Source organism: Bos javanicus, chromosome X (genome assembly GCF_032452875.1).
Source record: "Bos javanicus breed banteng chromosome X, ARS-OSU_banteng_1.0, whole genome shotgun sequence".
In the NCBI taxonomy this organism is placed as follows: domain Eukaryota; kingdom Metazoa; phylum Chordata; class Mammalia; order Artiodactyla; family Bovidae; genus Bos; species Bos javanicus.
Window position 1 is genome coordinate 97023427 of NC_083897.1, and position 123361 is coordinate 97146787.

The 123361-nt window shown below is 42.5% G+C and overlaps 1 protein-coding gene across 1 annotated transcript; it reads right to left on the reverse strand.

Moving 5' to 3' along the window:
- Positions 1-35693: 35693 nt before the first annotated feature.
- MSN (moesin) lies at positions 35694-108486 on the reverse strand. Its single transcript, XM_061410302.1, has 13 exons — positions 108240-108486; positions 59746-59829; positions 50573-50668; positions 48959-49233; positions 47564-47647; positions 46699-46845; positions 45181-45277; positions 43324-43487; positions 40780-40910; positions 40359-40519; positions 39085-39177; positions 38515-38739; positions 35694-37926 (listed from the first exon to the last, which is right to left on the reverse strand). The coding sequence occupies exons 1-13, from the start codon at positions 108249-108251 to the stop codon at positions 37762-37764; spliced, it is 1734 nt and encodes a 577-aa protein (XP_061266286.1). The 5' UTR covers positions 108252-108486; the 3' UTR covers positions 35694-37761.
- Between the last annotated feature and the right edge of the window lie 14875 nt (positions 108487-123361).

The following is a 123361-nucleotide window of genomic DNA, read 5'->3' on the forward strand; positions in this document are numbered from 1 at the left end:
TTTCAGGTTGCTCTGCAAGAGCACTGTTCCAAGCGCACCTTAGCTTTTGTGCATTTCCCAGGTTTAAGTCGCTCATGTTCTCAGGTGCTCCACATGGTCACAGACCCAGATGAGCTGTGCATTTTGTCCCCTCCTAAGTCCAAGTAGCTCAAATGAGTGGGTGCTTGGTGAACGCAGTGTCTCAGATAGGACATGCATCTTATGCACCTCCCTGGTTCCAGCCACTTGGTTTCCCTGGTGTCCCATGAGAGCACAGTCCCAGGTATGCCGAGTGTCTCCTCTGGAGAGCAGATCTCATTCTGTGACACTTTTATCATCACAGCTTGTTGTTCTCCTCAAGGAATCAAATAGCCAACACTCAAACACAAAGACCTATGTTGCCATCACACCCCTTCTACCCAATCAGATCAAACAATGTCCAGCTTATCCTCAGAGATGGGTCTGAGATGCCAAAAAGCCTCTTTCCTCAACATAAAGCAGCAGATGGAACAACCCAGGGAATGCTCACAGGCACCTGCTCAAAGAACCAAGCATAAGACAGCCTGAATACATGGTTTTCCCTGTTCCACTCTGCTCCCCAGTGGTGACCTTCTAAGCACTCAAAGCCCCCACATGACCACAAAGACCCTTACGGAGGTTCACAGCCTATTCTTTCCCTAAGATGAGTGATGAGGGGGGGAGAAACCCACTACAGTCACCTCAATTGCCTAAGCAAATTATAAGAGCTACTGCAACTTTCTTCCCTTCAATTTTATTTGATCCTTACTTACCTTTCTCACTCTAGACTGCCTCCTTTTACACTGCTGAACTATATCTCAGTTCATATTCCTAATCTACTCCACATCTGTCAAATAGAAATTGATTCATTATGGCCTGAAGCATGTTCTGGAATTTGCTGCCTAACACTGTGATCCTCAAGTAATTAATGAAGTTTGCGTTAAACAATTTAGCCAACCTGATATGGGGAATCAGAAAAGGCAATGGCACTGCACTCCAGTACTCTTGCCTGGAAAATCCCATGGACGGAAGAGCCTGATGGGCTGCAGTCCATTGGGTCGCTAAGAGTCAGACACGACTGAGCGACTTCACTTTCACTTTTCACTTTCATGCACTGGAGAAGGAAATGGCAACCCACTCCCATGTTCTTGCCTGGGGAATCCCAGGGACAGGGGAGCCTGGTGGGCTGCCGTCTATGGGGTCGCACAGAGTTGGACACGACTGAAGCAACTTAGCACATATGGGGAATGAGCATAGGAAATAAACAAGTATAGTTCTTTCCTCTCAGGACCCCATTCATTGAAAACACATAATCACACCAACACCACTTTTAATTCCCAGAGAACACCGTCCACATATATGATTGGACTTCAAAGTGATCCATATAGATTTACATCTAATTTACATGAATTTAACTTCTTATTGAGGTGTAATTGATACAAAACAATATATTAGCTTAAAGTGTGCAACACAATGATTTGACATTTGGTAACTGCAAAATGAAAATAAATCTAGATAACAACAATTACACCTATTTGTTATTGTTTAGTTGCTAAGTTGTGTCTGACTCTTTTGCAACCTCATAGACTCCTCTGTCCATTGGATTTCCCAGGCAAGGATACTAGAGAGGGTTGCCATTTCCTTCTCCAGGAGATCTTCCCAATCCATGGAATGAACCATGGAATGCATTGCAGGTGGATTCTAAACTGCTGAGCCATTGGGGAAGCCTATAGTTAATTTTATTTTTTATCATAAGAACTTAAAATATTTACTCTCAGGGGTGGTCCCAAGATGGTGGAGGAATAAGATGAGGTGGAGATGGAGAAGTGGCACAGAACTGGCTTGTGTCTGCTACCAGCAAGTGGGAACTGGGCAGGAAGGCATGGGCTGCACCATTGGTCCTTATAGTAAGGATGGGCCTGAATGCCCTGAGAACAATCTGAGGGAGCTAATGTGAAATAGCAACCCAAACCGTGGGTTTGCCAGAGAGACCAAAAAAAAAAAGAAGAAGAAGACCTTTCTCATGAAAGGCTCTAATGCTGCCTGGTGACACCTGGCATGCTCACAGAACAAAGCATTGAGCGAGTGCCAAAATAGAGCAAGTCAGCTGCCATATAGGGCCCTCCCTCCCTGGAGACAGAGAGGCAGATATGTGACAGCCAGAGCCAGAAGGCAAGGGGCTACTACAATCTCAGACCCAGAGATCGCATCTTCCACCAAACTGTGAGTAGGCTCTCAGTTGCCAACCACATCCTCCTGGAATCAAGGAGGGTTCACATCTGCCAGGAGTGTCACAGACTGAGATCAGCTCCCCAGAGGAGACACTCGGCATACCTGGGACTGTGCTCTCATGGGACACCAGGGAAACCAAATGGCTGGAACCAGGGAGGTGCATAAGATTCATGTCCTATCTGAGACACTGCATTCACCAAGCACCCACTCATTTGAGCTACTTGGACCTGGGAGGGGACAAAATGTACAGCTCATCTGGGTCTGTGCCCGTGTGGAGCACATGAGAACATGAGCGACTTAGACCTGGGAAATGCACAAAAGCTAAGGTACACTTGGAACAGTGCCCTTGCAGAGCACCCTGAAGCCTCAGCAGTGTGGACTTGGGAAGTACACACACCTTGGGCTGCAGCAAACCCAGTGTGGTCCATCCACAGTGAACACTCCCCACACATGCCAGTGGTATTTGTTTGCAGTGTCCCTCCCTCCCCACAGCACAACTGAACAAGTGAGCCTAGATAAAAAGAGCACTTAAGGATTTGATTATGGGCGAGGTTGCTCTCTCCCCGTTTAACTCCTTTTTCTCCTCCTGGTCACATATGTCTCCTTCCTCCCTCTTCTTTTCTCTATATAACTGTGAATCTCTTTGAGTGTTCCTGGATGTGGAAAATTGTTTCATCATTAACCTAAGGATTCTATTTTCTGTGCTGTATGGATGGAGAAGTCTTGAGGCTACTGTAAGAGAAGAACTGAAAGCCAGAGGGAGGAGGCTTAACTCCAGAACATTAGAACGTCAGAGAACTCATGGCTCCAGGGAAAAATAATAGACAAGGGTTCATCCAAAATTCCTCATACCTACACTGAAACCAAGCTCCATGCAAGAGCCAACAAGATCGAGTGCAAGACACACCACGCTATTTCTCCAGCAAAAGAGGAACACAACTCTGAACATTAAAAGACGGGCTGCCCAAAGCCATGCCAAACCTATAGACACCCCAAAACTCACTACTGGACACTTCATTGCACTCCATAGAGAAGAGACTCAGCTTCACCCACCAAAACACAGATAGATGCAAGCTCCCACAACCAGGAAACCTTGACAAGCCACTGGTCCAACCCCATCCACAATTAAAAGGAACCCTGAACTTCCAGCCTGCAAAAAGGGCACCCCAAACACAGCAATCTAAACAAAATGAAAGGAGAGACAAATATTCAGCAGGTGAAGGAACATGATAAAAACCCACTAATCGAAACAAAAGAGGAGGAGATAGGGAGTCTACCTGGAAAGGAATTCACAATAATGATAGTAAAGATGATTCAAAATTTTTAAAACAAAATGGAGTTACAGATAAATAGACTAGAGACAAGGATTGAGAAGATGCAAGAAATGTTTAACAAGGACCTATAAGAAATAAAGAAGAACAAATCAATAATGAATAATGTAATAGCTGAGATGAGAAGCACTCTGGAGGAAACCAACAATATAATAACTGAGGCAGAAGGGAGGATAAGTGAGGTGGAAGATAGAATAGTGGAAATAAATGAAGCAGAGAGGGAAAAAAAATAAGAAGGTTCAAAAAAAAAATGAGGAAAACATCAGAGATCTCTGAGACAATGTTAAATGCCACAACATTCGAATCATAGGTGTCCCAGAGGAAGAAGACAAAAAGAAAGGGCATGAGAAAATACTTGAGGGGATAATAGTCCTAAACTTCCCTAAAATGAGGAAGGGAAATAGCTATCCAAGTCCAAGAATCCCAGAGAGTTGCAAACAGGATAAACTCAAGGTAAAACACCCCAAGTCACATGTTAATCAAAATAACAAAAATTAAATGCAAAGAGCAAATATTAAAAGTACCAAGGGAAAAGCAACAAATAACACACTAGGAGATCGGCATATGGATAACAGCTGATCTTTAGTAGAATCACTTCAGACAAGGAGGGAATGTCAGGACATTGTTAAAGTGATGAAAGAGAAAAAACTACAACCAAGAAAACTCTACTCAACAAGAATCTCATTCAGATATGAAGAAGAAATCAAAAATATTACAGAGAAGTAAAAACTGAGAGAATTCAGCACCACCAAACAAGCTCTTCAACAAATGCTTAAAGATCTTTTCTAGACAAGAAACACAGAAAAGGTTTATAAAAACTAACCCAAACCAACAAAGTAAATGGTAATGAGATCATACTTATTAATAATTACCTCAAATTTAAATGGGTAAAATGGTCCAACCAAAAGACAAAGACTGGCCAAATAGATGCAAAAATAAGACGCTTATATATGCTGTCTACAAGAGACCCACTTCAAACCTAGGGACACATACAGACTGAAAGTGAAGGCCAGGAAATAGATATTTCATGAAAATGAAGACCAAAAGAAAGAAGGAGTAGCAATACTCATGTCAGATAAAATAAACTTTGAAATAAAGACTTTGAAAAGAAACAAGGAAGGATACTACATAATGATCCAAGGATCAATCCAAGAAGAAGATATAACAATTTATATATATATATATATATATATATATATATATATGACTGAAGTGACTTAGCAACTAGGCAACAACAATATGTAAGACAAAGGCAAATGTTTCTGCTGCTGCTAAGTCGCTTCAGTCATGTCCAACTCTGTGCGATCCCATAGATGGCAGCCTACCAGGCTCCCCGTCCCTGGGATTCTCAAGGCAAGATCAGTGGAGTGGGTTGCCATTTCCTTCTCCAATGCATGAAAGTGAAAAGTGAAAGTGAAGTCGCTCAGTCGTGTCTGACTCTTAGCTACCCCATGGACTGCAACCTACCAGGCTCCTCCGTCCATGGGATGTTCCAGGCAAGAGTACTGGAGTGGGTTGCCATTGCCAAATGCTAACAAGTATGAAAGGGGAAGTAAGCAGTAACACAGTAACAGTGGGGGGACTTTAATACTCCACTCATACCTATGGAAAGATCAACCAAACAGAAAATGAGCAAGAAAACGCAAGCTTTAAGTGATACAGTGGACCAGTTAGTATTCACTGATATCTATAGGGTATTCAGTTCAGTTCAGTTCAGTCTCTCAGTGCTGTCCAACTCTTTTCGACCCCATGAATTGCAGCACGCCAGGCCTCCCTGTGCATCACCAACTCCCGGAGCTCACTCAAAATCATGTACATCGAGTCAGTAATGCCATCCAGCCATCTCATCCTCTGTTGTCCCCTTCTCCTCCTGCCCCCAATCCCACCCAGCATCAGAGTTTTTCCAATGAGTCAACTCTTCGCATGAGGTGGCCAAAGTACTGGAGTTTCAGCTTTAGCATCACTCCTTCCAAAGAACACCAAGGACTGATCTCCTTTAGAATGGAGTGGTTGGGTCTCCTTGCAGCCCAGGGGACTCTCAAGAGTCTTCTCCAACACCACAGTTTAAAAGCATCAATTCTTCGGCACTCAGCTTTCTTCACAGTCCAACTCTCACATCCATACATGACCACTGGAAAAACCATAGCCTTGACTAGACAGACCTCTGCTGGCAAAGTAATATCTCTGCTTTTCAATATGCTATCTAGGTTGGTCATAACTTTCCTTCCAAGGAGTAAGCGTCTTTTAATTTCATGGCTGCAGTCACCATCCGTAGTGATTTTGGAGCCCCCCAAAAAATAAAGTCTGACACTGTTTCCACTGTTTCCCCATCTAGTTCCCATGAAGTGATGGGGCCAGATGCCATGATCTTAGTTTTCTGAATGTTGAGCTTTAAGCCAACTTTTTCACTCTCCTCTTTCACCTTCATCAAGAGGCTTTTTAGTTCCTCTTCACTTTCTGCCATAAGGGTACTGTCATCTGCATATCTGAGGATACTGATATTTCTCCTGGCAATCTTGATTCCAGCCTGTGCTTCTTCCAGCCCAGCGTTTCTCATGATGTACTCTGCATAGAAGTTAAATAAGCAGGGTGACAATATACAGCCTTGACGTACTCCTTTTCCTATTTGGAACCAGTCTGTTGTTCCATGTCCAGTTCTAACTGTTGCTTCCTGACCTGCATACAGGTTTCTCAAGAGGCAGGTCAGGTGGTCTAGTATTCCCATCTCTGTCAGAATTTCCCACAGGTTATTGTGATCCACACAGTCAAAGGCTTTGGCATAGTCAATAAAGCAGACATAGATGTTTTTCTGGAACTCTCTTGCTTTTTTGATGATCCAGAGGATGTTGGCAATTTGATCTCTGGTTCCTCTGCCTTTTCTAAAACCTTCTTGAACATCAGGAAGTTCATGGTTCATGTATTGCTGAAGCATGGCTTGGAGAATTTTGAGCAGTACTTTACTAGCGTATGAGATGAGTGCAACTGTGCGGTAGTTTGTGCATTCTTTGGCACTGCCTTTCTTTGGGATTGGAATGAAAACTGACGTTTTCCAGTCCTGTGGCCACTGCTGAGTTTTCCAAATTTGCTGGCATATTGAGTGTAGCATTTCACAGCATCATCTTTCAGGATTTGAAAAAGCTCAACTGGAATTCCATCACCTCCACTAGCTTTGTTCGTAGTGATGCTTTCTAATCCCCACTTGACTTCCCACTCCAGGATGTCTGGCTCTAGGTGAGTGATCACACAATCGTGATTATCTTAGTCATGAAGATCTTTCTTGTGCACTTCTTCTGTGTATTCTTGCCACCTCTTCTTAATATCTTCTACTTCTTTTAGGTCCATAGAATTTCTGTCCTTTTTTGAGCCCATCTTTGCATGAAATGTTCCCTTGGCATCTCTAATTTTCTTGAAGAGATCTCTAGTCTTTCCCATTCTGTTGTTTCCTATATTTCTTTGCATTGATTTCTGAGGAAGGCTTTCTTATCTCTTCTTGCTATTCTTTGGAACTCTGCATTCAGATGCTTATGTCTTTCCTTTTCTCCTTTGCTTTTCACTTCTCTTCTTTTCACAGCTATTTGTAAGGCCTCCCCAAACAGCCATTTTGCTTTTTTGCATTTCTTTTCCATGGTGATGGTCTTGACCCCTGTCTCCTGTACAATTTCATGAACCTCCGTCCATAGTTCATCAGGCAGTCTATCTATAAGATTTTGTCCCTTAAATCTATTTCTCACTTCCACTGTATAATCATAAGGGATTTGATTTAGGTCATACCTGAATGGTCTAGTGGTTTTCCCTACTTTCTTCAATTTACGTCTGAATTTGGCAATACGAAATTCATGACCTGAGCCACAGTCAGCTCTCAGTCTTGGTTTTGCTGACTCTATAGAGCTTCTCCATCTTTGGCTGCAAAGAATATAATCAATCTGATTTTGGTGTTGAGCATCTGGTGATGTCCATGTGTAGAGTCTTCTCTTGTGTTGTTGGAAGAGGGTGTTTGCTATGACCAGTGCGTTCTCTTGGCACAACTCTATTAGCCTTTGCCCTGCTTCATTTGATGTTCCAAGGCCAAATTTGCCTGTTACTCCAGGTGTTTCATGACTTCCTACGTTTGCATTCCAGTCCCCTACAATGAAAAGGACATCTTTTTTGGGTGTTAGTTCTAAAAGGTCTTGGAGGTCTTCATAGAACCATTCAACTTCATCTTCTTCAGTATTACTGGTTGGGGCATAGACTTGGATTACTGTGATATTGAATGGTTTGCCTTGGAAACGAACAGAGATCATCTGCCATTTTTGAGATTGCATCCAAGTACTGCATTTTCGACTTTTTTGTTGACCATGATGGCTACTCCATTTCTTCTAAGGGATTCCTGCCCACAGTAGTAGACATAATGGTTATCTGAGTTAAATTCACCCATTACAGTCCATTTGAGTTTGCTGATTCCTAGAATGTCAATGTTCACCCTTGCCATCCCCTGTTTGATCACTTCCAATTTGCGCTCATTCATGGACCTAACATTCCAGGTTCCTATGCAATATTGCTCTTTACAGCATTGGACCTTGCTTCTCTCATCAGTCACATCCACAATTGGGTATTGTTTTTCCTTTGGCTCCATCCCTTCATTCTTTCTGGAGTTATTTCTCCATTGATCTCCAGTAGCATACTGGGCACCTACTGACCTGGGGAGTTCCTCTTTCAGTATACTATCATTTTGCCTTTTCATACTGTTCATGGGGTTCTCAAGGCAAAAATACTGAAGTGGTTTGCCATTCCCTTCTCCAGTGGACCATGTTCTGTCAGACCTCTCCACCATGACCCACCCGTCTTGAGTGGCACCACATGGCATGGCTTAGTTTCATTGAGTTAGATCAGACTGTGGTCTGTGTGATTAGATTGACTAGTTTTCTGTGATTATGGTTTCAGTGTGTCTGCCCTCTGATGCCCTCTCACAACACTTACCATCTTACTTGGGTTTCTCTTACCTTGGATATGGTGTATTTCTTCATGGCTGCTCCAGCAAAGTGCAGCCACTACTCCTTACCTTGGACGAGGGGTATCTCCTCACTGCTGCCCCTCCTGACCTTGAACGTGGAGTGGCTCCTCTTGGCCCACCTGCGTCCGTGCAGCCACTGCTCCTTGGACGTGGGGTTGCTCCTCTGCACCACCGCCACTGACCTCAGGCGTTGGGTAGCTCCTCTCGGCTGCCGCCCCTGACCTCAGACGTGGGGTAGGTAGCTCCTCTTGGCCATGCTTCTGTGAGGTTCATCACAGCCGGCATTATTACACCCCCAAAAAATGGATTTCAGCTTTTTCTCAAGTGCACACAGAACATTCTTCAGGATAGATTACATCCTGAGCCATAAATCTAGCCCTGGTGAATTTTTAAAAATTGAAATCATTTCAGGCATCTTTTCTGATCACAATGCAGTAAGATTAGATGTCAACTAATTGACATTCAGGAAAAAAAAATTTTTTAAACATATGGAGGTTAAACAGCACACTTCTGAATAGCCAATAGATCATGGAAGAAATCAAAAAGGAAACAAAAATATGCATAGAAACAAATGAAAATGAAAACACAATAACCCAAACCCTGTGTATGAGACAGCAAAAGAGACACTGATGTATAGAACAGTCTTATGGACTCTGTGGGAGAGGGAGAGGGTGGGAAGATTTGGGAGAATGGCATTGAAACATGTATAATGTCATGTATGAAACGAGTTGCCAGTCCAGGTTCGATGCACGATACTGGATGCTTGGGGCTAGTGCACTGGGACGACCCAGAGGGATGGTATGGGGAGGGAAGAGGGAGGAGGGTTCAGGATGGGGAACACATGTATACCTGTGGTGGATTCATTTTGATATTTGGCAAAACTAATACAATTTGTAAAGTTTAAAAATAAAATAAAATTTAAAAAAAGAAAAAAAAAAGCAGTGCTAAGAGGGAGGTTCATAGCAATTCAAGCCTACCTCAAGAAACAAGAGAAACATCAAATAAACAGCCTAACTTTACACCTAAAGCAACTAGATAAAGAAGAACAGAAGAACCCAATAGTTAGTAGAAGGAAGTAAATCATAAAAAATAGAGCCTAAATAAGTGAGAAAGAAATGAAGGAAACTATAGAAAGAATTATCAAAACTAAAAGCTGAATCTTTGAGAAGATAAATAAAGTAGACAAATCGGTAGCCAGCCTCAAGAAAAAAATGGGAGAAGAAACAAATCAATAAAATTAGAAATGAAAATGGAGAAATAACAACAGACAACACAGAAACACAAAAGATCATAAGAGACTACTATGAGCAATCATATGCCAATAAAATGAACAACTTGGAAGAAATAGACAAATTCTTAGAAAAGTATAACCATCCAAAACTGAACCAATAAGAAAAGGAAAATCTTAACAGATCCCTAAGAAGCATAGACATCGAAACTAATCAAAAATCTTCCAAAAAAAAAAAAAAAAGCCCAGAACCAGATGTTTTCACAGGTGAATTCATTCAAAAATTTAGAGAAGGGCTAACACCCAGCTGCTGCTTCTGCTGCTGCTAAGTCGCTTCAATCGTGTCCGACTCTGTGTGACCCCATAGATGGCAGCCCACCAGGCTCCCCTGTCCCTGGGATTCTCCAGGCAAGAACACTGGAGTGGGTTGCCATTTCCTTCTCCAATGCATAAAACTGAAAAGTGAAAGGGAAGTCGCTCAGTCATGTCCGACTCTTAGTGACCCCATGGACTGCAGCCCACCAGGCTCCTCCATCCATGGAACACCCAGCTAATCTACTCAAACTCTTCCAGAAAATTGCAGAGGAAGTTAAACCCTCAAACTCATTCTATGAGGCCAACATTACCCTCATTCTAAAACCAGACAAAGATGCCACAAAAAAAGAAAACAACAGGCCAATATCACTGATGGACATAGATGCAAAAATCCTAGACAAAATTCTAGCAAACAGAATCCAACAACATATTAAAAAGGTCATACATCATGACCAAGTGGACTCAATCCCAGGGATGCAAGGATTATTCAATATTTGAAAATCAATTAATATTAACAAACTGAAAGATAAAAACCATATGATTATCTCAATAGATGCAGAGAAAGCCTTTAACAAAATTCAACATCCATTTATTATATAAACCCTACAGAAAGCAGGCATAGAAAGAACATACCTCAACATAATAAAAGCCATATATTACAAGTCCACAGCAAACATTATCCTCAATGGTGAAAAATTGAAAGCATTTCCTCTAAAATCAGGAATAAGACAAGTGTGCCCACTCTCACCACTACTATTCAACATAGTTTTGGAAGTTTTAGCCATAGCAATCAGAGAGGAAAAAAAAAAAAGAAAGAAATGAAAGGAATCCAGATTGGAAAAGACAAAATAAAGCTCACACCATTTGTAAATGACATGATCCTCTACGTAGAATACCAGAAAGATACCAGTAAAAAATTTCTAGAGCTAATCAAGGAATATAGTAAAATTTCAGGATATAAAATTAACACACAGAAATCCCTTGCATTCCTATACATTAACAATGAAAAAACAAAAAGAGAAATTAAGGAAACAATGCTATTCACCATTGCAAGATAAAGAATAAAATATTTAGGAATAAATTTGCCTAAATAAACAAAAGACTTATTAAAGAAAACTATAAAACACTGATGAAAGAAATTAAAGATGACTCAAATAGATGGAGAAATATATTATGTTCATGGATCGGAAGAATCAATATAGTGAAAATGAGTATACTACACAAAGCAATCTATAGATTCAATGCAATCCCTATTAAGCTACCAATGGTATTTTTCACAGAGCTAGAAAAAATAATTTCACAATTTGTATGGAAATACAAAAAACCTCGAACAGCCAAAGCAATCTTGAGAGAGAAGAATGGAACTGGAGGAATCAACCTGCCTGACTTCAGACTATACTACAAAGCCACAGTCATCAAGATAGTATGGTACTGGCACAAAGACAGAAATATAGATAAATGGAACAAAACAGAAAGCCCAGAAATTAATCCACGCACCTATGGACACCTTATCTTTGACAAAGGAGGCAAGAATATGCCATGGAGAAAAGACAATCTCTTTAACAAGTGGTGCTGGGGAAACTGGTCAACCACTTGCAAAAGAATGAAACTTGAACACTTTCTAACACCATACACAAAAGTAAACTCAAAATAGATTAAATATCTAAATGTAAGACCAGAAACTATAAAACTCCTAGAGGAAAACATAGGCAGAACACTCTCTGACATAAATCACAGCAACATCCTCTATGACCCACCTCCCAGAGTAATGGAAATAAAAGCAAAAATAAACAAATGGGACCTAATTAAATGTAAAAGCTTTTGCACAACAAAGAAACCATAAGCAAAGAGAAAAGGCAGACTTCAGAATGGGAGAAAATAATTGCAAATGAGCAACTGGCAAAGAACTAATCTCCAAAATAAACAAGCAGCACATTCAGCCCAATACCAGAAAAATGGGGCAAAGAACTAAACAGACATTTCTCCAGAGACCTACAGATGGCTAACAAACACATGAAGTGATGCTCAACATCCTTCATTATCAGAGAAATGCAAATCAAAACCACAGTGAGGTATCATTTCATGCCAGTCAGAATTGCTGCTATCAAAAAGTCTACAAACAGTAAATGCTGGAGAGGGTGTGGAGAAAACGTAACCCTCTTACACTGTTGGTGGGAATGCAAAGTAGTACAGCCATTATGGATAGCAGTGTGGAGATTACTTAAAAAACTGGAAATAGGACTGCCATATGACCCAGAAATCCCACTTCTGGACATACACACCAAGGAAACCAGAATTGAAAAAGACACATGTACCCCAATGTTCATTGAAACACTGTTTACAGTGCTGGGTCATGAAAGCAACATAGATGTCCATCAGCAGATAAATGGTAAGAAAGTTGTGGTATATATACATAGTGCATATATACATAGTACATAGTATATATACTCATCTATAAAAAATAATGCATTGAATAAGTTCTAATGAGGTGGATGAAACTGGAACCTAATATACAGAATGAAATAACTCAGAAAGAGAAACATTAATACAGTATATTAACACATATATATGGAATTTAGAAAGATAGTAATGCTGACCCTATATGCAAGGCAGCAAAAGAGACACAGATGTAATTAACAGACTTTTGGACTCTGTGGGAGAAGGCGAGGCTGGGACGATTTGAGAGAATAACATTAAAGCATGTGTATTACCATATGAAAAATAGCTGACCAGTGCAAAGTTTGATGCATGAAGCATGGCACTCAAAGCTAGTACTCTGGGACAACCCAGAAGGATGGAGTGGAAAAGGAGGTGGGAGGGTGTTTCAGGATTAGGGGACACATTTGCACCCATGTCTGATTCATGTCAATGTATAGCAAAAACCACAATGATATTGTAAAGTTATTAGCTTCCAGTTAAAATAAATAAATTAATTTTAATGGGAAAAAAGGAATTGAAAAACATATACACAGAATATCAGTTGGCTTTGAAAAAACTGTCAACACCTAACATATAAATAACTGAAATTCTCAGAAAGTATGATAGGATAAATAGAAAATACAAAGAGAATATAAAATACTATTTAAAGAAATAATGGCCACATTTTCCACAAATGTAGTAGTGTTAGATGCTCAGTTGTTTCTGACTCTTTGAAACCCCATGGACTGTGGCCCCCTAGCCACTTCAGTCCATGGAATTCTCCAGGCAAGGATACTAGAGTGGGTAACTGCTTCTTTCTCCACAGGATCTTCCCAACCCAGGGCATGAACCTGGGTTTCTCACATTGCAGGAAGATTCTTTGCCTTTTATGTCACCAGGGAAGCCTCAAATTTAATAAGAACTACATAAATCCACAGATTCAAAAATCCAATAAATCTCAAACACAAAAATCATGGATAAAATAACAATTAAAAGCTACATTATGATTCATTGGTCAAAAGCAGTGATAAAGAGAAAATATTAATAGCAGTCAAAGAGAGAAAAGAAATTGTTATGTACAGAGGACTAAAGGTAAACCTTACAGTGGATTTCTAGATAGAAACAATGCAAACCAGAAGACAGTGGAGCAACATCTTTAAAGGATTCAAAAAAAAAATTGTACACCTAGATTTCAATACTCCTCAAAAATATCTTCCAAATGAAATGTGAAGTAAAGACTTTCAGATATTCAAAAGTCAAAGAATCCCTCAACAATAGACTTCACTACAAGAAACATTAAGGAAGTTTTTCAGTCAGAAGATAAACAGTGCCAAAGGGAAATCCAGATCTCCTAAAAGGAATGAAGGGCCCAGAAATGGTCAATACTTGTATGCATTGTGTTTGTGCAGATTCAATAATGTTTGACTCTGGGACCACATGAACTGTGGCCCAGCAGGCTCCTCTGTCCATGGAATTTTTCAGGAAACAATACTGGAGTGAGTTGTCATTGCCCACTCCAGGGGTTCTTCCCAGCTCAGGGATTGAACCCGCATCTCCTGCATTGTAGGCCAATTCTTTACCACTAGTGCCACCTGGGAAGCCCAATACATGTATAAATACAAGTAATATGATTTCTATGTCAAAAAACAAACAACAAAGAGTCTTCTCCAACACTACAGTTCAAAAGCATCAATTCTTCAGTGCTCAGCTTTCTTTATGGGCCAACAATAAACCATAGTTTTGACTAGACAAACCTTTGTTGGTAAAGTAATGTCTCTGTTTTTTAATATACTGTCTAGGTTAGTCATAGGTTTTTTTTCCCAAGGAGCAAGTGTCTTTTAATTTCATGGCTGCAGTCACCATCTACAGTGATTTTGGAGCCCAAGAAAATAAAGTCCGTCACTGTTTCCCCATCTATTTGCCATGAAATGATGGAACAGGACGCTATGATCGTCACTTTCTGAATGTTGAGCTTTAAGCCAATGTTTTCACTCTCCTCTTTCACTTTCATCAAGAGGCTTTGTAGTTCCTCTTCACTTTCTGGCATAAGGGTGGTGTCATCTGCATATCTGAGGTTATTGATATTTCTCCTGGCAATCTTGATTCCAGCTTGTGCTTCATCCATCCCAGCGTTTCTCATGAGGTACTCTGCATATAAGTGAAATAATCAAGCTGACAATATACAGCCTTGGCATACTCCTTTCCTAATTTGGAACCAGCCCATTGTTCCATGTCTGGTTCTAACTGTTGCTTCTTGAACTGCATACAGATTTCATAGGAGGCAGGTAAGGTGGTCTGGTATTCCCATCTCTTGAAGAATTTTCCACAGTTTGTTGTGATCCACACAGTCAAATGCTTAAGCATAGTTGATTAAGCAAAAGTAGATGTTTTTCTGGAATTCTCTTGCTTTTTACCCCTACCATAGTATGGCCTCAGGCCAAACTACAGGGAGGAAACAGCCCCACTCATCAGCAGAAAGTTGGATTAAAGATTTAATGAGCATGGCCACACCCATCAGAGCAAGACCCAGATTCCCCCACAGCAAGTTCCTCCCATCAGGAAGCTTCCACAGGCCTCTTATTCTTATCCATCAGAGGGCAAACAGAATGGAAACCATAATTATAGAAAACTAACCAAACTGACCACTTGAATCACAGCCTTGTCTAACTCAGTGAAACTATGAGCCATGCCATGTAGGGCCACCCAAAACAGAGGGTCATGATGGAGAGTTTTGACAAAATGTGTCCACTGGAGAAAGGAATGGCAAACCACTTCAATATTTTTGCCTCGAGCACCCCATGAACAGTATGTAATTTGTTACATTTACCTCATTGTTTTTTAATATTATTTCCTTAAATTTTGCCATTTTAAAGACAATATGTCTTGGTGTTAATCCTGTTTGGGAGCCTTTGTGTTTCTTAGATGATCTGGGTGTCTGTTTCCTTTCCCAAGTTAAGAAAGTTTTCAGCTATTATACCTTCAAATATGTTCTCTGTACATTTCTCTCACTTTTCTCCTTCGGAGACACTTTTGAGATGAATGTTAATATGCCTTATGTTTTCCCAGTGGTCTATTGAACAGTTCTCATGTCTTTCCTTTTTTTTTTTTTTTTCTATTCGGCTTCAGTGATTTCCACTACTTTGTCTTCCAGTTTGGTTATCTGTTCCTCTGTATCATCTAATCTACATACCTTTTATTTCAACTATTCAGTTATATACCTTCAACTCTGGTTATTTTCTGACTCTTTACTAAAAAGTTCAATTTCTCACTCTTTATTAAATCTTCTCCAAAGGTCTTTGAACATCTTTACAACCATTACTTTGAACTGTTTTTTGGTTAGATTGCTTATCTCTACTTAAATTAGTTCTCCTAGGGTTTTATCTTCTTCCTTCATTTTTAATATATTTCCCTATTATCTCATTTTTTCCCAATTTACTGGTTTTATTTTTATGTATTTTGTAGGTTGGTTATGTTTTCTTACCTTAGACAAGTTTTTTTTTTTTTTTAATATAAGCCCAAACTTCTTATTATTAGATTCAACAGACAAAATGACATTTCAGTAAACAATAATAAACATAGCATAGGAAAAAAAAAAGAAAAAAATTACAAAAATTACAGGGCTAATGACATGTTACTCATAAGGCATAATGTCTACCTAAAGTGTTTTAGGTTTTGATTTGGTAAAACTCATAGTAGAGAAACCATTCTTGCAGAGGCTATGTCAATAGGAAAGGAAGATTAGCTTTTTAAAGCAGTTTTCACAAGCTCAGGATATTTATTTAAACCTTTTATCCAAAGTGAAGCAAGTCATCCTATTATTTTCAAACTACTCTTCCATCTTTTATCAGTCACTGATTTCAACAATTCTCTAGTATACAATTTGCCTCTTGAATAAAGAAATGATTTCTGAGTTTTATACACTGTTGGGTTATAGTTGATCACAAGCGTGAAAGTGTTAATATGTTGTGATGTAGACCTAGTATATATTCCTGGCATGCAGCTTGTGCCACACATGACCCTGTCCATTAAGTTTGATGGTACCCTAACTAGTCTATGACTTGTCCAATGAGAAAAGTCCACTGACTACAAGCTTGGATGTCAGGGCAGTGTCAAGGTGCTAGAAAAGTTTCTAACTGCTTACTTCCATTTCTGTACATATCTCATAGGAAAGTAGCAAACCACTGGCCAATAGTCTTCAAGTATTATTCTTGAATAATATACATTCTTCAAGTATTATTCTATCTCTCTGTTGTACGATTTATTTTTTCTCTTCTTCTGTGCCTATCCAAATCCTCCTTGGTAAACCAGTCTCTCAGAATCTCATTTTTGTGACTTCCTACTATGTTCATTTGTTCTATACATAGACAAGTGGTTTTTTGTAGGAGACTGCCTATGCATCCCAGTAGCATACCCCCCAGTCCCCCTGCCCCAGTCACCAGAACTATGTTCTTTAGGAGTGTCCCCTATTTGGTCTTCATGAGTCCTTCTGTTGTAGTGAGTAGACTACTGTGAGTAGTCTGGTGGGCATGGCTACTCTGGTTGGTTGCTAAGCCTCACCTTATATAAAGGCTGCTTATCACTTGTGTGTGGGGAAGGGTGTCACAAGGCCACTGGATGCAGAGCCCTAGAGGCTCTTGAAGCTAATGCTGGTCCACTGATGGTTGATCCAATTTCTGGACTGGGGCGTTTGTGGGGATAGGGGTCCATGATCTAGTCCCAGCCTGTCACAACTGGCTGCAGGATGTGGGGTGTCCCAAAGCTGGTGTAAGTTCCCTGGTGGGGCTGGATCTCAGAGTGATTGGCTGAGGGCCCCATGGTATGCCAGAGTTTGTGTTGGCCTGCAATAAATAAGGACCAGGGCCCATGGATGGCTTGGGGGTGGTGCCCACCTAATGGTGAGTGGGCTGTGTCCTGAGGCTACCGCTGGCTCTATGGTGAATGGAGCCAGGTCATGAGGTTTCTGGAGTCCAGGAGGGACTTTGCAGGGTCCAGAAGTCCCAGAACTGATGTAAATTCATTGATGGGTGGAGCTGAATCCCAGGGGATCTTGAAGCTGGTGCCCACCCAGTGGTGCATGAGGCCAGATCCTAGGACTAATGCTAGCTCCTTGGTAGGCAGAGCTGGGTCCAAGGATCTCCAACTCTTGTGGCCTGAGTGTCCCAGGGCTACTGCTGGTGCACTGGTATGCACAGCTTGGTTCTGACCCTTATGGTGGATAAGGCTGTGGCCCAGGGATGTTGTGAATACAGATGGTACAAAGGCATCAGGCCTCTTAGTGGGTGGAACTGCATCTCCACTCAGTGCTTGGTCTGAGGCATACCGATACTGGTGAGGAAAGGCTGATGGGTGAAGTCAGGCCCTGGCACTAAGATAAATGGAGGATTCTAAAATACTGCCTGCCAGCACAAGAATACACATGGTAGAACAAGCTCTCAAAAATTACTGCCAGCAGTGTCTATGTTCCCAGCATGAGCTCCAGTTATATCCTGTTCCCAGGAGGCTCTCCAAGATCACTAAGTGGGTCTGACTGAGGCTTCTTTCAAGTCACTGCTTCTTCTCTGAGTCCTGGATTGTGTGACATTCTATATGCACTCTTTAAGAATGGAGTCTCTCTTTTCCACAGCCCTCTCACTATCCCCAAAGTAAGTTTCATTGACCTTCAAATCAAAACATATGAGAGATTCATCTTTTTAGTGCAAGACACCTGGACTAGAGAGCCCAATGAGGGACTCAGACCGATCGTTCCCTAGGGAGAAACTGAGACTGTATTTATCCTCCTAATTGTGAGTTGCCAACTCTGAGGTATGTGTCTTGACTTTGTCACATCTCAGTCCCTCTTACCCATCTCATTATGATTCCTTCTTTATATTTTTAGTTGTAAAAGACCTTTCCTGCTCATCTTTATGTTTTTCTGGTCAATAGTTTCTCTGTAAACAGTTGTAGTTTGGGGATAACCATGTGAGGAGGTGAGCTCAGGGTTTCCCTACTTCACAATCTTGGCCACTCTCCCCCCATTCTTCTTTAAAAAGTCATTTTATTGTGATAAATTATGTATAGTATAAAATATAATATAAATTTTACCATTGTGACCATTGCTAAATATTCGAATCAAGTACATTCTCAATGTATATAACAATCACTACTGTCCATTACCCCAAACTGAAACCCTATAATTAGGCAATAACTCTTCATTCTCCTTTACCCTCAGCCTCTGGTAAACTCTATTCTACTTTTTTGTCTGTATTAATTTACCTGTTCTAAATATGTCATGTAAGTGGAATCATATAATATGTTTCCCTTTCTGTTTGACTTTTATCACCACAGTATTTTCAAGATTCATTCATATTGTAGCACATATCAGAACTTCATTTGTTTTTATGACTGAATAATATTATATTCTATGTATACACCACATTTTGTTTATCCATTCATCTGTTGATAGATGCTTGGCCTGTTTTCACCTTTTAGCTATTGTAATCAATGTTGCTATGAACATTGGTGTGCGTGTCCTGTTCTTAAGCAAATCCCAGCCTGGACTGAAGGTGTTGGATCAATGACCTCAGATATTATTGGGACTGTTACTTAGCCTTAGCATGTTATTAAAGTGAATTATGAGCAAATTGGACATATCTGAATCACAGTTACCTTCCCCCCATTGGCCCACACTGGACTCCTGCCTCTATGTCCCTACTTGGAATGTCTTCAGATTTGGAGGATGGTTATTATATAATTAGAAATTGTAAAGGGCCAAGGCAGCAACCTATCAGGAAGCAAACTGATCACAGAACTGGAGCAAGGTTATGAAAACTCGCCTGTTAGTCCAGGTGTAAATTTTTTAGTTGCTGATTGTGGGAAAGTCTAAGAAGTCCTGAAAGAGAGACTAGAGTGGACAGGGAAATGTTAGGAAGAATAAAGACCATGACCATTTACTTACTGGCATTGAAGTGTTTCAATATTTAAACAGTTAATGTGGATTTACTAGTAAATTGTGCCTGTCAGTCTTGTACATCCTAGAGTCCTAGATTCCTAAACCTGGTGCCATTCACAAGCTCTTCCAAAAAACTAAGGAGGCCACAGTCCCCCAACTCATTCTATGAGGCCAGCCTTACAATGATAGCAAAATCAGACAAAAAAAATCACAAGGAAAGAAAGCTAGGGATAAATATCCTTTCTTATTATAGATAAAAAATTTCTCAACAAAATACTAGCAGACAGAACCATCAACATATAAAAAGAATTTACATACCACAAGTAAGTGAGATTTATCTCAGTAATACAAGGCTGACTCACCATATGAAAATCAATCAATGTAATGCACAGTATTAATAGAACAAAGAAACAAATCACATGATCCTCTTAATAGATTCAAATATAACATTTTTCAAAATTCCTTTCATTATAAATAAAAAAAAACATGCAACACACTAGGAATAGAAGTGGACTTCCTCAGGCATCTATAAAAAATAACAATAACAGCTAATATCATACTTCATCATGAAACTGAAAGCATTGACACTAAAATTAGTAACAAGACAAGGAAGTCAGCTCTTGTCACTTCAGTTTAGCATTTTGCTGGAGGTTCTATCCAGAGAAATTAGACCATTAAAATGAATAAAATTTATTCAGTTTAAATAGTAAGAAGTAAAACTATCTCTGCCTGCAAATGATTTGATCTCACATATGGAAAATTCTGAGGAATTCTCCTCAAAATGTAAACATGCCATATGATCCAGTAATTCCACTCCAAGAGAAATAAAAATATATGTACATACAAAGTCTTGTACATGAATAGTGATATTAGCATTATTTATAATATCAAAAAGTATTTAAAAACTCAAATTTCCATTAATTAATCATTAGATAAATTTAATCATTTAGATAAATTTTTTAGATAAATTTAAATTTTATGAATAGTCCATTCATTCAAAGAGTAAAAATGGACTATTCATTCATCCAAAGAGTAAAATAGGATTCATGTAAAAATTTGTATGAACCTTGAAAAGATTGTCCTAAATGAATGAAGCCAGATACAAAACATCATATATGATTTCATTTATGTAAACTATCTAGAATAGGCAAATCTATAAAGACAGAAAACAGGTTAGCGGTTTCAGGGATTTGCGGCAGCATAAGGAGAGAAGTGGAGAGAGACTGCTAATAGGTCTGAGGTTTCCTTTGGGGATTATGAAAATGTTCCAGAATTAGATAGTGGTAATGCTTGCATTACCTTGTGAATATAATAAAATCCATTGAATTATGCATCTTAAAAGGATGACATTTCTGATAAGTGAATTTTATTACAGTAAGAAAAATTACAATAAAAATGAAGTAAAAAAATAATGACAATGTCTCATGAAAATCAGAACATCAATAAAATGAAATGAAAAATGAAAATTCTAAGGTTAAAATAACAGTAACTTACAGGTTCTGTGAAAAACAATATAGTTATTCCTCAAAAAAGTAAACATACAGTACCATACAATATATCAGATTCATCTCTGAGTATATAACCAAAATAATTGAAAGCAGAGATTTGAACAGATATTTATGTGCTCATCTTCACAACATTATTCAAAAAAGCCAAAAGGTGGAAACAATACAAATGTTATTCAATATATAAATGTTTAAACAAAATGTGGTATATGCATGCAATGAAATCTTATTTAGCCTTAAAAGAAATGAAATTCTGATACATGGTACAACATGGTTGAATCTTGAAGACATGATAAGAGAAATAAGCCAACACAAAAATACAAATATTGCATGATTCCACTCATATGAAGTACCTAGAAAAGTCAAACTCACAAAAATATAGGGTAGAACAGGGGTTACCAGGGTTAAGAGGAGAGGATACTGGGGAGCTATTGCTTAATGGTTATGGGGTTTCAGTTTGAGACAATGAACATTTTCTAGAGATATATAGTGGTGATGGATTTACCACACTGTACATGTACTTGATACAACTGAACTGTGTGTTAAAAACTGTTATAATAGTTAAGCTTTATGTTATGTACATTTTCCCAAAATTAAATATAGATGCATATAATAGATATGAACTGGCAATGAAGAGTAAGTAAACTTGAAAATAAACTGATAGATGTTATGCAATCCAAAGAACAGAGAAAAATAAAGAATGAAAAAAAAACAGTCTCAGAAAAATGTTGGACACCATTAAACCATCAAACTATAATAATGAAAGTACCAAATGAAAGGAGAGAAAAGAGAAAGAAAAATATTTGAAGAAATAATTATTGAAATTTGTCAAATTTTATAATAAAGCATTAACCTATCCATCCAACAATTTCAATCAACTAGATCCACCCATGTTGCTGCAGATGGCATTATTTCATTCCTTTTACTGGTTGAGTAATATTCTATTGTATATATGTACCACACCTTCTTTATCCATTCCTCTGTTGATAGACATTTAGGTTGCTTCCATGTCCTGGCTATTGTAGTGCTGCAATGAACATTGGAGTGCATGTATCTTTTCAAATTATGGTTTTCTCCAGAAATATGTCCAGCAGTGATATTTCTGGATCAGATGGTAACTCTATTTTTATTTTTTAAGAAACCTCCATACTGTTGTCAATAATGGCTATACCAATTACATTCCCACCAACACTGTAAAAGGGTTCACTTTTCCGCACACTCTGTTCAGCATGTGTTGTTTATAGATTTTTGAGGATAGTTAGTCTGACCAGTGTGAGATGATACCTCATTGTAGTTTTGATTCGCATTTCTCTAATAATGCATGATGATCATCTTTTCATGTGCTTATTGACCATCTGTATGTCATCTTTGGTGAAATGTCTATTTAGAACTTCTGTGCATTTTTTGATTGGGTTGTTTATTTTTTATATTGGGCTGCATAAGCTGTTTGTATATTTTGGAAATTAATCAATTGTCAGTTGCTTTCTTTCCAAACATTTTCTCCCATTCTGAAGCTTGTCTTTTCATTTTTTTTTTTTATGATTTCCTTTGCTATGCAAAAGATTTTAATTAAGTCCCATTTATTTATTTTATTACTCTATAGGGTGGATCAAAGACGATCTTGCTTCAATTTATGTCAGCCAACATTCTCCCTATGTTTTCCTCCAAGAGTTTTATAGTATCCAGACTTATATTTAGTACCTCATCTTGAACTTATTTTTGTGCATGGTGTTAGAGTGTGTTCTAATTTCATTCTTTTACATGTAACTGTCCAGTTTTCCCAGCACCACTTATTGAAGAGACAGTCCACTGTTTATTCCTGCCTCCTTTGTTGTATATTAGGTGTGTGGGCCTGTCCCTGGGTTTTCTATCCTGTTCCATTGATCTATATTTCTGTTTTTGTTCCAGTACCATACTGTCTTGATGACTGCAGCTTTGTAGTATAGCCTGAAGTCAGGAAGCCTGATTTATTCAGCTCTACTTTTCTTTCTCAACCTTGCTCTATTTGTGGTCTTTTCTGTTTCCTTACAAACTGTAAAATTTTTGAAGAGAAGGTTCAAAATGGCTAGGTAAAAGGACGTGGACTCATTTCCTGCAAGATCACAAAAATCACAACAAGCTGCTGAAAAACCATCAATAGGAGGATGCTAGAACCCACCAAAAAAAAAAAAAAAGACACACCACATACGAGGACAAAGGAAAAGCCACAGTGAGATTGTAGGAGGGGAATAGTCATGATAAAATCAAATCCCATACCAACCGAGTGGGATACTCAAAAACTGGAGAATAATGCCAAAGAAGTTCTTGCACTATTGTAAAGTTTCTAGGCCCCACAACAGGCTTCCTAGGCTGGGAATCTGAAAAAGGGATTGGGAATCTCCAAGGAATCTGACTTTGAAGGCCAGTGGGATTTGATTAGGACCTCGACAGGATTAGAGGAAAAAGAGACTTCACACTTGGAGGGCACAGACAAAACCTTGTGTACACCAGGACCCAAAAGAAAGGAGCAGCAACCCCACAGGATACAGAATCAGGCCTTCTTGCGAGTGTTTGAGGGTCTCCTGCAGAGGCGTGGGGTAGCAGAGGCCTGCCTCGGGGACAGGAGCCCTGGCAGCAGTAGTCCTGGGAAGCACACGCTGGCATAAGTCATTTTGGAGGACATTAGCCCTACCTGGGTTTCCCTGGTGGCTCAGTTGGTAAAGAATTCTTCAATGCAAGAAACCTGGGTTCGACCCCTGGGTTGGGAAGATACCCTGGAGGAGGGCATGGCAATCCACTCCAGTATTCTTGCCTGGAGAATCCCCATGGACAGAGGAGCCTGACACGCTACAGTCTAGTCCGTCAGTCAGTTCAGTCGCTCAGTTGTGTCCGACTCTTTGTGACTCCATGAATTGCAGCACGCCAGGCCCTCTGTTCATCACCAACTCCCGGAGTTCACAGAAACTTATCTCCATCGAGTCGGTGATGCCATCCAGCCATCTCATCCTCTGTCGTCCCCTTCTCCTCCTGCCCCCAATCCCTCCCAGCATCACAGTCTTTTCCAATGAGTCAACTCTTTGCATGAGGTGGCCAAAGTACTGGAGTTTCAGCTTTAGCATCACTCCTTCCAAAGAACACCAAGGACTGATCTCCTTTAGAATGGACTGGTTGGATCTCCTTGCAGCCCAAGGGACTCTCAAGAGTCTTCTCCAACACCACAGTTCAAAAGCATAAACTCTTTGGTGCTCAGCTTTCTTCACAGTCCAACTCTCACATCCATACATGACCACTGGAAAAACCATAGCCTTGACTAGATGGACCTTTGTTGGCGAAGTAATGTCTTTGCTTTTGAATATGCTATCTAGGTGGGTCATAACTTTTCTTCCAAGGAGTAAGCGTCTTTTAATTTCATGGCTGCAGTCACCATCTGCAGTGATTTTGGAGCCCCCCAAAATAAAGTCTGACACAGTTTCCACTGTTTCCCATCTATTTCCCATGAAGTGATGGGACCAGATGCCATGATCTTCGTTTTCTAAATGTTGAGCTTTAAGACAACTTTTTCACTCTCTTCTTTCACTTTCAAGAGGCTTTTTATTTAGTTCCTCTTCACTTTCTGCCATAAGGGTGGTGTTATCTGCATATCTGAGGTTATTGATATTTCTCCTGGCAATCTTGATTCCAGCTTGTGCTTCTTCCAGCCCAGCGTTTCTCATGATGTACTCTGCATGTAAGTTAAATAAGCAGGGTGACAATGTACAGCCTTGATGTACTCCTTTTCCTATTTGGAACCAGTCTGTTGTTCGATGGCCAGTTCTAACTGTTGCTTCCTGACCTGGATATAGGTTTCTCAAGAGGCAGGTCAGGTGGTATGGTATTCCCATCCCTTTCAGAATTTTCCACAGGTTATTGTGATCCACACAGTCAAAGGCTTTGGCATAGTCAGTAAAGAAGACATAGATGTTTTTCCGGAACTCTTGCTTTTTCAATGATCCAGCGGATGTTGGCAATTTGATCTCGGGTTCCTCTGACTTTCCTAAAACAAGCTTGAACATCTGGAAGTTCACGGTTCACGTATTGCTGAAGCCTGGCTTGGAGAATTTTGAGCATTACTTTACTAGTGTGTGAGATGAGTGCAATTGTGTGGTAGTTTGAGCATTCTTTGGCATTGCCTTTCTTTGGGATTGGAATGAAAACTGACCTTTTCCAATCCTGTGGCCACTGCTGAGTTTTCCAAATTTGCTGGCATATTGAGTGCAGCACTTTCACAGCATCATCTTTCAGGATTTGAAAAAGCTCAACTGGAATTCCATCACGTCCACTAGCTTTGTTCATAGTGATGCTTTCTAAGGCCCACTTGACTTCACATTCCAGGATGTCTGGCTCTAGGTCAGTGATCACACCACTGAAACTATCTTGGTCGTGAAGATCTTTTTTATAGTTCTTCTGTGTATTCTTGCCATCTCTTCTTAATATATTCTGCTTTTGCTGGGTCCATACAATTTCTGTCCTTTACTGAGCCCATCTTTGCATGATATCTTCCCTTGGTATCTCTAATTTTCTTGAAGAGATCTTAGTCTTTCCCATTCTGGTGTTTTCCGCTATTGCTTTGCATTGATCACTGAGGAAGACTTTCTTATCTCTTCTTGCTATTCTTTGGGACTCTGCATTCAGATGCTTATATCTTTCCTTTTCTCCTTTGCTTTTCGCTTCTCTTCTTTTCACAGATATTTGTAAAGCCTCCTCAGACAGCCATTTTGCTTTTTTTCATTTCTTTTCCATGGGGATGGTCTTCATTCCTGTCTCCTGTACAATGTCACAAACCTCCACCCATAGTTCATCAGGCACTCTATCTATCAAGTCTAGGCCCTTAAATCTATTTCTCACTTTCACTGTATAATCATAAGGGATTTGCTTTAGGTCATACCTGAATTGTCTAGTGGTTTTCCCTACTTTCTTCAATTTACGTCTGAGTTTGGCAATAAGGAGTTCATGATCTGAGCCACAGTCAGCTCCCGGTCTTGTTTTTGCTGACTGTATAGAGCTTCTCCATCTTTGGCTGCAAAGAATATAATCAATCTGATTTTGGTGTTGAGCATCTGGTGATGTCCATGTGTAGAGTCTTCTCTTGTGTTGTTGGAAGAGGGTTTTTGCTATGACCAGTGCATTCTCTTGGCAAAACTCTATTAGCCTTTGCCCTGCTTCTTTCTGTATTCCCAGGCCAAATTTGCCTGTTACCACATGTCCAAGGAGCGGTGACTGCACGGGCGCAGTATGGCCAAGAGGAGCTACTCCAATGTTCAAGGTCAGGAGGGGCGGTGGTGAAGAGATACCCCTCGTCCAAAGTAAGGAGCAGCGGCTGCGTTTTGCTGGAGCAGCTGTGCAGAGATACCCCACGTCCAAGGTAAGAGAAACCCAAGTAAGATGGTAGGTGTTGTGACAGAGCATCAGAGGGCAGATGCACTGAAACCATAATCACAGAAAACTAGTCAATCTAATCACACAGACCACAGCATTGTCTAACTCAATGAAACTAAACCATGCCCTGTGGGGCCACTCTAGACGGGCGGGTCATGGTGGAGAGGTCTGACAGAATGTGGTCCATTGGAAAAGCGAATGGCAAACCACTTCAGTATTTTTGCCTTGAGAACCCCATGAATAGTATGAAAAGGCAAAATGATAGGATACTGAAAGAGGAACTCCCTAGGTCGGTAGGTGCCCAATATGCTACTGGAGATCAGTGGAGAAATAACTCCAGAAAGAATGAAGGGATGGAGCCAAAGCAAAAACAATACCCAGCAGTGGATGTGACTAATGAGAGAAGCAAGGTCCGATGCTGTAAAGAGCAATATTGCACCAGTTCAGTTCAGGTCAGTCACTCAGTCGTGTCCAACTCTTTGCGTCCCCATGAATCACAGCACACCAGGCCTCCCTGTCCATCACCAACTCCCGGAGTTCACTCAGGCTCACGTCCATCGAGTCAGTGATGCCATCCAGCCATCTCATCCTCTGTCGTCCCTTCTCCTCCTGCCCCCAATCCCTCCCAGCATCACAGTCTTTTCCAATGAGTCAACTCTTTGCATGAGGTGGCCAAAGTACTGGAGTTTCAGCTTTAGCATCATTCCTTCCAAAGAAATCCCAGGGCTGATCTCCTTCAGAATGGACTGATTGGATCTTCTTGCAGTCCAAGGGACTCTCAAGAGTCTTCCCCAACACCACAGTTCAAAAGCATCAATTCTTCAGCGCTCAGCTTTCTTCACAGTCCAACTCTCACATCCATACATGACCACTGGAAAAACCATAGCCTTGACTAGACGGACCTTTGTTGGCAAAGTAATGTCTCTGCTTTTCAATATACTATCTAGGTTGGTCATAACTTTCCTTCCAAGGAGTAAGTGTCTTTTAATTTCATGGCTGCAGTCACCATCTGCAGTGATTTTGGAGCCCCCCAAAAATAAAGTCTGACACTGTTTCCACTGTTTCCCCATCTATTTCCCATGAAGTGATGGGACCAGATGCCATGATTTTCGTTTTCTGAATGTTGAGCTTTCAGCCAAGTTTTTCACTCTCATCTTTCACCTTTATCAAGAGGCTTTTTAGTTCCTCTTCACGTTCTGCCATAAATGTGGTGTCATCTGCATATCTGAGGTTATTGATATTTTTCCTGGCAATCTTCACTCCAGCTTGTGCTTCTTCTAGCCCAGCGTTTCTCATGATGTACTCTGCATATAAATTAAATAAGCAGGGTGACAATATACAGCCTTGATGTACTCCTTTTCCTATTTGGAACCAGTCTGTTGTTCCATGTCCAGTTCTAACTGTTGCTTCCTGACCTGCATACAAATTTCTCAAGAGGGAGGTCCGGAACTTGGAATGTTAGGTCCATGAATGAAGCTAAATTGGAAGTGGTCAAACAGGAGATGGCAAGAGTGAAGGTCGACATTCTAGGAATCAGTGAACTAAAATGGACTGGAATGGGTGAATTTAACTCAGATGACCATTACATCCACTACTGTGAGCAGGAACCCTTTAAAAGAAATGGAGTAGCCATCATGGTCAACAAAAGAGTCCAAAACACAGTACTTGGATGCAATCTCAAAAATGACAGAATGATCTCTGTTCATTTCCAAGGCAAACCATTCAATATCACAGTAATCCAAGCCTATGCCCCAACCAGTAACGCTGAAGAAGCTGAATTTGAACGGTTCTATGAAGACCTACAAGACCTTTTAGAACTAACACCCAAAAAAGATGTCCTTTTCATTATTGGGGACTGGAATGCAAAAGTAGGAAGTCAAGAAACACCTGGAGTAACAGGGAAATTTGGCTACAGTCTATGAGGTTTCAAAGAGTGACTAAGAACATACATTATGCTTCACGACTAGGTTCCCTCAGGTGAAACAACTAGCAGGGAGGGAGCACAGCCCCACCCATCAGCAGAAAATTGGACTAAAGATTTTCTGAGTATGGCTGAGAGTCCCTTGGACAGCAAGGAAATCAAACCAGTCACTGGTCAAGGAAACCTTTCCTGAATATTCACTGAAGGACTCATGCTGAAGCTGAAGCTCCCCTACTTTGGCCACCTGATGCGAAGAACTGACTCATTGGAAAAGACCCTGATGCTGGGAAAGATTGAAGGCAAGAGGATAAGGGGATGACAGGGTGAGATGGTTGGATGGTGTCTCTAACTTGATGGACATGAGTTTGAGCAAGCTCCAGGAGTTGGTGATGGACAGGGAAGCCTGGTGTGCCGCAGTCCATGGGGCCACAAAAAGTTGGACACAACTGAGCGACTGAACTGAGCATGGCCCTGCCCACCAGAGCAAGACTCAGTTTTCCCCACAGCCAATCCTCCCATCAGGAAGCTTATACAACCTTTTATCCTCATCCACCAGAGGGCAGACAAGCTGTAAACTTTTTCTTCTAATTCTGGGGGAAATGCCATTCTTAATTTGATAGGGATTGCATTTAATCTGTAGACTGCTTTGGATAGTATAATCATTTTGTTAATATTGATTCTTCCCATTAAAGAACATGTTATATCTCTCCATCTGTTTGTGTCATCTTTTATTTCTTTCATCAATATCTTATAGTTTTTGGAGTACAGGACTTTGATCTCCATAGGTAGGTTTATTCCTTGGTATTTTATTCTTTTTTGATGTGATGATAATAGGATTGTTTCCTTAATTTGTCTTTCTGATCTGTCATCGCTAGTGTATAGGAATGCAAGAAATTTCTGTCTTTTAATTTTGTGTGCTATTGCTTTACTAAGGTCATTAATGAGCTCTAGTAGTTTTCAGGTGGCATGTCTGGATTTTCTAAATATAGTATCATGTCATCTGCCAACAGCAACAATTTCGCTTCTTTTTCAGTTTGGATTCCTTTTATTTCTTTTCTTCTCTGATTCCCATGGCTAGAACTTCAAAAACTATGTTGAACAAAAGTGGCAAGAGTGGACATGCTTATCTTATTCCTGATCTTACAGGAAATGCTTTCGGTTTTTTTATCATAGAGAATAATGTTACCTGTGGGTTTATCCTGTGTATGTATATCCTCACTTGAATCTAAATCTTTGCAACGCTATGAACTGTAGCATGCCAGGCTCCTCTGTCCATGGAATTTTCCAGGCAAGAATACTGGAGTGGGTCATTTCCTTCTCCAGTGGATCTTCCCAACCCAGGGATCAAACCCGAGTATCTTGCATCTCCTGCAGTGACAGGCAGATTCTTTACCACTGCACCACCTGGGAAGACCATAGATTTGTCATATATAGCCTTTATAATGTTGAGGTAGATTCCTTCTATGTGCCTACTTTCTGGAGAGTTTTATCATAAATCGATGTTGAATTTTCTCAAAAGTCTTTTTCTACGCCTATTGAGAAAATCACATGGTTTTTAAATTTGATAAAGTAGTGCATCACATTGATTTGAGTATATTGAAGAATCCTTGCATCCCTGGGATGATTCTCACTTGATCATGGAGTGTGACCCTTTAATATCTTATTGGACTAGGATTACCAGTATTTTGCTGAGGATGGTCGCACCCATTCATCAGTGATATTAGCCTGTAATTTTTTTAATATCTGGGTCTGGTTTTCATATCCGGGTGAGGTAGCCTCATAGAATGAGCTTGGGGGGTGTTCCTTTTTCTGCAATTATTTGGAAGAGTTTCAGAAGGGTTGGAGTTAATCCTTCTCTAAGTGATTGATAGAATTCACTTGTGAAGCCATCTGCTCCTGGACTTTTGCTGGTTGGAAGTTTTTTTCTCACACTTTCAATTTCAGTGCTTGTAAACGGTCTGTTTTATATATTCAATTTTTTTCTGGTTCAGTCTTGGAAGTTTGTACCTTTCTAAGAATTTCTCCATTTCTTCTAGGTTGTTTGGCCTTGTAGTAGTCTCTTGTGATCCTTTGGTTTCTGTGGTGTCAGCTGTAACTTTTTCATTTTAATTTTACTCATTTGAGTTTTCTCCCTTTTTTTCTTGATGAGTCTGGCTAAAGGTTTATCAATTTTGTTTAACTTCTCAAAGAGTCAGCTTTTAGTTTCATGTATCTTAGCTTTTGTTTTCTTTGTCTCTGCTTTCTTTGTTTCTGCTCTGATATGTGTGTTTTCTTTTCTTCTAACTTTGGGTTTGTTTGTTTCTCTATATCCAGTTGCTTTAGGTATAAAGTTAGCCTTTTTTATTTGAAATTTTTATTTTTTCCTGAGGTAAGATTGTATTTCTATAAACTTCTTAGAATTGCTTTTGCTGTTTCCCATATGTTTTGGATCATAATGTTTTGGTTGTCATATGTCTCTAGGTATTTTTAAATTTCCTCTTTGATTTCTTCAGTGATCCATTGGTTGTTCAATAACCTATTGTTTGGCCTCCTTGAACTTTTGTTTTTTACCTCTTTTTTCCCCCTGTAATTGATTACTAATCCCTGAGGACACTAGTCAGAAAAGATGCTTGATATGATTCCAATTTCCTTACATTTACCAGTGCTTCAACTTCCCTGTTGGTCCAGTGGTTAAGATTCCACCTGCCAATGCAGGGGATACAGGTTTGTTCCCTGGTCCATGAAGATCCCACATGCCATGGAGCAACTAAACCCATGCACCACCAAAACTACTAAGCCTGCTTGCCTAGAACTTGTGCTCTGCAACAAGAGAAGCCACTGCAACGAGAAGCCCACACACTGAAACTAGAGGACCTGCTGCTTGCCACAACTAGAACAAACCCATGCACAGCAAAGAAGCCCTAGCACAGCCAAAAGTAAATTAATTAATTAATTAACTTACCAAGGCATGATATGTTACCCAAGATGAGACCTATCCTGGAGAATGTTCCACATGCACTTTCATGAAGAAAGTATATTCTGCTGCTTTCAGATGGAATGTCCTATAAATATCAATTGTCTCTCTGGTCTAATGTGTCATACAAGGTTGTCTTTTCTTATTAATTTTCTTTCTGGATGATCTGTTCATTGGTGTCAGTGGAGTGTTAAAATGTCCCATTATTGTTGTATTACTGCCAATTTCCCCTATTATGGCTGCTAGGATTTGCCTTATATATTGAGGAGCTCTTGTGTTGGATACATATTTATTTATAATTCTTATGCCCTCTTCTTTCATTGATATCTTGATCACTACGTACGTACTTTCCTTGTCTCTTGTAACAACAGTCTTTATCTTAAAGTCTATTTTGTCTGATATGAATATTGCTACTCCAGCTTTCTTTTTATTTCTATTTGCATGGGATATCTTTTTGCATTCTCTTACTTTCAGAGTGTATGTGTTCCTAGATCTGAAGTGGGTGTCTTATACAGGTCTTGTTTTTTATATATATTCTGTCAGTCTGAATCTTTTTTGAAGCATGAAATTCATTTAAATTTAGCATAAATATCAATATTTAAGTTCACTTCAAATCAACATCTATTTTCATTTCAGTAAATGTTTAGGGTTTGTTTTTGTAGGTCATTTTTTCTTCTCTTCCTGTTTTGTTCTCTTTTGGCTCATCTTTGGTGTTGTATTTGTGTTACTTTTTCTTTCATGTGTGTATATCTATTGTAGTCTTTGGGGGGGTTCCATTTCCTATGAAGTTTTGATATAGCAGTTATATATATATATATATGCTTCCCTGGTGGCTCAGACGGTAAAGTGTCTGTCCACAATGTGAGAGACCTGGGTTAAATCCCTGGATTGGGAAGATTCCCTGGAGAAGGAAATGGCAATCCACTCCAGTACTCTTACCTTGAAAATCCCATGAACAGGAGCTTGGTGCAGGCTACTATCCATGGGGTCGCAAAGAGTTGGGCATAACTGAGCGACTTCACTTTCACACACACACACACACACACACACACACACACATATATATATCCCTGGTGGCTCAGACAGTAAAGCATCTGCCTACAATGCAGGAGACCTGGGTTCGATCCCTGGGTCGGGAAGATCCCCTGGAGAAGGAAATTGCAACCCACTCCAGTATTCTTGCCTGGAAAATCCCATGGACAGAGGAGCCTGGTTGGCTACTATCCATGGGGTCACAAAGAGTTGGACACGACTGAGTGACTTCACTATCTATCTATATATATAGTTGCTTTAAGTTGCTGGTCTCTTCATTTCAAATTCAGTTCCCATTTCCTGCGTTTGTACTCTCCTCCTCACATGGTTCCTGGTTTTGGTATCATATTCATGTATGGATGATTTCCATTTTTTACTGTTTGTTTTAATTGGGTTTCATTGAGCTTAAGAGTTAGCAGGACTGTGTTCCTTCTGGAGGTTCTGGGGGGAGAATCTGCTTCCTTGCCTTTCCCAGTTTTTAGAGGCCACCTGTATTCCTTGGCTTGTGTCCTCTTCATCTGCAAAGCCATCAACACTGCATCTTCAATTGTTTCTCTGACCCTCTTTGATCTTTTAAAGACCCTTGTAATTACATTGGGCCCACCTGGATAATCTAGAATCATCTCCCAAACTTAAACTCCTTAACTTAATCACACCACCATCGCCAAGTCCCTTTTTGCCACATAAGGTAATATATTCATCTTTGCGGGGGGCCATTATCTTGCCTGCCACATGCATCTTCCTGGAAACGTAAGACCACTTGTCTCCCATATTTGCACATATATAGCCCAACATACACACAGAAACAGGCACCCTCTGGTTGAAGCTGGAGGGAACCTCAGTTCAGTTCAGATCAGTCGTGTTTGACTCTCTGCAACCCCATGAATCGCAGCACGCCAGGCCTCCCTGTCTATCACAAACTCCCGGAGTTTACCCAAACTCATGTCCATCAAGTCGGTGATGCCATCCAGCCATCTCATCCTCTGTTGTCTCCTTCTCCTCCCGCCCCAAATCTCTCCCAGCATCAGTCTTTTCGAATGAGTCAACTCTTTGCATGAGGTGGCCAAAGTACTGGAGTTTCAGCTTCAGCATCAGTCCTTCCAATGAACACCAAGGACTGATCTCCTTTAGGATGGACTGGTTGGATCCTTGCAGTCCAAGGGACTCTCAAGAGTCTTCTCCAACACCACAGTTCAAAAGCATCAATTCTTTGGCACTCAGCTTTCTTCACAGTCCAACTCTCACATCCATACATGACCACAGGAAAAACCATAGCCTTGACTAGATGGACCTTTGTTGGCAAAGTAATGTCTCTGCTTTTGAATATGCTATCTAGGTGGGTCATAACTTTCCTTCCAAGGAGTAAGCATCTTTTAATTTCATGGCTGCAGTCACCATCTGCAGTGATTTTGGAGCCCAAAAAAATAAAGTCTGACACTGTTTCCCCATCTATTTCCCATGAAGTGATGGGACCAGATGCCATGATCTTCGTTTTCTAAATGTTGAGCTTTAAGACAACTTTTTCACTCTCCTCTTTCACTTTCATCAAGAGGCTTTTTTGTTCCTCTTCACTTTCTGCCATAAGGGTGGTGTCATATGCATATCTGAGGTTATTGATATTTCTCCCGGCAATCTTGATTCCAGCTTGTGCTTCTTCCAGCCCAGCGTTTCTAATGATGTACTCTGCATGTAAGTTAAATAAGCAGGGTGACAATGTACAGCCTTGACGTACTCCTTTTCCTATTTGGAACCAGTCTGTTGTTCGATGGCCAGTTCTAACTGTTGCTTCCTGACCTGGATATAGGTTTCTCAAGAGGCAGGTCAGGTGGTATGGTATTCCCATCTCTTTCAGAATTTTCCACAATTTATTGTGATCCACACAGTGAAAGGCTTTGGCATAGTCAATAAAGCAGAAATAGATGTTTTTCTGGAACTCTTGCTTTTTCAATGATCCAGCGGATGTTGGCAATTTGATCTCTGGTTCCTCTGTCTTTTCTATTTGATGCCTTAGAACTGAAGGTGTGCAAGTACAGTCATCCCTCAGTATCCATAGGGGATTGGTTACAGGTACCTTGCAGATATCAAAAGCAGTGCATGCTCAAGTCCCTTTTATAAAATGGTGCAGTATTTGCATATAATCTATGCACATCCTCCTGTATAGTTTAAATCATCTCTAGATTATTTATAATGCTTAAAACAATGTAAATGCTATGTAAATAGTTGCCAAGATGCAGCAAATTCAAGGTTAGCTTTTTGGAACTTTCCAGAATTATTTCAAATATTTTTGATCCACAGTTGATTGAATCAGAGGATGTAGATTCCAAAGATACAAAGAATCAAATGTATTTCCTTTTTCCAGTGCATGTCTATCCTTCCTCAGGCCCTTGGTGGAAATAGCAGGGAAGAAATATAGTGTAGTGATTAAGAGCACAGGCTCATGAACTAGATTGCCTAATGAACAATTGCCTAGATTGTTCATATCATGGCTCTATTACTTCTATCTGCAACCTTGGAGAAATTAACTCATCTTATTGGTCCTCCATTTCTTTATCTGTAAAATAGGATAAAACAGTATATTCTCAGAGCATTTCCCACTACTAGAGATTATAATTTGATCTGAGGAAGTGGTCTAGGCTTTTAAATCTTTAAGATTCTAATATGTAGACAAGTTTGAGAGACACTGCCTCAAAGGGTTGTTGTAAGGATTTAAAGCTCACAGAATACATAACTTGCTTTTCCTTGCACACGATGGCTCACCAAGAAGGGAGCTGGTAAGTGAGAGTACGCCAGGTCCAAGACAACCTAGAAGGCTTATCTGAGTCTGTTTCCTCATCTGTAAAACTAGGACAACCATAACAAGGCTACAAAATGACATGTTTTATAAACCATAAAGTACTGCCCAACAGTTTTTGTACATACATATATTCTCCATTCTCACTTCATACTCCCACTATCTTCTGCAATAGGGTTCAACTCAAGGTAATTTCTCTGACCTTCACTGACACTACAAGAAGTGAGGGTAGTAGGAGGTGGGCAAGCTTGGAGGTATTCCTGACAAGGAGGCAGGAAAGGGCCTGACCATCCCAGTAGGAGTCCAGAGATATAAACCACTCCTTACAAGCAGACCCAGAGCCAAACAAACCCAGGAGCATCACATGGTCAATGCAGGGCCCATCTACCTTGGAAAAATTGGCCTAGGACTATGGAAAGGGCACAGGCTACTAATTCATACAGTCCTGTGTCCTTGGGCAGTTATTCTACTCTTCTATTTTTTCAAGTTCATTCCTTCCTCTATAAAATGAGGATGGATAGTCATATACACTCCCAATAGGACTGAAGTGAGAATGAAAAGAGACCAGGGATAGAAAAGTGGTTCACAGAGTGGAAATTACATTAAAGTATTTTACAGTCATCCACTGATGCCATAAAGAAAGATTAAGTCATAATGAAGTCTTCCTAAATTTTATTGGCACTGAAATAGAACATGGGTTAAGCATAAACCCCTCCAAAAACAAATTAAAAAAAAAAAAAAAACCCAAAAGATGCACAAAAAAACCCTGAATATAAAATCTAATCTTTCTCCCCAGCTTCCCCTGGCGGGGAGGGGGGTGGTGGTGGGGTGGTATACTATCTTTAAGGCAGCTGGATTGCCCCATAATTCCAGGTTTGAATTTAGCAAATATAGGGCACATCACCAAGAAAGTGTCAATATAATACACAGCGATGCACATAAGATTTCCCAAGGTCAAGCAGAAGACAAGGGGATGGAGGGATCAAAGCCATGGGCTCTGGGCTAGGGGCACTGCATGGAAGTACAGTAGGGCCCCTTTGGGGAATGAACTTTGAGAAGAAGGCAGGAAAAAAAGGGAACAATAAAACCAAATACCAAGTACTTTAAAAAAGGATTGTATGACCTACAGTGACAGATGATATCACTAATACTGAAAGCTTCTTACATTAATTTTTCTGGCAAAATATGCTTCTTAGGTGTAGGGGTGGTAAAGGAATGAGGCCAAAATGATCCTGTCCCAAGACTAGTATCTTCTAAAGGTGCATTAGCAAGAAATGCAGAAATCAATGTTGAGTTAGATGCTGCTAAAATATATAACACTGGTAGAAAGAAAAAGAGCACACGTGAGACAGAGAGGAAGAGGATGCTGCTCCAGGGTTGAGAGAAAGAGGTGGCGGCGTGAAAGGGACCAGACCAGAACCCCTAACAGCTCTCTGGTTTATAGCTCCAAGGGATAGCACAGCTGGTGGGAAGATCTGGGTTAAAGGTTTATTAAACAGAGGCAGGACCCAATCATCACCTCAGAGAGGGGTGATAGGAAGGGGCTGTTAGGCACCTGGTAGGGCTCAAGTAACCTGTAAGATCTGAGTCACGAGCTTCTCACACCACACTTGGCTTCTTCCACACATTCACCAATTGAGCCAGCTGACATCAAGATCCAGGACTCACAAAACCAAGGCCTTAATGACCCTGAAGCAGAAGTTGTGGCCCAACTAGCCCTGAAGGGAGAAGTGGTTTGGGACCCCCTGGAGGTGAAAATACTGAAGCCACATGTGAATATTTCATCCCCTTGGCAAGAGTTCTAGATGTGGCTGGCTGGGTTTGAGAGTAATCATCCCTATTGTTCTACCTGAGGGGATTTGTGGATTAGAGTGGGGAAGGGCAGGTCCCAAGATCGGAATAGGAACACAGAATAATAAGGGATATCTCTGCCCATAGAGCTCACCTGAAATAAGCCTAGGCTCCCATAAAACATAGAGGCATATTCTCTACCCAATCAGGTCTGAACAGAAGGGCTAACCGCCTTCCAGGAGGTTGGGGAAGCCTCTTGAAGGCATATTCTCCCCCATACTACCCTGAAGAGAAAAATCAGTGTCTGAACTCAGGCACAAGGCTTATTGGGACTGAATTTGTAACAGGCCCAATCTGGGAGGTAGAGAGAAGAATGACTGAACATCTTTTTGCCTCCAATGATTACAAAGCATAAGTAACTCTAGAAAGAATGGACATTGGGAGGCCTAATCCTAGGGCAGTTGACATTCTAGAGCATGTAGCCAGGGCCCTGCCTTCTTTTCTAAACCTGTGATGCTTCAATTCTGCAAATCACAAGACCATGAACATGAAGGCTGTGGTAGGGCAGGGGTGAGGGCCAGTTTTCAACCTACTCCACACTTGACTCCTGCAGAACAGCATTAAATATGAGGGTATTTCCCAAACCAAGTGGGAAGTGCCTCTGAGCTGAGAAAGTGTTCTCTTCTAGCAAGCCAGATCACCCAGGACAGAGGAAAAAGAGGATCTCATTGGCACCACAGTGGCCATCTCTCTGCCTAGGGAAGTGAATAAGGATTGAGGGGCTAGGTTTGGTCCCATGGCTGCACTGAATGCTTGGCGTGACTCCAGGACTGCTCTAGTTAATGGCTCCAGCACAGTGTGAGTTAGGCAAGAGTATAAGAGTATGAGAGCAAGGAAGAAGGGAGGAGGGGTCCCTAGGGGCTAGGTGCCCTTTACATAGACTCAAACTCATCAATGCGCTGCTTAGTATTGCCCTGCCGGATCTGGCGCAGGGTCTTGTATTTGTCTCGACCCAGTCGCATGTTCTCAGCATGAATCATGTCATTAGCAGTCTTCTTGGACTCATCACGGGCATTGGCCAGCTCTGAAGTGAGGGCCTGTGAAGGTGCAAGGGGATAAAGGGTTAATGGCTTCCTCTAATTTTACCTCCCCTTCTTAACCAAATGTATTTCCTGATTTATTCTGTCCCACCTTCTCCCTCACCTTTCTCTCTCCCCTCCCACTCCACTCCCACTGCCCCTACCCTTTATACACACAAACACACACACACACACACACATATTTTTTGAGAGCCATTTCCAGCCCTGTTAGAATTTCAGGGGGGCAAGAATAAAACAAAAGATACCAACTGAGTGGATCAATTGATGACAGGTATTCTCTGTGAGTGGAGCAATACATCAAAGATTCAGGTAGGAATTGTGTCAACTAAATATTTTCTGAATATAAGAGGTAAATGGAATATGGATGGAGGACAGAGTGAAAAAAAAAGGAGGGGGAACAGGTAGTTCAGAGTCTGATTTATAAGTGAGAGATCCCTCCATTAGAGCCCTCATTGAGAAATGCTCAAGCTCCTACACAGCACTGAGACAGGTTCTTCTTCTCCCCTACCCCAATGATCTAGGGAAGGCCATAGCTACTAAGTCAATACACATGGTCTCCATGATTCTTTGGGTCTGCCTGGATACCTTCAGGTGCTTCTGCACACGCTCATTCTTTTCCGCCTCAGTGGTACGTTCCTCCTCACTGCGATCCTTGGCCATGGCATCAGCTCGCAGTTCAGCGCTGGCCTCTGCCCCATTCTCATCCTGCTCATCCTGCTCATTTTCAGCAGGCTCTGCCACATGAGGCGTGCTCATGGCAGTCTTCAGCTCTGCACGGGTCTTCTCCAAGTCTTCTTGTACCATCTGAGCCTGTTCAGTAACAGAGGAAGAGAAGGGCTGGCAGCTAAACCAGGTTAACTTGTAGCATCCCTACATGTGCCTAGAATGGCCCAGAAGAAAGCAGGCACCAGGTAGTTCAAGCCACTTTGCCTGACTGATCCTGAGTTTCTTCAGCTGTATAACAGGAGTAATTGTACCAAATTCCCTGGGGATACTGGAGAATTCTGGGAAATATTTGAGAGAGCCTTGAGCTCCTCCCATGATACACACTGTCAAGGAAGGATGGAAAAGTGACGAAACCCAAACCTGAGGAATCCAAGAACTTATGCATGATATCCCATCCCACACTGCTTAGTCCTGGGCACTATGTCTTACCTTCTGCTGCCATTCCACAGCCTCACTCTCCTTCTTTTGTCGGGCCATCTCCAGCTGGGAGATCCGAGCTGTCAGCTCTGCCATTTCCAAGGCCTATGGATCAGTTGGAAACTTATGAGAAGTGGGCCTTCTGGTCCCTAGGGCCCAAGTTTCTTCAACCCCAGATCCTCTGAGAACTAACAGGGAACTTCCTGTTTCACTTGCATGCTTCTCTGGAGACTCTTTTTACCACACCTCCTCCAGGAAGCCCAGAGGGAACACTCTCATTATCCGATCTACTACAGCACCCTATTAACTCCCTGCCTAGACTAGACTAGACTTGAAAGCAAACAACGTGTCACCTCTGGTTCTTTATGTCACTCTCTCCCCTCTCTTCTCTCTCTCACTGCAGAGTTCGGGCCTCAGTAAAGCTTTGGAAATCACTGTATCACTGCCTGAAGTGGCAGACCCTTTCCTGTTATCCTACAATGCTCAGGCCTCCACTAAGATCTTCTCAGGACAAGTATAGGAATGACACTCAAGTGTCACAGAGTGATATGACCAAGGAAATAAAGCTTATGCATACCCTCACATCTTGGACAAATCTCCCAGAGGACATTTTCCCCTGAAAATTAGGTTTTAGTTTCCTGTACTCCCACTCTAAACAGTACAGGGTAAAAGCATATGTTAAGGAATTTAGGCCACAGGTCCTTAAATTCTGAGTTACAGAACCCTTGGAAATTGTGATGAAAGTACAGATGCTCACCCTCCTCCCCTATAAATAATGTATAGACATACAACTTTACACATGATTTTAGGGAGTAAACCCTTACAAGAGAAGCAGAAATGACTTCTCATTCTTAGTCACAATTGTGTGACCTATGCAAGTCTCTTCAACCACTCTAAGCCCTAATTTCATTACCTGGGCATATTATCCCACATGGGTTAATCCCATAGGATTATTAGGAAGAGGAAATAAGAAAGTAAGGAAAAGTGAAAAATTGATCGTATAGTTTGTAACACACATAGCTAGTCAATCAGGTGTGAATCCCTTCTTTCCTTCCTCTCTTTGTCAGGTCATCAGCTCAAGTCCCCACTTGCTAAGAAAAAGAATAAAAGTAAGGGTTAGGGAAGTAACTTCTCAGCTTGCTTCTGAAAGATCTATCTGCTGGAAGCCTGCAGAGAGGTACTCTACTAAAAAGAGCCAGATGTGCAAACAGAGGTAGCTGTGAATAGGTAGATAGACAGAAGAGAAAATTCAGATCCCATAATCCCATCCCATTTTGTAGCTTTACCAGTTGTTCCTGGGTCTTCTTCTGGTCCTGGGAGGCCTGCAACAGGGCCTCCTTGGCCTCTTCAGCTTCTTGACGCTCTTTGGCCAGTTTTTCAGCCTCACTCTGGGCACGCTTTCGCTCCTGTTCAAGTTCCAGAGCCCTGCGGGTCTGTTCTTCCAGTTCTGGGAAGAGAAGGAAGGGGAAAGGTGGTAAAGAGTACAGAGATTAAGAAGGGATGCCTAACTTCTTTCCTGGAAATGCTTCACTCCAGGCACAGATGGCAAAAAGCTCTAGGCACTCTTCCTTTTGCCTCATCATTCCTCTATTCTTTTAGCCACATCTTGAATATATGCCCCGAGTCTGCAGCTCAGACAGAAGGGTTTCCAGCTCACAGTGTCAGACTGTGGGAAAATCCAGTCTCCAAGATGACTCCAAGCCTCACCTTGTTGAGCCTTCTTAGTCTGTTCCTCGATTTGCTTCAGCCTCTCCATCAGTTCCTCCTTTTCCCGTTCAATCTTCTCCTTCTCCTTTTCTGCCATCTCACGTTTCTTCTTTTCATTTTCCAGCAGAGCACTAGGAAAGGAGAAAGAAGGAATGGAACAGGATAGCAAGGCCACATGGAAGCCTTGGGATCCCCAAGACCTTCTGGCCCTGATCCCTCAGTCCCCACCCATCTAGCACACTCGGGGCTTGTGAGGCAAGATCACTCTCCCTTCTCCCTATATTCTTGTCCTCATATCACAGCCCCACATGGGCTGGTATGCTCAGAGCCCTGCCAGTTTGTCCCAGTATCAGGAGATCCAACCTGGACTCCCAGCTCATCTACTACCCAGTGAGTAACCAGTGGGTGACCTTAGCTGCATCATTTCTTTGGTCTTGTTCTTAGTAATCCTATGTGTAAGATGGCCAAATAACTCTTACCCTGTCTACCTTATGGAGTTACAGAGAAAAGTTTTGACTCTCTGCTGATACACTGTGCTTCAAGTCTGGTGATCTCTATGGCTAGGGCATTAGTCCTCTGCCTTGTGAAGTTCAGTTTTAGGCTCCTTTCTCTCAAAATTTGTTGTAAATCTAAAATAAGTACTGGCTTTTTCTTGCCCCAGCACCTCTTCTAGTAGTCCTTCTTTTCTCCCTTGGTTAGATGTCTTTTCTCTCAAAATAGTTGGCCCTATCCTTCTCCATAGCCCTCCACCCTGTTATTTTTCTCCAAAGTACTTATCATGTCACAGACTGTATAATATGCTTATTTGATCTGCCTGTCTCGTCCCACTAGAACGACAGCTTCATGGGAGCAGAGCAGAGATTTTTGTCTTTTGTTCACTGCTCAATAAATATATATTGAGTGAATGAATGACACAGCATTGTGCCCTGAATAGTTATGCATATACTGTTTTTCCCCTTTCTTCTACTAGACTGTGAGGTCCTATAGGGCAGGTTCCTGCCAGAACCAGTTCTGTAAACTGCCCCTCATATCATTTTTTTTTTCAGAATAAATGTAAATCTTGGTGTCTAACCTCTCATACATGGAGTCATTTTCCAGCCTACTAGATTAGAAGCTTCCTGAGATTCCAAACTCTTTATGATAGAGTATCTATTAGAGCAGTGCTATCAAACCTTAACGTGTACAGGAATCACCTGGGGTCTTATTTTTTTAATAAATTACTTAGTGATAATCATATTAATAATATAAAGTTAATCATTTAAAGCAAATAATTAAGTGGCATTTAATACATGCACAATATTTCATCATGCCAAAGTAAAACCTCATACCTGGTGTTAAGAAGTTTCTCCACATCTCCCTTCCCTCCAGCCCTTGACAATCATCAATCTGTCATCTGTCTCAGTAGGTTTATCTATTCTGTATATTTCATATAAATGGAATAATACAATATAGGCCTTTTGTGTCTGGTTTCTTTCACTTAGCATAATGTTTTAGATATTCATCCACATAATAGTATGTATCAGTATTTTGTTCTTTTTAATGACTGAATAATATTTCATTGGATAGCTGAATAATTTGCTTATCCATTCATTCAGTGATGGACATTTGGGCTGTTTTCATCTTTTGGCTACTGTGAATTTCACAGCTACAAACATGTGTGTGCATATACATGTTTGACCATCTGTTTTCATTTTTTTTTTTCAGTGTATACCTAGGAGGGGAACTGTAGAGTTATACGATAATTCTACATTTAACTTTTTGAGGAACTATCAATTATTTTCTACAGCAGTTGAACCATTTTACATTCCCAACAGTGAAGAACATGAGTTTCAGTCTCTCCACACCCTTGCCAACAGCTGTTATTATCTGTTTTCATTTATTATATCCATATTAGTGAGTATGAAATAGTTCCTCACTGAGGTTTCAATTTGCATTTCCCTAATAACTAAGGGTATTTTCATGTGCCTGCTGGCCATTTACACATCTTCTTTGAAGAAATGGTTAACTAGGTTCTTAAAATGCAGATTTTGAATCAGCACATTTGGGGTAGGTCTCAGATACTGCCTTCCTAAATAGTTTCAAAGTTGATGCTGATGCTGCTAAGCCTTGATGCACTTTGAGTAGCAAAGGGGCCATAGTGCAAAAGGGCTGGAAAAATCTGGTAGCTCTGTCTAATTCTACTCAAAAGATCCTATAGAGTCCAGGTTTAAATGCGCATAGAGCCTTTTGCTACCACCACTATACTGGTCAGATAGCCCAGAGCAACCCAGAGTCCACCTAGAAGAGCAATAGCATGAGGGTCATAAATAACGGGGAACTATGAAATGCCCCTCTCTCCTATGAATCTCTGAAATCCTAGGGTTCTAAATGCCTGATTCCTGGGGATGAGGATATCTGAGACTTAAAGGAAGAGGTGTCATCCCTGTACAGCTCCCTTTCCCCTAGTACCAGGATGACTTCATGTCCTGCCTTTAGCAGGCTTGGCACCTTTGAAAAGCTTCTTTGCCATAGCCCAAGCCCCCACTTCAGTTCCACACCACCTACCGCTCCATCTGCTTCTGGTGCTTCTCCTCCCGGGCCTGTGCCTTCATCTGCTGTACTTCAATGGTGTCGGGCTTGCGACGGCGCATGTATAGCTCATGGTTCCCCATGCACAGAGCCAAGATCCGTTTGTTAATCCGCAGCCGAGGAGCATAGAAAACAAAGTCCTGGTAGAAAACCAGCAGTTAGAAAGAGTGTAGAGGGAAAGATGAAGGTGGGCTTCTGCCTTCTGAAAAGCTAAGTTAAAAAGCACTGAAACAATCATACTACAGATGGGAAGACCAATTATCAGAGTAGTGAAGTGACTTGCTCAGGGTCAGATGGCAAGTTAGTGGCAGACCCAGGTCTAGAACCCAGGCTTCTTGACTCCGAAACTAGTGCTCTTCCTTACCAAGCCACAATTTCTTTCAACATTTGCTTATGAAAATCATCTTAAAATACCCTCAATCCAGTTGAAAGATAGAAACTGACTTCATCTGCTAATTAAATATCCTGCTGGGTCTCAGCAACCTCTCTTAGAGGTACAATAATCTTTAGATAATACCCTGGTGAGTGTAGTATGAGTGGGCTGGACTGGTTCTGTATCTTCTAAAAGCATATCTTAGAGCTAGTCCCTTCAATCCTATTTGGAATAAGGCAGTGTATTTGTAAATACATACATGAATATATAAGTCTCCTGAACATCAATTATCCTGGTCGTTGTGTTTTAAATAAGCCCTTGGTCTCAGCTGGCTTTGTTACTTACCTTTCTGATGAAAGTTAAGCAAAACAGCAGTTAAAACACACACACACACACACACACACACACACACACAAGAAAATCCAGTGAGCTGGAGTTTGTTGCTACAAATACCACTGGACCAAGTTCACCAGCTGATGTGCTAACCACCAGCTCTTCTGCCACTGAACCCAAACTTCTACCATCTCATATAGCTTGGGGTACAGTAGAAGGAGCACAAGCTCTAGAGGTCAAACAACCTAGGTATAAATCCCAGCTCTACCATTTTAGCTGTATGATCTTGGGCAAATCACTCCATCCCTCTGAAACTCAATTTCATCACTTATAAAATAGGAATGCCATTACCTACCTGACAATATCATTGAGGGTTGAAGGAGACAATATATATAAAGTTCTTAGCAGGGAAAGTTCAGAGACCTCAAAGCTAGAAGAAGGTTGAGACCCCATGAGAAGTGTCTAGTTCAGCATGGCCACTTGCCCTTGGCACATGAAAGAGGAGACTCTCATCACAGTTTTCTATCTTATTCCCAATCCCCAGTTTTTCAGTCTTGTCAGCCACAGGCAACTACAGGTGACAGGTGTGGCAACCATGTTAGAGGAATTACTGGACTCAAAGCATTATTTTGTATTTGGATTGCTCTGGAGAGAAGTCTTAAGAGGACAGCAGTAAAGTTATAACAAAAAGAACAACATTTGGATCTGGACTTCTCCTGGCTCTCTCCCTTCTCCACAATTAGAGATAAATCAAGTACATGAACAATTTCTACTTTTCAAGCCTAGAGGCTTTAAAAGATAAGATGTACTACCCCAGAGCCTTGGGGCAGTAACAAACAGTGGCTAACAGGCAGAACTTAGACTGCCTGTGTTTCTCCCTAATCCATGCTTCTCCTGAGACACAGTTAGCAGGGTAGCACCAGTTACAGGATGCCTCCTGACCATTTATTGGCATCAACATCCTTTTTCATTGCCAATCACTTTTTGTACCTCCTATTCCCATCCACATACACAAAAATCCAGAGAAAGGAGAGAAATATGCAATGACATGATTGCTTCTAGCATTATGTAGGCCTTGGCCAATATGACCATTACCTAGGCCTTGGCCAGTAGGAGGAGCCACTTACCGGGGCTTTTTTGTCAATGGGCTTGATGACAAATTTCTTGTCATTGAAAGAGATGTTCCTGATTTCACTCCAGGGGAAGCCTATCTTAGGAGTCAGCCTGTAAAAATGGATACCAAGAGCATTAGGACAAACACAAGGCAGAAGGACATAGAGGGTTGGTGCCTTGCCCTCACCACCACCAACTTCTCCATTAAGGAGACAGATTCATTGCCAGCTCAGCCAGTATCATCACATGCCACCAGGTCAGCTGCCAGCACTGAGAGTTCACAAAGGACTTTCTAATACTACAATCAACATATCCCTTGTCTCAACAACTAAGGTTTGCTTTATTTTTTGTTGAGGCATGGACCTTGTAACAATCTCTCAAAGAATCACCAGCCTTACTTCACTGGATCTCTTCTACTCAAAGTTGTAAAATCTGAGAGGACAGTAAATAATGAGTTCCAAGACTCAAGTTACACAAAACAATAATATATTGATCTTTATACTCATCAAGAGAAAATCAAGGGAAAAAAATAAGCTAGTGAGATAAGGCTGTAGCAAGAGAGATTATAGGTCAAAAAATACTGAATCATCATATGAAGTGAGATTAATTACAAATCCTGACAAGGTGGGTTTTAAATCAGTGCTATCCAACAGAAATATAAATTATCACACATGCAATTTAAAATTTTCTAGTAACCACATGTAAGTAAAAAGAAACAGAGTGGAATTAACTATAACAACAGTTCACTTAACCCAGTATATGCAAAATACTATCATGTATTTTGAACATGTAAATGTTCATGAAGATGTAAATGAATATTTAAAATACATTAAATGAGACATTTTATATTGTTTTTCACACTAAGTCTTCAATGTAGTTTATACATATAGCACATCTCAATTCAGACCAGCCACATTTCAAGTATTCAACAGCTACATGTGGGCCAGAAGCCACCACAGTGGACAGTGAAAGTCTAGTCAATGCAAGATTTAGAGGCCTGAGGGAGGTTGTGTGATCATCTGGGCTGGTCTAATCTAGGTAGAAAAAGAATGATACAGGTGGGATCCAGGAAGTATAATCATACTTTGTCAAGTCCTAGGTGTCAAAGTAGCCCAAAAAAGTAAGCAAGCTGAGCAATATCATATGATATCTTTTATATGTGGAATCTAAAAAGAAATGATACAAATGAACTTACTTACAAAACAGAAACAGATTCACAGACTTAGAAAAGGAACTTATGGTTCTTAGAGGGGAAGGACAAGGGGGAGGGATAGTTAGGGAGTTTGACATGGACATACACACGCTGTTATGTTTGAAATGGATAACAAACAAGGACCTACTGTATAGAACATGGAGCTGTGCTCAATGTTATGTGGCATCCTGGATAGGAAAGGAGTTAGGGGGAGAATAAATACATGTATATATATGGCTGAGCCCCTTCACTGCTCACTTGAAAGTATCACAACATTGTTTGTTAATTGGTTATACCCTAATACAAAATAAAAAGTTAAAAAGCGAGCTCTGAACTATACCTGTCATTCTGCTCATAGATGTTGAGACCCAGGGCATCCACCCCCAGCCATAGCTCTGAGCCTTTCTTGTTCTTGATGCTAAAGTAGTTCACACCATACATCTCCAGATCCTGGGCAATCTTCAGATACTCCAGGACAGCATCCTCCCTAAACAACAGAGCAGAAGTCAGTGGCGGTGGGGTGGGGGTGGGGGTGGGCGCGGAAGGGGCAAGTAATAAAGGGGAGGGAGCCTATGACTCAGACACAGGGAGACAGAAAGCCTACTTGCTCTCCACTTCTGACAAGAATCTTGCCGAAAGCAGTTGAAAAGAGGATGGAAGGTGAGCAGATGACGGTTAACACAGCAAAATGTGACTTTTGCCAAAACATGCTCATAGAAGCCTAAGGTCTGAGATTCCCAAGGGGAATAAAGGCAGGCTGACCCTTGCTGACCTCTGGCATATTAGCTATCACAGAAGCCTCTTACACAGGCACATTATTAGCAGAGCCCAAATGAGATGGTGATGACAAAATGAAAAGATTTGTTCTTCAATTAGACATCTCCCAAATGGTATGCCATGTTCATAAAGATCCTTCCTCATTTCATTCTTGGAGAGGGGACCCTTGTGGCTCAGAAACTCCCTAGGGGAGGGAATCTCAGGATCCCCTCATTTGGGCTATCAGCTCCCATCATCCACAAAAACCACAGTTTTATAATGGTGCTGATTTGCCTTCCATTTCTAATTTCCTCTTGTAAACGGCATTTCTGTCTCTCTCCAACATCCTCCAGTGTTCCTAGCCTCTGCCTCTTCTTCCCCACTGAACCAACTCTTATTCTCCTTGCAAGGGCATAGCATAGAGTCCACAGTTCCTAGGGTAGGCTTACCTGAGCATGCCCCGGTGCTCCTCATGCCACACCTGGATCCTTTCCTCCCACTGGTCCTTGTTAAGCTTGTGCTGCTCCAGGACCCTGGAAAGATGATGTGGGGTCAGTTACACCAGAAGCAGACTGAAATTACAGCAGGAGATATTAACTAGACACAGGGAACTGCCTGAGGGGTATGAGACATACAGAATGGGTGACCAAGAAAGACAATGGGAACACCTTCCTTTGTACCTTTAACCAGAAAATCCAATAATGTGCTGTGGTCACCAAGCAAAGCAGTAACATATTAACAATCTGTGCTGATTTGTGAGACTAAGAGGAGAAATTGGCCTCATGGAGGCATGCATACTCTCTCCTAGATCTCTGTGGGGCCAATAGTTTGCATTTGTGAGACTACTGCTCAGGGATAAGATATAGCCTGTAGCTATGGAAGATAAAACTGAGTCCAAATGGTTTAGGGAAAAAACTAACAGGTTCAACTGTGATTATCTGTAAAATGGGCCCAGTTGTAATTATATTGTAACAATAACTCCCAGATCTACTAGATCATAAACAAGGCTTGCTTTAAATATGCTATTTCAGACATTATAGCAGTGACTGACTCATGTAGAGTCCTAGGGCACAACCACTATCCCTAATACCTTCAGGTGAGTTGTACATTTGCCATAGCTCCACTGGGACTGAGGTTACTGGAATGAAGCATAATTTTCCTTCCAATTTAAAAGCCTATATAAAATAGTGACTGGATGCAGTAGGGTTAAAAAAAATCAAGACTAGGGTTCCAGGTTGCCACAAATGAGCTGTGGGAGATTCAGCAGGTCAGAGTGAGTACCTCTACATCTTTATTTCCTTAGCTAGGAAATAAGGATTATGCCTGCCTCATTCATTCTGTGTGTTGTTGCGATGCTAAAATAAAAATAATTAGAGTTTGAGAATGTTCAGTTTTGAAGTTTACAAAAGGAGAAATCTCTGTACACTGGCTATCAATACTAAAAGACTGTTTTGAGCTCCCTATGTCCCTAGTTTAAGTATTTCTCACTCCAATGAACCTCTGATATAAGAAGTCTAAATCAGTGGAAAGGATCAAGAAAATGGAACTGGGGCAAGGAGAAGTAATCCATCTCTGGTTCTCAATATAAGCACCTGTTTCCACAGTAATGAAGTTCTGTAATAGGCAAACAGAGGAGGGAAAAAAGTGTTTTATTTTGAGAACCAGAGAAATAAGAACAGAGTATGGTGCCATATGCAAGTATGTCTGTCTGAGCATCATAACATGGTCTTCAGACAGACCCTAGTGGAGAGGGACAGATCTGGCAACCCCTGTATAACAGGAATCAATCAACTTTGGGCCACAGCTCACTCTGACCAGGGCAGATCACCAGGATACCACCTCACCTCTGTGGCAGCAACCTGTCCCCAGCCAAGTAGCCAGACTTGTGGACTTCCTTATTGAAGTCACCATACTTGGACTGGACAGCATAGGAGGCCAGCAACACAGCAGTCTCAGGTGGGCAGTAAATATCATCATTGAGAATGTCCTCCTTCACTTGCAGGAAGAATAGTCGCTGTGTGATGTCCTGGATCAACTCTTCAGATACATCCTCAGGGTAGAACTTGGCCCGGAACTTGAAAAGCAGAGGGCTTTCCTTCCGCACATCCTGGGCGGTCACCTAGGAGCACCAAGGGGCTATGCACTCTCAAAAAAATAGATTTTAGGGGTAAGGGAGTGGCTGTAGGGTGGGGAGAAGACACTGGAAGTCATCAATTTGAATAATCCCAAAGAGTTGGGTAACAATTCTGGTAATTCAGAAAAGAGACATATTACTTTCATCAGGGACCCAAGCCCACATCCATAATTGCCTCCTATTGGGAATTTCTCCTTAAAATAACCTAACACCTATTGATAGTCATAAGCTCTTAAGCCATGATCAGACAATATATCCAACTGCTCCTACATTCTGAGGGTAGTTTTAAGAAACTCCTCTTTTAAGACTCTCCTCCAACTCCATAAATCAACAAAGTAAAGACTAAGATGTATGACTGAGGTCTGGGAATTGACTAGAAAAGAGGACAAATTAGATTGTCTTTTGAAGCCTGAAATTGGCTACTAATGGTTCCACATTTTCCCAGCAAAAGTCTCCACTCTTTGGGAAAAGAAGACTCTGCCAGCAAAAGGTGGAGCACTCACCCGCTAGACACAATCGGGAAAATAAGCCACAGGACTGTATGGAGACCTCCAAGGACAAAGTCAGACAGTTTGAGGATGATGAGATGGAGAACTGCTATGTACCTGCAGAGATTCTGCTGGGATGTGGAGAGTTTGAATGGACCTATACTTAAACCCTGGTGGCTCAGACGGTAAAGCGTCTGCCTATAATGTGGGAGACCCGGGTTCAATCCCTGGATCGGGAAGATCTCCTGGAGAAGGAAATGGCAACCCACTCTAGTATTCTTGCCTGGAAAATCCCATGGACAGAGGAGCCTGGTGGACTACAGTCCATGGGGTCGCAGAGTCGGACACAACTGAGCAACTTCACTTTCACTATACTTAAACCATCTCACTTGGAGTTCAACTGAGAAAATTAAGAAAGAAGGACACATCTTTATGGGGTGCAGGCATAAGTTAATAGGCAAGAAAATAAACAAGATTATGAGACTTTCAAGATTCTTTCCAGTTCGATAGTCTGTGACTCTCTGTTTAACAAATTTCCTAAAGCCCTTGAGTTTGGAAAGGAAAAAAGGATACCAATCTCCTCTAGAAGAACTACTGATAGCTATGATCCGTAAGTAGGTCCCATTCTCCTTGGACACTGGTCATTCTCGCTGTTACAAATCCAAATAGAGACAGAGCAAGAGCTCTACCCTTATTCTGATCTAGCGGTTGAGAGACCACCCAGTGAAAAATGGAGCCCTACATGCCCTAAATTTGCCAGCTTGCACATTTTACACTCCTGAGCAAAGTCTAGTAGAAGAGTGAATTCCAAATGTGGCAGTGGAGTAAGCAATTACCTTCTTATTGAGTTTCAGCCAAGTAAAGAAACCCTTAGTGTCCTGGTACTGCAGACCAAAAAACCAAATTTCCCTCAGGCCAATAGTTTTCACCACCTGAAAGGCAAAACAGAAAACAACCATTGATTTGAGTGCCTACCCTGTGCCAGGCACAGAGGAGACAAATGTGGAGCCCATGTGGTCCCTGACCTTAAAGGATATAAGGCACCCAGGTCTGAAAATAAAATACACTTGGGCAGTAGCTAAGAAATAATGTCAACATCTCTCTGCACCAAATACTTCTGCTGAGGTATGGACTAGATAAATTATAAGCACTACCAGACACCAATAACTTGATATCCATTATCTCCTTGAATTTTCACAATAGTCCTATGATATAATTACAACTGGGCCCATTTTACAGATAAATAAAAGTAAGGTTCAGTTAGTGAGTAGCAGAGTCAGGACTGTTTGACTCCAAACCCATTCAAATTCAGTGCTTTTTGCCATCACCATCCCACTCAGTTATGCCATGCAGCTCCATACTCCCAGGATAAGGTAAAGGCTGAAGGTAGAAACTGTTGGTTTAACTCCTGAATCTTGTTCTCCTGGACTCCTTCTTTATGTTTAGCAATTAGGAATAATGCCCATACCCTTCAGGCTAAGTCCTACTTACAATGCCCAAAGAAAAAATGTACTTTGGTATCTATAAACCCCAAACCTGTGCTGTGCTTAGAGGCTAAGATGCTTATTTTCAGCCCTGATTAGAGCTCAGTCATGATTCTCCTTTACTACTCACACAGGTTGACAGTAGGAATGAGTATAGTAGCTGAAGGGCCCCATGGTGTTCAGCTACTGGGCATTTTGGCTGAGCAGTGGGCAGGAAAGGAAAGACAACCAGGAAAAGATAGACAGGGTCTGTTTTCCAGTCCATGACATTAGCATGTAAATAGTTCTGGCTGGTGGCTCAACCCTAGCATGCCCACCACTGGGGATAGAGGTAATAAAGCCATTTCCTAATGAGGTGTCAGGGAGTCTTCTTTATATTTTCTTCTACTGGGCGGGGGGGGGGGGGGGGGGAATTTGAGGTGAAGAAATTTACCTGGAGTTAGAAACAAGTAGCAGGGACCCAGCGTTGCTACACACTGCACTGTATCCACAAAGTTTCTACTATGCATCCAAGGCCAGGCCAGACCCATTGTCACTCCCAGAGCTTACAATCTAGAGCTTCAGAGGCCTCAAGGAAAAAGTAGATCATGTTTATTAAGTACCTATTATGTGCCAGGTACCAAACACTGAACAATCATGAGATAGTTATTATTTCCATTTTATAAATGAGGAAAATAAGGCTTAGAGAGCAATCTGTCTAAAACCATAGAGTCTAGACTAAAATCCTAATTATATGACTCTAAAACCTATACCCTTTTTCTCTTGTTTGCTATCTCCTAAGGCCAAGGGTTCAAAAGAGCTTAGAAGCTATGGGGTTCCCAAGTGACTAACTGCCTTGTCTCTCTTTTGATCCAGATATACCAGCCAGAAAATGAACTTTGACTACCTCTGCATCTACATATAGCTCCTGGCTTTTCCACTAGGTTCAGTCAACAATCACTTTGGAGAGAAGCCATACTGCCAAGACATTAACCTTCATTGCTCACCAGGGTGTTCATGATGATTACCCTCCCCTTTCATAGCTTGAATCAGGTATCAAGAAACCTGAGTGGAAGTCTCACTTCTGTCTTCCACTTGCTGTGTGATGTTAAGGCAATACATTTCCTTCTCTGGGCCTCAGTTTCCTCATCTATCCAGCTTCGCCATCTACTATGAGTGGTGTGGCTTAAATGACTTCTTTATGCTCTCAAGTTCTACCAATCTACTAATTAAGTTATTTGTAAATGACCAAGAAATACAGCCCCATTTCCCACATACCTCTTGACAACTTGGGTAACTAGGAACATGCTTAGAAAAAAATAAATGAGGGAAGGTGTACTATATGAGGAAAGATCAAGACTTCCAGGATTTGATGGAAAGGTGAGTCTCTGAGTCTAAGTCAATAGGCATTACCATCAGGTTTTAGATGGAGAATACAAAGTAGTCATGTTGAAATGTGACAGTGACTTTTTTTTTTTTTTTTTGCAGAGGATAAAGGGAGAGGATGTGGATAGGAAAGATTTTTTTAAGCACCTCTTACACCCTATATCTAAGATAGGGTCTAATTAATGGTTTTCCACAAGGCTGCAGAACATAGTGTGTACAGGTGCAATTGGTGTAAAGAAATAAGTTCCAAGAAACAATGCAGCCCCAGGATAGAAAAAGACCCACTGAAGATGTTGAAAATGGACCATTAGGACAGGATGCTAGGTCATGGCAGGGCATACTGGGAACAGAACTAGTAGGGTAGCAACTGGCTTTTGCCTGTACCAACGGCCCAGGTGTAGAAACTCAAGAGACACCAGAATTAAAAGAAAGTGAGGCAGGCACAGACCACACAATCAGTTCCACAGGTCCCAGGAGTGAGTTCCTTAGCCTCTACACCATGTTGTCTGCTTCACTAGCAGGATGGTTAGGGGTATGATGAGAGGAGTATCATAGGAGCTAAAATAATTCCAGGATTTAGAGTATCTCTGAGGATAAAGTAATAGTTAAAGTGATATCAAAAGAAAAGATATCAGGATCAGCAGGGCATTTTAATCTCTCTGAGCACTGCCTCTTCCCTATGAACACAAAGAAATCAGATGCATATAAATGCTCTACTTCCTTAGACTGTAGGCTTGGAGAGAGAGCGATGTCTCTTAGCCTCCATTGAAGTCCCAAAGTAAGGAAGTGAGTGTGTTGGGTGAAGGAAATATGGTCTGAAGTCAGAACTGAGACTGAAAAAGAACAAAGGATAAAACTGATGACTCGTGGACCCCAGGCTGTAAGGAAATCTCCAATTAAGGTCCACAGGGTGCTGGGAATCATTTGATCAGGCAACTCTTGGCCCCATTTTCAAATTCTAAAATATGGAATGAGGCCAAGCTTAGCTTGCTTCAAGCTTTGCCTCCTGCTGAGAACTTACTTCAGAGGAAAGAGAAACCTCATTTTCTAGTGGGAAAGAGTGTCTAGGTACTGGTTCTGGGAAAACATCTGTGGCTCCAATGAGCAGGTTCTTTACCATTCCACTCTGAGAAGTGGCTGCATCTCTAAGAAAAAAATTCTTTGCTCCCTTTGATTTCAGACAGCAATCTCATCTGGCCTGAGCTAGTATTTCTCAAAGCTGCCATGGAAGACATTTTTAAGCCACAGAAGATAATGAATGCATATACCCAGGGGATGGGGGTGGGGGGGTGGGGTGGGGTTGGAAGTGTCAGAATACTAGGAGATGGCTGGCTGTAAGTCATAATTTCTTTGAAGCCTGAAGGTTTAATCTTAATAATTTGTGCAAAATTTACTGTTTACTCCTTAAATATCTATATTTTAATAATAAAATAGATATCTACAAGTACAACTGATGCTCCAAGATAGTAAATCACATTCAGCCTACAGGTCTGTGAACCTCTTGGAACCTGGCACATTCACCTTGAGGGGGGCTAGGACTTTAGTTTGCAAAACACTGGCTGTGGATTCTATTCAGCCACATAATACTAACCCCCAAAACAGACTGGAGCATTACAGGATCCAAGCAGCATAAACTAGAAAACTGGGGTCCCATGAGGGAAATAGACTTGCCTCTCAGAAAATTGTCACTAATTACCAGGAGCATCATAAGTAAGAAATAACTCCTGTTTGCCTCTTTTTGCATGTGAAGGCTACTTATATCTGAGATCTGGGGAGGGCAGAGAATATTAGGCCAATTCCAGAACCCAAAGCCCCCTCCCCATATCCTCTATGCATCTATCTGAATAAATAAACTAGTGACATAATCAATCACTTCAGAAGCCAATAGCAGGATTGGGAAGCAAGGCTTGAGCCTTAAGTGCGTGAGAAATTATGTGCAAAACCACTGCTGCTGCTAAGTCGCTTCAGTAGTGTCTGACTCTGTGCAACCCCATAGACGGCAGCCCACCAGGCTCCCCGTCCCTGGGATTCTCTAGGCAAGAACACTGGACTGGGTTGCCATTTCCTTCTCCAATGCATGAAAGTGAAAAGTGAAAGTGAAGTCGCTCAGTCATGTCCGACCCTCAGCGACCCCATGAACTGCAGCCTTCCAGGCTCCTCCGCCCATGGGATTTTCCAGGCAAGAGTACTGGAGTGGGTTGCCATTGCCTTCTCCAGTGCAAAACTGCACCAATGCCCAAATACCTGAGGCCATTACAGGCTTGGCAGCAGCTCCATCAATCACCTACCTGAAAGCAAATCAGTGCACAACTGGAAAGTTCCAGGAGGGGCTGTCACCATCTCTGCTTCTGTTACCCTACACTGACTGTGCCCAAGTGGCCATCTACTCTATAACACAGAGCACGTTCATCTAGGGTTCTAAATATAGGGACCAAACTTTGCTTTTAGAATGGAAACAGGCAAAGAAAGGGGAAGTCACAGAGGACACAGCTGACAAAAGGTACTGGGAAAATTGCAAATGCTATGTGCCTTGATTCAAACCATTATACTATGTCCTAGCTATCTGACCTTAAACAGGTCTTTTCCTCTTTCCAAGCCTCAGTTCCTCATCTATAAGATGGAGATACAACTATTACAATAACAGATATTAGGTATTTTATAAAATAAAAATGGAAAAAGGAGGATTGCTGTCTTCAATAGAGTCTACAAATCCTAAGAACTTCACTGAGCCAGAAAAGCCTCTTGATTGCATGGCTCCATTATCTGAACTCCCAGGGGAAATTCTACCCACTTATTTAGCTCTTAATAAGAACAAGCAACATTAGAATGCCTGCTATGCACCAGGCACTTTACTTATTCGAGGATTAAATAAGACTACAAAATCTCTAAAATTGTGTGATTACTATTTTACTGAGAAAAGTGAAGTCCTAAGAGGCTACACGAGCCATCCAAGGTCACATGGCTAAACAGCAGGATAGAATTTGAACCCAAGGCTGACTCTAAATCCCATGCTCTATATACCATCTCTACGTACAACTTGAGTCTCAAGGATGTTTTTTCATTCAACGTGAGAGGAGAGTTGCATGTATTTTTCTGTTTCCAAAGGTGAGTAATTCCAAGTTCCTTAAGGACAGAGATGGTATCTGATAGGCTAGAGATCGTTCTCAAGACACAGTAGACCCTCAGTCAATATTGAATCAGTCAATGAATAGGATGGATGCTCTGAGATTTCACCTCTTTTCCACAGCTCAAAACCTTAAGTGGAGGGGACAGGTAGAGCTAGACTAGAGCTAGAGCTTAGAGACCATGGCTGAGGAGGAGACAAGTAGAGGGTTCTTAAAGTGGAACTTATGCCACCTAAGTAATCACGAGCCCTTGGAAGAAGCTCAGGTTTTAGAAATGGGGCTAAGTGACAAAAATTGCTATAGAAAAATGTTCTCTCTCTCCTCCCTAGATGTTCTCACTCCTCCGCACTGACAAGAGACAAAGGCAAGTGAGAAGAACTATGGGCCCCATTTCCCTTTCCCACCATGCCTTGGGCCTCTTCAAGCTATGGAGTCCCATTGTTGCCTGTTATTTATCACCAGTGCCAAGGAGAGTGCTTCGTCTCCAGTCAGCTTCCTCTCTGGTCATCAGCCAGACAACTGCTGGATTCCAGGATGGCCCCAAAGCTTTTGTCAGTCCCTCTCAAGGAGTCCAGCTCCTTTCTCCTAGGCCCCTAATCTCCCAGAAAGAAGGTCAAACATAATAGACTTCCTCCCTTATGCCTCATCAAGTTGGAAAGAGGGAAAAGATCAAACCCCCCCAGTGGCCTGTGAACATGCACAGGTCTGAGGATTCCCACCCAGACTTGCCTTGGCCCTGAGAGTGCCAGATGCTCAATTCTGTGTCAGAGTTCAAATCTTTTTGTCCTGTACTTTTCACCTATGGGGTCCCAGCTCTGTTCCTTCTGACATCACAGAACATGATTGCCCCTTCCTTCCAATGATAGCACCTCAGTGACCTCAAGACAGAGAATACATATCTTCTTGAGTCTTCTCTGAGCCAAACAGGCTCATTCACCCCAGAGTAGCACAGTAGGGAAAAGTATTGTTTTATTTACAGTCAGAGCTATAATTTAAACTCCATATTACAATTTACTAACTATATAACCTAGAGTGTGTTCTTTCACTTCTTATAAGCAGGGTCACTGCAAGGCTTAAAACACTGAGCCAAAGTTAGTCCATAGTAGGTACTCACTAAATGATTTTTCTCAAAACACTGATCTTCCTGGTTGGGAAATCATGAACTTCGCAGTTTCCTCCCTTTCCTGTCTCTAACCATATGAAAGATTCAAGTTTCTCAAGGGCTTTTCTGGGGAAGTAGTAGCTTTCAGAACTAGCACACCAATCCAGCCAAGAATCCCTACCATATGGGCTTCCCTCAGAACCACATCCATAGTACGCAAACCAAACAAACACTAACAAAGAATAACCTGGCCTTGTGGCTTTTTGAAGTTAATAAACTTCTTTGTTCAAAGATTTTTCTGCCCTAGTCTCTAAATTATACCTTCCTCACCCTCCACAGTTACCCCATCCAATGCAAATGGACAAAGACCCCAGTGTTGAAGGCAGAGGATGGTGTCATTTACTTGAGAGAGATTAGGCATAGAACTCTGGGAATGAGTCTGGGCAGAGGTTGAGGGAACCTCTGGTTCCTATCTGGACTATAAAATTCACATTGGCTCATACTCTCCTCTCTACAGCTGCTGCCCAGAATGATATTCCCGTCTGAAGCAAAGGGCCCAACAGCCTACCTATGGTATGGATACCTTCTCCTTTTTGTCCCAAGGACAGTAAGAAGCCTATACAGGAAGAGTTGTCCTTGCTGTCAGGTAGCTTTGCCCTCCCCACTCCCTGGTATATGCCAACTGCAAATCATACTCAAGTGAAGCATTTCCTTCCTTTTTACAGAAAGGGGTCATCTGAAATCCAAATAGTGGGGTTACAAATGGGAAAGAACAAATATGGATTACAGAAATAAGTGCCATAAATTTCTGAGAGATAACCAGATTTGAGGTATCAGTTAGATACTGTACAGATGGGAAAACTGAAGCACAAAGAGGGGAAAGGTTTGTGTAAGGTATCAGGAGAGTTAGTGGTAGAGCCAGCCATAAGGCCCAAAATTTCTAACTTTCTATTTAGTGCCCTTTCTAGTTCACTAGGCTATCCCTTTATAAGCTTTCCAACATAAAACCTGCATGCAAAAGAAGGCAAAACTTTAATATAATCAAAATGCAATGTCATATTCAAGATTAGCATTGTAATCACTTGTGAACTATATGAATGCCAGTACATTAATTGTAGTAAATGTGTGTTTAAATGTTCCTCTAATTTTTACTTTCTCAAATTAAATATCAATGACTACCTTACAACATTTGATACAAAACAAACTCCAGAGAAGAAGCAAGTTCCAGTTAAATCCAGTTACATATGCTGAGGATCTTCAAGCCGATCTCTCAACTCTCTCTGATTAATCAGACAAGAAGTGTCACGGTGTTTGACAGCTATCATTTATTACATCTCTACTATACGTCAGATGCTTCACATAACACTCTTCTCTATATGCACTTTCTTATAGTCTTTCTCACCTATTTTAATTTATCCTTTTGAATTTTATATATCCTTACAAGCCACTGGGTAGCAAGTGAGATACAAATAATAGACTCTTCCATAATCTCACAAAAAGTCTGTGAGGTAGACATTAGATGCACTTTGGTTGGGGTGGGGGACGTGGTGGGGGAATGAGACTACTAACCCAAAAAGGTTCAATAAATTTTCCCAGGGCCTAGCTAAGAATATGAAGATTTTTGTTTCCTCATCTGTAAAATGGGGCTAGTACTAATCCCTGCACTCACAGGGCTTTGTGATAGTCAAGTGATATGGTTTACAAAATGCCTGGCATAGTACCTGACATACAGGAAGCCCTTGACAAAATGTTAACTTTCATCTGTATTAGCCAGAGACAGCAATTTTCGTACTCTACCATATGACATCAGGGACTCAGGAGACATGCCCAAACTGTCTCACATTTCTAGCCATACTTTCCTTCTTTTTACACAGAGATCTGAATGGAAAACAGCCCTGTACCATGCCCATCTCCATCCTCTCCTCTCACCAGTCAGATGTATTCATAGTAATAGAATGATCTTATTTGAATATAATCTCTTTCCTCCTTTCCCTTCCCAAGTATGGGTAAGCTCCGACAGCAGAAGTACACAGAGAGCAAAGGAGAAAGGGAAGCAGGAGGGCATGGAAAATCCATTAAGGGGACATGTGGTCCCAACATCCAGGACAATGTCAGACTCTCACCTCGCCAGAGGCTGGTGTGGAAGTAGGATAATGGCCTGTCTGGAGGGATTCCAGTTTCTGGAAATGAGAGCCCCATTTTTACTCCTGGAAGTCTGGTCACAAAAGGCACATTCCTTTGGATTCTATGGCCCCCACCTGGCTGTTATATAGCACATCCTTTCTGACAATGGTGATTCACAATGAAGGGACATTCTTTGGATTGTAGATGGGGATGACTACTTCAGTATTATCTCCATGTCAAGTTTATAGGAGCTGAGGTATCCTCTTATTGCATTTCTCACCCACTGTGGTATCTTAAGTCCCAATATTCCTTGAGGGAAATGTACATAGAGCACACTACTACAGGGAGAATATGTTGGTTTCCTTCTAGTGGGAAGAAAAACCAAGTGACAGAAGCCCTGTTGTACAGTGACAAGAATGTGGGGTTCAAATCCCAGGCAGATACCAACTGAGTGCAATAAAATTATTTAATTTCTGAGCCTCATTGTTAAATCAGAGAAGAATCACATATCTTTCAGAGTTGAGAGAAGGGCTCTGCCTGCTGACATTTTTAAAGTATCTAGCACAGTCATACCCTACTTGCTTCTCTTTTCTCCCATGTTTAGCCCCAAGGATAGGACTGATTGGGGCCATCCAAGATATAGGCTTCCAGAGTTAAAATTTGCCTACTTCATTAAGGCTGAGGTCAGCCTTTGTTTTGACCTCTGCTGGAGGAGTGAGTAGAAGAGATTCCTCAAAAGTGGGCATTTTGGGGAAAGTGGAAGCTATTGGGAGAAGTAGGAGGCTAAGAAGCAATAAGTCCTCCCTTACCTGGTCAAACAGCTGCTTCCCGGTGGTGTTGGGCTGGATGGCAAACTCCAGCTCAGCGTCCATGGTGGTCACACGCACATTGATCTAGGATTAGATCAAAGGAGATAAGTCAGTTGTTTGGCTTGATGCTCAACAGAGCCTGGGATAAGTCTCTGTCCAACCACAGGAGAAGAAACTAAGGTGCAGGAACCTATGGAATTTAGATACTGGTGTGAAGGAAGGGAGACCATTAAAACAAACAGTAACCTAGCCCTCTGCTCCCAACCAGTTTACTGAAGACAAACCCCCCACTGCTACAAGGCAGTGCTTATCAAGGGGAAAATAAATGAATGCAAATAAACCTATTATCAAAAGGAAACAAATGTTGGCTATACTTCTTCCAGGAAGCCTTCTCCACCTACATCAGCCAGCTCCAAGCCCACAGCATTCTCTCCCCACCTCCGATCTATAGCCTGGATTATCTACAGCACTGGTCTTCATAGAGGCAAGTTAAGGGCAGGATAAAGAACACTGGATTCCAAGCCTAGCACCATAACTGGCTTACTCTACAACCTTGAATAAATCTTATCCCATTCCTGAGCCTTAGTTCCCTTCACCTGTGCAAGGGCAGGAGTGCAGGAGATGGAGTTTGTCAGTTATACTAGGCAATCTCCAATAGCCATTTCCGTGCTGATGTCTATGGTTCTATATACTGTCTTGCATTGTTAACACTTCCTGTATATATGTCTCACTGGTCTCCCTAGGCACAAGAGAGGAAAGGGCCCTCAACAGAGATAGGTTTGAGCAGGACAGAGGTGCTACCAAAGCCAAGTAAGCAGAGGGAAAAGGGACAGGGACAGGCCCAGATGGAAACACAAAGTATTTCATACGTACTAGAAAAAGCATCCTCTACTCTTAGGAATAGATCACCTAGCCAAAGTCAATGATAGCTGATATTTCATCAGTAGAGATAGGATTCTTTGGCTGAAAACTTGGTAGCAGTGGTAATAGTATTAACAGTAACAATAAGCAGCAGCTTTCATGTATGAAGACTCACTACTCACTAGGCACTTTATATGTACTATCCCAATAATCATAATCATCCTGTGAAACAGGATATCTCCACATTGGGCATGAAGACTTAGATATTTGTCTAATGTTACTTTGCTAGTAAGTGGGGAAGACAGGGTTTGAATTCAGATCTAAGTCCAAGTCTCACAATTTAAGCCAACATGTCAAATCTCTCTTATATCGAAGTGTAAAATGCCTCTATTAAAAGAAACCAAAGATTAAGGTTTTTTCATTATTTTTTAACTGAAGGATAATTGGTTTACAGAATTTTGTTGTTTTCTGTCAAACCTCAACATGAATCAGCCATAGGTATATATATATCTCCTCCCTTTAGTTATATATATATATATATATATATATATCTCTCCTCCCTTTAGAACCTCCAAAGATTAAGTTTTTTAGTTGTTGGACATTTTGCTTAGGTAATCTATATGATATAGCCATATGATGGCTTGTCACATGGTCAAATAAAATATTCATAATGATTATTTCATGCCCACATAAAACACCTCAGTAATATTAAGAAAGAGTAAGCAACAAGATTTCATGAGCTCAATTTTATAAAAAAGTATTCAAAGAGAGGTTATTGGAATCATACCCAAGTATTTGTCAGTCTTGGTTTTTGGGTAGTGATCTTATGAATGCATCCTCCCTTCTTTAAATTAAAAAGAAAACTAATCTACATTTCTAGCATGCTCACATATTACTTATTCTGTTGGAGGGGAATAAAAGTAGAATTGCCAAAGATACAAATCCCCATGGAGTAGCTAAAACATTAAGCCTTATGAGTCTTTAATACCTATGGGCTTTTCCTGAGCACAGGGGTCAGCTAGTGGGAAAGAGGGGGCCAGACAGCAATTTTGCCAGCTAAACAATTCTGATGAGGACCAGGCCTGGGGAACAATTTTGTAAATAAATCTCACCAGGGAGCCAAGGAGGAAATCTATTTCAGGATTGACAATGGGACAGGAAAGGCCATGAAGGCAGGAACAAGTAAGGCAAGTACCCCAGTGAGAGACAGCAGGCAAGATTAGTCATTTTGACTCAGTGTTACCTAGGCTCCCTGCCAATCCAGTGACCTCCATATAATGGACCCTCATAAGGTAGGGAGAATGAGGCCCAATGGACTAGAATTTGGCTTCAATTCAGTTCAGTTCAGTCGCTCAGTCGTGTCCGACCCTTTGCAACCCCATGAACTGCAGCACGCCAGGCGTCCTTGTCCATCACAAACTCCTGGAATCTACCCAAACTCTTGCCCACTGAGTTGGTGATGCCATCCAACCATCTCACCCTCTGTCGTCCCCTTCTCCTCCTGCCCTCAATCTTACCCAACATCAGGGTCTTTTCAAATGAGTCAGCTCTTCACATAAGGTGGCCAAAATATTGGAGTTTCAGCTTCAACATCAGTCCTTCCAACGAACACCTAGGACTGATTTCCTTCAGGCTGGACTGGTTGGATCTCCTTGCAGTCCAAGGGACTCTCAAGAGTCTTCTTCAACACCACAGTTCAAAAGCATCAATTCTTCTGTGCTCAGCTTTCTTTATAGTCCAACTCTCACATCCATACATCCATACTCTCACATCCATATTGGCTTCAATATCTAGCCTTAAATCACACTTGAGCTGAGTTAGGGGAGCCCTCAAAACACCAATGACTTGGCAGATAAGAAGTAGAAAAGGGACAACAGCCCTTTTAGTATATTGAGAAATTTAATCCTCATTTTGAGGCTTCTATCTTAATTAGAGCTACCTCTCTAGTATCTAGGGACTTCCCTGGTGGCTCAGATGGTAAAGTGTCTGTCTACAATGTGAGAGACCTGGGTTTGATCCCTGGGTTGGGAAGATTCCCTGGAGAAGGAAATGACAACCCACTCCAGTACTCTTGCCTTGAAAATCCCATGGACAGAGGAGCTTGGTGCAGGCTACTATCCATGGGGTCGCAAAGAGTTGGGCATTACTGAGCGACTTCACTTTCACTTTCTCTAGTACCTAAGACTCAGTGGGTACTCACAAGAAATTGGCTAAATGAACAGTACTAAGCAAGGAGATACAAGAGATAGATATAGCACAGTATACAGACTCAGAGATGAGAACATTTTACATCTTGACTTTTTTGTGCCACGGACCTTTCTGAGCAGTATGGTGAGGTCTATGGATTGCCTTCTCAGAAATTTGTAAATGCATGAAATAAAGTAGATACAAAGAGACCAATTACATTGAAATAGTTACCAAAATTTAATATGTACTTCTTCATTATTATATTATATAATTACCTAACACTGGTCCTTATTAGTTATTACTACTGTAATTTCAATCTTGTCTTCAGCATAAATGATATTCTGAAAAATCTATAGTAACTAAACTGTAATATCAAAGTATCTTAGATTTCCTCTGGTGACAAAGTCACAGGTACTGCCTTTTTTTGGCCTAAATTCATAACTGAAAGAAGGGTTAAATTTTAGTGAGAAGTCAGTGAAAACAAATATGTAAATTTTCCTCCATCCATCTTCATAGATCCTTCCCACTTCAAATTATACCCATAGATTTCATGGAGGCCCAAGGACTCCAGGTTAAGGAGCTCTCTATAAATTTATTTCAGTTTACCCAATATTAATGGAATACTATGTTTAGGGAACTATGGTTGCAGTAGAGCTATAGAATCAGTCTCTGACCCTAAGGACTTACTGAATAACAGGGAAATTATTACATACAAGGGAAACCCTGAGAAGTACCATTCCAGAACAGAAGAAACTTTTTTGTAGAAATACAGAACCACAGTTCAAAGTGGTATTTGCAGGGTATCTAAAGATAAGGATTTTGAAAAAGGGAGAATGTGAGAGTTGGGGGGAAGAGCACCCAAATGTCCCAGGTAAAGAAAGAGACACAATGCAATGGCCCCAAAGGAGACAGAGATGCAAGGATTCAGAGCTCCTCCAGGGTAAATGAGGCCTGCAAGGTGAAGAGTGGGCACAGAGGCCAGGAAGGTAGATGGAAAGGAGTCATACCAATCTACCATCTTCAGGGGCTGGCCCATAACTCCAAATATTTAACTGAAATATTTGTTTATAAATGTTTCTTAAATAAATCAACTGGTAGAAAAGAACTCAGTCTGGGTTAGGGATAAATATGTCAGAGAGGCTAGAACTGTTCATGCTTCCTGTATCATATATAGAGCATTGCCCCAGAACAAGAAAGAGCTCTCCTTCAATCTGATGCTGTCCAGTTGAAACTAAACTGGAACCTATGTCTCCAGAATCCCTGCTCAGAGTTTCTGTCATTCCACTGTGGCTGCATCTCAAGGGAAAGCAGACTGTGGTTCCCTGAACTTCACTGTGGAGATAAAAAATCTTAGGTTTAAAAAATTAGGAAGAAAAGCAAACACAACACAAAGGGACTTCTATTCTTGCCACCGCTCAACTCAGAATAAAATGTGAGTCTTGAAGACAGGATCATGGGTCTGTGTTCTCCTGATTTTCAGTGTGTTGGCAGTAGGGGTAGCAAGGGTAATAGCATGACCAGGGCTAAAGGTGATAGGTATAGGGCAGGAGTGGTGATCAAAGAAAATCTCTCATTTTCCTTAACAGTAATCTGGGACCCAAATGTGTACAAGGAGCTGCAGGCCCAGATCCACTGCCACACAGGATGCTCACACAAGTGGGCACCCACTGCCTTCCTTTTGGGCCTGGCCTCTTCAGTATCAATGAAGAGAGGAGGGTAGTCTAGTTTGAAAGGCAAGAACCTGAAAATAAAGCCTCCAAAGTCAGCAGAAAGTTCCCAGGCAGCCCCACAGCTCAGCGGGAATGGAGGAGCTGGCCTGGGTGAGAGAGTATTTCAAGATGTGGTCCCCAGTAAAGAACTAAGGCCCTGTCTAAGCCTGTCCTTGAAAACTGTGTTTCATGAAATCATTTAGGGTTTACGGAACAGAAAGAGTCTGGATGTGGTGGTGGGGGGTGTCACTCATATACACTAGCCCACCCACCCCTAGCCCAAGAACAATAAATCCACTGTTACTTATTGAAAAATGGAATACAGACAATTCCCAAGCAAGCCCTTCATTGGTCTATAGCCCATCTCAGTAGTCTATCATCCAAAGCCCTCAACAAACTGGATCTCTCCTGTGTCCCCAGTTGGCTGGCCTAGAAAAGAAAATAACTACCTACCTCTGCCTTGACAGCAACAGCTGGGGAACTTTGCCCTCTAGACCTGGCCAACTTCAAATAAGGAACTCTCTCATTTCCTAGGGCCAAGAGTACCCACATGAGCAGTAGCTGGGCCACAGAGAGGAGATCGGGGCAAAGTTTCCTCTCATTTGCTTCATGTTACTGAACTACAATATGGCTCTTTACCAGAGAGGAATTTGGAGGATGGCTTCCCAGGTGGTGCAGTGGTAAAGAATCCGCCTCCCAATGCAGGAGATGCAACAGATGTGGATTCAATTCCTGGGTCGGGAAGATCCCCTGAAGGAAGAAATGGCAACCCACTCCAATATTCTTGCCTGGAAAATTCCATGCACAATGGAGCCTGGTGGGCTACAGTCCATGGGGTCACAACAAGTCAAGACACAACTGAGCATGCACACACGCAGAGGACAAAGCAGAGACAGTCAAATAAACTGACTTGTCTGGACAATGGACCTGTATGCTAGAAGGAACTGGCATTACCAACCCCACATCATGAATAAGGAAACTGATGAACAAAGAGGCAGGTAACATAAAGATGGAAACGAACAAACTATGTTAACAACAATGCACCAAGCCCCTTCACTCACAGTCTAACTTAACATCACTGAAACCACATTTACTCAGCCAACAAGTGGTAAAGACAGGCCTTCTGGACATTCCAGAGCACCATCCTTGACTCCACCTACCTCTCTGGTCATGCTGATTTCACTGCTGACTTCAGACAATGCCTTGGCAACTGTTTTGGCTAAGGCCCAAACACTCTGGTACAAGGGAACCTGGGCACATCTGTGAAGCATTACTTGGGAAGGCCCCCTTGCCAGGGCAGAGCTTGTGAGTCAGCCCAATTGAGTCTGAGCTCAATGACCTCACCTCTCACCTGCCACCTCCCCATTCTTCAAAGGCCCAAGTCCTCTGGGCTTTCAGTGGCATTGCCGTTATGGAGAAGGCAAAGGTAAGTGCAAAAGTGTGGCCAGAGGTAGGATGAGCCCTACTAGGGCAACCCCAGAACTTCAGTCTCTTCCATGGACAGAGGGCAGTCACTACATTGTGACTCAAATTTGCCTTTCACCATTATTTAGGCTCTAGCACCCACCATTTCCTGCTGCCAGAACTAGAGCCAGAGCAGGGCAGGGCCTGGTCTGTCTTGGCTCTTGAGATGACAGCACTGACTCAAGCATCTGTTTTCCATAAGGGGTAAAACAAGGGTTGCTTTTAATCTCTAGCCTAGGAGGCATTCTCCCCCTCTCCCTTCCCCTCCTTCTTCTCCACTGACTCACTCACTTCCCAGCAACTCAGCCTCTTCCCATGGACTTGGAAGTGGGATGTGGTACAGTTATCTGTTCTGACCTCTTCTTGCCCATTTCCAGACCCTTACTTAACACAGAGAGCAAGACCTGCCTAGGGTTAACTCTTCCTATGCCATGCTTTTCCCCAGTAGGTTCTAGAAAGGAGACCACCTGGACCCCATGCACACCCATACCTTTAATGCTGCTGCTGCTGCTAAGTCACTTCAGTCATGTCCAACTCTGTGCGACCCCACAGACGGCAGCCCACCAGGCTCCCCTGTACCTGGGATTCTCCAGGCAAGAACACTGGAGTGGGTTGCCATTTCCTTCTCCAATGCATTAAAGTGAAAACTGAAAGTGAAGTCGCTCAGTCGTGTCCAACTCTTCGTAACCCCATGGACTGTAGCCTACCAGGCTCCTCCGTCCATGGGGTTTTCCAGGTAAGAGTATTGGAGTGGGTTGCCATTGCCTTCTCCGATTAGTTACTCCAACTGCTGCAAAGGGCATGGGAGACAATGGTTCCCTTTAACTTGCTTTGACCCAGTCACCTTCCCTAAGAATCACTTCAACTGGGAGACAAGGGCATATTGGACCCTGGGTGTTACTTGCCCAGTTATATTTGGGGGAGCAACCTCAAACAAAACTAACCTTTGTTAACAATGAGAACATAATTACATTGTCGCTATGTGAGGAGAGCTCAGGACAGAGACCAAAGCTAAAAAGGAGATAAACAATCAGAAACTTTAGCAAGCTACAGCTTTCTTATTAATCCAGCCTTAATTGCACAGCCTTTTGCTTAACCTGAGACCGAGGTAGAGTTCCCCTCTGCCTCTCAACACATTAAGGTCCGGAAGGAAACTAGCTCCTCACCATTTATACCTAACTCCAGGGCTTATTTTCAAAATCAGCTCAGCCAAACCATACCCCTAGCCCCTACCCTAACTCATCTCTTCTCCTAGGCACAGGGTTCTGTCCCATACGCTCCTTAGCATGGCCATTCCTCTTTAAATTTCCTCAAGATTTCAATCTACTCATCCTAGAACCTCATCTGGCTCCTTCAGAATAAACCCTTCTGAATTTCTCATCCCTATTCTCCAAGAGAATAAATAATCCAGAATCCCCAACTATCAGACCTGAAAGGAACCTCAGAGATCACTTGATTCAAATTCTACAATATGCAGCTGAGGAAACTGAGGTCCAAAGAAGGGGAAGCATTGGCCTAGGGTCACACAGCCGCTGGACAGTGTGAGAGCAAGGATTAAAAGCCTTGCTCTTGATCCACTGACCATAATAAGCAATAGAAACACCCTAGCACTTAGAAAACAGTAGACAAATCAGGATGTTGAGCTGAAAAGACTATGTGGAGAAGGCAGAACCAGCTTGCTTCCATTAAAAACTCTAAGTGGACACTGAATGGAAGTCTAGTTTATGACCGAGGGAAAGCCTAACTTTTAGGCTCTGATACATTCACCATCACTCATTTTAGAGAGACTAAACCTTTTATAACCACAAGGAAGGAAACTAAAAGGTCTCCTGTTTTAGGACAGCTTCTTTTTAAAACAAATAGCAATTAATTGGGAAGGTCTCTGGCAGCAGGTACAGCCAAGACCCAAGCTGGAGGTTGGGGACAGAGCAGGGAGGTACAGAGGGTGAAGACGACACAGCAGGGAAAGAGGCAAGGAATTGGAGGAATGGGTTTATATCCAGGTAGCCAAGAACAACAGATTCTTCAATTCTCATAAAACTTTGAAGCCACTGAATTTAAAGAAAAGAGGGCCTAACATTAATAAGTCTCTCACATGGATTAAGCCTCTCTCTGGGGCCACACCCAGCAGGGCTTCAGTCAATAGCATCAGTTTCCTGCTTAACCCAGCTTCCTGCCTACAAGTTTCACAAGAAGTATTTATAGACTGGAAACACAGACCATTTGCAGCTGCCTGGAGACACTAGTTATGCAGAACACCAGAAGAGGGCTCTATTCTCTCTGCTCAGAAACACACCACAGCAACCTCCAGCATCCCAGCTCTGAAGGGCACTGGAGCTGACCTAAGAATCAGCTTGGATTCCATCCATTACTCATGGGCTTTCTGCCCTGTCCTGTGTTAAAAACTGCTGAAGACAGGATCAGTCAACTATGTAGGGGCAAGAGGAGGCTTCCAGCTAAATAAAAAAGCTCTATTTTCCAAATGTATGGTTATTAGGAAGGGGTAGAGATAAATTGAGAGATTGGAATTAACATATATACATTACTTATATGGGCTTTCCAGGTGGCGCAGTGGTAAAGAATCCACCAGCCAATGCAGGAGATGCAGGAAATTTGGGTTCAGTCCCTCGGTTGGGAAGATCCCATGGAGGAGGGCATGGCAACCCAATCCAGTATTCTTCCCTGAAGAATCCTATGGACAGAAGAACCTGGAGAAGAGCTACAGTTGTGTCACAAAGAGACACAACTGAGTGCATGCGTACACACACACACACACACACACACACACACACACACACACTACTATATAGCACTCAATACTCTGTAAAGAATTATATGGGAAAATAATCTAAAAGAGTGGATATAAGTGATTCACTTTGCTGTACACCTGAAACTAGCACACTGTTGTCTATTTTATATATAGTAGTCAACTATACTCCAATATTAAAAAAAAAAAAAGCTCTGTTTTCCGTCCCAGAGCTAAGCTATGATTGGCTTCCTGCCAAACTTGCTGGTATGCCATCAGTCAAACCTGGCATCTAGGGGACTCACAAAACTGGAGTCCTCATCCTAGAAATAATGTTCTTAGTTCTTTGAGAAATAAATCTTGGTACAGCTGAAAGATGCTTTAGAGTCTCTCTTACCTTCCTGTTTCTAAAACTCAGTTTTCTAATATATAAAAATGAACCTAATAATATCAACCTCACAACAGGGTTATTGGGAGATTTAAGTTAAAAATAACAGACAAGAAAGTACTTGGCATATCATAAGTAGAATGTGATGATTACTAGCGCCTCCATTTTTAGCCATGTTATTACAAATATTCAATCGCTCCAGAATAATTTGAACTAAAAGCCGGTTTGACTACACGGAAGGGCTATGGGTTGCCAAGAAGACCTGCAGAGGGCCCTTCTAGCCTAAGGGCCCTTTGATTTTGGGGGAAACTCTAAAATATGATTAGATTTCTAGTTGGTTAGACAATTGAAGCCATGCATATCAGGCAGAAACACACACATCCTTGTATTATTTTAAATGTTTTCTCTCTTGGGAGGGATAGGGATATCCCCTCAAGAGGCAGAGCCCTGAAGTGAGGCAGAACACAACAGAGCACCTAGGCTACCTTGTCCTTTTAAAGGATACCTGCTCTTCTTTCCTCATCCTAGGCTCTGCCTTGCCATTTTCTCTAATTATGTCCCATTAATATACACAGGTTTCCAGCCCTCCAACACAACCCACCAAAACGTCCAAACTCCTTCAGCTGGTATCCAGAAAAATCACAAACTGGGTCTGTAGATAGGCTAATCAGCATCACTTTGGAAAAATTTTAAAGACAGATTTCCTGGCCCTACCCACAGAGATCATGGTTTATTATTATATAAGAAGCAGGGCCCTGGCATCAGAATTTAAGAGCTTCAGATAATTCTAAGGCCCAGCCAAATTTGGGAACCTCTGGCATGGAATACAGCCTCTCAAGGACTAGTGTCAACAGTCAATATGGGCAGAGGGATCCTCGATTGAAGGGAAACAAAGCCAAGTAGATAGCAGTAACTACAGAGACATCTAGGCCAGTGGCCCTAGTGAATGGTTCTCCAGAGTTAAATGCAGCTTACCTCTACAAAAGATCAGGGGCTAAAATAATTTCTCTATATACTAAAGCAATTTCTCTACATACTAAAGTAATTCCTCTCTTGTAGAAGGAACATAGGTATGTACTCTAAAAACCTGAGGGCAGGATCGAGCTTTGCCAAAAACAAGCCATGATCTCTCAATCTTCCTACCTGCAAAATGGACAAAATGACACCCACGTGGCAGAGGACTGTGCAGTGGCAATGTGGTATTTCCCAAACTTAACTGCTGGGAATCATTTGGGGCACTAATTTAAAAACCTAGATTCCTGGACCCCACTCCAAGCTTACTGAAAAAGACACTTCAGAGGAAGAGCTAGGAAAGCAGTAGTTTTGTCCCAGGTGATTCTTATCCTCTGGGAAGTTTAAAGAAACATCACCTAGCATAGATTCTCTTGAGATGAGATGAGAGGTCAGACCAGATCTCCAGTCCTCCAAAATACTTTCTAGCCCAGAGATCCCCATAGCTGGGACCTTCAGGTTAGAACCCAGAGGAGCAAGCTCTACAGGCAGGAGAGGGAGGATAGGCTTTGGGATTTCAAACAGAAAGCTGAGTGCTTTCTGGAATGACCAAACCCTCAGGCCATTGTCCAGAGCCTTCCACTATCTTCCCATCTAGTTAAGAATTAGACAGAGGAAGGAAACAACTGGTACAAATACCTCAGCAGCCCAACAACATTGATCAAAAATACTCTAATTAGAGCCTCAATCAAAATCTTAGGCAAGGAGCAGACCTTAAATGATACTCTCCCTTTCCTAGATGCCGTGGGAACTTAGGGAGCAAGCCTTGTATCTGCATACAGATGTGAACAGGTTGAAGTTGGGGACAGGCTAGGGACTCTCAGATAGGTGCAATCAATAACAGTGCACTGGAACCAACTTACACTAGAGCTGATCTCTGTATAAGTCCTCCTTCAAGGACCCTGTGTTGGTAGTTTGAAATTGGCCATGGTGAGAGTTGGACACAACTGAGTGACTGAACAACAAGTGGTGAGAGTATTTATACCATTGGGGTTGGTAAACCGTACAAATCATGGCTTCACCAGAGAGTCTGTTGTGAAAAATTTATCAGTACATATAAAGGAAGCATCTGTAGGCCCATTTTAAAAATGAGAAAACTGAGTCTCAATGAAGGGAAGCAACTACCATCTTTTAGTTGCATGACCTTGGACAAGAGCCAGTTCTAACTAGCAACACATCCTAGCCCTTCCTACCAGCTCTCCAGGGGAGTAAGAAGTCCCTCTTATCAACAAAAAAGGTTGCTGACCCAAAGGGCTCCTCCATCAACTAATGGCCAAACAAGGGCACCTAAGTGCACTTGGTGTATGTACCACCAAGGAAAGCAAGGAGTACAGAGCCCAGGGTTGTGACATGAAGCCAACAAGAGAGGAGAGACACTGGAGTAGATCAGGGAATGGGTTGGAAAGTTACAAAGGAAACCACAGCACTTTCTTAAGATGTTTTTACAAATATATGACGGACAGTGTGGGCTCTAGAGGGAGTCCCTTGGTGCACTGCAAGTCCCTCTATCTCTTGAAGCATCAGTTTTCCTCCAAGTAAAATGGGAGTAACAATGCCTACCTCACAAGATAGTTGTGAGGAACAGCATTATCTCCTTTATTTATACAAAACAACCTGGCTTGGCACCTAGCATGTATTAGATATTTGATACATTTTGGTACCTTTCTCCTGCAACCTCATTATCAAATGCAGGACTTTTGACTCACCCTTATACAATAAAAATCCTAACCCCATGTGCACAGTGCTTTACAGTTTAAAAGACACTCATGGCCCAAGATGGCAGCCACCATGAAGAAGGTGGTTGCAGATGTCAGTCTTACAATACACAAATTAGCACAGAATACAAGTAGAATCATAGAACTAAAGGAATAAACAGAAGTAAAAAAGAAATAACTCCAAAATTTAGAAGATGTTTGTGAGGATATCATGCTTACAGATGACTGCTTAGTGATACCTTATCAGACTGGTAATGTTTTCATTAGCCATTCTAAACACAAGAAATGTTAGCAGAAGTAAATAAAAATTTGCAAGAAGAAACTGACACCTTACAATATTGTATTGGTTCCCAATTAAAATAAATAAATTTAAATTAAAAAAAAAAGAAACTGACACCTTAGAATCCATAGTGGAATCAATTCAGCAGGTATTAGCAGATTTGAAAAGTTCAGTTACATGCAAAATTTGGGAGTAACATAAACCTTGAAGGTGATGAAAGGTAAACATTTTATAAAACTTAAAAAAATCTGTTTAATAAACTTGAATATTGTTTAAAATGATAATTTCCCTTCTTCAAATGATATGGAAAGCAAAACTTTTAAAACTTTTTTCATTCACTTAATGGAAATTTGCCTACTTTCATGTCTTGTTTATTTTATATTTTTAAAAGAAGACAGTATTCATCTATGTATTTTACATAACAATTATATCAAGTGTAAGAGTTTTATGTCATGTTATTAAAATCAGTTAAGCAATAAAAAAAAGACACTTGTCCACATGCATTCTCTTGCTGAACTCAAGTCTGTACAAAAGGCAGAGTACATATCAGCACTATTTTATAGACAGGAGAAATGGAGGTTCAGTGAGGCAAATGGCACTTTGTCCAAGTGTAAAGGAGACTGGACTAGAACCCAGGTCCCCCGAACTTGGAACTTTGCCCTCCCAATTTTCTCTTATTTAAGGTTGCAAGAAGGTCCTTCCAAAGGCTTACTTGCTATCATTTATTTCATCCAATAAATTTAATGGCCTCTAGCTCTTGTCTTGGAGAAGGCAGTGGCAACCCATTCCAGTATTCTTGCCTGGAAAATCCCATGGACGGAGGAGCCTGGTAGGCTGCAGTCCATGGGGTCGCTAAGAGTCAGACAGGACTGAGCGACTTCACTTTCACTTTTCACTTTCCTGCATTGGAGAAGGAAATGGCAACCCACTCCAGTGTTTTTGCCTGGAGAATCCCAGGGATGGGGGAGTCTGGTGGGCTGCCGTCTATGGGGTCGCACAGAGTCGGACACGACTGAGGCGACTTAGCAGTAGCAGCAGCAGCTCTTGTCTCAGGGTGCTTCAAGAGGGGGTCTCCTTGGGATGGGAGAAGATCAAGGCAACACAGGATGGGAACAATCTTTCCTATAGTCGAGGGAGCCACACTATTAGCTGGAAGCAATCAGCCAGGAACAGTGGACCAGTGATCTTGAGACAGTCCCTTCCTCTTAGGTCAGAGTGTGACCAATTGTACTGGGTAGGTCTTGATCAGTCGTTTTCAACTTTATTTGTTTTTTCAGCAGCTTCCTGCCTCTTCACTTTCCCAAACAGAAAATCACATGAAATTTCAAGATATAATGTACATAAAAGTAGAATTGTTCTGGTCAAAGGAAGGCTACCCCAAGCAGCTTGGCCAAATACAGTTTGCCAACCACTGGACCAGCAGCTTGGAAAAGGGAAGGAGCTTCAGTTCTAACCTTGTAAAATTCTACACAACTCTGCCACCAATTCTTTAGAGGACTTAAAGACTCCCTGGGGCTCAGTTTCCCTATCTGTGGTATGAGATGGTTGGACCAGTTGGTGCCTAAAAGTACTTTTTTGCCTTGTGGTTCTAGAAAAAGGGAGCCCAGCAATCCCTGTTGGTGGAGAACTGTAAAGAGAGACCAAGAAGAACAAAGCCTCATCCCTATGCCCCAGAGAGCCCCTATGCCTCTGATGACTCTGAACTTAACTCTACAGTCGGTTCCTCAAGCACTGGCAGCTGGGAGGGTGGGCAGACAGGCAGGAAGGCGGGCGCCCCACCCTCCCTTGCACAGGAAGCTAGCTACATCCTCTTTTCCCCACCCCAGGCAGCACATCTCCAAAGGTCCCCAGCAGAAGTAGTGGGGGCAGGGAAAAGAAGAGGACGGGGCCAAAAGCAAACTGAACATTAAAATCGCCTCAGTGTGCTAGAGACCCATCTGTAGGGAGGAGACTGACGAGGTCCTGGGAAGAAGCAACAAAGCAACCACATTCTCTACTGGAGCCCAGCTCCCTAGACAAAACCTTGCCAAAATGGCCTATGGCTACAGAGTCACAAGGCATGGGCTGGTACAGCAGGCTGCCTGAGCCCACCCACTCCTTGCCACTGAGTTTCTCCAGCCTGAAGAGCTGGTCCTCACTCATAGGTGTTTACAGTTCTTTCTTAGAGTAAGAACACGGACATGTCATGAGTAGGTGGGTGGGTGGGTGGGTGTACACATGAATTAACACTTGAGAACAGAAGGGCTCTTCATGCCTCTCAAAGCCAAGGAGGCAGGCATCAACCCACATGGCCACACTACCAGCCCACTTTCCCGCGCCCACCCCCATACCCTGTGACTGGGGCCCAGCCCTCCCCACATCCTGTTCTCAGAGAACATGTGGCTGCCTGGGGAAAGATAATGTCATTACCACACTTCCCCTCCCTGGAGGAGGCTTTGGTTGACTAGGGAGGGAGCTGGAGTAATCTGCTTGATCAAGCTGAAAAATCTGCAGTAACCTCCTACTTTCACAGAAAAGGACAGGAAGGGTGACCAGCTAACCATGGGGGCATCTTCCACACTGGAGGATCCATGTCTACAGAAAGATGGTGATGGTCCAAAGTACTTCTGGAAAAATGAATTTTCTGAGGAAACACAAATTGGCAACTTCTATGTTTGGAAACAAAGAAAACATGCCAATGCTCTTCCTTGATCAATGAACCAGGAAATGCAAAACTACAGTAAATTTTTTAAAAGGATCCCAAATATCACTGAAGTTTCACTACACATGGATTTTAGATGCCAGTATCAACATTTCTGCTAAAGCAACGTGATTTGCGCAGGGTCTTAATGGGCCTAGAGTGCTTTGGCCACTGGGTAAAAGAAAATGACTTCAGGCCAGTAGGAACAGTTCTTCCAACAAGATCAGAGGAAGAAATGGAGAGAGGATACCAGTCTGAGCCCACTCATTGTTCAATTTCCCTTCACTCCTCTCTAACCAGCTGACATCCTGACTCCTCCTTGTCTTCCTTTCCCGGACTATAAGTAGCAAAGAATGTGGCTGAACACTCCATCTGAATGTTCAGGGAGGGTCTCCTCATTCATACAGGGTGAGAAATCAGAAGGCAGATGCCATTCCACAGCGCTGCCTCACTAAGTGCAGACTTTCAGTGAGTATAATCCCAGGCTAGGTTTATATGGGAGAACTTGGTCAATTACCCCTAAACAAATCATCCCCAGTCCCAACCAGCCTGCTGCTTTCTTACACCTAATCTGCAGCCCAATCTAACGCTAGCACTCATCAAGGAACAAGATTTATCCTTATGGAAACACCAACTCTTAGCACCCATTTTCAGTGGATGTGTTAAAGGCTGAAAAGTGGCATGTGGTATCATACCTGCCCTAGGGTACCTCTGTTTGTAGCCACAGTCTTCACTTTTGTTATAGTCACCTTCCTAAAAGCAGAGTTATAGAGAGCCCAAGTAATGCCCTTGAGTTCTGTGCATCTATGACTCTTTTAGAAAAGTTTTAGGGAACAGTGAGGGGAGCAGTCAGTAAGAGAACAGAGACATGACATCCAGCTTATTAGTTATGGTTCCTACACAGTTAACATAACTTCTCTAAAAGGTGGCTTTGTATTTTTTGAGTTGATAAAGCCACATCTTGCCCTCCAAACCACAAGCTCAGCTACTAATTTATTAAGACCAGTAGAAACTGTTTAACTTTATCCAACCAACAATACCAGGGTTTTTAGCACCCCTACCACCAGAAACTTACAAATTTTGTACCCCCTAATGCTAAGGTAAGCATGCATGAAACCACTTACTCCAAATACATACATACATCAGAGTTCTTCAGGTAGAGTAAGAAGCACCCCTACCCTAACTTTGGTTTACTTTCTTTAGATAGCAGCAGGGAAAAGGCCCACTACAATCTCTACAGAAATTACCCAGCAGCCTCCCAGGCAATAGATAATGTTCCATAATCCAAACTGAGCCCAAAACTTTACCTATAATACTAATAAGGCCTAGAAAAGTAAATAGGGCCAACTCTTACCTACGTCAGGTGTTTCAGAAATGACCTCCACTCCTGACAGTCACATATATACACATGCTTGTTCCACACACCACTAAGTTATAAGACACCCAGCATGGACCAGGCCATGAGACGATGATTCTAAAGTTTGCACATGTACATATGTGAAAGTAAATGAGTAAGCGTGTGAGAGTATTTCTTGTAGGGGAGGGGTTGTAAGTAAATGAGGAATTGCCATGTTGCACAGGGCTTCTCAGGTGGCTCAGTGGTAAAGAATCCACCTGCCAATGCAGGAGACACAGTAGACGTGGGTTCGATGCCAAGGTTGGGAAGATGGGCTAGAGGAGGAAATGGCAACCCACTCTAGTATTCTTGCCTGGAAAGTCCCATGGACAGAGAAGCTTGGCGGGCTACACTCCATGGCGTCACAAAGAGTCAGACATGACAGTGACTGAGTATGAGTATGTACCACATACTCTTGTACAGCAAAAGCAGTGATAGAGGTAATCAGAGGGAACTGTGGAAACATAAAGGGGACCCAGGCTATAATGGAGAAGGCAGAAGAGCAGGTTTCCAGAGAAAGAGCAGACCTGTCCTGAATGATAAAAATATTTTCACAGGGAAAATATTTTAAAAGGAAAGTGAAGCTCAAGGTATTCCAGGTAGACAAATAGCCTGTACAAGGACACAGGAAAGAAACACGATGTAGGCCCTTCAAATGCCACAGGAAAATTTCCAATTCGTGAAATCCCTCCCAAAAGTACAAAGTTAAGGGTCAAGGCCTCTTTGCCCAGCTCCCTGACCTTCTTGCCAGAAACTATCAGAAGAGAATACACTAGAGACCTTTCCACAGTATTGAACAGCAGTTCATCAGATGTGGGGAGGGGTGTGCCACAAGCAGAGACAGAAATCCCTGAAGACAAAGCCAGACAAGGTGGCCTAATATACAAGATACATGTTGGAAGCTGGCTTTTTTTCCCGCACAGTCCCACTAAGGTACCAGCTTAGCTTAATGAGGACTCCCTATCCTAGCTTCCACAAACCTCAGGGGAACCACTCTCCAGATCTTGAGAGATCCCATTACAACCCACTTTCAGTCTATATAGAAAGCCTGTCTACTCACAGGCATATCTGAAAGGGTGACCAGACTAAGACCTCCCCCTGTACCTTACCACACACACACAGGAAGTGAAAGCTACCAGCACAGCAAGGGCTGGGGTGGGCCTCAGCTATGGCTGCCTGGCTTCTGCAAAGGGGCAGGGACCCACAAACTGTTTTGCCTTCTTGAGTAAGGGTTCCTCTAACCATTTTCCCCTCTGCACATTCTCTCTTTTACCCATCCCACAACCATCCTATCTAACCTGGGTCTCATAATACCTCTTCTCCTTTACCCTACTCCCTCATATTGGGACTTTCAAGGCTCCCCAGAGCTGAGGTTCTTTGCAGAGCAAAAGATATACCCACAAAAATTCTTATACTGTTTCCCCTCAACAGGCTGCAGTGAAAGATACTACAGTACAGGGAGCACATTTACAAATTAGAGGAAAAGCCTAAACTAGGGTCCTAAAATTATTTTATCTCAAATACTTAAAGAGAGCAAAATACAATGAAATAAATTAAGAGAAATAGGGCTTTTATCAAGCACCTTCAATATGCCAGACATCCTGCATGAGCTCTTTTCTCTCTCCTGAATTCCAAGTAAGTGGGTATCATTTTTATCTCCATTTTAAAGATGAAAGACTTCCTTGGTGGTACAGTGGCTAAAAATGCAAGGGACATGGGTTTGATCCCAGGTCCGGGAAGATTTCACTTGCCACAGAGCAACTAAGCCCGTGGGCCACAACTACTGAGCCTGGGTTCTAGAGCCCACGTCCTGCAACTACTGAAGCCTGTACACCTAGAACTTGTGCTCCACAACAACAGAAGTCACTGCAATGAGAAACCCGTGCATCATATTTGTCCCAACAAGAGAAAACCCCTGAACAGCAATGAAGACCCATCACAACCAAAAATAAATAAATAAAATTATTTTAAAAATAAAGATGGAAAACTAAAATTCAGAAGGCTAAATACCTTACTCAGGGTCATGCAGCTATAAATAATGGTTGAAAATATTTCTATACAATTGGTGCACTTAATTTATCTTATGGCTACCATCCTCCTTTTTCAAGTCACCTTGAACAATACTGACCAGACACCTTCCCAAAGAAGTCATGAGAAAAACATGAGGCAACTCTACTTGGAATGCTCACCATTAACTGTCACCTTAAAACCATTTAAGTTAACCTCATTCACTGACGATTCACAAATATGCTTTAGTCCCTAAGAGTCAGAACATCTTTACCCATTCCACAAGTCTTCTATATTGTTGGGTAGAGGTGTAGGGTTTTGGGGACAGGAGGGAAGGAGAGAGGAGGAGCAGCCCTGGTTACCCCTCAGGAAGCTCAATGGTTGAGCTGTCCAGGTCTAAAGGAGCATAGACAGGGGAACTACAATCCTAGGTGTGTTTGGAGAAGGGTAGGGGCAGCAAAAGAGAGAAGAGAAAACATTCTAAAGCAGATCTGGTGCAACACCTTATAATCTTGACTTTTCCAAGAGAATGACTCAGCCTTGGCACCATACTCTCTCCATTCCCAGGCACTTGGCAAGAATTGGCATGGGTGCCCAAATAGGCATGTACCCACATAAACACACAACAGTTAACAAAATGCAAATCTCCAGAACACTGGATATAAGGGCTCCAGATGGAGCTTAGAATGCCTTCCTGTCTGGATAAGAGCTACACTCTGATATCACCCCTACAACAGATAGTCTCAGTATCTTACTCTAAAAGTACCCAGGATTCCTTCTGTTCAGGCATAGTCTGGAAAGAACACAAAGGAGGCACCTTCTCAAAAAGTTATGTTTGATTTTAGGAGGCAAAATAGCCAAGGATGAAGTGTGAGGGGGAGGAGCAGGAAGAGTTAGCCCCAGCTCCAGAATCCCCTGTCGTATTCAATTTTGGACTTTTGTGATTTTTGTTTTCAAATCTCTGTAATTACCATCAACAGGAGCTGCTTACTTATAAGATTTGGGGCCATCTGAGATGAAAGGCTAAGTCTTTCACAGGAAGAGAGAGGTTGAGGAGAGCATCATTTTTCAAGTTCTTTCTCCTCCAAGAAGAATACAATCCTAATTCTAACCCCTAGTGACTAAGACACCAAGTATACAACAGAAGGAGATACAGTGGATTTGTTAGTTAGCATCCAACACAGAAGAGGCTAGCTACAAACATCTCAGCCATAAATCAAAAGAGCCAAAGGCCTACCATGTGCTTGGCTCAAGAAAGAGAAACTATGAGTTTATGAGAAATTGGTGTATAATAAATTGGTAGTATAAAGTATCACGGGTTGGCAAACTGTTTCTATGGACCACATATGGTCTCTGTTGCATAGTCCTCTTTTATTCTCTTTAACAATGCTTTTAAAATGTGAAGCCTTTTCTTAAAAAATCAGGCCTCACAGACAAGTTTGCTAATTGCTAGACTAGACTAGTAACTCCATTCACTATCTGCAAGACCTCAAACCTGAACCAATAGCTCCTTCACATTCTACTTTCCATAGAAGATGGGCAGCAAGAGTCTTATCTGAAAATTAACCAAAAACTGGACCAGATCATCATACACAGTAGCCTATTCCCTTCCTAAGTAAGGGTATTGGTGGGGAGGGGAAATAATAAGCTTAGACTACTAACCATCTATTTCTGAAAGGCTCATTCACATACCAGAAGGGACCTGTGCCAAGCCGAACCCCCTCAATAACATGTCCCAGACCAGGGGCTGAGTCAGTGATAGCTTGATCCCTAGGCCTCTGACTCAAACATCTGGTCTTGAAGAGCAAGAGGCATGTATGAAGAAGAAAGAAGAAGGAGACCTTCCCAGCCAGCCTATTAAGGGCTCAAGAAACAAAGGGACATATGTGGCTTGCTTCCCTCCCTATCCCCTTAGAAAACATTTGGAGAATAAAAGGAAATCAAGTTGGAGCTGCCAAACTCAGTGGGAGGGAAAGCTAAGAACGAAACTAATGCCAACCACAAAACTCCAAGGATAAAGACCCCCATTAGTGCCCAACATTGCAAACAAGCCTTTCTCCTCTGGACGTCTAGGTACTTCAGGGTCCAGTTAGTACTTCTCTCACAAGGAAGTGGTAAAAAGAAACAACCATTCAGGAATGTCCACCTTCTAACCTCCCAGTCCATGCCCTGACTCCTCATATTTGCCCTCCCATAGGAAAACAAACAAAGGAACATATATTTGAAAGTATGTGTACCCTAAAAGTCAACTAATACTAAGAACTGTGGGCTTCTGGATCCAAGGGATGCCACTGACAGCCAGTGCTCAGATACAGCCCTTTCCTCTTCACTAGCTTTCAGACTCTTCCCCCAGGAAATAGAAGGTTTCTAGAGAAACTAGCCTGACTCAAGGGAGGGAACGGGAGAAGAAATGCCTTCAAATCAATTCAGCAGCTACTGAGCACCTGCAAAGTGTGGGGCAGGACACTACAGAATATGGAGATTTAGAGAATACAGAGATTCTGACAATCTCTGAGAATACACAGAATACAGAGTTTATAACAAGCCCCTATTTTAAAGGGTTCCTCATCTAGTATTGAAAAAATGTAATGAGTAGATCCACAGAATGCAGTGTGTGCTATATTTACCCAAAAGCTCCTAGTCACCATTCTCTTCAAATCCAAAGTTTCTTTGGAGGCTGGGGCAGGGAGAAAAGAAATCAAGATATTCTTCAAGTGCTGCCTTGTTCTCCACTAAGTACCTTCATGTGCTCCTGGAGAGACTAGGAACAAAGTCGTATTTCCTATCATCAGTTCAGTTCAGTTCAGTCACTCAGTTGTGTCCGATTCTTTGCGACCCCATGAATCATAGCACGCCAGGCCTCCCTGTCCATCACCAACTCCCAGAGTTCACTCAGATTCACGTCCATCGAGTCAGTGATGCCATCCAGCCATCTCATCCTCTGTCGTCCCCTTCTCCTCTCACCCCCAATCCCTCCCAGTATCAGGGTCTTTTCCAATGAGTCAACTCGTCGCATGAGGTGGCCAAAGTACTGGAGTTTCAGCTTTAGCATCATTCCTTCCAAAGAAATCCCAGGGCTGATCTCCTTCAGAATGGACTGGTTGGATCTCCTTGCAGTCCAAGGGACTCTCAAGAGTCTTCTCCAACACCACACTTCAAAAGCATCAATTCTTCAGCGCTCAGCTTTCTTCACAGTCCAACTCTCACATCCATACATGACCACTGGAAAAACCATAGCTTTGACTAGGTGGACCTTTGTTGGCAAAGTAATGTCTCTGCTTTTCAATATGCTATCTAGGTTGGTCATAACTTTTCTTTCAAGGAGTAAGCGTCTTTTAATTTCATGGCTGCACTCACCATCTGCAGTGATTCTGGAGCCCAAAACAATAAAGTCTGACACTATTTCCACTGTTTCCCCATCTATTTGCCATGAAGTGATGGGACCAGATGCCATGATCTTCATTTTCTAAATGTTGAGTTTTAAGCCAACTTTTTCACTCTCCTCTTTCACCTTCATCAAGAGGCTTTTTAGTTCTTCTTCACTTTCTGCCATAAGGGTGGTGTCATCTGCATATCTGAGGTTATTGATATTTCTCCCAGCAATCTTGATTCCAGTTTGTGCTTCTTCCAGCCCAGCATTTCTCATGATGTACTCTGCATGTAAGTTAAATAAGCAGGGTGACAATATACAGCCTTGATGTACTCCTTTTCCTATTTGGAACCAGTCTGTTGCTCCATGCCCAGTTTTAACTGTTGCTTCCTGACCCACATACAGGTTTCTCAAGAGGCAGATCAGGTGGTCTGGTATTCCCATCTCTTGAAGAATTTCCCACAGTTTATTGTGATCCACACAGTCAAAGGCTTTGGCATAGTCAATAAAGCAGAAATAGATGTTTTTCTGGAACTCTCTTGCTTTTTCGATGATCCAGCTGATGTTGGCAATTTGATCTCTGGTTCCTCTGCCTTTTCTAAAACCAGCTTGAACATCTGGAAGTTCACGGTTCACGTAAAAGGAATTTATTCTTTAATTGAGGTACCACATACAAAACAATGGAAAATAATAAAAGACCAGACTGTGATATGGTGCCAGGGCTTATGACAGAGCTTGGTATACTCTGAAAGTATAGGAGCAGCAGGGACTGGGACCTAGTCAGATGTAAAAGCTATCCAGCTTAAGCAGGAAGTAGAGAATCAGCAGTCTTCAGTTCCAAAGCACCTTACCTTGGACACAGGGCAGGGTCTCAGCCCAGCACTTCTATTTGTAACTGAGGAATGAGGTCACCACGTCCTTGGGCTCTTACTCACCAACTCTCTGTAATGTTCCCACTAACTGAATGCCTTGGTGCCCACAGCATTACTCACTTTCCATCCTGTCCTATACTTTCTCCCACACCACCACCAGTATGCACATGCCCAGACACTGAATTTGAGCTCTAAAGAGAGCTGCTTACCTCCCTGGGGTCCAGTTAGTTCTTTGAACCTCACCCCTTCCTCTAGTACTTGGAGCAGGTGGCATGGTGCATAACTCCCATCTCATTCAGGCCCCAAAACCAAGTTTAGAGGATGCCTGAATGAGCTGTCTGGGTCACCTTTACTTCCAGCTACAAATGGAGTGGAAAGAGCCCTAGACAATCTCAGCTCAGCTCAGCTATATTCATGCTGTGTGGGCACCGGTATGGACCTCCATTTCTCAGGCTCAGTTTTCTCAGATGTAACATGGAGAGGCTTCAGAATTAGAATATCCTAGGGGAGCTCTTACAAAAATACTGATGCCCAAAGCCCTAAGCCAAGACCTGAGTTTACAACATGCTTCCACAAGCTGGCCAAGACCAACTAACTGTATAGGCAAGCTGGACTTTCCCACTGGATCAGGAGGCTGGTTCCATGAAGAACTCAACACTCTACCATAAGGAAGGCAGCCCTAAAAGTTAAACTCCACCTTCATTCTAGCTCTTAGGGCCACTAGGGTAATGAGCTCAAATTTCCCACTTTTCCTAACCTTGCTTCAAATCCACAAGGAAAAAAAAAAAAACTAAAATGTATCAACACTAGTAAATTCAACCTCACAAGCTTTGACATTAAGCAAGCATTATGAATTTTCCTTCTTTTGAAGGATCAGCCCTATCTGCTGTTACAAAACAGGTTTTCCCATTTGCCGCCAAGAACCTCACACTACACAATGGGGATGGTGACAAAGGAAGGCTGTTTCCACAGCCTTTGACTGCTCTAGTGACATATTTCCTAGTGACAGTGTCACATTCCTGAGGGCTTACCAACTACTTGGGACCAGGAACTACACTAAACTGTCTACCTCATGATATCATCCTACTGCCTGTTTCTGGTGGGCTCCCCAAGAACTACCTTTCCAGAGCACCTCTTCCCTTCTTACCCAGATCAGGCAATGTCTGATTCCTGCCACCCTTGCCTGCCTAACCCTCCACCCAATTATATTCCATAGCATTTCCAAAGCCTTTCTATGAAGGGGGTCTCCTCTAAAGCCAGGTGTAGCTGATTACTCTCAACCTCTCAGAGCTAGTAGAATTGCCATTTGGACCAGTATAACACAGATTGAGAGCATATCTGATATGTGTGCCACAAACCCCCTACCCAAGGTGGGGCAGACCAGGAGCAATTACTGAGGGAATGTAACATCTCTGAATATATTATAGCCTTTCAGAGCAGGAACGGCCCTCAGACATTAGCCAAACCAATTCTTTGTAGAATACACCATGGTCCCCAAAGGACAAAGACCTGGCCAAGACTGCTCTGGGAAGCTAGAAGCAGAGCTCAGACTAAACTCCATTTCTTCAACTCCAGAAGAGTGCTCTTTTCACAATTTCTCAGTACCTCTTCCACTCAACAAGTTAGACCAATGATCATGTTCCCACCAAAGTCCAAACAAGACCCTATGTTAGCTAGGCCTAAGCAATCCTCAAACAATTCTCACTTCCTAACAAGCAACATCTATGCGTCCAAGAGCAAAGCGAAGTCATGTAAATTATTGGCCCAATCAGCTGGAAAGCTCGACCAGCCCTGAAGACAGTAGTCTGAGATCAGCAAGAAGGGTGACAGAAAGCCAGCTGCAAAACAAGTGTCAGGCCAGGCCCCAAGCAGGCAGAACATGAACAATATGACAGGTGGACATCCACTTAGAGACCCCAACTACTGTAATTCTCTCTAAATTTTATTCTTCACTCATGATATTTTGTTGTTGTTGTTGTTTAAACACTAAGTCATGCCTGACTCTTTTGCAACCCCAAGGACTGTAGCCCGCCAGGCTCTTCTGTCCATGGGATTCTCCAGACAAGAATACTGGAGTGGATTGCCATTTCCTCCTTCAGGGGATCTTCCTGACCCAGGAATTGAACCCACATCTCTTGCGTCTCCTGCATTAGTGGGCAGATTCTTTACCACTGAGCCAACAAGGAAGCCCCATGATATTTTAGGAGAGACTAAAGGGAGGTTTAGCAACTATTAGAACAGGGAAAGGGCCTAATTTAAAGTTGCAACTTCTTTTCTAACCTTAGAACTCTGACTTAATCATGACTAAGGCTTAAGTCCAGGCCTTTATGAAACAACACTCATTTCCCCGTTCTACACCCTCCACACCATGTAGTCTAAAGTCAAAGTCTTCTGTCTCCCACTCAAGTCCTGTTTCCCTTATTCATCATCTGAGTGCTTTCTGCAGTCACTTAACCTCTCTGAGCCTCAGTTTCCCCATACAAAAAGCAGGGTTAATCATTCCTAACTTGCTAACTGCAGAGAGTTAATGAGTATCAAATGACATAATAATTATAGTGGTAAAAAGGGTTTTGGCAACAACAATGCATATTACAAATGTAAAGAATTATCAGTATTTTGGTTAGGAGCTTTCATTCTTTTGGTCCATACATGGACTTAGTATAGCTAGGAACATTGAAAAGTAATTTCAGAACAATGCCAGCCAACCTATAAAGGAATTCCTTCAATTCATATCTGAAAAGGCTCTTTTAAACAGGGAACTACTTGGAAAGCAGACAGCTACTCCCTAAACTCAGCAGTAGCGATCTAACCACTTTACTTTAAGAATTTTTTTGGAAATATTTACATAACTATGTCTTGTTTGGACTATTACAAAAGCCAAGGGAGTTTGCATTCTCTGGGCTCATATGGTTTAGGTCAGGCAGTCCACACATAGCTAGGAGAAGAATGTTTTTGTTATGGATAGTTGAGAGCTGATTATATGGCAATACATTATTGGTCCCAAATGGTCTATAAATGATCTGTTCTACAGAAGTGAAGTTTTCCTGATAACTGAGGCTTACTCTTTTAAGGATCAGAACCATTCTTAATGGTGAAGTGAAAGTCTTTTATCCATTGATCACATTTTACTGCCTTTGTCAACAGAGGGTGTAAAAATATGATTTATGCTTCTCTGAGCACCTGAATCCTATATGCTTGCTTTTCTACAGAACTAACATTCATGGGCTTTTTAATGTTATCCAAGTTTTCCATCAACACTGAGGATTATCATCTCTACTTTATCAATGAAGAATGGTAGGTTCAAAGAGGTTAAGGGGCTTCCAAAAGATCACATAACCAATAAATGTTGAAAACACAGATCTTCTTACAAGCCTGGAGTACAATAAATGCCTAAAGATACTTTGGATCCAAGCCTTCTCAAGTAGCCCAAGAAATTCTTTAAAATGTCATTCCCTTTCCCTTTTTAGAATATGACCTCAGACCCTTGCTCTCCCTGCCCCACGAGGATTCGGAAAGCTCCAATCACTCAATTTGCAGGCAGCTTCCTGTTTGTCTAAAGGGGAAGACAATAATGCCTTCAGTGGCCTATAGTACACCTGGTCTAGTCAAGGTCAACCTCTGATGGCAGAGCCTCCAGGACTGAAAGCTGGGCAAGCATAAGCTCTGCTCCACCCACTGTGAAAGTCTGGGAACTAAGAAGACAAGAGAAGGGTGGGGCATGTTATGAGTGGGCACAAAAGAGCCTGTATTTCTGGTAATCCTGCTTCTCCTTGCCTGGCCTGGCTTCTTCAAGAATGATCAATACCCTCAAACTAGCAAGCTTCTAAGAACAGGAATGGTCACTTGTCCAGACTTTGTTTTTTAGTAAACTGTGTACAGATCACTCACCTAGAGCCAGACATTCAGGAATGTGAAGTCAAGTGGGACTTAGGAAGCATCACTACAAATAAAGCTATTGGAGGTGATGCAATTCCAGTTGAGCTGTTTCAAATCCTCAAAGATGATGCCGTGAAAGTGCTGCACTCAATATGCTAGAAAATTTGGAAAATTCAGCAGTGGCCACAGGACTGGAAAAGGTCAGTTTTCATTCCAATCCCAAAGAAAGGCAATGCCAAAGAATATTGAAACTACGGCACAATTGCACTCTTCTCACATGCTTGTGACTTCCCTGGTGGCTCAGATGGTAAAGCATCTGCCTACAGTGCGGGAGACCCGGGTTCAATCCCTGGGTTGGGGAAACCTCCTGGAGAAGGGAATGGCAACTCACTCCAGTATTCTTGCCTGGAAAATCCCATGGACGGAGGAGACTGGTAGGCTATAGTCCATGGGGTCGCAAAGAGTCGGACATGACTGAGCGGCTTCACTTTCACATGCTAGTAAAGTAATGCTTAAAATTCTCCAAGCCAGGCTTCAGCAACATGTGAACTGTGAACTTCCAGATGTTCAAGCTGGTTTTAGAAAAGGCAGAGGAACCAGAGATCAAATTGCCAACATCTGCTGGATCATGGAAAAAGCAAGAGAGTTCCAGAAAAACATCTATTTCTGCTTTATTGACTATGCTAAAGCCTTTGACTGTGGATCACAATAAACTGTGGAAAATTCTTCAAGAGATGGGAATACCAGACCACCTGACCTGCCTCTTGAGAAACCTGTATGGAGGTCAGGAAGCAACAGTTAGAACTGGGCATGGAGCAACAGACTGGTTCCAAATAGGAAAAGGAGTACATCAAGGCTGTATATTGTCACCCTGCTTATTTAACTTATATGCAGAGTACATCATGAGAAATGCTGGGCTGGAGGAACCACAAGCTGGAATCAAGATTGCTGGGAGAAATATCAATAACCTCAGATATGCAGATGACATCACCCTTATGGCAGAAAGTGAAGAAAAACTAAAGAGCCTCTTGATGAAAGTGAAAGTGGAAAGTGAAAAAGTTGGCTGAAAGCTCAACATTCAGAAAACGAAGATCATGGCATCCAGTCCCATCACTTCATGGCAAATAGATGGGGAAACAGTAGAAACAGTGGCTGACTTTATTTTTCTGGGCTCCAAAATCACTGCAGATGGTGATTGCAACCATGAAAGTAAAAGACACTTACTCCTTGGAAGGAAAGTTATGACCAACCTAGACAACATATTAAAAAGCAGAGACACTACTTTGTCAACAAAGGTCTGTCTAGTCAAAGCTATGGTTTTTCCAGCGGTCATGTATGGATGTGAGAGTTGGACTATAAAGAAAGCTGAGCGCTGAAGAATTGATGCGTTTGAAGTGTGGTGTTGGAGAAGACTCTTGTGAGTCCCTTGGACTGCAAGGAGATCCACCAGTCCATCCTAAAAGAGATCAGTCCTGGTGTTTATTGAAAGGACTGATGTTGAAGCTGAAACTCCAATACTTTGGCCACCTGATGCGAGGAGCTGCCTCATTTGAAAAAACCCTGATGCTAGGGAAGATTGAGGGCAGGAGAAAGGGACAGCAGATAAGATGGTTGGATGGCATGACCAACTCAATGGCCATGGGTTTGGGTGGACTCTGGGAGTTGGGATGGACAAGGAGGCCTGGCGTGCTGCAGTTCATGGGGTCGCAAAGAGTCAGATATGACTGAGCAACTGAACTGAATTGAACTTAACAGTTGACCCTGAACAACATGGCTTTGAACTGTGCCGGTCCACTTAATAAGAATATTTTTTTTCAATAAATACATACTACAGTACCACACAATCTGTGGTTGGCTAAACCTGTGGTTGGTTGGTTGAATATGTGGGTGTAGAACCAAGGATATTGAGGGCCAACTGTAGAGTTAAAGGAGAATTTCAACTGGCAGTACATGGGTGGGGCAGGGGGTTGCCCTGACCTCCCCATTGTTCGAAGGTCAACTGTATTTATTTGCATTTCAAAAATCACTCTTTCTCAACTCTTCAATTAGATGCTTCAGCTATAACAGAACACTCTGCAAAATTCTAATTTGCTGCCACCTGGACAAGATCCCTGGTAAGTATGGGATGAGCAGATTCTAATCCAACTTCACTATTCTTCTCTGGGGAAGACTGGAAAGGCATGTGCACACCAACAAAGTGTATGTACACGCATGCACGCACACATACACACACACTCACACACAGCTTCTTTCCTCAACCTCAGATAGCTACAGCAGCCCAGAATTGGTCTGAGGAACAGGGTTCTCAGTCATGTACTGTTTGGAATCAAATTACTCCAAATTGGCAAAACCACAGAAAAGGGAGAGGGGATGCTTTAAGCACAGGGAAGTCCCAGGCAAATCTGAGGTTCCTGATATCATATCACAGAAAGAATTCAGTGACAAAGTTATAGATAAGAAGTGGATTTATTTAAAAACACACTCCACAGACAAAGAATGAGCCATCTCAGAAAGCAAGAGAGCCCTGAAATATGGCAGTTAGTTTTTATGCATTGGGTTATTTCTTAGGCTACTGAGTAGGAGGATTATCCCAGTTATTTTGGGGAAGGAGTGGGGATTTCCAGGAACTGGGCCACAGCTGGCTTTTTGGCCTTTTATACTGAGCCTCAGAACTGTCAGACTTTATTTTCTTGGGCCCCAAAAAATCACTGCAGATAGTGACTGCAGCCATGAAATTAAAAGATACTTGCTCTTTGGAAGAAAAGCTATGACAAACATAGATAGCATATTAAAAAGCAGAAACATTACTTTGCCATCAAAGGTCCATATAGTCAAAGCTATGACTTTTCAGTAGTCACGTATGGATATGAGAGTTGGACCATAAAGAATACTGAATGCTGAAGAATTGATGCTTTTGAGCTGTAGTGTTGGAGAAGACTCTTGGACTACAAGATCAAACCAGTCAATCCTAAAGGAAATCATCCCTGAATATTCATTAGAAAGACTGATGCTGAAGCTCCAATACTTTGGCCACCTGATGGGAAGAGCAAACTCATTAGAAAAGACCCTGATCCTGGGAAAAATTGAAGGGAGGAGGAGAAGGGGACAACAGAGGACAAGATGGCTGGATGGCATCATTAACTCAATGGACATGAGTTTGAGCAAGCTCAGGGAGATGGTGAAGGGCAGAGAAACCCGGCATGCTGCCCTTCATGGGGCCACAAGAGTTGGACACAACTGAGACTGAACAACAACAACAGAACTGTCATGTTGTTGGATGTGTCATTTAGCATGTTAATGTATTATAATGAGTAATGATGACACTCAAGTTCCACTGGAAAGCAAATTTTCCACCATCCTGGACCTAGTTGGTTCTGACCAGTTTTTGTCATGTCCTAGGATGAGATGGCTGGATGGCATCACCAACTCAATGGACGTGAGTTTCAGTAAACTCTGGGAGTTGGTGAAGGACAGGGATGCCTGGCATGCTGCAGTTCACGGGGTCGCAAAGAGTAGGACACAACTGAGCGACTGAACTGAACTGAACTGATGGCTATATCATTCTTTTATAGATTGTGCCCTTCCACCTTCCCTCTTGTTTCACTACCACCAATCACTCCACTAAGATAACTTAAGCATGGGTGAAATCACAGCAATCTCTAAAAGTGGGGCCTACAGAGCTTGAAAAGGGGAACAGTTATCATCATTTTATTCTTTATCCCAACAAAAGCATCCACAACTCCTACCTTCTCCAGAAATCCTTCTCTCTCAGGTCTCAGGTAGGAAAACCCTTGCAGTGTTCTCTTTATTTTCCATTCAATGAAGAATATAAGCCCTTTTCATTTGTGAAAAACTTTTAAATGCTTTTAAGTGTTCTACTCACTTGATAAATCGATTATTAATGAGCCCACACAGATGTTAAAATCTGATTTGATATGAAAAGTTGCACACCACGTGGTAAGTTTAAAAAACAAGTAGTTGAATAGTATGGATTTATATTATGCATGTATTTAAAGTTCTATGTGTATAAATGCATTTAAAAAGGAGTCTAAATTCACATTAACTAACTAGTTCACACAAATGTTGGTTGTTTCTAGAGAATAATCAGGGCAGAAGACAGGAGATTTTAAATTTTTCAGTGCTATTTTATTTCCACAGCAAATACGTATCAGTTTCATAATGAAAAAACAAATCAAAAATTGTAAAATAAAGTCCGATTTTATTTGTCTGCCCTACCAAAAAGCACAGATTGTATCTGTTAATATTCTTCATACAGTGTCCAGCTCAGCACTATAAGAACAGATGGAAAAAGTCCTTTAAAGACCAGATGATCCTCAAAGGCTCTTGCTATTTTAGGCCACCCAATCCTATCTAGTAGGTCTACTCCTATATCTCTCAAATGCTGGCCATACTTCTCTTTCAGGGAATGTGTGGGAGAAAAAGTATCTCCTATTGCTCCTCAAATTAGCCTACCTTTACTAAAACAGAAAAGCCTACCTTTATCAAATCTGAAAAGATGGGCAGTCTAGGACCTAAGGCAGCCTGGATGATGGTAGCAGTAGTGGTGATAACAGGAACAACAGCAGAATACAGCTGCTGGGTACCCCAACATGATGATCTATAGGATTTCCCTGCTGTCCTCCCAGCACTATGTCTGGCCCTATCCATCTCTTAGCAGAAAAACCAACTCAATCCTTAAACCTCAGGATCACAAACTTCTCATGATAAGATTACCCAATGCAGTCCTGCCTGCTGGCCATGCCACAATGAGCAGTTGTTGTTGTTCAGTTGCTCAGTCGTGTCCAACTCTTTGCGAGCCCATGGACTACAGCACACCAGGTTTCCCTGTCCTTCATCATCTCCCAGAGCTTGCTCAAACTCATGTCCATCGAGTCAGTGATGCCATCCAATCATCTTGCCCTCTGTCGTCCACTTCTCCTGCTTTCAATCTTTCCCAGAATCAGGGTCTTTTCTAATGAGCCAGCTCTTTCCTGAGTGAGAGTGGCCACCACTTTCATCAGGTGGCCAAAGTACTAGAGCTTCAGGTTCAGCATCAGTCCTTCAGAAGAATATTCAGGATTGATTTCCTTTAGGATTGACTGGTTTGATCTCCTTGTAGTCCAAGGGACGCTCAAGAGTCTTCTCCAACACCACAGTTCAAAAGCATCAATTCTTTGGCACTCAGCCTTCTTTATGGTCCAACTCTCACATCCATACATGACTACTGGAAAAACCATAGCTTTGACCATATGGACCATTGCTGGCAAAGTAATGTCTCTGCTTTTTAATATGCTATCTATGTTTGTCATAGCTTTTCTTCCAAGAAGCAAGCATCTTTTAATTTCATGGCTGCAGTTACCATCTGCAGTGATTTTGGATGCCAAGAAAATAAAGTCTGTCACTGTTTCCATTGTTTCCCTATCTATTTGAAATGAAGTGATGGGACCAGATGCCATGATCTTAGTTTTTTGAATGTTGAGTTTTAATCCAGCTTTTTCACTCTCCTCTTTCACTTTCATCAAGAAGCTCTTTAGTTCCTCTTGGACTTCTGCCATAAGGGTGTTGTCATGAGCAGTACACATACAAAAAAGTAAAAAATTTTAAAAAGCTGGGTAATTCCTGATACTCCAGGGCCAAATTCTGGGTTGCTTCACAAAGACATATAAAAATGCTTACATAGCTACCTGTTAGACTGCACTAAAAACTTTGATTTAAATATTCTGCCTTGGTGTGAACACTACTGTATTGTGTGAAGACATGGCAAAAGGGAATGGAAATTAGTTATGAACAAACTAGCCACTCACAGGTAAACAGGTTCTTCAAGGTACACAAAAGGGAAAAATTCCTCCCCATTTCTTGGCACTATTTACCTCCATTCTGCCAGGGCCCAGCTAGGTTCACATTGGGTAATTTCCAGTGGGCCCCTGAAACTGTTGTTTGGCTTTGTAGTAGACATAAACAAAGGAGTCTGTGCAAGACAATTCCAATTTGACAATAGTAGCTATTAATGTATTTATTGAACAAATTATTAGTGAGCTAAGCTGATAGAAGGGGGAGGCAGAGGATGAGGTGGTTGAATGGCATCACCGACTCAACGGACATGAATTTAAGCAAACTGCAGGAGATAGTGAAGGACAGGGAAACTGGGCATGCTGCAGTTCGTGGGGTCACAAAGAGTCAGATTCAACTTAACAACTTAACAACAACAAGCTGATAGAATGAAAAGAATACACTCCTGAGAGTCTTGGCTTAAAGACTGGCTTCTGCCCCTGACTCACTGCATGATCTTGAGCAAGTCTCTTCCCCTTGTTGTGTTTTATAGTTGACCAGCAGATCTTCCATAGGTTCAGGTAATTTGCTTCCTTTATAAAGCATACAATTCTGTGGTGGATTCAGGGTTTTCAGATGGCCAGGACAGCAGGAAGGAGTCATGGGTAGTATGTGGAAAAAACAAAAACCACACTAGGTGGAGGAGAATCTCTATCCAAAGACCTTAAAGCTCTCCACGAACTGTTTGCACAAGACAGGTGGGATGGGAAGGCCTCTGAGGAGCATATAAAGACATGAGTTCTGTCCTTCTAACAGTACTTGGCTGATTTGAGGCCAGAAGTCCTGAAAGATGACCAGTTTTACTATAGCTTCTATAAATACTTACACCTCCAGCTGAAGAGATGTTAGAAAACCCTCTACTCTAGTACCACTCATTTGTTGCTGAAGAGAAGATGGTACCTCCCTCCCCGGCCACTTGTGGCCATTTTTGAGTAGGGTTGTGCTGGGGCCAATTGGAGCCATGTTGCCCAGGTAAGTGGGGAGATGGGACTTCCCTACATATATCCCACTAAAAGCATCAGGTTGTGGGGCACCTACGGGAATGCTTGCTCAGGGAAATTACAGCACCTGACATTATGGGCTCAGAATCTTGTGAATAACTACACAGAGAGAACTTACACAGAGGCCAACTGGAACAAAAATTATGGGGTGCCCTAGCTCTACTCTTCCTCCCCTATGCCCCATACTTCACAGAGCACCTCCAGACGCATTAGTGCCTGAATATTCACCCATAACACTAAGGAGTAGAGTGCTATTACTCTTTCCATTTTACAGATGGGAAACTGAGAATTGGAGTGGTTTGAGAAGTTTGCACTGGTGGATCAAGGTCAGACAGACTCTCTCTCAGGCCTCTCTTCCCTAAAGGTGCTAATGTACCCTATCCTTCTCCAAGGTGTATTTTCTCTATTACTGGTGCCTAGAGTATGTCCTACCAGGTGCTCATCCAACATTGGATCCCTTGTATATATTATTGCTGCATATATTACCCTTCTCCATGTCTGTCACTGACCATGTGCTCTCCAAAGGCCTGCCCATCCCTAACCATCTCTACCTGAACAACAGCCCCTTCTTGAGGCAAGAAGAGTTAGAAACTTTCAAATCTACCGTTTTGCTAAAGGAGAAAGAATGGGAGCCCAGATGGCTGCAATACCACATGGTAAGTATCATAACAGAAATTCTTACAAAGTACAGTGGGCACACAGAAGACACTGCAACTAATACTACAGGGAGTATTAAAGCATCCAGTGGAGGTGTCAGAGTAGGTGGAGGTGAGGAAGATACACCTGACATTTCAAGTTGAAAGAAAAAACATATGCTAAAGGTGAAAGATATAAGAGGTATGGCTTACTTGGGGAAATGATCCTACAAAGCTACAGCATAGTTAGTGTACATGTGGGAACAAGTGGGACTTGAGTTTAGAGACAGAGCTATGATGTAGCCAGGTATCAAAGGGCTCTCCATATATACCACACTAAGGGTTTTAGATTTTCTCTTATTCACGTTCACTGCAGTGATATAAATACTGGCAAATGCTGGGAGTAATTTTAAAGCCCACCAAAAGGGGAACGGTTAGTACACTGTGATATAGTCATTGGATGAAATTTTGTAAAGGTATTAAAAATGCTCATTTTTAAAAACTAAAGTGCATTTAACCTAAGCTTTCAGTGATTTTTTTATGTACAATATGATTATACCATGGAAAACTAAGGTACATATGTGAGATGTGATGAGACACACATATAAATAATAATTGCTATGTTAAAATGGTGGATTTATGGAAGATGTCTCCCTCTATTTGCTAAACTCTGTCATATGCCATGTTGGGTTTTATAAAAACAGGAAGTATAAAAATAAACACTCTTCTTCTATCTGGTTCCTCTTTCCTTCTCCCCATCTCTCTCCTATATCAGCTTTCTTTCTCTCCCTCACCAACAGTGTTTCTAATATACCACCTGCAACTGGAATCCTTAACACATGGAAGGCTCCTAAGAAGGAAAGGCTGTGAGCAAGGTGGCTGCTCCAAGCAGCAACCTCCTGCATGGGCCAGAGGCCATTCCAGCTTAATGCTAGGAAAGAATCTTCCACCCAAAAGTATTGTCCAGTTTCACCCAACTAAGCCTTCTCTGCCCTAGGAACTTGTTCCCAGAGGAAAGAAGACAGACACAAAGAAGACTTCTATCTTGCCCTCACTTCAGAAGGTTCAGAGCAGCTGAAGAGTATGTTCATGGCCACCTCCTAGGTGGCTGAGATACAGCCAGGGATCCCTGATTTACAAGCAAGTACTGTAGAAAATAGGGCTTCCCCAGTGGCTCAGTGGTAAAGAATCTGCCTGCAATTCAGGAGATGAAGGGGGCATGGGTTCGATCCCTGGGTCAGGAAGATTCCCTGAAGAAGGGAACAGCAACCTACTCCAGTATTCTTGTCTAGAGAATTCCACAGACAAAGGAGCCTGATGGGCAACAGTCCATGGGTCACAAACAGTCGGACATAACTGAAGCGACTGAGCATGCATGTACACACTGTACAAAATGTCACTAAGGAGGAAGAAGGGTAAAAACAGATCCAGCCAAGGGTATACCATCTCCAGTGAACCTCTTATGCCTCATAAGCCCATCACTCCCTCACAGGAAATTCAGAGATCCCTCCCCTTTCATCTGCAGATCTAAGACCACTGGACGCCATATTCACAAAATGCAGGATAAGTTGAAGGCTGAACACTAGGCTTGTGGCAATCTCCCTCACTAGAAATTTCTCCCCTTCACTCCAACCAAGACTACATCACCTAGCTCTCCTGATCCAAGGAAAACAAAGGCATCAATGATTCAGACAGAAGAAGGGGAAGGGGAGCTTAGCAATTTTAGATGTAGCCAAAAGCAATTTCATAATCCTAAGGAGAGGGATGTTGTAGGGGAAGAGAGTACAAGAAGTCAAATTTCATTTGCATTTCAGTTTTGGTTTGTTTCTTGGTCTTCCCCTTCCCTACTGGAACGACCAATTCAAGGGTCTTCCATTCTTCTTGGAGTCACCAAGGACCCAAAATAGCCAGTTACTGTACTTTGGAGAAGGAAATGGCAACCCACTCCAGTATTCTTGCCTGGAGAATCCCCGGGACGGCGGAGCCTGGTGGGCTGCCATCTATGGGGTAGCACAGAGTCGGACATGACTGAAGCAACTTAGCAGCAGCAGTACTTTGCAGGCTGAACTCCAAGGCCCCACACCCATGGCTCTCAGTTAACAGTTGTCTCTCCAAGTCAGGATATCCAAGGCAAGCTCTGTCATAGGTTGATCCAATACATTTAAGCAGAGCTCACTGAAATAGAGAGGGCTACTTACACAATGATAGCTGGGAACAGGGTCAGGGAGAATGACATTCCCAATACCATTCTAAAGAAGAAAAAGCAGCTTCACCAAATAGTCTTTGTTCTATTAAACTCTTTCCATGAACTTCTTATCATCTTCTTAAAGACTAGGCACAAGTAACCAGAATGTCAGAAAAAGCCAATGTTCTCATTTTACAGATAGGAAAACTAAGGCCCATAAAAGTGACTTGCCCAAGGTCACACACATTGAGACTAAAAACCATAAATTCTGATTCAGTCTGTTAGTCTTTTCAATGTACCATTTCTACTCAAAAGCCTTAAAAAAAAAAAAAAAAACAGACAAGTGCTTGAAGCTGTGTCAAAAGCTCAGCTCTTCTAAGCTGGGGTGAGACAGCTCAGGACTGGAGATAAGACTAAGAAGGATGTTGGACCGAGCCTACTCAGAAAAGCCAAGTGAGAAGCCTAGGCATACAAAAGGCACATATAAAGAATTTAGCAACTGGATGGTGTGATCACTCACCTAGAGCCAGACATTCTGGAATGTGAAGTCAAGTGGCCCTTAGGAAGCACCACTACGAACAAAGCTAGTGGAGGTGATGGAATTCCAGTTGAGCTATTTCAAATCCTAAAAGATGATGCTGTGAAAGCGCTGCACTCAATATGTCAGCAAATTTGGAAAACTCAGCAGTGGCCACAGGACTGGAAAAGGTCAGTTTTCATTCAAATCCCACAGAAAGACAATGGCAAAGAATGTTCAAACTACCACACAATTGCACTCATCTCACATGCTAGTAAAGTAATGCTCAAAATTCTCCAAGCCAGATTTCAATAGTACATGAAATTCCAGATGTTCAGGCTGGATTTAGAATAGGCAGGGAAGCCAGAGATCAAATTGCCAGCATCCGTTGGATCAATGAACAAGTGATAAAGTTCCAGAAAAACATCTATTTCTGCTTTATTGACTATGCCAAACCCTTTGACTGTGTGGATCACAACAAACTGTGGAAAATTCTTAAAGAGATGGGAATACCAGACCACCTGACTTGCATCTTGAGAAATCTATATGCAGGTCAAATAGCAACAGCTAGAACTGGACATGGAACAACAGACTGGTTCCAAATCGGGAAAGGAGTACATCAAGGCTGTATATTGTCACCCTGCTTATTTAACTTATATGCAGAGTACATCATGAGAAAAGCTGGGCTGGATGAAGCACAAGCTGGAATCAAGATTGCCGAGAGAAATATCAACAACTTCAGATATTCAGGTGATACCACACTTATGGCAGAAAGCGAAGAAGAACTAAAGAGCCTCTTGATTAAAATGAAAGAGGAGAGTGAAAAATTTGCCTTAAAACTCAACATTCAGAAAACTAAGATCATGACACCCAGTCCCATCACTTAATAGCAAATAGATGGGGAAACAGTGGAAACAGTGGCAGACTTTGTTTTTTGGGGGGCTCCAAAATCACTGCAGATGGTGACTGCAGCCATGAAATTAAAAGATGCTTGCTCCTTGGAAGAAAAGTTATGACCAACCTAGACAGCTTATTAAAAAGCAGAGACATTACTTTGCCAACAAAGGTCCATCTAGTCAAAGCTATGGTTTTTCCAGTAGTCATGTATGGATGTGAGAGTTAAATTATAAAGAAAGCTGAGCAAAATTGATGCTTTTGAACTATGGTGTTGGAAGACTCTTGAGAGTCTCCTGGACTCCAAGGAGATCCACCTGGTCCATCCTAAAGCAAATCAGTCCTATATATTCATTGGAAGGACTGATGCTGAAGCTGAAACTCCAGTACTTTGGCCAACTGATGTGAAGAACTGACTCATCTGAAAAGACTCTGACACTGGGAAAGATTGAAGGTGAGAGGAAAAGGGGACGACAAAGGATGAGATGGTTGGATGGCATCACCGACTCAATGGACATGAGTTTGAGTAAACTCCGGGAGTTGGTGATGAACAGACAGGCCTGGTGTGCTGCAGTCCATGGGGTCACAAAGAGTCAGACTGGGGTCACAAAGAGTCAGACACAACTGAGCAAGTGAACGGAACTTAACTGAAGGCTTTAGCTACTGCAAAGAAGTAGTTTCAGATGCTGAGAGCCCAACCTGGCCCCCCCCTACCCCCACACCCTGAGCCTTTTCAGGCCATGCAAGACTACTCTTAAACTATCAGAGATCTAGGTAAGAAGCTAGAGAGTGGTGATCAGGCAGGGGTGAGGAGGACAAGAAAAGATAAGAAAGCAAGGTGGAGAAATCAGTCATTCCAGAGCTCTCCCATCTTCCTCTCTCCTTTCTCACTGGTCCCCACCCTGGCCCCAACAAAGGGGCCACCTCCTGTTCTAACAAGCTCTAAACAAGAAGAAAAGTTTGTAGGTGGCATTATACAAACATGAGGAAGTTATTCCCTGTACCAAAAAAGAACAAGACACTAGTTGAGGTGGCAAAGGCATTTCAGGGGGGAAAATATAGCCAAATAAGGCATACTTGACTTGTAGGGAATCATCAGGAAAGATTCCAGAAGCTGACGTCGCAGGGAGGAAGCCTTTAGTCATTGGTTTCCTCTGGCAACTGGCCTAAGGCCAGGCAGCAAACTCCCAACCTTAGGAAAATGCCCGGGTTATGGCAGAGAGAAAGGCAACTAAATCTAAATTTTCCCTAGGCCCTCTTCAGGTCCTGCTGGAGCACCTCTCCAAGTAACAGCAAAGAGGTATAGTGTAACTCTGAAGCAAAGTGGCAAATGTTCTCACCAATTATATGCTAGATCCACCATGGCCCCAGTGCCAAGAAGAGTAAGGAACCTGAAGAAAAGGGCTCTATTTCAGTTATATATTTCTGTTATCATTGACACTTTCAATATAAAGAAAAATTAAAAGGTAAAAATGACTTCTGGTCTCAACAAGGGAACTTCTGTGGATTAGTCAACCTCCCAGGAATATCCGTGAGTATATGTGGAGAGAAGATTAGCTCACTTAAAACTTTTGAAAATACCAAAGGTTTGTATAGCTTAACTAATGACACCCAAATGGACTATTACTTTGACCCCCAACCCCCAACTCCATACCACAGATTAATCAACCCCAGTCAGAGATTACAACAGGTTAAAACATCTTTGTATACTTATCTAACCTTCAGGCTGAGATTTCTGAAAAAGAACAGGGAGGTGGGAGGGGTAAGAGGCAGATTACACCAACACAGTAAGATTAGGAACCTTATCTATACATACTTCACTGGAGGAAAATGAGCCTTAAACTTTCCCAGGTATTTAAGGGAGGCCAAGACTAAAGATAGGAAAGAAATGCTGACCAAGCCTGATAGGTATGCCTTATTCCCCCTCCTATCTGCCAAATAAATATACAGGAAAAGATTTCTCATGATTATACTTTGTTATTGTTACATACGATCAAATGTCCACACCTCAATTTTTCACTCATTAGACTCTGATTGATATCCTGGCCATACAAAGTATCTATCAAATTCCTACAAAGTAGAAGGGTCACCAAGCACAGAAAGAAACTTCAACCTTTGAAGTCACCAATCATAGTAGCTACCTGGCAAAACAATACTACTAAGCTAACACAGTGGTAGGTCACCATACCACTGGCCTAGGAACTATGTCAACACTAACCTTATATCACAACAAGCCCACTGATAGGAGCATCCAATATGCTTCTATCATCAGGCACAGACAAAGAGCTATTTTTTGAAAGTCACCCAAAAGATCCTTTCTCCAAGTTTAAAGGCCCAGATAGTACAGCTGAGTCCTCACCAGAAAATGACATATCTATCAGGCATACCTATCAGGCTTGGTCACTTTTCAATCTACCACAATCGCAACACAAGGGAATCCTCCCCTCACTTCAGCACATCAAGCCTTCCTTCGTTTCAGGCAAACTCATTTTTAAGAGAACAGTGTGGCCTAGGGCCACTTGGTTTACACCCACATATGGAAACTGTCACTGTCCCCCTCAGAACAGCCATTGCCCTCGAGGGTATACACCCTTCAAGGCCCTGTTTATGTCCCAATAAACTCCCTTTTCAAAATCTATAGAAAATGCCATGTATACATTTTTTCAAACTGTGTTTTAGTGAGTTCGCCCTAAATCTCCAGGTAAATAGATCTAAAGTGAAAGTCGCTCAGTCGTGTCCGACTCTTTGTGACCCCGTGGACTGTAGCCTACCAGGCCCCTCCCTCCATGGGATTCTCCAGGCAAGAGTACTGGAGTGGGTTGCCGTTTCCTTCTCCAGGGGATCTTCCCAACCCAGGGATCGAACCCAGGTCTCCCGCATTCCAGGCAGACGCTTTAACCTCTGAGCCACGAGGGAAGCCCAGCAGAGGGTTAGTTCCATAAATAATAATAACATTTGCATAGCACTGATTAGATACTGGCCACAGTTCTAAGCCCTTTATAGAAAGGTACCCCATTTAATCCTTAAACAACCCTATCAGATAGGTATCTTCAACTTTACAGTTGAGGAAAATGAAGCACAGAAGTTAAGCAACTTGCCCAAGGCTACAAAACTATTAACAGTTGGTCACAGAGCTGGGATCTGAATCCAAGCAATTTGGTTCCAGAGTTTATGTTTTTCACCAATACTCTATATTCCCCTTTCTATAAAGGCCTGAAAAGTCCTTTTTTGGCTAGCTACCTTCACTGGGGGGCTTCCTAGTGGTGCAGCAGTAAAGAATTTGCCTGCCAATTTAGGAGATGCAAGAGACAGGGGTTTGATCCCTAGGTCAGGAAGATCTCCTGGAGTAGGAAATGGAAACTCATTTTAGTATTCTTGCCTGGAAAATACCATGGACAGAGGAGCTTGGCAGGCTACAGTCCACAGGGTCGCAAAGAGTTGGACATGACTGAGCACGCCTGCACCTTCATTGGGTCTGGCCTACAAAACCTAGAGATAAGTAGTGAGAGTTGAGGTCAGGAGACTCCAGTTTGTATTCAAATATTGTCACCAAAGTGAAAGAAAGTACCATAATATTCTCCTAACTCAAGGAACATGTCAAGCTGGACCACTGAGAATACAAAGAGGTCAGAGATCAAAATTTTAAATGGCAAAGAGAAAGCGGGGAATTTGGGTGAGGGGCAGGCAGGAAGAGGAAAAAGTCATTCTGAGGCCCCAGAAGAACTGAGTCACCCACTGACTGAAACCTGCTGCAGCAGAAGCTATTTAGGGGAACTCCATTGTGGCATTGTGGTCATACTGTTAATGTAATCACCACAGAGCCAATTCTCTGGATGTTGGTGTCCCATGAGTAAAAAGAGTCATCATCCTTTCAAGTCAGGCAAGTCCAGTGAGACACCACTAACTTGGGAATCAGGAAAGTCAAGTTCTCCTTTCAGTACTGTTACAAACTTCATGTGACCCTGAACAAAAGGCAATGGCACCTCATTCCAGTACTCTTGCCTGGAAAATCCCATGGATGGAGGAGCCTGGTAGGCTGCAGTCCATGGGGTAGCTAAGAGTCGGACACGACTGAGCGACTTCACTTTCACTTTTCACTTTCACGCATTGGAGAAGGAAATGGCAAGCCACTCCAGTGTTTTTGCCTGGAGAATCCCAGGGATGGGGGAGCCTGGTGGGCTGCCATCTATGGGGTTGCACAGAATCGGACACGACTAAAACGACTTAGCAGCAGCAGCAGCAATAAAGACTCTTACGACAGTGAAGCCTAGTTGCAAGCAGGAAAACATAGCTAGTCTCCTCTCCTTACCTCCTTTCTGTGCACATATCTACTTTCTACCATGCTTCATAGTCAAAGCAAAACACTTACCTTCTTGGGAAGTGCTACAAAGAATCCCAAAAGCAAGGTCAGAGCCTGAACCATCTGGATTATCTCCAAACAAAGTAACCTTTGAGATAAGCACTACATACACAGAAGGACTTGCTCTCAGGACCATTTTAACACTACAGTCCAGTCTCTGGTCACCCATAGCACAAAAGAAGAAAATGCTGAATATCTTGCAGTGAGTTCCATTTAAAAGGCAGACATTTAATATTTCCCACCTATCTGGAGTCAGACAAGTTGAATTTTAGTCCACAGCTCTATTATCAATTCATTCAAATCACTTCTCTTTCCTGGGCTTTGGTGAACACATGTATACCTGTGGCGGATTCATGTTGATATATGGCAAAACCAATACAATATTGTAAAGTTAAAAAATTAAATTAAATTAAAAAAAGAAAAAATAAATAAAATAAAAATAAAAATGAAACATTGTCTAAATTAAAAAAAATAAAATATAATATAAACTAAACTTAAACTAAAAAGTTTCAAGGCCAGCTCATTTACTCTGTGATTCAAAACACTTCTGTGAGAAACCCAGACCACTCAGAACAATCAGCTAAAAGGGAAACAACTTAAGGCTAAGGAAGCTCTGGGTCATCCTAAGTACAGATGCATTTGAAATGCTGTACCCCACAATAGCCAGCCCTCAGTGCACTGGTGGTAGATACCTTAAGAGGTTGGTTTATGCCCACTACCTCCTCACTGTCTACCAGAATATCTAACCACCACACTTGAGGTTAAAGTAAACTTGAAACATAACTCAGTAGCTTCCTAGCCTCTCAGCAGAACTGGGGGTGTGGGCGCAGGGCAGGAGACAGGCAGGGAGGAGCTATGCTTCAGGCAGGCAGTGAGAAGAAAAGAGGGGAAATCCATCAAGTTTTCGGTGTTTGAGGCTCCTAGGTCAACCCCAATCTTTACAATATACTCTCAGTTGGTTTCTTTCTTGTTCCCTACATAGATATAGCCCTTTCCCCTCCATAGAATCAAGAAGAAATGGCCCAGAACACTCATGCCAGTGTTCATGTCAGAGCTACTAATGAGACAAACCAACTCCAATGCTAGAAGCTCTCTATTCTGAACCCAGTACCCAGGAAGAAACAACACTCCAGAGGTGTAAGGGGACAAGAAAATACCTTTTAGCAACTGCTCTTCAACTGTATACTCAGCATAGCCTAGCACACTTCCTGGTACAAAGAAGGCACTCAAATTTTAAGGAAAGAATGTCTGAAGGAAGAAGACACAAAAATGGGAGGCCTGAGGGCTGTACCATCAAGGCTTTCAAGAGCATCAGTAGGGGCTTCCTTGGTGGTTCAGGTGGTAAAGAATCTGTCTGCAATGTAGGAGACCTGGGTTCAATTCCTGGATCAGAAAGATCCCCAGGAGAAGGGAATGGCTACCCACTCCAGTGTTCTTGCCTGGAGAATTCCATGGACAGATGTACTTACAAAAAGAAAATAAGATCAAACTGAGGGAGTTACTTAATTTATAATAAATATTTCTCTATAATAAATGACAATATCCAAAAAAATTTCTCAACTTATAAAAGAGCATCAATACTAGAAGGGTCCCTCAGTTCAGTTCAGTTCAGTTGCTCAGTCGTGTCTAACTCTTTGCGATCCCATGAATTGCGGCACGCCAGGCCTCCCTGTCCATCACCAACTCCCGGAGTTCACTCAAACTCATGTCCATCGAGTCGGTAATGCCATCCAGCCATCTCATCCTCTGTCGTCCCCTTCTCCTCCTGCCCCCAATCCCTCCCAGCATCAGGGTCTTTTCCAGTAAGTCAACTCTTCCCATGAGGTGGCCAAATATTGGAGTTTCAGCTTTAGCATCCCTAGAGTGTATCTATTACTAGTACAGTTCTCTTATGACAAGTTGGAGACTGAGGGCCTGAAGAAAGAACCTGCATAAAGGCCCACTTCATTTGGATCACTTAACTAAGGTCAGGGAATATGTCCTTCTTACATGGAAGAAGAAGGAAAACTATCAAGTCAGTGTTACCTGCCATTTCCCAACACCCACCTTCCAAATTAATGCAATCCTAAGCTAACCCTCCAAGTGACTGCTCCTATAACACAAATCAGAACCTGGAACTGAAAACTTTTTCAGCTCTATCAAGTATGAAATAGGAGGAAGGATGAACAGCAAAACCAGTCAATCATAATAAGACTACCTCTTTTACTTGACCAACAGACTGCACCCAAAAGAAACTACCTTTATACCGTTTTTTCTTTGGGGGCAGAAGAATAGAGTGAGGTAGCAGGGAGAAAATATCCTGAGTTGGGAAAGATACACATGATAAACTCAGTTCTATCTTTGAAATATCAGAAACAGACTGCTCCCAATCTGTAATGATGCCAGTTGTCACCAGCTTAAACAGGAAAGACCCAATCCGAGTAGTGTGGGTAGCCAGATATTCTCCCTTCTAAGGACCTTAAGTCTTGTAATTCCAGTGAGGGGGACTCCCAGAAGACACAAAGGGACCTAGATATGCTGTTGCTAAGTAACACTGTTAGAATAATTTCAGAGTAAATCTAGCTGTCAACTGAGCCTATCCAGAGAGAATTGGAATTGGAGTCAGAGAAATAGAACAAATGACCTCTAAATGTCCCTTCCAGCTCTATCATTCAGTACAGCAATCTCCTGAGAGGAGAAAGAGAAAAGTGAGAACACCCTTAAAACAAACTACTGTTATAGTCAGCTAGATAATAATGAAGAGTTAGTAGACCTATGATCCATACCATCTGTCACCTACTCACAGAGCAGCCTTCCCTTCCCCAAGCCTAAGATGATAGGATATAGATTAGCTGGTACCTTTGAGGGTCCCACAAGGGCTCTCCTGCCCCACTAGCCCGTCTCTGCCCAGAGAGCTATTGAAGAAAAATCCTAAAGGAAATCTCCAAGATGGTTTCTGCTCTACCATCTAAACTTTCACAGAGGGCTAAGTGAACTGGAGAACCAAAGAAGTGGAAAGATAGATGCAGGATCCAAAAAGTCAATCTCTCACACAACCTCCATTCCTGATCCCTTGTCCACCCCTGAAGTCTACGGGCAGGGCTGATTCAAGGGTTAAAAGACTGATATTCTGCCTTCTATTCACCAAGTACCACTTTAGTGCCACTCGAGTGGCTCAAGCAATGCCAGGAATGGCAGAATAAACAGTCCACATGCCCCTGTTAAAATTTAGCTGAATGCAGACCCTGAAGCCCTCAAATACTTTAAGGAACTGGGTTCTTTACATTTGCTCATATGGATGGTCCCATCAATGACCATTTGATCACCTTTCCCTTGAGTTAGAGCTAAAAACTCAACAAACTGAAGAGGTTTTACCAAGAAATGATCCTGTAACTAAGTCACAGATTTAAATCTTATCCTCTCTACTGACTTACTGCATCATTCTAGGTCATTATGGGTCTCACTTTTGCCATGAGAACAATAAACCAAAAACTCAGGAACACCCTGAAAATTCAAAACAGTCACTTTTTAGGGAATACAGAGTCCCAAAGACTTTGTGATCTAAAAAAAAGTTAAAGAGGGTAGAGGGGAGAAAACTTTTTTTTTTTTTTTAACAACTGTCTTATCATCATCAAAGTATAGATGGCAGTTAATAAGCTTCTGTATTCTGGTTACTTAAAGTAGACTCAGGAAACTGGCAAGTAGAGGCACAGAATACAAGAGTTGGTTGGGGGCAGGGATGCAGAAAGGCATGTTTTAACAGATTTAAAGGGAGATAGGTGACTAAGGGAGAAAATGGGCTGTAAAAGTGAAACCAAGCCTGGACAGACTGTAGACATGGTTCATATGAATGAATGAATTGATTTTTCCACTATCTTCCTTATCTGTCATGCTCCAGAAGTAGCCTAAAGCACACTAGTGAAATAGGCTTCCCAGATGGCTCAGTGGTAAAGGAATCTTCCTGCCAATGAGGGAGACGGAGGAGATGTGGGTTTGATCTCTGGGTTGGAAATATCCCCTAGAGGAGGAAATGGCAACCTACTCCAGTATTCTTGCCTGAAAAATTCCATGGACAGAGGAGTCTGGCAGGCTACAGTCCATGCGGTTGCAAAGAGTCGGACATGACTTAGTGACCGAGTATGCACAAACACACGCTAGTGAAGAAGGAATGGGAAATAAGGAATTTTCTCCCTTCATTAAAGTTACTAGCTGGTATGCAGTGAACTAGAAGTGTGCCCCTGGATACCCCGCTCAACAGCGGGATAAGGAATGGGAAAAGTAACAGGAGGCACCTGGTGACACCTGGAACTCTCACCAGGAGACCACACAAATACCAACATTAGTTACTCTGCCCAAATCATCCACTTCCTTTTATCTAAGGACCAGAAAGACCTGAAAATAAAGGTCAATTTGCTTTGAGCAAAAGAAGGGGCTCAACTTCAATAATACTTCAGTGAGTGAGAATAGAAGGTCAATGGGATGAGCATCAAGAAGCATGGACCCCAATCTTGATTCTGTCATCATGTGCCCTTAGGTGGTAGGTCCTTTCCTGTTAGGCCTAAATATCCTCATTAGTTAAAAGAGAGAGAGAGAGAGAGAGAGAGGGAGAGAGATCTACTAGATAGTGTGTGAGATCCCTTTTCAGGTTAAGATTCTATGGTCTTAACAGGCATAATACAGTTGTTTCTCCTAAGTTAACCTTTCTTTGAAGCAAAAAGCATGGGAAATTCTCTAAAGCTTCCAGTCTATCAAAATGTAGCCCTCTCCTTCCAGCATGATTCAAGTTTCAGTCAGTCTGCATAAAAATACTTTCACTACCCTAGGCCTGACGTCCAACAGCTCATACTCCAATCTCTCTCCACAACAGGAAGATCACCATGCTGTCTTCCTTGTCACTTTTCACTGAGATATGGTGGTTTAGATAACTTTGAAATCATTTCCAGGCACATTAAAGTTGTATTTAAATAAGAGATATTTCAGAACTGAGGATGAGAGATGCCACATGTGTTGCAGGGCACAGTCAATTCCCAGAGATCCACATGCCTATTTAGGCAAAGACACATCTGAAGAAGAGCCAAGGAGTCAACCACAGAGATAAAACCAAAGAGAGGGTCCTGGAAGGATTTTTATAATCCTCTGTAAAGCAGAGACTTTTCCCCCACTCCCTCTTTTTTCAAAACCATTCTCTCTCACTTTGTGTGTATGTGGTATGGGGGTGGGGAGTGTGTGGAAAAGCCCCATGTCATAAAACCATAAGCAATGAAAAGATGAAGATGGTGGGAGTATACACTTGTTGAAAACTTGCTGTTTCTGAAGGACAGGGTTCTGGAAAGGAAAGAATCACTTGGCAGTAAGGCTGGAACACAGCAACGTGGCAACCAAAGCTCAGCACACACCCAAAGTACTGTCCCCCACCCCTTTCTTTTAGGGACCCTCAGTCCTTCCCACCACTGCTAGTCACTATCTCAGTTCTACAAGGCTCAGGCTGTCCTCAGAAGAAGGGTCCGGCAGAACTGCGTAGCCTAAGCCAGTGCAACAAGCTGCTTGGCCTAAGGGACTCAAGCCAGGGTGGTCACCCAGCCTTCCAGAGCAAGGGAAGGGCCTCAGCAGCCATTTGGCATGACTTGCACAAAAGCAAGCAGGGCTCATTATTCAGGCACATCCCTCCCCCCTCCCTCCTGGGCATCCGGCCCCCCTAGGCCCCACTCCCAGGAGGCGTCTTCTCTTCTCAAAACAGTGGGGTGGAGACCAGATCCTAGAAGCTACCGCCACTCTAGAAAGGTGTGGCCCCACAGAAGAGTCCACACCTCACAGAACAGTCTGGAGTAGACAGGAGGAAATAGCCCGTGAGTAATGGGAAAGGCAGGGATTTGGCAAGTGAAGAGAAGGAAAAAACCAGTCTTCTTCTCAAAGTCTTCTTCCCTCCCTTCAGACTGGTGTCTAGTGAATTGTTAGCGCTCCTGGGCAAGAGTAAGTGGCCTCGATGAGTCCATCCACAACTCTCCTCTTCTAGTGGGAAACAGCTGAAGCTGTCTGGGGAGGCTGTGGGAAAGGTGAGTAGGGGGTGCGGGATCCGCCCTGAGCAGCTCCCACCCTCCTACTTGCTTCTCGGTTCCCATGGCCCATCCTGGTCTGAGGCAGCCTGGCCCCATAAAAGCGCCAATTCCTGGACTGAGGTAACTGTTTTCCTCTGGATCAGAATTCTCTCCCCTGCGCCCAGGGCCCATCGTGGGTAAAAAGAGACCTTGGGCCCTTAAGGAAACCTTCCCTACTGTGGCATTCCAGACACAAGGAACTAGAATCTGAGAAAGAGGCCGGCCCCGCCCGGCCCACACTTCTACCCCGGGACCCCTCTACACTCGAGGACGCGCCAGAGCCGGACTCCGCCCCTAGCCTTCTCTGCTCCAGGCCTCCGCCGAGGGCGCGGCGGCGCGACCCGACGCGTGGCTGGCCAAGCCCCCGGCCATCCGCGAAGCGCTACGAGGGTCAGCAAGAGCCCCCAAGGCCGGCAGCGCCCACCCCAGACACTCACCGTCTTGGGCATTGTGGCGACAAAGGCAGCAGAGTTGGCGAAGTTTGGCCGGGAGCTGTCGGACGGCGCTGAGCACGCAGTACACACGGCTGACTCCGGGGACTGGGGGCTCGGATTGGGTCTCTCTCTAGCGTCGGGACGACTGCTCGGCTTCCTGCTAACGGGCCACGACTTCACAAACCCCACCCAGGAAAGAGCCGCCCCCGTCGTACCGCCCGCTCCTTTATGTGGCCGGGCTTCCGCGCCGCTCCCCGCCCTCGCGCCCGCCTTCTAGCCGACCGCCAGCCTCGCCCCGCCCAGACCAGCCCTGCCCGGCCACACCAGCTACTTGGGGGCCTGGCTGGGCCTGGGCGCCTCAGTAGGGGATCCCAGCCCTCACCCGGGCCTGCCTGCCTCCTCTCTCACTCCCTTCACAGACCTTGGTCCTTCGCATCCGGGCCATCCGGCCCCACCTCCCAAGTAGGGCTGGGCCCTAGGCCGCACCCTGGAAAGAGGCTTACAGCCCTGACTGCAACTTTACACTAATTGGAGTTCAAGACCTGTCAAAATGGCTCTGACTCTCCAAAAGTTCTTCCTGCGTGTATCTGAACTCTTCTGTGGTTCCGCCTATGGATCTCAACTGAGGCCACACAAATCTACTACTCTCCCAAACAACTCCTCAGAGATCTGAAGATCCCCTGTACATCTGAAACTTCTCTTCTCTTGGCTAACCTGCCTCAGCTTCTCCAACGCTTCATCAGTTCTCTTCTGCGGAATTCTGTATGACTTTTCCCATCATAGTTTGTCCCCATCCTTGCTCAATCCTCATTTTTTATCAAAAATGGGCTCCTTTTTCCTATATCTGTCCTCTATTCAGTTTCCTTCCTTCAAATCCCAGTCTCCAACTTTCTGAAATCCTGATCCTGTAGCCCCACTGCAACATATTTACTGATATGTGATTCACTTTCTGATAATTCCACCAGGTTAGATACACCCTAGTGCATTCCTTTGAGATATATCTGCCAGAACCCTTTCTGCTTCTTTTCAAGTTCACAGAATCCCAACATAGAGGTGTTCTAGACTGTAACAGTCATCTAGTTAAGTCTGAGCTTTAGTTTGAAAGTGATGGGCCATAGTTATCCTTTCTCATATCCACTGGTAACTGTGTGGAGGCATGGTCTGAGTATTTTTTGTGAGGTAGGGCAATGTATACCTCAGGAATGATGAACCAGCTTGAGGCAGTGAAAAAGATATTTGGGAGGGATGGTCACAACACCTGGATTTTAGTCATAGCTTTGCCATTAACTCCCTCTCTGACCACTGTGTAGCCTTGGGTAAGCCCCGTCCCCTCTTTGGGCTTGAGGTTCCCCTTCTGTAACAAGAAAGGGCTGAACTCTTGGGCTTCCAAGGTCCTTTCCCAGTCTGACGTTATAAAAGGATAAGAAAGGAAGTAAACTTCCTAGGACAATAGATGAGTCTAGCAGTGTTGCATAAGGACTGGCTTTGCATTTTCTCTCAGGAATCAGCAGTCTTATTCTCTACTCCTCTGCTTTCCCAGCTCAACAGGGTCCATGTGTCAATGTGCCTCAGCTTCTCCCACTGCTGTCAAGATTCATTGATAAGTGTTAGGGTAAGCAAAGTTCCCTGCCCAAACCATTTTCTGGAGCTGAGCAGTTGACCCAAGGAAGGGCAGCACACCCCAGAAAGCCTCAGCAGCATGGGTAGCAATGACATCAATCACATTCCTTGACACTGCAGTGGCCCTTTTCCTCCAGTAGTTCAAGGAACTCACTGATTTCTTCATTCATATTCTAGAGCCTACAGGGGCCTAGAACTAGGCTAAGTGCTTAAAAGGGGAGGGGAAGTTGATTGGAAACTCCAACTTTCATTATCCATCCTGGAAAGTGGAAAGTCCCTGTGTGTCATTCCCCACATGCCATGCCCCAAACACACACACACACACAAGAGAGAGACCTGGTTAGGGAATGTCAAGCATCTGAACACAGTATTAAAGGGAAAAGAGACTCAGGAGTTCAAGTGAGGGGAAGGAAGTCAAAGGGTTAGGACGTTAAGGAGGTTGATGGAAAGAGAGGCTGAGAGAGGAGGAGGTGGTTGGCCCCCTGGGGAGAAGAAGGGTGGGGAATGGGAGGAAAACATAGGCTATCAGTGAGTGTTTAGTCTAGACCCCATTCAGGTCAAGGGAACTGAGGATCCAAAAGAGGAAAGAACTTATTCAAGATCTGGCAACCAGTGTGGAGAATGGATTCAGAAGTGATAGAGAAGACGAAGAACCCAGTTAAGCTGTTTCCATAATACAAGCAAGACTTTTTGAAGACTAGAACCAGAAGAGTAGTGCCGCCCCTACTTTATCAGACAGAATCTTGGTATGGTGATTACAGTCAAGCAACTGAACATTGTTTGAAGTTTAGACTTGAAACCTCCTGGCTAGGAGGGACCTATATTTGATATCTCCATGTCTCCAAAGCAGAGCAGAGGAAGCTGAGGTGCTCTCTTGTTCTTCAGGATGGCCATCGAAACACACCTTTGTTTTTACCTCTTTGTAAAATATGTCATACCTGTATGGTCAGAACTTCTGAACCCTCCCATCCACCCTGCACCCTACCATGATCCCATGTGAATCGAGTTAGCTCAATCTTATTGGGGCCAAAGTAATCTCAAGAATTAGATTCAGATATGATGAGGTTTATGCCAGTGTTTGTAGAGAGAAGACGTGAAAATAAGGGCTAAACATCCCCTCATATGTTGGCTGGGTAAGGGAAATAAGAGGTGTGAAGACACCTGGGTTTTTAGAAGAGTTAAATTCAAAGTTCAAGGAGGAACAGGCAATTTTTTTTTAAGCAGTAAAACTAGATGAGAGGCAGTATAGGGACATTCTGAAAGTGGAATCCAATGAAGCTAGGGTGGAGGTGTCTGAATCAGGAGTAGGAGATACAAAAGGAGAAATTTGACCTGAGCTCTAGGTCCATACATGAAGTCTAGTGGAAAGGCTCAGGATTCCTAGGGGGCTGGGGATGTTCCAGAGCTGCAGCAAGTCTGGATGTGAGAGTTAAGAAACGGCAAGCAGGAACTGCATAAGGCTGATTTATGTGAAAGCCTATGTCAAGCTCAAGAGAGAAATGAGATTGAACTTGTAATCACCTCCCACTCCAGATATAAGCTCACTGCAGTAAACAAGCTTCTGTATGCTAAATTGCATTCCTTTTTCAGAGGACACAATAGTGCAGGAGAGGCAATATCAGAGAGTAAGTAGGTAGGGAGCAGTCCTGAATGCCAGGAGTACTTTGAATAAAAAAGCCCTCCCCCTCCTCCATCCAGTCCATTGGATGGTAAACAGTTGAAAGTTTCCCATCACTCAGAGGGCTGCTTTTCATTTTCATCACTGTTAGAAAGTCCTTCTTTACATCTAAATTTGATTTCTTCAGCTTAACTCTGCATAATTGCTCTTGGCTGATGCTTGGTTTAGGAATTAACTGAGCCTCTGAGTTGCTCTTCTCCTTCATTCATAGAAGAGAGATGTATCAGAGAGATGAGGACAAACATAAGCTTGAGGCTACACACTCCAAGTCCTTCTCTCTCTCTTAATTCCCTTGGATCAGCAGCCCAAGCATTAGGCTATCTCTGCCCTTTACACAAACAAGAAAATAACAGAAAAATATACTCTTGTCTCCCCAAAGGGAAGAAGTCTTCTTGCTATAATATGGCTGAGAGTAAAACCTGAGCAGTAGAGAAATCTTGCTTTTAACCATCTTCTACCTATTTCTTGGAAAGAAAAAACTAGAGTTTGGGTTGAATATTTATTAATAATCATACTAATGGACCATAATGAGAGGGAAAACATTTTCTCTCTGGCTCTGCTTCTTAGTAGTAAGGCTGGAAACTTTTTGAGAGCTTTTCCCCCCCAGCCAACCAATATCAATTCAATTTGAGCCAGTGTCATCTTAGAATATGAAATTAGCCCTGCAGAGAGGGTCTCCCAGTCTCCCAGTGGAGTCACTAGCTCCCAGCCCTGTCCCCAGCAGCCAGTGACCAGCAACCACACCTATGTGGCTGGTCTGCCTATGGGCCCCAGAGAGAAAACAGCCCACTGAGCACATGGCCCTTCCTTCCATGAACAACCTACAATTCAAACTCGATACACTTAGAAGGAAACTATTCATCTGTGCATCCTTCCCATGCCTCCAGCAATGATCAGGTGTCTGCTAGGTGCCTGGTTCTCTGTGAGGCTCTGCAAGGGATACTCACCCTCTTCCTCCCCAGGAGCTCTCCTTCCCAGTGGCTCTGTATCTGTTGGTGGTTTTTCTGTTACCACTGTCCTTTGTGTGCATGATGTCATCATCTTTAACTTTCCTCTGCCTGCCCCCTACCATCTGGTCACCAAGCCCTGCTGTGTGTCTGTCTGTTCTTCACAGCTTCTCTCTCCCCATCTCCACTGCCAGTGCCCTGTGTGAGTCCTCACTGACTCCCTGGTCTCCCTGACTTCAGGCTGCAGTACTAGGCCATCCTGCACATGGTCACCCTGGTGATCTTCAGAAAGGCAGCCTTCACCTATGCTCAGAAACATCCGATGACCCTCTCCACCCAACATACACACACCCTAACCTTTGCAGGCTTCTCTTGCTCCCACAGCTCCTCAGTAAAGCTCTACTCCTCAAGCTAGGCTAGTCTCACTGCATACACACAGCCCTGTGTGCTTGCTCTTGTCTCTGCACAAAGCCCTCCCTTGATCTTTCCTGCCCACCTTGTGCTCTCTGCCTCCCCCTAGCTCTTGTAGTGCCTGAGTCTGCAGTGCTTATCTGGCCTCCATCCCACACCCTGCTTTGTCTTGTCAGCTGCTGCTTTTTCTCTTTTTTCCTCCATTCCAGGCTTGGCTGTAGTTGTTCCCAGAAAGGGATCACACTTTGTGTTCCATGAGGAAGTAGCACAGCATACTTCCAGGACATCTTTGAAGCTCAGGATAGATTGCTCAGCTAAAGAGAGAGATCTGCTGTTCTATTTCCAGCCGTACAAGCCTATCAACTGCTATTATGTTCAGATTCTCTAAAGACCTAAGTTTCCCCTTATGTTGCCTCAAGTTCTCCTGTTAAGAGATAAGACCAATGAACAGAGCCTCCTATTCCTATCTTGTTACTCCTTCTCCACTCATTCACAGCTCTGTGTGTGTGGAGGAGGTGTGCATGCTTTACTACCACTCTATCTTAGGGAAACACTATTGTTCACAAAGAGGAATCTATAAGGACATTTACTGTAATACTATAATAATCCATTACTATGAGACTGATTATATACATGGTACATCTGTACAACAAGATGTTATTCAGCATTTAAAAGCAGGAACTACTCTGAAAAGAGGTTTTATTATTATTATTTACTCTGAAATCACAGAAAGATATAAATAGTATGATACTATTTATGAATTTAAATATCTGTATGTTTCTAGATATGTCACCCTGCTTATTTAACTTATATGCAGAGTACATCATGCAAAATGCCCCACTGAATGAAGCACAAGCTGGAATCAAGATTGCTGGGAGAAATATCAATAACCTCAGATAGGCAGATGATACCACCCTTATGGCAGAAAGTGAAGAGGAACTAAAGAGCCTCTTAACGAAAGTGAAAGAGGAGAGTAAAAAAGCTGACTTAAAACTCAACATTCAAAAACACTAAGATCATGGCACCTGGTCCTATCACTTCATTTCAAATAGATGGGAAAACAATGGACAGTGACAGACTGTTTCTTGGAATCCAAAATCACTGCAGATGAGGACTGCAGTCATGAAATTAAAGACACCTGCTCCTTGGAAGAAAAGCTATGACAAATCTAGATAGTATATTAAAAAGCAGAGACATTACTTTAGCAACAAAGGTCCATATAGTCAAAGCTATGGTTTTTCCAATAGTCATATATGGATGTGAGAGCTGGATCGTAAGGAAGGCTGAGCACCGAAAAATTGATGCTTTTGAACTGTGGTGTTGGAGAAGACTCTTGAGAGTCCCTTGGACAGCAAGGAGATCCAACCATCCATCCTAAAGGAAACCAGTCCTGAATATTCATTGGAAGGACTGATGCTGAAGCTACAATACTTTGGCTACCTGATACAAAGAGCCGACTCATTGGAAAAGACCCTGATGCTGGGAAAGATTGAAGGCAGGAGGAGAAGGGGATGACAGAATGAGATGGTTGGATGACATCACCAACTCAATGGACATGAGTTTGATCAAGCTCCGGGAAATGGTCAAGGACAGGGAAGCCTGGTGTGCTGTAGTCCATGGGGTCACAAAGAGTCTGACACAACTGAGCAACTGAACAACAACAACAACAAATATGTTTATATTTGTAAGTTCCCAGAAAAGGGGAAAGATGTATAGCAAATTTATACTGGTTGCTACCTCTGGAACAGGGACTGGGATTAGAGTGGAGAGTAAACGGAGAATTTTTACTTCTTAATGTATATATTTCTATATTAGGAATTCCCTTGTAGCTCAGCTGGTAAAGAATCTGCCTGCAATGCAGGAGACCCCAGTTCAATTCCTGGGGCAGGAAGATCCCCTGGAGAAGGGATGGGATATCCACTACAGTATTCTTGGGCTTTCTTGGTGGCTCAGATGGTAAAGAATCTGCCTGCAATGGGGGAAACCTGAAGAGCCTGGCAGGCTACAGTCCATGGGGTCGCAAAGAGTTGGACATGACTGAGTGACTTTCATTTTTTCTATATTATTCGATTTTCTGAATGAGCCTGAATTAAATGGCAGAAAAGAAAGAAAGATGAGTAGGAGAAGGAAGAGGAGAAGGAACAGAAAAATCTGGGAGAAAGTGTGGATAGGTTGGTTAATCAGGATGCAAAAAGTTTATGACAAGTTTGACTGATGGTAAAGATTAAAAGGATAACAGATATAAAGGTTGTGTGTGTGTGTTAGTCGCTCAGTCTTGTCCAACTCTATGCAACCCCATTGACTTCAGCCCGCCAGGCTTCTCTGTTCATGGGATTTTTCCGGCAAGAATACTGGAGTAGGTAGCCATTCCCTTCTCCAGGGGATGTTAAGGACCCAGGCATTGAACCTGGGTCCCCTGCATTGCAGGCAGATTCTTTTACCATCTGAGCCACCAGGGAAGCCCTGTAAAAGTTGCCAGTTCAGTCCTTCAGTCATGTACGACTCTTTGCGACCCCATGGACTGCAGCACACTAGGCCTCCCTGTCCATCACCAACTCCCGGAGTTTACACAAACTCATGTCCATTGAGTCAGTCATGCCATCCAACCATCTCATCCTCTGTCATCCCCTTCTCCTCCCGCCTTCAATCTTTCCCCGCATCAGTGTCTTTTCAGAGGAGTCAATTCTTCACAACAGGTAGCCAAAGTATTGGAGTTTCAGCTTCAGCTTCAGTCCTTCCAATGAATATTCAGGACTGATTTCCTTTAAGATGGACTGGTTGGATCTCCTTGCTGTCCAAGGGACTGTTAAGAGTCTTCTCCAACACCACAGTTCAGAAGCATCACTTCTTCGGCACTCAGCTTTCTTTATAGTCCAACTCTCACAACCATACATGACTATTGGAAAAACCAAAGCTTTGACTAGACAGACCTTTGTTGGCAAAGTAATTTCTCTGCTTTTTAATAAGCTGTCTAGGTTGGTCATAAATTTTCTTCCAAGGAGCAAGCATCTTTTAATTTCATGGCTGCAGTCACCATCTGCAGTGATTTTGGAGTCCCCAAAAATAAAGTCTGACACTGTTTTCACTGTTTCCCCATCCATTTGCCATGAAGTGATGGGACCAGAGGCCATGATTTTAGTTTTCTGAATGTTGAGTTTTAAGCCAACTTTTTACTCTCCTCTTTCACTTTAATCAAGAGGCTCTTTAGTTCTTCTTCACTTTCTGCCATAAGGGTCGTGTCATCTGCATGTCTGAGGTTATTGATATTTCTCCTGGCAATCTTGATTCCAGCTTGTGCTTCATCCAGCCCAGTGTTTCTCATGATGTACTCTGCATACAAGTTAAATAAGCAGGGTGACAATATACAGCATTGATGTACTCCTTTCCTGATTTGGAGCCAGTCTGTTGTTCCATGTCCAGTTCTAACTGTTGCTATTTGACCTGTATATAGATTTCTCAGGAGGCAGGTCAGGTGGTCTGGTATTCCCATCTCTTTAAGAATTTTCCACAGTTTGTTGTGCTTGGGTCCAAATAATCAACCTCATGAGGAAAAGATGGTAAAGATGTGACTTAGCAGCAGTGAGGCTAAAAAGACCTCTGAGGTTTTACTTTTAATAAACTACATGAATGTTAGCTGTGAGCAGTAGTTACCAGGAGACTTAATTCAGACTCATAAGGCTAATGTTTAGGGGGAAATGGACAGTCCTGCCTTTTGCTTCCCTGCCCAGAACCCATCTGAGGAGAGTATCCTTCTTTCTCACACACACAGGGTTTAAGGCGGAGATACACACACACAGGGTTATGTATATCCATGTAAGCTAGCTGGGGAGGGAGCTGGGACCAGGACACATGAAGAATAGTTGGAAGATGTGAGGTTGATGGACCTTGGGAAAATTCAGGAGGATGTTATCTATGTCTTTGGACAGCTAAATGCCCACCTTAAGAAATAAGGAACAGATGGGCCCCTTATGGCCCCAAAGGGCATAACTTAGAGAAAGCTATGATGTGACACAATGAAGAAGGTTCTTATGGTTATGTCTAGCTAAAACTGTTGAGGGCCACTCAGTGAGTACTGAAGTCATATTTGGGAATGTGTGAGCAAAGTTGGATGACCTCACACTATGCAAGGTAAAAGAGGAGATTCATATACTCTGAAAGTCTATGAAACCAGTGTGTTAAGGTGGCTCAGATGGTAAAGAATCCACCTGTGATGCGGGAGACCTGGGTTCAATCCCTGGGTTGGGAAGATCCCCTGGAGGAGGACATGACAACCCATTCCAGCGTTCTAGCCTAGAGAATCCCCATGGACAGAGGACTCTGGTGGGCTACAGTCAATGGGGTTGTAAAAAGAGTCAAACACGACTCAGCAACTAAGCACAGCACAGAACACACACACACACACACACAAATCTTAAGGGAAAATGGGGTTGTTTTCAAATCATTATTTTATTCATGCTTAAGAAAAACTTAGGTAGACTTAGGTAGACAAAGTAGATATCAATCATTATTTGACAGATAAGGTAACTGAAATTCAAAGAAGTTACAGCACTTGACCATGATCACATTGCAGATAAGGACTTGAAATTAAGTCATTTGATTTTATTATTCATCTAATCCATTTTTAAAAATTCATTCATTAAACGTGTATGTGTGTGTGCATTCACTTACTATACACAAGGCACTGTACTAGGCCCCAGGGATATAGCCATGAAAAAATGGAAGAAGTCCTCACTCTCACAAAGCTCATTGCCTGGTGGGAGAGACAGAGAAGAAATCTATTATAGAAATAATGTGTTCTTTCCACTAGTCCCCACATCCTAAGTGTTGAGGTATGGGAATCAAAGTTTTCATCTCCCCGGGCCAATTGAAATCACTGGCCCATCATGGAAAGCTTCTTTGTTCTGAAAAAGGAGCCCATAGGTAAATGAAAAAGAAACAGAGGGAAGGATTGCTCAGGGATTTGAACAGACCCTTCCCCTCATTACTGACTGAGGCCTCCATAACAGTGCTGCTCAACACCTTCTGCTGGTGGCTTTATGCATTTATATATGCATTAAGCCATTTCACATTATTATTCATCCATTCATTTTATTCATTCAGAAAATGTGAATGCATATCTGCAGCATATAGAGATATGCACATGTACAGCAACATAGCAGCATGATTTTTTTGTATGCATATAGAAGAGAGAAAGAAAGTGCCACTTGGAATGCAGCATGAGATAGTATAAAAAAGCACTGAATCTGAAGTTAGAAGACCTGGTTTTAGCCTGTTTTGCCATTTACTAGTTTGATAAATTTAGGCAAATTAATTGGTTAACCCCAAGCCTCAGTTTCCTCATCTGTAAAAACTTAGATAATAGCAACTGATACCTTCCAGGATTGTTGTCAATAAGATATATAATGTTGAATATGAGAAATGTTTTTGCAAACCATAAGGTGCTTGCATGTGGAAAAAGTATTATCATAGCTATGTGTATTTGGGGTAGAGATGTAGGTTCCAGGGTTTTCCTGGGCCCAGATGTGCCTCTGTTTGGTCATATATGTATTGTCTATATGTTCCCATACTTGCCTGTTTATATGTCTATTTGCATGTATGTGTGTGTATTTCCTGAGGTGTATTTCCAAGTCAGTGACATGTAGATTCACTTTTTCTTATTCCTTAATCCATAGTCTCAGACCAGAAAACATTCTAACCTTCTTTTATCTGAGAAATGCAAGTCTCAAACATCCCTAAATATATTTCGAGAGTGCTTCCCCTTCTTTCCACTCCTCCCCACAAGGCACTTTGCTTATGTTCAACCCACCCATGTGTATACATACAGATGAGAGCCCTTATGCAGATATTTCTCTGTGAAGAAAATGCAGGGCCTGCCTTCCACTGGGTTGGACATGCCTCTCAGAACCAGACATGTCATATGCTCCTGGACACCCCACCCCCCACTCAAGTGGCACCAGAGGATGTGCTGCTGGTGGGTGTAATGCCTCAGGGGAAAAGGAGGAGCTATTCTCCACTTCCCCTCACACACAAACCACTCACAAAACCTTTCAGCCTCTCCTCTCCAAGGTTTTGGGATTAGTGGCTTGAAAGGTCCAGCTCTACTTTCCTCAGATCTGCAAAGCCTCAAATGTGCTTCCAGATGTCCCAAGACCTCTAGTCAATCATTCTGAGTTTCAGAGTGTTTGGGAGAAGTGAGAGAGCCCTGTGTTTAGCTCACAGAAACACTGAATCTTAGAACTGGCTTGGTCCTTCATCACTGCCTAGTGCCACCTCTCTCACATCCTTGTGAAAGGATGAAATCAAATCAGAATCCTGAAATATCACACCTTTAACATCATCTAGGCTACATGTCCACACTTTATATGTGAGAACATAAAGGCCAAGAGAAGAGAATGAACTTGCTCAGGGAAAATTCTAGCTCTCCTGACTCCCAGGCTAGTGTTCTTTCTGCTAGATCTCCAAACTCAAGAGCAATAAGGATCAAACAAGTCAGTATAAAAGAGGAAAGATCCTACAGTTCTGTTGCTTCGGGGACATCCCCTGGAAATATAAGCTGAGTGGTTCTTGGGGAGGGGAATAAAGGTACAGAAGCAGGCTTATGAGTCTCTCTGAAGAGAGTAAACCTGGACAAAGTACCTACTATGGCTCAGGGCAGTATTTGAAACCCAGGAAAAAAGTGGGCTGTCTTGTCTAGCAGCTGATCTGGAAACTGAGTAGGTCTTATTCCTCCCAGGATATGAATTCCAGATCTCCAGCCAAAACTCCTGAAGTCAAAGATTCTGATGTGGATTCACTCTTGATCTCCCAGAAACTTGCCCAGCTCTAGTCCTTCTGATTGATAATGCTTGCCGTAGAGATGAGATCATCCTGGCTTCCCGGGCAAAGGCCTTTGTCTGGATCCATCCTTGAGCTGCAAGTATATTGGCTCTTGGGTGCTCCACATTCTCATTGTTCCCACCTTCAAGGGAGTTGAATCAGCAGGGCTCATGGGGTGGCCTGCTGGACTAAGGGGTCTGCTTCTCATCCCTGTGACTCTTACCTCATAGACCACATGCAGAATGGAGATGGAGGTAATGAAACCCCTTCACCTCATTGCTTTTATTTGATTTACTTCTATGAGGTTCTCTGCTCCTACTTGAGCTCTCCCACTCTCTAGAAAAGGCCGGACTTGGGCTACTTCCACTTACCATTCAGTGTCATACTTTTTCCACTTTGGGGTCTTTGCACACGCTGTTCCTTCTGTCTGGTAAACTCTTCCTGGAACATTCGTCCTCTAGCTCATAGCTGGCTCCTTCCCTTACTTTAGGTCTCAGCTTAAATACAATTTCTTTCTTTTGTCCATTATTTCTAAAATAGAATGACCTCTGCCCTCATCTGCCCCAAAACCCTTTATTCTCAATCTAAGAGATTTGTTTCCTCAGCACTTATTATAGTCTTCAATAATATATTTTATTTATATACTTATTTGTTAAATGTCTACCTCTCTCTGCAGTAGGAAGAATAATAGAATAATGCCCCCCCCTGAAAGATGTCCATATCCTAATCACCTGTGAATATTTTATGTTTGTGCTAAGTTGCTTCAGTCGTGTCTGACTCTTTGCTACCCAATGGACCATATCCCACCAGGCTCCTCTGTTCATGGGATTCTCCAGACAAGACTATTGGAGTGGGTTGCCGTGCTCACCTCCAGGAGATCTTCCCAACTTAGGGATTGAACCTGTGTCTCTTACATCTCCTGCATTGGCAGGTGGGTTCTTTATCACTAGCACCACCTGGGAAACCCGTGAATATGTTATATTTTATGAGAAAGAGGAATTAAGGTTGCAGATAGAATTAAAGTTGCTAATCAGCTGACACTGAAATGAGGAGATTACTCTGGATTATTCAAGTGAGCCCAATGTCATCACAAGGGTCCTTGTAAATAGAAGAGTGGAAGAGGAAGGCATGAGAGGACGTTGTGAATGATTTGGTAAGGATTCAACCTGCCATTACTGGCTTTGGAGACAGAGGAAGGGATCACAACTCAAGGAATGCAGGCAATCTCAAGAAATTGGAAAAGACAAGGAAATGGATTATCCTCCAGAGTCTCAAGAGGAATGTAGTCTTGCTGACCCATTTTAGATTTCTGACCTCCAGAACTGCAAGAGAATAAACTAGTGTTGTTTTAAGTAATTAGTTTTGTACTAATTTATTATAGTAGCCATAGAAAACTCTTACACTCCCCATTAGACCATAATTTTTATAAGGACATAAACTAGGTTCTGTTTACTATCATAGCCCCAGCATGCTGTATAGTGCTTGGCACAGAGTAGGGTCTCAATTAATATTGGTTGGTTTAGATAAATGAATGGAGCCTGATGCTCTACACACCCTCCCTCTCTAATGGCCCTCAGTGTGGGGTGGCATTCCATCCAAGGGGCTGAACCTAAAAGAGGCCAATAACTTCCCAGCCAGTGTTTGGTAGGAGAAAGAAGCTAGAAGCCTGGGAACACTTACATCTTTTAGTTCTCAGAAAAGGAGTCCTGTATATCAGCCACCCATCTATCCACACATGAATATACAGATGTTCTTTTTCATAGTTTCATATATACAGATATTGATTTTCTTTCAAGAACCTCCTCCGGAGCACCTGCTGTGAGCCATGTTCAGTGTTAGCAATGTTGCTCATTGCTATTTGTGGATAGTGGTGGTGATGGTCTGTTTTCCCACATGCCAATCTTATTATCTCATTTACTCCTTGTTTTGACAAGAGATTCTCAGCCCTACTGTGAAAAGGCTCAGAAGATATGAGCCCTGCCCAAAACCACACAACTAGTGAGTATGAGCTGAAACTAGAATCCAGCTCAACAGATAATATACACAGTAATAACTTTAATTTTTTTAAACTACTGCCTACTTTCACCACTCCTTTATATGCTGCTGCACCTAAATGCTATATTCTGCACATATATCCTATATGCTGCACCTGTCTTATTTCTTCCCTTAGACCACATCCGGAACATTCCACCATCTCCCTGCTGAAATGTATACCCTGACTTTTAGCAACCACTTTTTTTCCCCCATTTTCCTTCTAGTGAAAGAAAGCATTAGATTGAGTAGAAAGGTCATAGAATTTGGGATCCTGGCCTAGGTGTGAGTACTCACTTGGCAGCTTATGAAGAGTGTGATTACTGGCACCTTCTCCCTGTCCATAGCGAGGCCCTGTACCTTTCATCTCCAAGCTCATCTCTTCCTTTAAATGCAGCTGTATTTCTATATCAGGCTGGTATTTTCTTCGCCCATGCCATGCCCACCCCAACCCCCCACCACACACACACAGACACCCAACAACAATAAATATGATCAATCTTCATTGCTTTTTATTTATCAGATGCCTTGCTATGTGCTAGATATGTATTAATCTCATTTAATCATCACAACAACCATAAATCATGTTTTATTATCTTTGAGTTATAGACAAGGAAACTGAAGAGATTTAAGTAACTTGCCCAATGTCATTGACACCTGAAGATGACAAGATACAAACCCTGATGCTCTGACATAGGACACACAATTTTAACTACTGCACTCACTTGGCTATTCTATATTCACACACATATGCACACACAGCCTGCACATTCACACCTTAGAGACATTCTTCTAGCCACTCCTCCCTCCTGGAAAGTGGGGGTGAGGATGAGGAAGTAATCAAAGTGGTGCATCAGACAGAAGGAACATGATCCATAAAGTCAAGAAAGCAAGAGAGATCACAAAAATTTAGAGATCTGCAAGCAGATTGATAAGGCTGGAGCACTGGGTCATGTGGCAGAGACTCCAGCTCACAGATTCCTCTAATGCAACATTTCTAAAAGGTGGATCCCTTCTGAGCTTCCCTCTCAAATCTGTCCTCCTCCAGAAACCTGAGTAATTTTTAACATCTTTCTTCTTTACCCCTACCATTTCAGCCCATTACCAACTTCTATCAATGGGCCTCATAAATAGATCTCAAATCTGCTCACTTCTCCCCGTCTCCATTGTTACTACCCTGGTCCCACTTGAGTCAAACGGACAACTGCAGCAGGTTCTTGACTGATCACCCCTCATCCTTTCTGGCTCTCCTCCAATCTATTCTCCACAAAGCAGTCAGGGGAATCTTTTCAGTATGCAAATCTGATCCTATCTTCTGTAGTTTAAAAACCTTCAGTGGCTTCTTACCTTAGTTCTTATGATGAAGAACAGAATCTTTGTCATGGCTTTTAAAAGCCCTTGTGGTCTGGCTCATGTCTACCACTATAACCTCTCAAACAACTCTTTCTGTTGCTATTTACACTCCAGTTACATTAGCCTTCTTTCTGTTTCTAAAATGTGTCACACTTCCTCCAATCCATCTCCTACAAAGATCTTTGCATACTATTTATTCTGCAGGGGCTACATACTCCCCTCCAAACACACACATACAATTCACCTAGTTAACACCAACATATTTCTTC

What these genes read in the sequence shown, in the direction of transcription:
- MSN (XM_061410302.1), bottom strand. An exon ending in ATCTATGAGCAGAATGACAG is followed by an intron (nt 45,278 to 46,698) that starts GTATAGTTCAGA and finishes CCATTTTTACAG; the next exon opens with GCTGACTCCTAAGATAGGCT. An exon ending in CCATTGACAAAAAAGCCCCG is followed by an intron (nt 43,488 to 45,180) that starts GTAAGTGGCTCC and finishes GTTTTCTACCAG; the next exon opens with GACTTTGTTTTCTATGCTCC.